Raw genomic sequence first — 122,085 nt, 5'->3', positions numbered from 1 at the left:
AGGTCCTTCCTCAGCGATCGCCTCTTGCTACGAATTCACGGGGTGGTCTTGCAGCATTCTGACAGCTCACCCCCATCCCAGGTGCAATAATAGTGACCTCCCTTATAGGGAAAAAAGAGGCTAGTTGCAGTTTCCAAGCGCCTGATAAAGTTGACAATGCCGAGAGAAGTACGCGCAGGGTTACGTGCTCTTCCGAGCATGTCTTGCAGGTAGCAACCCTATGCATGTCGAGACAGAAAAAATTCCTACAGTTCCCAGCATGCCCTTCTGGCTAGGGTATGGTTAGCGAGAAAAAAGCCCTACAGTTCCCAGCATGCCCAGACAACTATGCTGAAAAATTTACTTGAGAGTACATTCTGTATGCAGAGCACATTATGAGAAAGGCGGGCCTAGATGAATCACCAGATGGAATTAAGATTGCTGGGAGAAATATCACAACTTCAGATATGCAGATGATACCACTCTCATGGCAGAAAGTGAAGAGGAACTAAAGAGCCTCGTGATGTGGGTGAAAGAGGAGAGCGCAAAAGCTTGCTTCAAACTCAACATTAAGAAAACTAAGATCATGGCATCTGGTCCTCTCACTTCCTGGCAAATAGATGGGGAAGAAATGGAGGTAGTGACAGATTTAATTTTCCTGGGCTCCAAGATCACCGCAGACGGGGACTGCAGCCAAGAAATTAAAAGACGCTTGCTCCTGGGGAGGAAAGCGATGGCAAATCTAGGCAGCATACTAAAAAGCAGAGACATCACCCTGCCAACAAAAGTGCGTATAGTCAAGGCGATGGTTTTCCCAGTTGCAATGTATGGCTGTGAAAGCTGGACCATAAGGAAGGCTGAGCGCCGAAGGACTGAGGCCTTTGAATTGTGGTGCTGGAGGAGACTCCTGCGAGTCCCTTGGACTGCAAGGAGATCAAACCAGTCAGTCCTAGAGGAGATCAGCCCTGACTGATACTGAAGATGAAACTTCAGACCAGATACTGAAGATGAAACTCAAATACTTTGGCCATCGAATGAGAAGGAAGGACTCCCTGGAGAAGAGCCTAATGCTGGGAACAATAGATGGCAAAAGAAGAAGGGGACGGCAGAGGATGAGGTGGCTGGATGGGGTCACTGAAGCAGTCGGTGTGAGCTTGAGTGGACTTCGGGGGATGCTGGAGGACAGGAAGGCCTGGAGGAAAGTTGTCCATGGGGTCGCGATGGGTCGGACACGACTTCTCGACTAACAACAACAACACATTCTATTGATCCCAACAGGGCTTAGTTGAGGGTTAACATGCATAAGCCAAAAAGAAAGAAAAAGCCTAGATCCATGACAGAAGAAAACATTGCCAAGGGTCAGGTGAGAAGCAAAAGGAGTCAGAGATAGGGACAGAAACCTGAATGAAATGTTTCAGTGATGATCGAGTAGAGACAAAAAGAACTAATACAATGACCTGCACAAAGAAAGAGAAGAGAACAAGAAAAAAAGGAAAATGAGAGACCTCTTCCAGAAGATCCAAGAAGTCAAATGGAAATCCAAAACTGGATTAGGAATGCTGAAAGACAAATAGGGAGGCATAATATCCAACCAGGAGAAAATAAAGAGTAGGTGGAAGAACTATAAATAGATGAAAAAATGGACATGAAAAGATCTATCACTTTTGTATATAGACCTTCCATATGTTGCTTTTCCAGGACAAATTGAGCAAAACCTTTGCCATATTATGGCTGCTAAAAGCTTGACGCTGTAAGAACAGCATTAGGATGGGTTTCCTGATCAGATCAAGAATCCATGTTGCAGGTTTTGTTTCCCACGTACAGCTTAGGAATGCTAATATCCCTGCCCTGAAAGGCCTGTCCTTTGGGGCACACCTTAGACATGCTATTGTCTGCTTTCCCTGAAGGTGGGCTCTTCATTGTGTGCAACCCTGTTTTACTCTAATATGCCTTTAGCATATCCCACCTGATCCTTCCAAACTGGGTATGTAATTTTAGGCATTTTATTTATTATTTATTTAGACAGCTTATATGCTGCCCCCTTTGCATAAGCCTCGGGTGGCTTACATTTGTACCGACTCCATCTTTGTGGAGGGGGGCGGGTTTGCCTATTTGTGGCATGTATTCCCTGTATCTCTGAATAAACTGATGTTTTTATTGTACACCCCCAGCAGACTCTGGTTCTTTTTCACTCTTGTCAAGTTTTTTCCTTCTCTTTATTTTATTCTGATCAGATAGAAAAGCTCTGTAGTTCCCAGCTAGCTTTGCTGAAAAGTGAACTTACTTGTGAGTAAGTCATATTGATCTCAACATTGATCTTTTTATTTAAGCGTCATTTTAATTGTTAATATTACTCGCTTATTTTATCTGGCCAGGGCGACTTATTTTATATTGTTATCTTTTGTATTTTAATTTATGTTGTGAGCTGCCCCGAGGCTTCGGCGAATGGGGCAGCATAGAAATGTTTTAATAAAATAAAATAAATAAAACAGTGCTTGCACCTGGGAAACCAAGCTGGAATAGCTTGGTTTTCTTGAAGCTCAGAAACCAGGCAGCTTTAGGACACAATCCTATGCCTGCTTAGATGGAAGAAAAAGGTTTGCAACTGGCTGGGCCCTAATGCAAGTTGTAGGCTTTCGTTCTGCTTACACATTTATAGGATTCCTATCGCTGGAGCTACATGCCTCTTGTTTTGGCTGCTGCAGTCTAGCAACAGGCTGCTTCCCTGGAAAGTACAATCTTGCAGGACTAGTATACGGATTGCAGCAAGAGAATTTACATGAAGGGCTTTAAACTCTGAAAAGTGCTACATTAAGTATAATCCAAAGCATCCGCTGTGCACCAGGTTGCTTCACCTGTGTTTTACAAATGCTAGGCACTTACTGTTTTAATTGTATTAATATCACTATTGCACAGGTGACTAAAAGGCCAGGTTTCGTTGATTTGGTAGGGATGCTGCATTGTCTTGCGTTGGCCACAAGATGTCTCCCTTGCTTTGTGCCATAGTTTCCAGCGTCAAAGTTGTGTTTGCACGAACCGAGGAGGAGGAGGAGGAGGAAGTCATACCCTACGAAACCCTGCTTCGTTCCGTTTCAGGGAAAAAGTAGCAGCACCCCTTTGCTGTTGAACTAGTAGTCCAATAAACCAGCAGCAAGATCAGTAATCATAATTGAAAAAACAAATACTAAATTAAAAATACTAAACTATTGCTCCAGCTTGGATAACCATCCGAACGGTTGCGGCAAGCGTGCATGGATTGCACTTAACTGCATTCTAATGAAGGGTGTCCTAGAAACTGTAGTTGGTTTTAAGTCTGGGTCTGTCCCTCAGTCTGCAATCCTAGCCATAAATCCCTAAATGTAGCACATCCTGTTCCTTTATCTAAAGGCGTTGCGCCTCATATTTGTTCTGAGTGGCTAACAGAATGTATGTAAGTTATGAAACAGCAAGAGCCGTGGAGCATCATGAGATAAAATAAGCCACTGTCCCTTTAGGTTAAAGACCACAACCTAAACATAGGATCCCTGGGGCAAGGGAGAAAGTTACCACCTGGAAAAGCAAAAGGACATTACCAGGAGAGCCTCCTCAGGCCCCTCCAGGCCTCTCCTCTAAAAACAGGAAGGATCCAAAGATGGCTGGCCGAGCAAGTGTCCTCTTACATTTTAAAGTTAAGATCAGTCTTTTGCCAATGGTGGCTCTCCTATTTTTGATGGTTCCAGCGATGCCACAAGGAGGAAGACGATGATGATGCTGGCTTCTAACATACTGCACCAATCCTTGCTGGGGAGCCAGGGACATTCAAGTTCCTGGCTTTGTCCAAGTGCTCCTCCAGGAGAGATCCTGGCTTTTTGGAAAGATGTTGAATTCCATCAAGCACAAATGTAGGAGGCAGCACAAATATAATCACAGGAAGAGGAGAAGGAAGTCCAACTTTTTGGATAGCACCACATCCTCCTCCTTTTCTTCTGCTTCTTGGCCTTTTCTTCCTGGCCTGGTGTAGAGGGAGAATGGAAAGCCAAGGGCACCCTAGCACGCATTCTAAAAATACTTGGGATGTCCATGCAAAGAGCCAGTTCTTTCCCCCGTAAGTATGCTCTGTCTAACAGAGGGGCTGCAGGTCAGCCTGAGGTGGAGAAGGAATCCGTCCCAGTCTCTCCCTGTTAGACACCCCCAGGTACAATAGCGCCCAGGTGACAGCAGCATTGGCAGGGCGTTCTGCGGGGCCCTTCCTTGAGTGTGCAGAGCTTCCATCCAAGGATCTAGGGGGGAAGGAGAGTTGTTGCTGCGCATGGGACCATCCATCCCCTGAAGACCCGGCCACAACTGGGATGCCTTCTCAGGACCTTCATCCTGTGATTCTAAACAAGCCCCTCAAGGTTCTTAATAGCACTTACCTTCTGCTTCCACCTTCAGTGGAAGGCCCTGCCCAGGGTCTATGGAAGTTTTTCTTCCGATGCCCCGTCTGGTCCTCTGGTGCCTTTTCCTAAGAATTTCCTGGAGTTGTTCAGCTCAGAATGGAAGACGCCAGCCTGATAAAAGCCAGCTGTTGAATAGAAATGGGTTTATTTTATTTCTCTACCATGTTTCATAAGAGTTTCTTGAAGTACAATAAAAACTGATACAATTAAATATACAGGTACAATAAAACACAGTCTAAAATCCCAGAATATAAATGTTAAGTAGTCTAAATTCCAATATACAACACATAAAGCAGTTTAACTCAAGGCAAGTTCAGTTAAACGAGACTTAACTATAACACCTGATGTAACCTATCAAATGCCCTTAAATGTGTGGGAATAGAGGGCAGTCTTAACCTGTTTCTGAAAAGCCATCCTGAGGCTTTTTGCGAATTAGGATGGCATATAAATATTTTAAATGGATGAATGAATGAATGAATGAATGACAATGTTGGCACCAGGCAGGTCTCAGTGGGGAGATCATTCTATAATTGGGGGGGCCACCACTGAAAAGACCCTCCTCCTTGATTCCTTTCTGGACCTCCCTTGTAGTTAGCAGTCAGAGGAAGGCTCCAGATACAAATTCTAGTGCCTGAGTAGATTATGGAAAAGAGAGGAGTTGCATCAGGTATTGTGGTCACAAGCTATGTAAGGCTTTATAGGTCTCAGCCAGCATTGTCAATTGGGCTTCAAAATATATACACAACCAGTGCAAAATTGGTGTGGTAAATTTGGATTGTCTGCTCCTGGTTATTAATTTGCTTGTCACATTTTGCACAAGCTGCAGCTTCTGAACAGTCTTCAAGGGCAACCCCCATAGCGTGCATTGCAGCAGTCTAGCATAGAAATCACCAGTATAGATTACTGAAAGCAGGTTATCCCTGTCCAGAGAGGGGTTTAGCTGGGTCAGCTGATGAAGCTGGTGGAAGGCATCCCATGCCACCGAAAACACCTGAGCCTCAGGTGACAAAGATGGATGAAGGAGACCCTGCAAACTAGGTGCAACGCCATCCAGAGCAGTTGGAACACACTGCATCTGGTCAGAGGAATCGCCCAGTAACAGCATCAGTCTTGTTTGAACTTCGGTTTATCAGCCTTCATCCAGTCCATTGTCACAGCATGGCACCAATTTAGCACGTCCACAGCCTCACCCGCTGAGGTTGAAAAGGAAAAATAGACCCGTGTGTTGTCAGTGGACAGGTAGCAAACTCCTGATGAATCCATCCACTGGTTTCGTGTTCATGTTGTTGTTGAGGCCCCACCGGTGAGGGTGTTCAAAGACAGGCTGGACGTGCACATGGTGGGCATGTTGTGAGCGGAGCCGGCTGGTGCCGGAGGTCAGACTAGATGGCCCGGGAGACCCCTTCTGACTCGCTCTGTTTCTATGTTTCTATGTTAAATATCATCAGGGATAGGACGAACCCCTGAGGAACCCCATATAGCAAATCCATGGAGCTGAGCGATATTCAGCAGATGGCCCCTCTGAGCCAGCCACCCAGCTAGGAGTGAAGCCCCTGCAGAGTGGCACTCAGACAGCTGCCCAGAAAGATGCCAGGGCTGATGGTATCGAAAGCCCCTGAGAGATCAGGGGCTTATACTTCTCTACCTCTCTCCTAGCATAGGTCAGGCAACCAAAGCCGTTTCCAAAATGCCAGCATATTGCCTGAACTCTGACTGATAGGGATCCAGACAATCATTCACATCCAAGAGTGTCTGAAGGTGGTTTCTGCTCCAGAACCTTGCCAGAGAAAGGAACACTTACCACCAGCCTGAAGTTGGTAGGATACTCTGGGTCCAGGGAGGGCTTCTTGAGTAGTGGTCTCACCACCACTGCTTTCAGGTGGCTTGGGACCACTCTCTCAAGGATGCATTCATCACCTTCCTTACCTGGTCAGCTTGTCTCTCTTTGCTGGCTTTTGTTAACCAGCTGCACAAACCTGTCCAAGGACCTTCTCAGCATCCTTGAGCTGCACCAACTGAAACTCATCCAAGAAAACTAGATCTGACTGCTCTGGGAACTTTGCCGGTGGGCAGAAATGCATGTTCAGAGCTGGTCCCCGGTGGACACCATTGGCCCTCAAGGCCCCACCAACACTCCAGCCACTCCATGGACTCTTTTCAACCGGAAGTTATGGACTGCCGGAAAGTGCCTTCACTCAAATGCATGGTCACCCTCTCATAAAGGAAGTTAACAAAGTGCTCCCACACCTGGGTGAGATGCAGAACATGGTGATGTTCTGCCATGCTCATGAAGTTCTGGCTTTGACCATTAGAGCATCCACAGCTACTTCCAAGATTGCTCTGTTCTGGATTCTTCTGCCTAAAGACACCTTAGGGAAGGACTGAACAAGCCTACCGAACAATGCAGCCTCTTCCACAGACTGGATTCTGTATTCTGCCAGAGTTGTGGCAGCTGCGATGGTGGCTCACCGGGGACGTGTAGCCGAAATGTGGAGAAGTAGGTCAGCAGTCTAAGGCCACTCTTTCTGTCACAACATTTCTCTGGTGAGTCCAGTACTCCTGGACACTCAGAGAATATCTTCCCCTGAAGCTCTTAAGACTTGAGGAGAGAGATTCAGTGAGAGGTAATCCTTCAGATATTTCTGAATATAGTGAAGAAAAATTTGGTGTCCCTGAGGAAAAGGAGAAAGAGTTGGATGCTGTCATCAGGTCACTTGGAAGCCTCACTCAGGGTGTTCCTATACAAGGCATTCATCTTGCACGTGTGGTTCCCTGTTAATTGTTGCTTATGGTTCTTCTGCGGATAGAGAGACTCTCCAGTTTCGCTTCTGTCTAACCCGCACAGACTTTTAGAGCAGGGAATATGTAGCGCTTCCTTGTGAAAGCAAGAGTTCCTCTTCTGCATTTAGGGTGATGCATGATATCTCCGTGCTGCCTTGAAGCAGTGGAGTGGAAAGGCCAGATGGGAATGCTTCTGGTGTAGATCTTGATTCCGCAACCCGATGGAGCGTACCCTCGTCGATCCAGCAGGTGGACACCCCCTGACAGCTTTGTGTGAATGAGCCTCCAGTGTGTAGCTGAGCAGTGTGTCGCTTCATGTAGCTGAACAGAAGGGAGTGAAAATTAGAGGCAGAGCGCCATCATGCAATTGCCATAGCAATTGGCATAGAAATGTTATAATACTAATAATAATAATAGCGCAAAGCAATGTCTCTCCAGCACCGTTTTCGGAAAGTGGCCATTCAGGTAGAAATGGAGCTGTTGACGCTCATGGGCTCTCCTTTCCTCCTCAAACAGCTGCAACAGAAAGGTTCCTCAGCTGATCGCATCAAAGGCCACCAAGATGGTCAGCCATGTCCCCACAGTTGGCACCCTGCAAATGTTTTGGATGTCCACTCCAGCCAGCATGGACAATGATCAGGAATGCTGGGAACTGTAATCCAAAACTTCTTCAGGCACAAGGCTGGGGAAGGCTGTGCTGGAGGAACAAAGCACCCTTGGCAGCTTCGATAAGATAAGATGATGGTAAGAACTTTCTGTAAAATAGCTGTTCTTGGCCTGGGCGAAGAGCTGGCTTGCTGTGGTGAGCCCAACCCTTCCTTTCCTGCCCAGGGCTCCATAAACACCAGTCCTTCGTAGTGAAGATCTTTATCCGCATGTTGGAGCTAATAAGATGATGCAGACGCACTCTAGCAAGCTGAAGGATAAGCCTCTGCTCATGTAAAGAGCACTGGACCTAAGCTGGGAACTTGTCCCCAGTCTTTCCCTTTGGTCGGCACTGTGGGTGCATCCACAGATGGGAACCTCTAACTGGGAAGCTTGTCTCTCCTGGCACCTCATCACCAGCTCAGGGACTGAGTCCCCGCCGGTCTCTCCGAAAACATGCCTGCTCTCATGTTCAGCCCAGGGCAAGATGGGCAGCAACCTTGATGGAGCTTCAGAGCTCCTGCCCCTCCCGCAGTGTCCTCCCCTTCAGAGTCCGATAACAGAGGTCCTTGGAAAGCTGGGGGAGAGGAGTGCCTGGCCCACCCACTTGCTTGTGGCAAAGACTGGTGGGGGCGTAACTGTTGGGAAGCTTCCACTTCCAGACAAGGGAAAGAAGTCCAGTTCCCATCTGTCTTCCATTTACCCACTTCTGAGAAGCTAAAGATATTAATGTGCTCTGAGTAAAATAATGAAAAGTCCTAATGAGCCATAAAACAAGAGCTGCTGCCCACATGGCAAATTACTGAGAAATGTAATGAGGCTGCATATTCGTTGTTCGTTACATAATTAGAGGGGTGAAGGCAAGCCGCCTTTGTCATGCCTGCTTCCTACTAGTTTTCCCTGTTTATTTTAAAACATATTAATTGCCTTTCTAATTAGGGCATCCGGATTTAACCAGTAGATTAATCAACTCAAACTTTAGTGGATTAATAAGTGGATGCCTATTTTTAATCAGTGGAGCTGAGAGTGCAAAATATACTTCCATTATGAGACAATTTTGTTCCAGGGTGTTGCTGTTAATATATCATGCGAAGTAAGATAAAATATGCCTGTCTCCTAACAAGGGCCAGTAGCTTGCACTTATTAGATGATAAGCTATGCTTACACTTCCTTTGATATCCCGGAACGGTGCCCTTAATGGGAATGTGCACATTTATTCACTGGGTCAGGGAAAGTGACACGACGTGAAGAAACATGGAGGCAGCAATGGGGCTCACGGATCATGCTAAGCTACACCATGGGGTTTCCAGGGTGCCCACTGTTTGCATGAAAGAGCCTGAAAGAGGATCAGGCTCCGCATGGTAACTTTCCTCCCCGCTGCCATTTCCTTCCCTCTTAGTTCTCCAGGCGTCAGTGTCCAGGGTGTGGCCAGCTGGCTATCGGATCAGGGCACCAGGACCCAGACAACCGGTGCACTGTGAGGGCTTATTCCAAAATCACAGTCAAGCAGTCCAGGGGTCAAGGCTGGTAAGAGAAGTACAAGGTAAATCGGTCTGAATGCAGCAGAGTAGTCAAAGCCAGTCAGGAGTGGAAAGCCAGAGAGACAAGTCAGAGAGACAAGGAGAAGCGGATACCTGGGACTGGAGGGGAAGGTGGAGCAGGTGGAGCCGGGTATCATCCAGAAGTGGGGGCAGGAGCAAGGCGATGGGCAGGGTTTCCAGAAACAGGTTCCAGGAGGCACAGAGAGCGCCAGCAACACCAAAGACTCTCATTGCCGAGGCAGCATCTGGAGGGAAGAGCTGGTTCTCCTATAGCTTTTCCCTCAGGGCTCTCAGGTGGTGCTTGTACCAGCCTAGGGGGCCACAATTGACTGTGGGCCCAGTCCTACAACCACCAGGGCTGCTATCTTGGTCCCTGGCCAGAAGAGGGAGCCCCGGTGCTGCCTCAGAACCTCATACCAGGTGGTATCCCAGGAGCCATGATGGGGAGGCTCCTTGCTTCGACAGCCGCTATCATGAGCCACGTTTGGCTCACCGTGGCCGTGGGAGAGTCTCCCCTACTCAGACTGGGCTTATGCCCTGAAACGTAGCAGAGAGCACAAGGAGCTGACTGGGCACGCTCCCCTCCTGCTCTGGGAGACCCCTCCAGTGGGAGGGGTTGCCTTTTGCACACTCCACTGAAAGTGCCGGAGATCCACTGAGCAGTGCCGCAGAAAGGAACAGCGCAGCTCAGCAGATCCCCGCCTCTGATCTGTTGCATGTGCTCGAGTGACGTGCCTTGCACTGCTCCTCGTGAGTCAGTGCTGGGGTGAGAAGCAGTTGCACAAGGGGAGTGATATCTTGGCAGTTCCCTTTTGGGGACACGAGCTGAGCCACGGAGCTTGCTGGTTGGAGAGCTGGCGGTTCGCACCTGTGCAGAGGTCAGCATCCGGGGCATGGGAAGCTGGCCTACTGGACAGGAGCACCGGGAGCCAGGCAACCGGGCGCAGCACAAGGGCCTGTCGAAAGGCACCGTTAAACAGTCCAAAGGCCAGAGCCAGGAGCTGACGCACAAGGCAGAGTCCGCTCAAGAGGGAAGTGTGGACAGGCAAGCCAGGAGTCAGGGAACCGCCAAGCCAAGCCAAGGGAAACGGGGGCCTTGCGGGCAGGAGCTGGGCAGGAGCCAAGTGCAAGGGTCCACACACCAAGAGCCCTCTAGCAACTCGGGAAGCCTTTATTGCCAGGGGAGCTTTGCGGGAGAAGAGCCAGTCCTTATATTCCTCCTCTCCCAGGGCTCCCAGGTGGAGCTCAGGAGAGCCCTAGCAGCGGCTGGGGCGGTATCCTGCAACTACCAGGGCTGCAGGGCTGATCCTTGAAAAGCAGAGGGTGCCCCGAAGCTGCCTTGGGTCTTGACAGTGGCAGGGTGAGCTCCCCTCGCCTCGTCCCAGCTCCCACCCCACCCTGCAGCTCGGAAGTGTGTAAAAGTGCGAGTAGATAAATAGGTACCCAGCCGCTTTGGGTGCAAAGCTGGCTCTCTCGCTGTGGTGCACCACAGACGGCCCGTGAATGTGAACTGAGGACCTAGCGATCTTAGGCAGCCAAACTGCGGTGCATTTGCACTGTAGATTTCCTGGCGAATTGTACCAACACTATACAAAATAAATAAGTTCTATTTTCTATTCCATTCCTAGTTAGGCCTAGCATGGAGTTTGCTTTTTCCCCAGCGGCTGCACCCTGGGGCTGCCCACTGCCACCTCAGGATCCCTTTCCTGCTCATTCGCCGCTAGTTCTGAACCTGAATGGATAGCACAGGACAGCAACAGACACACAACAACAACCTCTATTTTACTCCAGTGCAAGGTCTGGTTCACAAGGGGCTACACCTCCTCTCAGAATGTCAAGTTTGGATATGCTGTTCGCCCATGCATATCCCCCACGTATAGGTCTCTCTGCAAGACATCTTTCTGATGACGTGGTCTTCAGAAGCAGGGAGATTTTTGGAAGGGTAAAATGATCGTAACTTTCATTCTGGGGAGGGTGCACTTCTCATCTGGATCTGAATCATGCAAGCCAGCCAATTTTATGTACCCATGGGGATTTTAAAATGGGGGTGCGGAGCACATATTCAAACCTCTCCCTCTCTGTAATGGCATCATCCCTGAAGGACTGTACCACAAGGTCTCTTTTGCAAACATTAGCAATGAGTGAAAAATGCGTTGGCAGCTGTTTGGATAAGCAATGTTTTTTTTTTAATCTCTCTTGTTGATGATTGGCTCAACAATAACAGGTTAATGATGATTTGAAATGGCTGGGAGGATACTTATGACAAAATCTATCATTTCATGTCTTTGAAGTACAAGAGAGTGCCTTTGAGGTTGTTTTCCCTGAAAGGATATTGGAACAGACAGAAGAGCTCTCCGAAGCATACACTGTGCCATCCTAAACCGATTCAATTCCCTTCTGTGTGATAAAGAAAGTGAGTTCCAAGCTGATAGCATTGTGCAATAACGGCTCCCAAAGCTGCCGTCTGGAACATAATGTAAGCATTCCATTATTCAGTACCTACTGCTGATTTGTTAAGAAAGGACAAGTTATGTCAATCACTTACAGAGCCACAGGCCGAGCACTGCCAAATGTAAGAAAACAATGAGCTTTTCGGTGATACAAAATCTGTTGGAAATGCAAACACCATCAGGGCTGCATTGAATGTTTGCCTACCAATATCTCTGGAGCAATAGATACGCTGTTGGGGAGTGATAAAATGCTTTCTAATTCCTTTTAGCATTTTTGCAGCCATTGACTACTGGGTTCAAGCAACACAATAATCTATTATTATTATTATTATTATATTTGTATGCCACCAACTATTCCAATAGGAATCTCTAAGTGGCTTACAACAGTAATCAAAACCACAACTATTAAAACAATGAAACAATAAAACCATCATATAAAACAACTCATGATGGGTTACGGAGTGTGGTTTGTTGCTGAACTGTGGGTTGTTGCAGAAATGTGGGTTAGAACTGTGGGTTGTTACTGGGTTATCATGTTGTCTAAAGCCAGTTGAGATAAGAAACCACAGTGAACAGCCCACAATTCTGAACCCATCAACAACCCATGGGCTCTCTTCATGAGTTGTTCATTGTTAGCAAACCATGGTTTGTTAGTGAGACTGGGTTCAGACAACATGATAAGCCACCATTCAACCTCATTTTGTGGTTCAACAAGAACCCATGTTGAACTCATAGTCATGCAGGTTAGCGAGTTGTCTGAAACCAGTCTCCATTTCTTCTCTCTGCTATACTCTTTTCTGCTTGTTTTGTTAGAATTTTTCTTTCTTAGGCTGATCCAAGCAGTCACATTTAGCTATGTGACACTGCAGGCAAATGAAACCTTTTGCTCTTCTCTGGAAAGTCTACCTCTGCTGTTGACATCCTGGTGTCAAGGCAACCAACCAGGCCAATGCTGCACCAGTTCTGCCTCTTGCAGTCTTGCAATAACCTTCACCTTACTTTGAAGGCCTACCCTCCGAAATTTACTGCAAGTATTTCTGAAAAATTGTGAAAGATTTCACATACTTCAGCTCGGTCATGAATTCAAAGGGAGACAGCAGCCAAGAAATTTGCAGAAGACTTGGAAGGGTAACAATGAAGGAACTAGAAAAGATCATCAAGTGTGAGGAGGTTTTACTGGAGATCAAGTTCAACCTCATCCAAACCTCAACCAACCTCAGTGAACGTGTTTGAAACATGGTGCTGGAGGAGAGCTTTGAAATACTCTGGACCGACAAAAAGACAAGCAAGTGTGTCCTAAATCCAATCAAGCCAGAGCTTTCTCTAGAAGCGGAAATGACAACATTGAGGCTGTCATGAGAAGGCGAGACTCCCTGGAGAAGAAAATCATGGTAGGGAAAGTTGAAGGCAGAAGACAAAGGGGACCACCAATGACGAGATGGATAAAGGAAGCCGCAGCCTTGAACTTGGAAGAGCTGAACGGCGCTGTCATGGACAGAACATCTGGGAGGGCTTTCATTCCTAGGGTCACCAGAAGTTGGAGATGACTTGACAACACATAACAGCAAAGTTTGTGAAAAAGCACTGTTCTCAAACAAAAAAAATCCCACAACTGAAAACAGGAACGCCAAAGAAGGAAAAAGAAATATAAAACACCATAGTCATAAATGTGTTCAGCCTTTTATTGATGCCAGTAAAACCAACAAGCAAACCCACTATAGCTTTTCACTAAAGAGCCCTAAAGAGAGTCTCTCTCAAGCATCAGTATTGTTCAGTGAATTGCTCCACAGACATGAGGTGGGGTTCATTGAAGGGATACGGGCATTCAGATCTCGTAATGAGCAAACTGTAAAGTTTCTGGAACAAAAGGCCATATTCTTTGATACTTGTGCAAGGTGTTCAATAGAGAGGGGCATTTTAAAAGCCGCCAACAAACAAAAGCTACACTTTATGCTTGTCATGGTATTATTCTTAGGTATGTATAAATGTACCTGCCTATGTATAAATATTCTCAAGCACTGAAGAGCCTTCAGGCACATTCCTACTCATGTTTAGGCAGATAAAACACCTGCAGTGCTTCACATGGCTACCCAGGGAATGCTGGGACATGTCTAGACACGGGTCTGTCTAAAATGACCCACAAGTCTGGTTTTCTGGATGGTTTAGATTGTGGGTTGGTTCCTCCAACACTCTAATCACATTAGATGCCAGCATGAGGTATGTGTGTTAACTCCACATTCTGTTTTCCTCATCTACCCTTTCCCACCACCAGCAGTGGCTTCCCTCATTATTGAAAACATTTACTTGTGTGTGTGCGAGTGTGTGTGCGCGCGCGTACGTGCGCAAACATGCAATGATTTGAAGTAATGAGAAGGCTGTTTTCTGAAGGACAAACACTGAGCTGGAAACATTGCAAGATGGTGCGTCTTTCGAATAGGTCCTAGAAGAAATGTCTCCTGTTGCATCAAATACATGCTGCTTCGTTAGCCGGAGTGATGTACAAAAGCTCTATCATGCAATTAGCTCAATGTGCAAATTAATTTGGGTTCAAAATCTTATCTGCTACAAAACATGGACATTGGGATAATAATTTCTTGTGTGTCACTGAAGTAGAACTCATTTTAGCCTCATTTAGAAAATGGTCTCCCCCACCGTTAGATCGGTCTGTGCTGCTTTATATGCATCTTCACTATTTAAATAAGCATCCAAGGAAGCTTATTTTTTTCCATATGGAAACTCATGGCACGATGTGCTTTCTCCTTATTTAGGGTGAAACCAGTATTTGTTGCTTTTGCTGTAACAGACTAACCTTCTCTTCTAGAATAAGAATCACAAATAAAACTTGATTAAAACAAGTTGGACTTGACCAGTATGTTGCGACTGTTTGCTGCGTCTGATTGTAATGGATGAGTCAATGTTCCAGGCCTGACAAGCTAGCAGAGAATGGCGCAGTCCTTTCTGAAATGTTCGCTAAGACAGAAGAGGAAGACAGCACTTTGCTACTCTTGCCCTTAGAGAAAGGAATAGCTTTCAGGCCCTCTTTGACGGTTCTTGCTGTAATGGCTTCCAGTAAAGCTACTCTTTCCTTGATGCTTAGAAACTGGTAGTAGAAATACGCTTCACTGGAAACAATCTAGTGCTTGGAAGGGATGGCAGTACAATGCTTATTCTAACGGCAGTCAAAACACAGTAATCGCCTACTTAACTCATCCGGTTCAGTGCAAGAAGTCAGATGGGATATCCGTTCCCCTATGGGAGTTTGTCCCACTAACTCTGCCATGTTCTGCCTTCTTCTAGCTGTGGCCTTATTTCGCTTAGTGTGATCCAGCTTCTGAACATGCTAAATCTTTAGAAATGGGGTTGCATCTACAACTGAGAACAAAGTGCTGTTTGCAAAGTAATTTAATTAAGCTTCTTACCCTCCCGTTTGCCAGTAATTTTTCATGCCAACACTCTCCAGTATTCATTGCTGATGGTTTTAGTTTGTCTGCTCATGATGTATTTTATTTCTGCAAAGATATTTGTTTTGCAATAGCCTGTCCTGCCGAGTTTTAGAAGCCATTAACAGCTAAGAGAGGTCTTTGTTCTTGAGGTTGAAGATACTTCTGAGAAGCATTATTGTTCTACAATCGATTAAAAGCAGCTTCACATGACTCTGCCCCATATGTGAAGCAGCAGAATGTATACCCAGTGCACTGTAACATCATGCGTTTACATGCGTGTGCATTGAAGGCAAGGCACAGCTATTTTTTATATTTATATGCTGCTTTTTTCCTGCAAGGAACCCATGGTGGCTACATCTTTCTAATTTGCCACCCGCTCAAAGATAAAGCCAGTAGAGAAAGGAGGATGGCTCGGTCAATTTACACTTTCACAAATATAACAAGGATCCCTTCCCAAAGGAAATGATTTCCCAGGCAAGAGACCAGAAACAGGGATGATAATCTGCATTAAACAGGACCAGGTAAGTGGGATATGCAACCTCAGGTGGTTTTCCATGTTATTCTCCCAAAAGTCAGTATTCTGCACTCAATGAACAGAATCTGTCCTATTGGAGTGTTTTGAGATTGTCCCTAAAGATTTTTTATACTTCTGTAAATGTTAAGCCTCTCCCCAACTTGCTGATAACTTCGCTCATATGTGTAAATGGTTCTTTTTTGGCTGCATAAGCTGCGTGACTGATTATCACAAACTGGGGGAGAGGCGGGCAGTGAAATCCTTCAAGGGGACAATGCTATGCACATTTAGGAAAAAAGTCTCCAACCCGCAAGCTGGGCTTTTTTTCTTTTTCTAAATAGATTTAGGATTGCCCCTTCAGTGGAATATATTTTCTGAGGAGAGAAACTCATAGTACTAATTCAATTTCTTTTTCTCACAGAAGAACATGAATTCTCTGGAACCATTTTTTCCAACGTGTTTCTTTATTATTTAAATATGAACAGTATTCCTTCACATAAACAATTACTCAGTCATCACATAACTGACACACAAACATGACAAAATAAATATACAACAAGAGCACAGATCAATTTTAATGTTTAATTTAAATATTAAATAAATAATAAATTACAGGTTTTAATTTTTAATTACCATTATCAGTGCCTGAAACAATAGGAACGCCGAGAAGACAAAAGAAAAAACAAACGAAGAAACAAAAAGGAATCTCTCTCTCTCTCTTTCTCGCTTTCTGCATTTTGTCCCCACCCAAAATAAAATCAAACAAAAACCTTTTTTTTTTAAAAAAGCACTTCAGTTATAAAATATCTTTAAAAAAATTCCCATTGGTAAAAGAATAAATAACAAAAATATATAAAAAATAACTTGGTTGCATCAAAATTACACGCAAAAGTTAGACTTTTTTCTTTCTTTCTTAGAGGGAATATTGTTTTATTGATCAAAAAGTTGTATTTCTTTTGGGGATTTTTTGTCTCCTTTCCTATCTCATGGTGTGGATGTCCAGCTTCAAAAGAAGTAAAAATTTAATAAATAAAACAGATTCAATAAATAGCCAAAAAAATTAAACATAAGGTGTTGCAAATATAAATTACATACATTTGCCCAAAATTAGAGTGCATACAGAAAGAGAACTCACTGTGTTTTTTCCCTCCTGCACAATGATTCCAGCTTCCTAATACTTTTGACAGACCTAATGATTAGCTAGGTGAGTTGGCCACCTTCAGTCTCCGATGCTGTAGGTAAGCTGCCCCACTTAAAAAACTTTTTAAAGCACCACTTGCGACTTTAGCAAATTCAACTCTTGAGCAGTGCTTTAAGCAGGTGGCGGGGGAACACACACCATTTTTGAACAGTGGAAAAACTGCTCTGTGAATTTGGATTTCTGATGTCACAGGTGCCAGTCAATCCGTGTGGGGCATACCTGATCTCTTCTGCAAACTGGTAGAAGAGGCTTTTCCGCATTGCTTGGTCCCGGGGAACAGATTTTATGTATGAACAAAACACAGTGAGTGTACTTTCATCGCAGTTCTACCATCCAAAGTATGTGCACTTCTAAATAATTTACAGTATAATTCAGCTAACTACTTTTCCCCCAACCCTTCTTTTTCTTTAGAGGAAGTGCAATTTCTCTACTCTTAAATACTAAATGAGCTGCAATCACCACCAAATTGGACTCTATTTACATATCAAAAGCATTATGTTTTTAATATTTCATATCAATCTTTTTTCTTTATTTTGCTTTGTGTTTGCACTTTCCGCAGGTATAGATAAGCCAAGTCAAAGAGCCCAATGTTGTAATCGCCACAAGTCAATTTACACAAGTCAATTTACTCAGATGAGTAGCTCCATGGTCTACAACAAGGCTATGCATTTGAGTAAAGTTGCCCATGTGTTGTGGTTTTTTTCTTCACCTGCTCCATGGAATGTTTCTTGTTGGAGCCTTCCCATTGACTTCAAAAAGTTTTAGATTATAGCCTAAGTGTACGCAGGGTTAGGCTTTTAAGGCATTTTCACACCGAGGCTTAAGGTGGTTCATGTTTTCATCAGGTTTGTAACATGAATATAAATCCATATTAGGCAGAGTAAGCATTTGCATTAGAAGTGTCTCTCTTCCACCTTTGCTTCTGCTGAAAAATGATCAGGTATTCACATAAATAGAGGGAGAGAGGCTCAAAAGCTCACGAAAAAGCCTCACGTATGAAAATGTTCCCAGAAACCGCATTTTCCTAACTTCAGGTAGACTCTAGGCTGCATACGCAGGATTTCATAAGCAGAGCAAGGTCTGTCAGCTTCCCTTGCCCATCATAACTTCATGTGTTCCTTCAAAAGCCACTCCTGAAGACTGGGGGCACCCTGGATGTTGATGTGATGTAGCATCCAGGAAGGAAAAATTGGCACACAGACACACGGGTATGCAAAAGTGTCTTAGATGCACGCAGGGGCTTTCCTGATACCAGCCCTTGCCTCCACCAGATCAACAAGCTGGGTCACCCACTGCAATGGATCCAGGATTCTATTTTGTGTTTTCTGCGAAAAATCTGTCCCAAGCCATCCTAGCTGGCTAGAAAATGCATTGATGGCACAATCCTATGCGTGTTATCTTGGAAGGAAGTCCCATTGAGTTCAATGGACCTTCCTCCCAGGCAACTCTCAGGAGTGTGACCTTAGAAGTGATCAGGGGGTCTAATTTTGAAAACCAAATTATTGCCAAGAGAAGGGAGGTTTCAGCACCATACATAATCTTATAGAACGGTTAATACTTTTATCCTGTTGAATTCATGTAATACAGCTTCTGGCTTTTGGATATGCTAAGACCACAGTTCACAAAGTGTGAGGAGGACCTGCATCAGCAGGCATGAGCAGTGGCTGTGGACGATGGGACCTCCTTCTGGAAAGATGTATTTTCATGCTGTTTAGATTGGGCCTGTAAGCAAGGTGTCAGTTGTCGTTTAGCCAAGCAGAGCGACACGGACAGCCGTGGGACTCGGCGCTACATTCTGCGACAGCCTGGCCTAAGTGCCCAGGACTTGGCCTTCAGTGGAGAGCTGTAAAGGAAGCTCAACAGCACAAAATGGATGACTGCACGCGTGTCTTCCCTGCCACTCTTCCTCCTTTTACAAAACCAGCAATACGCATGTGGGCAAAAGAGGCGCTGAACCAGTTTGTTTACCAGAGACATTCACTTCACTAGTTCCTTAAGTGCACAGTGGATTACATATACTGAAGGGAAAACCAACGAACACAACAAAACAAAGCGGTTCTTTGGAAGATCTATACCCAACTGTTCCTTTTGCAGAACGATGATCACTCTGTTTTGTTAAACTTATAAAATATGAAGAAAACAACGCTGAGACCCATTGCCATGAAAGTATCAGCCAAAGTCCATATTGAAGAGTAAATACGCTTCGTAGACTCCCTTTTGAACCTAATCGTGCCTTACACATCTCTGGCATGGATGTCTGCAGGGCTTCCCAGCCACTCCACGATGACCACGACGACGAACAGAACCAGAACTGTCAGCAAAAGGACTTTCCAAAACTCATGTACACTGGACCATGACACACTTAGAATTCTTCCATATGAAATGTTCCAATATTGGTCTGTTCATTAATAGCTATTATCATTTTTTTTAAAAGACGGACAAAGGAATACTGTAGTTGCAAACTCCAAAAAAGCTTCCCTGAGAACCTTTTGTATTTTTTCCATTGCGCTTTCCACTGGAGATCCAGAGCTGCTCTTTTGGAAAATAAAAAATAATGCTACTCTATAATACTTTAAAAAGTTCTCGTGTCCAGCAGGCATCGGACTCCTTGGTGGGGTAGGAATCCCGATTCAGATCCAGATTCAGATGGATGTGTGGCCTGCAGCTCCAGCTTCTCATCCACAATACATATCACATAATTCACGTGTGATCTGGGGACATGAACCTAGGCAGCACATGCTTGTGGAGCCTGTTAGTGGTATAAACAAAAGCCCTGTTCTTTAATGCTCTAAACCTTGGACTAACTCTATTATGGAGCCTTCTTTGTTATGCCTAGCAGCCTGTGAAGATCTTTGATCTCCATCTGCTTCCAAGCCCATCTTTGAATCTCCCCCATGGGGTGAACATTTAACAAAACAAAACTCCCACTGTTTGCCAAAGGGTGCCATTGAGTTAAAAAAAACATTGGGGTTAATTTTGCTTTTTGTGAATGGCCTCTTGGTTAAGTTTTGGTCCTTTTATGCATTCATTCATCCATCCATCCATTCAACAAGTTTCATAACTTGTAAACCTGAATATGCAGAGTGAAGGTCCTCTATATTCTTCTAGTTACTGTAATTCTTTTCAGTGTTTTTTTCTTTATTTTTTGTCCCACTGTAATTAGACCTGAATTCCTTTAATGGCCTGTTTGATGCTTTCCAGTAGGTCCTTGTTCTCAGGATTCTGATAGCACTCCTGGTTCGTGTACATGTCAGTAAGAGTGTTGACATATGCATCAAAGTTCTGCTCACTGATTGGCTCCTAGGTCCACAAAAACAAGACAAAAAGCAACAACAATCAACCATGAATCCTAAATGGAAGTGGAATGCAGAGGGAAAAGACTCTAATCCTGGAGTCAGGTGAGAGTAGAGCCATGTTTCACATTATAGGCTGGACCAGCTTCTCTCTCCTTTGCTGGAGACATGCATGTAATCTGTATCTAAGTAATAAAGGTTCCATCCAATTTTGTGCAGCTGGACTTCTGTTCATATAATGGAGCTTTCCTCCCCTCCCTCCTATAGCCTTCCAGACCTGCTCTGGAGGGTGTCCCAACCCTCTGGAGAAGATTGGGGGGAATGCAGCAGAAATGAAAAGAGAGTTGCCCCCCACTGTTCCTCTGATGGGAAACCTTCCATTGGCTGTGTAGCAGTAGCTGAATTTCACCGCAATAGCTTTGCTGATGTTGTTTTGCTCTCTTATATGTTCTCAGTAAACCAAGGCTAATTCCTGCCTTCAAATAAAATTCCAAAACAGAATTCTTGCAGTAGCCAGCTGCATGGTGCATCCTTTCCTACCCTGAAGGGTTTTTCCAGACAATGAAAAATAGCAGATGTTTCCCAAATACCATGCCAGTACAGACACAATGACCTGTTCCTCAAGGCTGGCTGAACCCTTTGCCTAAGGGTGAGTTCACACGGTGGAAACAGTGCGGGCATGGCTTGTCTGAACCCAGCATCCATGGCGAAGTGTGGCACCTTTGGCCTCCACGGAACCACACAGAGAAACAACGGCTTGCAAGGTTTCCGCGCTTCACCATGGCTTGTCTGAACCCAGCATCCATGGCGAAGTGTGGCACCTTTGGCCTCCACGGAACCACACAGAGAAACAACGGCTTGCAAGGTTTCCGCGCTTCACCATGGCTTGTCTGAACCCAGTTTCTGTGTTCCCACATGGTTTCCACATTTCTGCCACGGACATGAGGAGCTTGTGCACTGCTGCCCTCCGTGCCTCTGGTGGTGGAGGGGGAGCAGCCCTTGGCAGAATGCGCAAGTCCTGCGCGTGGGGGGAGCGTGGCCACATGGGCAGTGAGGAGGAGGAAGAGGCAGGTTTGTGGATGGCTGCGACTGTATGTTGGCACAGAGCAGAGCAGCAGCAGGAAGGACGCCCGCAGAGCAGGAGTGTTCCTCTAGATAAACCAAACCCAACCACAGAGGAAGAGCAGACTGAGGACATGCCAAGGAGAAGCAACCTGGGATTGATTCTGAGCCAAGAGGGCTGCCGTTTGCAGAGAAGATGGAGAAGCACGGAAACGCCACGTTTCGAGGCCACATGCCTGCCTGAACCCGGACACAAGGCGAGACGCCGTGTGGGATGGCTTAGCGCTACGTGTGGGATGGCTCAGCGCCATCCTTAGTCTTGAGGCTGCTCGCTGTGTGCCAAGCCTTCCTGCCTGCACACCAAGTGAAATAATACAAAGAAGGCGTGCCAAGAGAGCCTTCAGAAACACAGAAACTGTGCTGGTTGTTTGTCCCTGACATTTGGGTTAAACTGTGGAATTTCGGTTTTATCTGAACACTTTTTAGATCCCCCCTTTAGCTTAAACAGACAAAAGTAAACAGATGCAGACTGGAGAATCACTCTAGTCCCTATAATATGCTAAAATTAAGCTAGAATTCTTTATCTTAGTTATTGAAATGTCCCAATATGCATTTCAATAGTGTATTGGAACCAAGGTTCAATTTGGATGCCAGGAAGTATTTCCTAATGGTTAGGACCCCAGGAGTATGAATTGGGCCTCCATGGGAGGTGGTTGCAGCCCCAGTGGTGAGGCTGTTCAAGGATAGGCTGGACATGCACATGGTGGGCATGTCGTGAGTGGAGCCGGCTGGAGCCGGGGGTCAGACTAGATGGCCCGGGAGACCCCTTCTGACTCGCTCTGCTTCTATGTTTCTATGTTTCAATCCCTTGTCAAAGTGAAAGCATCCTTGGAGTCGGTGGTGGTGGGGGGGGTTACAAAAAACTTCATATTCAATTGAGTAAGAAGGGACTGTGAAGGCCGTCCTAAGCAGCATTAGAAACATAGAAACAGAATGAGACAGAAGGGGCCTCCTGGGCCATCTAGTCTGACCCCCGGCTCCAGCCGGCTCTGCCCACGACATGCCCACCATTCTCTAGAAAGGGTCATCATAAAAGGTGTTTTTGGTAGTGAACAGAAATGGGAAGGAGGCTCCATTTAAAGGATTGGAGAAAAGAAAAAAGTCTGCTCTTGATAATTGCTCTTCTGCAAGGTACCAGCAGAATTGAAATGAGAAACATGGGTGCCACCATTGCTGAGTCTGATCCTTGTCCTCCTCGCTGGGTGTTGCTGATTCTGACTGGCAGCAATGACTCTCCATGGTTTTGGGAAGGATTTTCTTCCAGCCCCAAATGGAGATGCCAGGAACTGAGGCTGGGGTCTTCTGCCGTTGAGCTATAGCCCCCACTGACTGTGGGGGAGATCTTTTGGCTGTATGTATCTCGCTATGTACTGCCTATAGGGTCAATTATAATATAACTGTGTGGATAATATTGACCCCTTTTCTGTCCCTATCACCCACTGGTTGCTTCTGCACGTTCTCTTGACGTTTCGATGGGTGGTTTCATTTCAAAATGTTTTGCATTCTCCCATAGCATCTCTCTCTCTCTGTGCATGCGAGTGTGTGTTTTTATAGTATTTGAAGCAGAGCAATTACAAAATAAATAAGGATATTTTTTCAAAAATGAGTGTCTGTACAGCAGGGCAAAATGATTGTAGATGAGCTTATTTCTAGTTAACCTGATTATAGATCCAGCTAAAGGTGCCATAGATTTGGCGATTGCAAAATTAAATCTAATCTACTCAACCATTCTGACCTAGTCAGTTTCACAACTGGGCGAGAAAGCTTGCCAGTTTGCTTTATGCCGCTTGCTTTTTTGGTCTGTTCTATCATAGCACAGTTATGATTTTTAAATACATAATTTAAAAAGTGCCTGCAGCACATGGCCACGGGATTGCAGTCTTACAGGATTAAAGCTGAAATATACCATTCCTATGCTCAGAAGTAAGCACTACTGTTTTTCAGAGTAATGTACTAACTGAACAGCTAATTGTAGTGTGTGGGTTGAGGAAATCTCATTTCAGGAAGCAATTAATTACGGCCAAAAGAGCAGGCTGGCAATATAGGACATGAGACGGCTCCGAAACTGGAAATGCACAGCAAGCAATAGAGAAATGAAGGTTATCTCCAACTTTCCATCGGCCTTCCCTGGGGACAGCGCCTGCAATCGTGCCCCAAATGCACATTTTCCTATCCACACCTGCAAAGGTATTGTGCTGCTACTCTGCTCTTTCCCTCCTCAACAGCTTTCCTATAGTAAGGAAAAGGACAAAAACGTGATAGGAAAACACAGTAAGATTGCAATTGGTTTAAGGCAGGGGTCCTCAACCTACAGCCCACGGGTCAGATGCAGCCCACCACAGAGCTTTCGGACTCGTTCAAAGAAAACTATCTCCAAACGAGTCCGAAAGCTCTGAGGCGGTGCAGGCGTACTCTGAAACTCTTTCAGTTTTGGAGACTAGCCGAGAGCTGGCACACGCGCCAAATTGTGACAGCTCCCTCCAGCTGCGCATGTGCCGGCTCTCTCTGCTAGCGTCTTGCCAGTGTGAATTGCGCATGCGCCGGCTCGTCTCCCTGTTGCGTGCATGTGTTGGCTCTGAATACAGAAGAGAAGAACTAATATGGAACCAGACATTGATCATCTCATTAGCCAAAAGCAGGCCCATACTTCCCATTGAAATACTAATAAGTTTATGTTGATTAGAATTGTTCTTCATTTTAAACATTGTATTGTTTTTTCCTGGTTTTTTGCACTACAAATAAGATATGTGCAGTGTGCATAGGAATTCATTCATATTTTTTTCAAACTATAGTCCGGCCCCTCAACAGTCTGAGGGACAGTGAAGTGGCCCCCTGTTTAAAAAGTTTGAGGACCCCTGGTTTAAGGCATCATCAGAGCTCCTGCAAATTTGGCAAGGAGGCATGGTGGTTGTTTTTTAAATGTCTCACCTGGAAGCACCCTTCCTCTAGCTTGGATAATACTTCTCATATACTAGCATGCATCTGGATACAAACAGCTATGAGATGTACTTAAGGAATTCACACATAATTTTTCAAAATATAAGGCTGGTCCAGATTTAGTCATGCTTAAAGGTAAAGGTTTCCCCTTGACATTAAGCCCAGTCATGCCTGACTCCAGGGGGCGGTGCTCATCTCCGTTTCCTGGCCAAGGGAGCCAGCGTTTGTCCACAGACAGTCTCCGTGGCCATGTGGCCGGCATGACTAAACACTGAGGTGCACGGAACGCTGTTACCTGCCCACCGAAGTGGTACCTTTTCATCTACTTGCATTTGCAAGCTTTCGAACTGCAAGGTTGGCAGGAGCTGGGACGGAGCAACGGGAACTCACCCCCTTGTGTAGATTCGAACCGGTGACCTTTCGATCAACCAGCCCAGCAGCTCAGCGGTTTAAACCACTGTGCCACCTGCAGTCCCTAGTTTTATAGGAAGGCCTATAAAATCAGTGAAACAAGCTAGACATCACATCCCACTGATCCAGTGGATCCACTTTAAGCATGATTATACCTTAATGTGTCTAAGAAACATTCAGCAGTGAATATCATCAGTAAGGACAGAGCACTTCCTTCCAGTAAAGCTAAGGCTCTGTTTCGCATAACCTTACCTTCAAGCATTTACACTGCTTAACATTCTAAGCAGTGTCACTTATAATGGTGCCTTTTCTCTACAGAATTCTGTGAAAGAGGGAAAGAACGGATGACTTGGAACCTCTTTCTCACTTCTTAGTTAAACGCAAAGCCACTCATGAAACCAGTGTTTTGTCACACAGGCAGAAGTTGTATTCGCAAGAGAGTTCCTCACCATGTGTGGAAGGCGGATATTGGCAAGACTTTGGATAAGAGTCTGGCTCAGCCCTGAGAGCTCAAGGAAGAGGGCCTCATTCTGCTCCTCTATCATCTTGTTCTCTTCCTCAATGTTCTTGAGGTTTTTCTCCATGCTTGAGATCTGCACAGTGAAAACAAAGAGGAGGAATGTAACAAGATCTATTTAATGTTGTTATTATTACATTGCATTTATATCCACCTTTTACCTCTTGTGAGGAATGCAAGATAGCTTCTATTGCTCCATATTGAATGCCAATGGCAGGCTTTCTATTTGGCCTTGGATAATGGTTGTACCCAGGTTCAGTTGGCTTTTTAATCACGTGACATAACAGGTCATGTGATCAACTCCCAAATCTGGAGTGATAGGCATGGCTTAGGACTGCTCTGAGCTTTACAAATTCTAGTGCATTTCTATGTTTGAAGCATCGTCCAGCAATTATGAATTACGATGTAATTTGAAGCCATAATATGCAGAAACATTGCAGGGTGTCATTCTTAAGGCCACCCAGCCTTAAAGTTTTCTCACCTGATATTTTTCCCCAAAGAAGAGAACAATGCTAGAATTCTTACCCAAGGCACTTACAGAGAAAGCAAGCCAGTGTTTACGGAAGGAGTAAAGAAAAGAAAAACATCTGAACAAGATCTAGCTACTAAAAGTTTGTTCAGACTGAAATGTCAAAACAGGGAGATGATAAAGTTATCAGAAGAATGAAGTTCAGGCCAACAATATATCTGAAAGTTCTGAGACAGCCACAGAGCAAAGTAGATGTACAATGCATTTCACAGGTAAATACCATCTGTCACCTTTCCCACTGAACTGAAGCACGTAAATCTTGCTCACAGTCAAAGAGTGGGCCCAGATAAATGGTCTTGCTTGTTTTGTGCTTGAGGTTCGAGACTTGTGTTTGACGTTCTGTCTAATTTACATGGCTATGAAGATTTTTGTTGCTTCTGAGTAACACCGGGGGCATCCCAAAAGATTTTGCAAGCTCTTTAGAGGGTTACCTAATGCTCCACATTTCTATCACCTTGATAGAGTAAGGAGGGCCTGGTTGCACAGACTCTGAGAAGCAGATGATCTTGTTGGGTTCAAAGCTGAGAGGATCTGGCTACACTCTGTCCAACTGATAAAGGAATTTGAGGCTCTTGATTTACGGGGCCATTGCAATGACTCCTATCGATGTAGCACTAGTGCATTTACTTGTTTATTTAAACATACGGTTACACAGGGATTTGAAAGCACCTACCTGTGATTGCAGCTTCACCATGGCTGCTTCCATCTCAGTGTTGGATTCATTCAGTTCACTAATTTCTTTGTTTAACTGCTTAATTTCTTCATCATTCTCTAGAACTACAATGGTGAGAGGGTGAAAAAAACAGCAGCCAGACAATGACCTGCTCTGGCTTATAAATATAGTTCCAAAACATGGTGCAATTTTGCTCAAGTGTAGCAAATCTGAGTTTAGTCAATGTCTGAATGGGAGATCACCTGGGAACCTTGATTTCCAACATGGAAGAAAGGCAGGGCATAAATGTAAAAAGAAAGAAGTGAAAGTAATATCCATTTGAAGTGTGGCTAAATCGCACGCACCACAAAATGTTCTTAATTACAGGCTTAGATTAAACTGGGCAAGCTATTTGTCCAGGATGATAGGTTTAATGGTTGGATCTATTGTTATTAGAACATGGGAGACTGGGAGAAGGTTGTGAATTGCAGAAAAATCAGGGCTGAACTTACTGACCCAGGGATAAAACAGAGTAGGTAGTGGTTCAATGCACTGAAGATCAGAGTCATGGAAAACACAGACTGGGCTTGGCTAGAGAAACAGGGCTATGCATAGATTTAAATATGTTTACGGATTATCATAAAAAGAAAAAGTACGGGGAAATCAATTTTGACGATTGATGATTTTTTAGGGTTTTTTTGTTAGTTTTGTTAGTCAGTAGAAAAATAACAATAAAACATTTTTTTTAAAAAAAAAGAAAACACAGACTGGGCTCAGTACCAGCTCAGGGACAATATACCTAATCTCTAACGATCTGCAATTATTTTCTAGGCTGATTTGTGGAAACTTCTCACGGCTACGAATGCAGCATTAGTCAGTGGTTGGCCCAACCATATATTATTTTCCTTTTTTTGTTCAATTTTTTAAATAGTTGCGCTTGTGCAAAAGTGAGGGTGTGCCATTGCATGAATGTGGAAATTTGAACCCTTGGGTTGGTCAGTGTCCAAAGTGCACTATATGCCAAGCTTTTTGCTGCAAAGAGGGTCCAAATCGGGCTTTTCTTTGTCTTCGTTTGGCAGCTGACGCCGGAAAGCAAAGGCATACATAATATTTGCCTGCAAAAAGGGGACGATAAGATTTACATCCCCTTCCCACCAAGAATTTTATCCTTTTCTTTTTTTCCCTTGACGGTCCTCATTTTTATACTTTCCCCTGAGACTGTAGCTACTCAAAAAACTGCATCCCGCCCCCTTTCCTGGAGAAAAAGGGCTTTAATAGCTACCTATCAAACTATGTGGTCTGCTTTTAAAGGGAGTTTTTGACATGTCAGTGGGAGATTTGGGACAGGGAAATATGGCTATGCTCTTACTATTGCCAGTCTTGAATTTAGTACTGAGAATTCAATAGTGGGGTGGGTTGAGGAAAGAATGAAGCTAGACTCCAGTGTATCATTGAAATAATACAGCACAGTTTGGGAGTGCTGGGCGTTCTACGTCCATTCACTGGTTTGCCTGGGTTTTCCTGAATGAGCTGGTTGCTGGTCACGATGGGTCAAGGGCAACCAAGGGCAGAGAAGGACAACACAGGTGATCGGGGCCGGAGCAACTCCCGGGTGAGGAGCAGCTACAACAGCTGGAACTGCTTAGCTTTGGACAAAGGGGGAGACATGATAGAGGTGTTTAAACTGGGCAGTGTGGAGAAAGTGGAAGAGGAGGAGACATTTTTCACCCTCTTGAACCCGGGGTCATCCCATGGAGCTAAGTGGGGGAGGTTTAGGACAGACAAAAGGAAGGACTTCTTCTCTCAGTGTATGGTTAGGTTATGGAATTTGCTGCTCTGGGAAGTGGTGGCAGCTGCCCATTGGGATGGCTTTCCAAAGGGATTGAGCAGATTCGCGAGGGAGGAGGGGTCTGTGGCTACTAGCCTGGCTGGCCATGGGCTTCCTGCTTGACCAGAGGCGGCCTGGCTGCACACACCAGCTGCTGAGGAGCTTGGGCAAGAGGGGGTCTGGCACCCATCCCTGTGGGCAGCTTCTTTACCACCCTGTGGCTGGACCTTTGGTCTGACCCATTATGGCTTTTCTCATGTTCAGCAGTTCCTGCTTGGTTTCTCCTTTTTTAGCATGATGTCTGAACCCAGAACTCTGGCTTGTTTCTCCTCTGATAAGCCAGAGCTGGAGCCCTGGTTGTTTAGCCGCTCCTGTGGGCAGGAGTGCCGAAGAAGAGCGATCAGACTGCGGTGGCCAGCATGCCGGGTCATTCGTAACAACCCAAGTCTGTCATCGCATGCAATGGCATGACCTCATTATCATCAGTGCTAGCCCTGTGGAATCTCATCCACAAAAGCTCGAGGTTGTTTAGACTCCACAGCTGGGAACCAGGGACTTTCTCTTGCATGGGCCGAAACTCTTTTGCCAACCTGAGGAAGGATTTAAATTGGTCTTCTGCTCGGGAATCACAGCATTCTAGCACCTTGAACATGATCTAGCCGGCAGAATATTTGGAATATTTTTAGAACTTATGTAAGGGGCAAGCCTATGCACATTTAGAGAGGAAAAGTCCTACTGTTCTCAGCATTCTCCAGGAACTTTAATGTGCAATTCTAGCTGTTGGGGAGCAATGCTAGTAACATGTGCAATAATTTATTTTGGAAAAATAGGGAATTTTTCAGATGCTAGAGAGGATGCAAACTGAAGCAAAGCCTGTTTTCAGTGCTGCAGGGGAACTTCAGAGTGCAATAAAGATCACTGGGGAGCAAAGTTTAGCAAATGGGATAGAAGTGTTAATTTAATTTGTATGGATCATCCTGGTTCAATGAGGCTGGTAATGGCGTGGATACACACTACTACATATGAAGTCACGTTAGGCTTTTTTTTAACATCACAGTTACAGAACTAGCCAAGTGATAAATCTTATTCTCTCACCATCGCTGGTCTTGAATTTAGTGTTGAGAATTTCATCCCCTGAGATTTTCCCCTTTTTCCCAGCAAAAGTAGCTCTTGGACACCCTGACAGGCTAAAAGACACAGAAAAGTAAATTTTATTAGAACCTCTAAGATGCACTGAAACCAGGTAATATATGAAGCGGAGGCATTAAATGCACACATTTGAAGTAAAGCCAGAGAAGCTCATCTCTGATGAAATATCTCAATTCACAAGATTTTCATTTGTAATATCTCTTGCAGCTTTGTGGCAATCAGCAACTAAATCAGAAGGAACTGGGGCCTGCAAAGATGTCTTGATACCTGACAGTGGCATTTGGAGTACCATTTTGACAAACTGGTAGACTATAAAGCAAATAAATTGATTCTGCCCTTCAGTGCAGACAAAACTGAGCAAGATGGACGAATGCTCTGACTCAGAATAAGAAAGGTTCCAATATTCTGAAGAAGCTGAGGAATTAGCAGAGGCTGTGAGAAACAATGGTACCAAAACAGGCTAGGGGAAATGTGAATTATCTGGGGAAATATTTCTTGAGAGAAAAGTTCAAATCTGTTGAAAGGACTACTCCTGATCCAAAATAGAAATTGGTATATTGGAAAAGTTTGAAAACCTTTTCAGGAAAGCAGTTTGTTATGAGACATGTTTACATTCATTTTTAAGGCAAAGTGAAAAATGTGTTTTTCTTCTCTGGGAGAAGAAAGATTTCTCTAATTCTGATTTTTATTATTTTCCCCCTTTTCAGTGGGGGAAAATTACAAAAAGAAAACAGCTATTTTATGTTCCTTGTAAAACCATTTCCCAGTGGCATTTTCTTCAGCTGACTTTATACCCAGTATTTTTTATACATCCATCAGGAATTTGCCATCATTTGGACAAGCTTGTGTTTGAATTGTTTAGAAAAAAATGAAAGAAAGAAAAATGACAGTTATGTATGAGAGAAATTCCCTTGCAGGTTGCCCCATAAAAGATTCAACTATAAAATGCAGATTTTAATCAAAGCACATATTTTATGGACCATAAACCCAAACAATTCTAACCCAGAAACTTGCTGCACTAGCAGATAAGTCCTGTATACTCTCTTCAGGACTATGTCTGAGCACTTTGTGAAGTATTCACCCACAACTGAAGGGGCAAAGAGAAGGACAGGTGGGATATGGAGACAAATACTCTGAACATAGGACGTGCATCCTAGGATAAATAAAATGCTCATCCAGGCTTGGGGCCAGCAATTGGACATCCCTGGCTAAATATGACTTCTTGAGAGATGTCCACAAGCTTGCCAACTTTCACGCCCTGTGAGTTTTCAAGAGGCATCTTGCTGACTGTCCGTTATTGGAAGTAAGATGATCCTTTGGTCTGATGCAGCTACAGTTTTTTAGAATCATAGAAACAGAGCGAGTCAGAAGGGTTCTCCTGGGCCATCTAGTCTGACCCCTGGCTTCAGCTGGCTCCGCTCATGACATGTCTACCCTTTTCTCTGTTCTTGCCTCGCTCAACTGCCAGTAAATTTCAGTAAACACTGACTGTTTGGAACAACTGCAATGTTCGAGGGACTTGGTGAGCTAGTTTCTATGCATAATCTGCAGAATTATTCCCATTATCGCCCATAACACTGGGCATGGATGAAGTTCCCATAGCAGAATCAAGTTTTGCTAGATCTGAAATGGAGTGAATTTTCAACATTCAAAATCAGTCAATGATATTTCTTCACCTACCCCATTCTTCCAATTCATAACAGTTGTGCTTAGACTACTGAAGTATGAACGTATTTCCAATATCCTTTAAACCATTAACACGTCCCTATTCTATACTAAGAAAGAGGGTTCACTTGAGTGTGATTTTGGGATTATTTTTATTTATTTATTTATTTAAACATTTATATGCTGCCTATTTTGCCTATGGCATCTCTAGGTGGCTTAAAATTAATTAATTAAATTGATTGAGAAAAATTAATTGATAAAATTGATAAAATTAATTGATTAAAAAGAGAGATTGAAAACTGAAGTTGCAGAAACCTTTATAAAAATGAGCCTTGTTACTGAAAAGTAAACATTGACCTGAAATACCTCTAGGCAATTAAATTAAAATATTAAACAGATTCTACATTTTGAAAATTGCACCATCACATTTAGGTTCTGAGATATTGATAGATAAATGCAAATTTGAAATCTTGAGTGCTTTTTCACCCAAGTTAAATGCTACTCTGAAATATATCCACTTAGACTGCAAAGCTATACCCTCGTGAGAGAAGTCTTAGTGAATTAAGGATTGCTGAGAAGACATTCAGATGGCTTTGCAACATGGATTTCAATTCCCACCTTCCTCACAAGATGCCTCTGCTCCAGGTGTGCTGTTTACCTTCTGTGTGTGAGGAAGCTTCCATTCGCATGACCTGAGCCATCACAACCTGGGGTTGGACAGGTTGGACCCTCATTCTTGAGTGACTTCCATGAAAACGACGAGCCGTTGAGTGACCCTTCTTTCTGCCTCCGGGCTGCGAGGGGGCACCCTGAGGCACTACGATGAGAGGCATATTTGCCACTGATGTGTCCCAGCCCAACACAGCCAGGAACGGGGCACCTAGAGAAAGCCAAAAAGACGTAAGGGTGCAAACTGGAAACAAGAACGATTCGCATTCCAAAACTCTGCAGCTGGTTACACAAGTACGGGAGGTTGTTCTCAATATCACCTGGATTCCATATTTTCCAAAATGGGGGACCAGTGATTGCTTGTCTCTTCCTTTTCCCAGCAGTCATGGGGAGGTCCAGTGAAACCAACACAGAACCTAGTGGAACCCAGTAAGAACATCGGGAAGACCTCCTCCATAATTTCATTTAAAACTGATGGTGGCAAAGGCCCGATTTCAACATCAAGATGCTGCTGTAACCTGGCCAGAGAGCTTCAGGTGCTTGGGGGTGAAGGAACGTAATACAAGAAATATCAGCCCCCCCCCATTCCTGTCCCCCCTCACCTGCTTTTCTAACAACTAGTGATAAAAGAATCTGGAGATTTGGAAGTGCACATTTTCGGTGATCTTTGAGTTGGCCTAACAAAGGCTATAAAAATATGGAGTTGGGTATTTTTATTATGATTGGTGCATTTAATGGTTGCTTTTTGTTAAAAAAAAAGCAACAGGTGACAGTTTTGTGAATATTCTCTCATATACCATTACATCTTTTCTTTCTGTTCCATGAAGTCTTTCACTTAAACCTTTAGTCTCCATCCATGGCTGAATCAATGCTTGAGTCATCTAACTGCGTTGGAGCACTCATTCTTTGCTACCTGTTCCACTTGTCTGATCTTGCCTCAAAGACATCAAGTCTTGGAATCAAAAGTAAGAAGGGAAGCTCTGAGATGGGCAACCTATCCTACCATTTTCCCTTTTTGTCCTTGATTTTGCCATATATTACCATGTGCAGTACATTTATTATATACCATGTGCTATATAATTAAAAGGTCCATGGCAATTTACACATGTATGTATGTGAGGAGGTCAACCCTGACTGCTCTCTAGAAGGCCAGATCCTGAAGATGAAACTCAAATACTTTGGCCACCTCATGAGAAGGAAGAACTCCCCGGAGAAGAGCCTAATGCTGGGAACAATTGACGGCAAAAGAAGAAGGGGACGGCAGAGGATGAAGTGGCTAGATGGAGTCACTGAGGCAGTTGGTGTGAGCTTAGGCGGACTCTGGGGGATGGTGGGGGACAGGAAGGCCTGGAGGAATGTTGTCCATGGGGCCGCGATGGGTCGGATGCGACTTTGCGACTACCAACAACAAACAACAACTATGTATGTATGTATGTTTGTATCTGATTCCTGAATCCCTGCCTGCTAACGTATCCTGTTAGTAGACCTTTGCTGCTTCCTCTTGCAACTATATGCATCTCCCAAAAATCCAATATGGAAGGTGGAGGACGATGAGAAGCGCTTACAAAAGTTCCTTCTCCTGTTTTACCAGAGGGATTCTCCACTGGATCACAAGCGGTGCTTTTTTTGTTAAAAAAAAAAAAAAAGGTGCCGGAACTCACATCTTGGGGTCACACTTCTACACTAAAAAAGATTTTCAGTGTAAAGCCAGCCACTCTACACACACATAAACATAATGGTAGCTGCTGGCAGTAAGCACTCGCTCACTATCAGCACCCCGCAGGCACTATGTTAATGATGTTTGCTGCCGATCTGCTACTCCTGACAGGCGATTCAAAATCACTTCGTAAAATCCATTGGAAAAAAGGTGCCGGAACGCGGTTCCGGTGCGTTCTATGACAAAAAAAGCCCTGATCACAAGTATTTCCATGAATGGAAGGAGTCCTTCAAGGATCCCAGTACAAAACTCAGGATCCATGTACATAAAATGAAACAAAGCAACAACATCCCATAACATCAGCTCTGGGACTGCTCAGATGAATCAAAGTTAAAGTTCAAATGCCTGATAGTTTTTTAAAAAAGCATCTTAAGCGCTCTTCCTCATCCTGGAACTGAGGAGAGTTGATGTTGGGAGTAAGAAGGATGATGGTCTTGGGCAATTGTTCTCACGGACTGCTGGCTGCATCCCAGAAAATCTGGAATCAGAACGTGAAACAAATTACAGTGAGATTGTGGATGGGCTGGTCAAGATGCTGAGACAAAAGAGGCAGAGGCGATTATCTCAAGGCCAGACGTTTCACCGAGTCGGGCAGTTTCTGGGAACAATCAAGACGTACAGCCAGTGGGAGGGGTCTCTGAGGATGAGGAGTTCTCAGACCCAGACCAGGCCCACCTGCTCTTGAGTCCTTGTGGAGGTGTCCACAGAGGTGGGAGGCCCAACTGAATCAGCAGCACACGGAGAGGAGGTGTGCTCCCCTTCAGAAAGCCCTCCCAGGGGGATGGAGCCCAGGCAAGTTGCTGGAGGTAAACCTTAAGAGTGGGCTCAAAAAACTGCTCTGTACATGCACAGAGATCCATTCTGGGTGATTTGTGCTTGGGAGCAATAAAGAAAAATTTCCAAGGAAAACCGTCTGTGGGTTGTGATTGCTTGAAGGAGGACTTTGGCTCTGGCACTCGAACCTGTTCCGATCTTCACCAGTGAATAGGCTGCATTCTATATGTTCAACATGGAGTGACTGCAGCCTGAGTCCCTGCCACTAACTTCCGCACAACTATATTCAGATGGTCTCTGTGCACACAGGTTCTTCCATTCAGACAGAAATTCTGCAAAAAACAGGGGCCCCAGATGCGTGCAGGGGGCCTATGCGGACAGAGCTGCATATGTGTAGGATTCTGTTCAGACCTTATATAGAACGCAGAATCCATCCTCAGGCCATGCAATTCCACCCCAGCTCCAGACACGATGTTGTCTAGGCCTCAGGGCAGTTGCCGTCCAACATGTTTTCCATCTCTGCCCTGTAGCCTCACCCACCAAATTCCTCCATCCTCTGTCCTTGGTCCAACAGACTTCTCACCCTGGCTTGCCAATGTCCACCCCATCACATACTAGATTTCTCCAGAACCTCTCCATCACCCTCCAGAATCTTCCCAGCTCTCACCCTCTCCAGCTCCATCCGACTCACCTGCACCCTATACCTGATCCTAATTCTGCCATTATAAGCTGCCAACCCGATTCTCACAATGCCCTCACAATTAAGGTTTCTGCCATTGTTTGCCTTTGTTTAAATATACATGTCAATTATAAACATACGTAAAAGTTTGCTACCAGTCAGAGCTTTTAAAAAAAGGAGTCAAGGAGAAACAGTGGAGCCCTCCTTTATGCAAGGCAGTAATTAGGAGCGTCAAAGACGGCTGTCAAAACAAGTGCCCGCCTGTGCTTGAAATTCACATTCTGTGTTTCATTGTTATCATCATTATTTTTATTCTATTCCATAAAAAAACCAGAGGAGCTGACAGTTTAGGGCCGCACCACCGTTATTTCATTCCCCCTCCAAGATAATTTGAAAAACGCTGATCCTGTTTTTAATCATCTGCAAATGCGGCGCAATTCACTTATTATATCGCTGCCAGCAGGATGCTCACTAAATTCATAACAGTGTCGCTGTTTATATGATCGCAAGCAAATTACTGAAACCTCAGGAGAAAAAGAAAGGGACTGGGGGAGGAAGGAAAGGGGAAGGCAGCGATTAGTATGCGCCGTTTACAGCCAAGCCGTTACATATTTTACACTGTTAATTTAACTTTCATTACATTTTATTGTAAAAAATAAACCAGAGCCTTATTGTGGCGAACAGCTGGCTTGGGATGTGTGGTGCGTGTGTGTGCGAACATTTTAAAAATTTACTATTGCTGTTTAATTGAAGTGGTGGCAGCGGCTGGCCAATTGAATGGATGCCCTCTTGAACTGGCCTCTTCCTCTTCGGAGGAAGGCAGAAGGCTGAGGTGATATGTGGAAGATCATTGAAATTTATCGCCTATGTGATGCTGCATGGTAGGAGCAGAAAGCGCGCCCTTCGATGTAAACAGCATGGTAAATGGCGTGAGGAAAGAGCAACAAGGCTCCGGGGACGACATTCGTTTCTTCTCAGTGGCAGCCGGCAGATCTCGGACTGCAGCCAAGTCGCTTTCTGGCACACAGATGGAGCAATGGAATTACTGTTGAGCCTCTTTAAACGTAAACCTGCAGGGACCTTCATGAGAGTGTACCTTGTTAGAGAAGACAAAATACTACTTTCCCAAGGACTACAGGAGTTCGATAATGGAGGGGAAAACTTGCTTGCAGTTGCTCCGTTCATTTCAAAGAGCCTAGTTTCTTCCACGTGTGCAGCCGATGAGGCAGGTGGTTCGGGGTCCTGGGGCATGTTTCCTGCCCTCATTACGTGGTGTAGCCCCAATAAAGGGGGTTTTCCACACAAGTTGGAGTGCAGGGCTGGGACTCGGGAGATCAGGATTGTAGTCCCCACTTAGCCATGAAGGCCACTGGGTGGCTTTGGGCCAGCCACTAACTCTCAGCCTAACCTGCTTCATGGATTGTTTTCTGGATAAAATGGAGCTCAGTAAGGCACCGAGTTCCTTGCAAGGGGAAGAAAGGTGGAACATAAATGTAACATGATAATAATAAGAGTTCATTTACAGATAGTAAGGACCTTGCAGTTCTACCCCTTGTCAGGTTCCAGCCAGCCAGCCTGACAAGCCCTCTTCCAGGATACTCCATTGTATTACACCAACCTTTGTTTTAGTCCTCACTCCTGCTCTCCCAAAAAGTTCTCTGGCTACTAAATACACACAGTCCCCATGGCTTCTTTTCCAGTTCTTCCTTCCAACCCACCCATTTTAGGGTTTAAAAAAAAATTGGTGTAGGCTTGGGTTTCCTCCAAGCCTGGAGATACATCTCCTTTGTTTATAAATTGTACTTTTTTAGCTAGATAAAGGCACACACTTGGACAATCAATTTGCTGTTTGGGCTAAAAATAGTTTGGGCTAATGAAAGGGGATTTTGAAAGTTGTGATGGGGGTGAAGGGCTGGAATGGCACACCTGGCACATGCTGTAATGCCGCCCACAGCCGTGAAATCATTACCAGGATGCTGTCTCTTCACCTGAGCCCTCCATCCTCAGGTGGGAGAGAATAGTATCCACCTACATCACTGGGTGAATAAAAAGGGCTGGTGATTAATCTTTACAAGGTATGGAAGCAGAAAGATCAAGAAGGTGGCAAGAATATTCTTTCTTGAGAAGGCCTTTCCTTTTCAGGCTTCTTTGCCCTATGATTATATATAGTATTAGATAAATATATAGTATTAGATAAAGGAAGATTCAATGTGGGTCTTTGTACTCCAGACCAGAAGGGACCACTGCACTCTGAATAGCAGTTGGTGCTTTAATATTTGCACATGTGCTTCTGTTTTGGACTCCCCACCTCCCCCCCCCACACTTCCCATCAGTCTCTCTTTACAAGGACTCTACATATGCTTCATATGAGGTTTTTATGGTAGAAAGGTGTCTTAGTAATGCAAAGTTTGCCAATCCCCCAACATTTTGCTAGACTGACCAGTTAACACATGTTCTGTCCGGTAACTAGTTTGGGGGATTGACCGAAAAGCCAGCAAGGTCCAGATTCTGCCAGGTCCCACCCAGCATAAGCTCAGTTCTTTTAATCCCCCCCCCGCCCCCATCCACCAGGTTTTGCCCAACCTCACCCCAACCTAAAAGTCTCTCTGCTCTATCCTTGGCCTGCCAGGCGGTCTGTGGCTTAGCCTGAACAATCTTGATCCATCCTGTTTGTGTTCTGGCCTATCTGAGCATGAGGAGCGTTCTTTAAATCAAATGCTGGCAACCCTAAGTAACATGTGGAAGCATTTACAAGCTGTATCGATCCTCCTGTGATCCTGCTGAAAGTATCGCTGAGGAAGTCAATGCAGAGGAAGGAGATGCACAGCTCTGTTACTGCACTAATGGGCTATAAGCAGCGCAAGACGGCATTTAACTTTGGCAGTGTGATCCCTTCCCATTCTTCTTTCTCTCTCTGTGCCATCGGACAGTAAAATGACATTATGGATTTTGCACGGTTCCATTTCCCCAAGCGATTTAGAGCATTAAAGTCTAAAGTGGAGGTTTGTTTGTTTTTTTTTCTGTTCCTGTAGGTTTAAAACTGGGGTTGCTCAATTTTTAATAAACTCTGCTTACTCCTGCTAATTGTGACATGGCTCATTTAATGCAAATGCTCTCCTTCCTGAGGATAGAAGGGAGAGCAGATGGGCGCCAACGTCATCTGGTTCTTACAAAGACCTTTGAATCACTTACAGCATCGGTGTTTATAGCGGGCACGTAAATGTGCAGAATTTTCACACCCTTACCGTGCTGTTTTCTCTGCTCATAATGAAACACTGGCAAATCCTGGAGTTGTGGAAAAGCAAGATGGGAGAAAAGGCCGGAGTGGGGAAAACAAGGAGCATAAGGAGAGGCAGAATGCACACATGGCATCGCCCATCACCTGACTTCTTTCTCTGCAAAAGTCTGAAATGCCTTTTCATCCCACAGCCTGGAAGGCCGACCAGCTGCATTATGATGCTTAAAGTGCACAGGTGAAGCAGGGCCCAGTCATGGGACAGAGCCAGGAACCACCTTCTTTCCTGCTTCTCCAGTAACGCACCACTGCTGATCCGCCTCTTACTAGTGGGGAGGCAAAACCAGAGCGATTAAGCGGGGATGCTGTGTGAGTGACGGGCTGAATCTCAGAAATGTGTGGGTGGGTGGGGGGGGGTTTGGAATATGGACTCCCCACAGTCTGCAAATCCACCTCCCATTGCAAGCAGCCCAGCTTCTGTCTGCAGTCTTCCCAACCAGTTTCCACCCTTCCGTAGCCAACTCACTGCTGGAAGAACAAGGAGGATTTCAAGAGGGGCTTTGTAGGTCCCTCCTTAACAGGCCTGGATGCTTCTGAGCATTGCCTGTGGGGTAAAAGGGACATGCCATCCCCTCTGTGTCTCCCTTGCTGCCCATCCCCAAACTTTACATGGATAAGTGGTCTCTGGAAGGGGAAGCGGCTGGGGTGGTGCTTGGAAAACTCATGGTTTAGTTTTTTGAGTCTTCTTGGGATAAGTTCAGAAAGTTTTTCCCTTGGGAACTTTCCCGGAAGGCTTGGGAGAACTCAGCACATCGCAAGGCAAGCTGGAGAGGGAGACTTGCCTGTCACTGGGCTACAAAAGTTGTGTAATGAGCACTCCCATCTCACACTGTGGACTCAGTTTGTGGCATAGTTACCAAACTGGTTGACTGGCTACTGTCCCAGAGAGCAGCCTGGTCACAACCTGGTTGTGCTAAACTGCCACAATGGTTTCTCCATTTTGTACTGGGGTCTTAGAAATCTTGCTTGTTTCTGGCAGATAGAGCCATGTCGACAAAGTGGAACCATGGCTAGCAGATGCATCAGTATCAGTCTCTGGCAGGAAACACTGTGATCTGGAGCTCAAGGTTAGCTCCTCTACCTCTGGGCCTTCACGGAAAGGAAGTACTTCAGCAATGTTGCAATTTAGGTAAATCAATGCCCTACCCAGTCTTTTAGCCAATTCATTCATCAATTAAATTTAAATACATTTGCATATTGCAAAACAGCAACAAAAGGCCACCTGAGGCTCCTGAAATAAGGAGACGGCTTCTTGTAAGATAGTTTTAAATGAAATTAACAAAGTCTCCATTCAGGGCTAGAGGGAAATGCCATCTTGTTATTTCACCTTTCATAAAAATGGGCAGAAACTGGAGCAAGTTAACTCACCTTTGCAGCCTGCATGGCAAAACCTGTTTAAGAATTTCACTCTAAGCTTCACTGACTGTGAGTTCCACTGCTTAATTTTGGTAGTGGAGGATTTTGATCCATGATTAAAATTTTTGCTGTTGTTGCCCACTGGGTATTGAGCATGAGCTGATATAAGCTGGTATCATGCCGTTTTCCCAATCACTGTCACCAGTCAGATTTGTGAGAGTTAAGCTGATCATGTCTAAATCACAGCACTCTCTAGCAAGTAATACACGAACTTTCCTGGTGTAAATATGCATTCAGGAATTACACACATTTTACTCAATGTGCCAATAAATTTCAGTGCAATAGGTAACCCCACTGCACAACTATATGGTGAGTTCATGCTCAGAGCAAGTGGAATAATATCACCATTCCACATATGGTGGCCCAACCGACTACATCGTTTGGGTGGGATCCCGTTGGATGGACATCCAATCCTGACTTGGCTTTTGTCTGATCTTGGCACTGCTGAATAGGGAGTACGGCTGGGCCCTTATATAGGAAAACAAAATGATGCGCTGTATTTATATAAACCATAACAGCGGTTTCTTCGTATCCACATTTCGTATAAGACATGCACCATCAGATAGCTTAGGAGGTCCGATCAGAAATGTTTGCTTACTTACTTCATCAGTTCTGGGTCCTCCTTGTCATCCTTTGTGGGGGTGATTTTGATTCCACTTTTCTTGGCACGAGGGCAGCCTGATAGACTACATTTTCAAAAAGAAGAAAGGACATCACACTTTCAGCCTTTCAACATATCTCAGGAGCCTTATTTTCTCATAGAATCTATGAAAAGCCATGCTGAATCAGGCCAAAGGATGAGCTGGCCCACCATTCTGTTCCTGGAGTGGTCAGCCAGAAAGCAGGGGAAGTTGACGAGTAGGAGTTGTGAACATGTCACATGTTCCTCAGCAATGGTATATGGAAGTTGATGATCCAGGAGTATCTCTAGCCATCAGGACTAGTGGCCATTGATGGCCTTCTCTACCATGAATTTGTCCAATCCTCTCTTTAAAGCCACCCGAGTTGGTGTGCACTGAACCTCTTATGGCAGCAGATTCCATAATTTAACGTATGGTGTGAAGAATTCTTTCCTTTTATCTGTCCTGAATCTCCTACTAATCTCATCATGGGATGGTCTGTTGGGTTCTAGTATCATGAAGGAGGAAAATGGCTCCCTATTCACTTTCTCTACCTTTATGTAAACTTTTGTGTAGAAACATAGAAACGGAGCGAGTCAGAAGGGGTCTCCTAGGCCATCTAGTCTGACCCCTGGCTCCAGCCGGCTCCGCTCATGACATGCCTACCATGTGGATGTCCAGCCTATCTTTGAACACCCTCACCAATGGGGCCTCTACCACCTCTCGTGGAAGCCCATTCCACACCCTCGGGGTCCTGTCAGGAAGTGCTTCCTGGCATCCAAATGGAACCTTGGCTCCCTGAGCTTTGCTCCGTTGGAGTGTGTCCTGCCTTCCTCTGCAGGGGAGAACAGGTCTCGACCCACCTCTGTGTGGCACCCTCTCACATACCTGTATGTCGCCAACATATTCCCTCTGAGTCTCCTTTTCTCCAGGCTGAAGAGAACCAGTTCCCTCAGTCTCGCCTCATACCCCATCCCCTGCAAACCAGCCACCAACCTTGTGGCCCTACGCTGCACTGACTCCAACCTGGCTATATCCTTTCTGTAATGAGGGGCCCAAAACTGAGCACAATACTCCAGTTGCGGGCGCACCAGAGTCATATAGAGTGGAAGTAATATCTCTCTTGATCTACAAGCCATACTTCTGGCTATGCACCCAAGGGTGGCATTCACCCTCTTGACCAGCACATCACACTGCTGACTCATGTTTAACCTGCAGTCAACCAACACCCCGAGGTCCCTTTCACAAGTGCTGCTCTCCAGCCACTTGTCCTCTAACCTGTACTTATGACACCTATTCCTATGCCCCAAGTGCAAGTCCTTGCACTTATCCACATTGAACACCATCCTGTTGTCTCCTGCCCACTTCCATAGTCTGTCCAGATCCTTTTGGATCTGGAGTACCTGCTCCTCAGTTGTGGCCACTGCCCCAGTTTTAGTATCATCTGTGAATTTGATCAGCAGACAGGTCACCCCTTCTTCCATGTCACTGATGAAAAGATTGAACAGGATCGGCCCCAGGACAGAGCCCTGGGGGACCCCGCTTGTCACTGGCCGCCATCCCAACGATTCCCCACTAATGGCTACCCTCTGCTTTCGGTCAGTCAACCATGCCCTAATCCATCGGACAGTGCTTTGGTGTATCCCAAAACTCCTCAGTTTCTCCACCAGGATATCATGGGGCACTTTGCCAAAGGCCTTGCTGAAATCCAGGTAAACCACATCCACTGCATCCCCTCCATCTAGCCATCTCGAAACCTTGTCATAGAATTCCACAATTGTCTGGCAGGACCTGTTTTTGCAGAAGCCGTGTTGTGTGGCTGTCAGCCTCCCTTCCCTATCTAGCATCACTAGATCTCTCTCTATTATGAGCCCTTCCATTGTTTTTCCTGCAATGGACATAAGGCTAACCGGTCTGTGATTCCCCATGTCCTTTCTACTACCCTTTTTGAAAATTGGGACCACTGATGCCACCCTCCAGTCCTCTGGAACTTCACCCGTTCTCCATGAGTCCTCAAAAATGGAGGCCTGCAGGCCTCCATAAGTACTCTCACGTGTAACCCGTCAGGGCCTGGCGCCTTTGTAATGTCCAATGCCCTGAGGAGCCCCTCAACTTCAAGGGCAAGTGACTCTAATCTGTGCCCCTAAGTCCCCGGCCTCATCTAATCTCCTATGTGGATATCCCCCGTCCTGCTTTGGGGAGAACACAGAGGCAAAATAGTCATTTAGCATCTGTGCCTGTTCCCTCATATCAGTCACTGGATCTCCTTCCTCCTTATTTAGTGGTCCCACCACTTGTCTCCCCTGCCTCTTCCTATTTACATGCTGAAAGAAGCCCTTTTTGTTGCACTTGATATTCTTGGAAAGTCTCAGCTCATAATCAGCCTTAGCCTTGTGAGGAATCCTTTTGCAACGGGCCTCCTCCTCCTGGTATACCCTTTGGTCTATTTGCCCCAGTACCCATTTCCTACGGAGGTTCCTCTTTCGTCTAATCCCTCTAACCACCTCCTTTCACATTCATGGCAGCACTCTCCTCCACCTCCCCACCTTACTGACTAGGGGTATCGTCAAGGCTTGCACCTCCAAAACCTCCCTTTTGAGTGCCATCCACCCCTCCTCAACTCGCTTACCTTCCCGTAACCTATCCCAGGAGACTTTCCCCAGTCTGGCCTTCAGTTGGCCAAAGTTGGCCCTCTTGAAGTCCCAGCTTCTAATGCTCGACCTGCTGCACGTCCCCAGTCCCCTGATCTCAAAGCAAAGGATGGAGTGATCACTCGCATCCAGAGCTCCCCTAATCTGTACTTCATCTATCAGCTCCTCCCTGTTGGTCAAGACCAAGTCAAGGATGTTTTCCCCCCTCGTCGCCTCTCGGACCCTCTGAGTAAAAAACCCTCCCTCTATAGCTTCTAGGAAGCGATGTGACCTGGCTGTCACCGCCGAGTGAGTCTCCCAACCAATATCCGGGAGATTGAAATCTCCCATAATTGCTGTGTCTCTCCCCCGAGATATCCTTAGAATCTGGTCTGTCAGGACATCATCCAGGGTCTCGAGTTGACCTCTTACCCTACTTGTCTTTGAGCTTGCCCTGTCTGAAGCACTCAGGGTAGGAAAAGATGATTGAGGTTAGATAAAGTGCGAGGGATGAGATAAAGTTGGAGAGTGTAATAGGGTACCAAAAGAAAATAACACCCTTCAGGCAAACTGTCTCCACAGTTGATTCAGCTCACATTTTCTTGGCCTCATCCAAGGAATTTTCTGCTCTTTTTCAACAGAGCCAAGTGTGGATGTCAAATATCAGAATTGAAAGCCCCCAACTGTCTGAGGCTGGCAGATCTAAAAAGCTCATAATCTTCCCATCTAAGCCCTCCTCCTTCCTGCTTATCTCCATTTTGCATCGGAGATGTTCATTCTTTGGCATAATCTCCGAATCTTTCCCTCTCCTTGCTGTATTCAAAAGATTATTGGGCCCTGCCACTTCTTCCTTTTTGGTATGGCCAGCACCTGCACTTGCACTGCAACCTCTGTCTTTTCATTTAGAATAATGGGAATTTGCTCAACTTCCAGTCCACATAAATATATTTATTCCGATATATTTTGCATTCTTCAGGTGCACAGAATCAAGAGCACTCCATTCTTGCACAGCACCAACCCTGGGGGAGGCTTGTGTTAAACATTTGTCCAGAAATCTGTCCAGGTTCGCACAACACGGCAATCCACTGTGGTTTGTCACCCCCCATGGTCTGTTGTGTGGTACAAACCCTGACAGCTAATTCAGCACTCCGCTGAATCAATGTTGTGACCATGTCATTCCCGCTTCATGTAAAACCTGACGTTACTTGTTGCGTCGTACACGTCTCGTTCCAAGTGGCAATTCTCACTTTCAAAGTTTGCCCCCTCCCTGCTCGTTACATCTTAAGATGCCTTTAGTTTTCACTTCACACATTTGCCTCCCTCTTTCTTCTCCAGGGAGAATTGTGGGTTATTCTCTTCTAGCACAGGTGCCAGGAGCATCACCCCAGATGTAAGGGAGGTTGAGACAGGCCCAGGAGAGATTCCCCAAGGTTCCTCTGGTACAGGTGCCCATGGGTCTTCCTCAACCAAAGGACGGAAGCTTGGTGGAAGCACCAGGAGGACTTTGCCACAGACAAAGCAGGTCTCCAAGGAGCCAGGTTGACAACTTAGTCCAGGGCTGTGCAAGCCAGACCATGTTTTCCTCTTTCGTTTGCCCTTTGCACTATTTTGCTGCTTTAGTTAGTTACGGCTTTGTGCCCAGAATCTGACAAACCCTTTCCCCACCTCTGCAAGTCCCTTCCAAACCCTTAGCAAATCTTTCAGCCTGTTTTAAGCAAAATGCAGATAATGGCTTAGAAGGAAAGTGAGCAGCCTCGCGAGAGGATCATGCAATGTAGTTTCAACACTCAAGCTGCAGGCAGATGCTGCATGTGACCTGCAACCTACCTGTGCTCCCCTAAGGACACAGGTGAGTTCCAAAGCAGCCCAGCACAAAGGACCTCCGTGGGATCCTTAGTCAGGTGTCCCCAAGGGCTTGATAATGCTTGGGGGTGGTGCGTGTGCAGAGAGGAGACTGGATATATTTTACTCTCGGTGGTAGCAACTACCAGTGGGCACTGCTGTACCCGGCATTATTTTTATTATTATTTTATTTATTTCACATTGATAAGCCACTAAGCAGCTCAAATGAGCGCTTGCACTCTTGAATGGGGGCGCCTGCAGGTGCTGAGTCACCACAACCATGTAAGGTGCTGAGTCACCACAACCAACCTTGGTGCCTTTCTTTGAGTATTCGGAGTGTTTTAGGCAAGGTTATCTCAGTAATAATTGCCAGGACCCTGTAAGATGGTTCCAGAATCCAGTATCTCGTTTCAGTGTTGCAGGTGGCACGGCTGAGACCGTGAGAGTTTCGGGCTACCTAGTAAGTCCATGACCGAGTTGTAAATGGAACCTTTGCACCTTCTCCACGGCGCAACAGCAGCTTTCTATAAAAGCTCCTTCCGCCTTACTGAACTTCCCTGCCATTTCTCCCTTTGCTTTGCTTGCCTGTGCTTTGATCTTGATTATTCTGCTTTCACACCTCACAAGGGAAAGAAGTGTTGGTGAAAATTAGGAAAAAATGAAAAAGAAGCAGCAGCCATTTGCTTTGAGGGGGAGATGGTTTGCAATTAATAGTGTCTAGATAAGAAGATATTTGCCAGCAGACGGCAGCTCTTAATGGAACTGTTCAGATGGGAGCCTGTGAGGTCCCCATTAATGTTTGAAAAAGATAATAGAACTCATAAATAGGTGGTGTTATTAACAGGAATTTTGCGTCAGCTAAAACCTGACCCTTTTGTCTTTTATTCTGTTGAAGAGAAAGCTTCTAATCTGATTCTGGGAATTTAAAAAAAAATCAGATTAAAGAGATGAAAGTAGAGCTCACTTGTTGCCGAGTTCTATGAATACATTGCAATTTGTCTATTGTGGCACAAGCGAGTAGAAATAGCTATAGAATTGGAAGGAAATTGCTTCAAAAATGTGCATGTATATACACAACATACACATGTATATACATATTTCAATACATAGACTATCCTCCCCCAGGGCCCAGATACCATAAGAAAAAATGAAAAAAATGAGAACAACTTAGCTGGGGATAGTAATCTTTTCTGAAATATTTCTGGCATTACATTGTGATGGTTCTCTTTGTTGTATTCCTCCACCCAGTAATCCCTATTCTCTCCTCATCATGTTCCCCTTTCTCTACTTTTAAAAACTGATCTCAGAGGCCTCCCCCCTGTACAAGCCTCAGAGCATCCATTCCCACAAGCCCCCCAACAATAGTGGGAAATAGAAAATTGTGGGGAAAAGTGTGTTAGGATGGGACTAATCAGAAATTCTCAAGTTGGCTTTTGGAGACAAATTTTATGATAACATCCCACACATGTTTAAATGGGAAAAAATCCTATAATTCCAAGCATTGCCCAGTTAGCCATGCTGGATGGGGGACACTGATTTGTAGGACTTTTTTCTTTCTAAACTTGCATAGGATTGCACCCGTATTTGTTTGTTCATTTATCAGAACTTTTATATACTGTTTGCACCAGCCAAACGGCTCTCAGAACAGTTTACAATTTGTTAAACGGTTTACATATTTGTTAAAAGAACAATATGAGTTTGTTTCCTTTCCCTTCTCCAGGTAGCCACCCTCCTAATCTCCTTCAAGGAGGGCTCCCAAAGAAGGACTTCCACCCCAGATCTTAAGGGGCAGGCAGGTGCATAAGGAAGGAGGCGCTCCTTCAGGTATCCAGGACCCAAGCCGTTTAGGGCTTTATAGGTCAAAACCAGCACCTTAAATTGGGCCTGGACTTCAACTGGAAGCCAGTGTAGATGGCAGAAGACCGACATTATATGTGAATTCCCGCTGGTCCCTGTTAACATCCTGACAGCTCTATTCTGAACCAGCTGAAGTATCCACACTAGTCTTTGGGCCACTGACTCAGCCTAGCCTACTTCACAGGGTTGGTGTGAGGATAACAGGGAGAGGAGAAGACAGCATTACTTAAGCTGCCTTGGTTCCTTGTGGGAAAAAATGGCAGGATATAAATATAACCAATCAGTCAATCAATCCTTTTGCCTCTCTCATGTTCTCCTATTCTCCCAGAGCGCTTCCAACCTCCTTATCCCTCACTTTCCTCTTGCTGCCCCAAGCACACATCCAACTCACCTCCTATGCGATGCATAATTTCCAGTTATGTGGCCAGAGCCATCACAGCCTGGAGTTGGGCACCTGAGAAGAGAAAAAGGCGTAGCTGAGGATGGAAACTGGAAACAGATTTTAACACTGAAGCAAATCTCTTTGATCCAGCTGACTTCAGCATGGCTACCCCCATGGTTGCCTTCAGATTCTACAGAAAAGGAAGCATGAATTAATCTGTGTTTCTGCAATCAGCTGTTGCATCACAGATGCTTGGAGACTATTTTGTTGAAGACGTGGCAGAACTCATGTGGATTTCCAGGCAAAATCCCATCTTTCCAGGGATCAACCAGCACCACAGAAAAGAAAACAGGAACAAAACACAGGACCAGAAGTGGATATCTATTCCTTTTCACTTCAACTTCATGGTGCTATAGAATGGAAATGGCAAACATGGTGAAAATGAGGGTGAGAAATTATGCTGGAATGAAGAATTCAGCTATTGTCCCATGTCCCTTTTGCTTCCCTGCTATAATTTATATAAAAATGTGAATGTCACGAATACTTCCTAGGATTTGCAGCTACCTCTGCGCTTCCCAGATCTTAATACAGGACCTCAGAGGAAAATTTGGAGTTTTCGCTGTCCATCTCCCTCGTCCAATGAAGCAGATAGTAGAATCTGCTCTCCCAGCGATTACTCTATAACCTTTTCCCTTGACAATCATGCTGGAGGTGGGAATACCGGTGCTTTGTCACTCGTGATTTATAGCTAGATGTGAAGGATCAAGCCACCATAAATACAACAGCTCTGTTTTGCATGATCAACTAGCCTTGAACAGCAGTACCTCTGAACTCGCTCCACTCTTTGATTTGATTACACTCAAACCTTTCTGCCTGATCATGACGCATCAACACCAAGCCTGCGCCTCAGCCACAGTTCCATAAATCGCCGGCTTCTACAGCCTGTTTGAAGTGTCTGACCTAGCTGGTGCATTATGAACAACCTGGGACCACATATTTGACAGGCTGCATTTAAGAAAGTAAAGACTGCCTTCTAGTAGGTCAAATGATTCATCTCTCTAGCCAAGTATCTATGACTGGTAAAAGTTCTCTGGAAAAAGGGCTTCTCTATCACATACGACAGGATTCTTTTTGTATTTGCAGGTGCCAGAGACAGAACCTGTGACCTTCTGCATGAGGACCATATGTTCTAGCACTGAGCTGTGGTTCCTTCTGAAGAAATTAAAACAATGATAGATATTGAACTGCTCTAGAATCAAATTGATCTCTAGATCAAAGCAGATGAGTGGAGATTTGATTTTCTGATCTTTCTTTTTTCACACAGACCCCTGAATTTGGCTGGGGTGGCACAATGACTAGGGTTTGCTGGAGGTTAACCTCCTCACCAGTTCTCCACTTTGATACAACACCCCCTCCTCAAAAAAAAAAAAGTTACATGCCTTGCTGGGAAGAAATACACCTGCATGTTCCATTGAGGCCAACAAATATTAGACTGGGGATGTGATAATTCAGCTGCGGGAAGGAAGGCTGCAGCCGCTGGCACCTAAAGATAGAAACACTGGGAGCTCTGTTTGCAGATCTGCTGTATTTCCTTTGTTTTGGGCTGCAGTCTTGGCTTCCTCTGTCCTGGGGGGCTGATGGATGTTCTGAGTCAGATGCCCTGCTCTGCGTTTTGCAAAAATCAAGGTCTGACTGATGGTGCCCAATTTTAGCTTTCTCTCTGTTGCAGAAATAGCATTGACATCAGTGAGTCAACAGGTGAGACCAAAGTCTATTCTTCTATATATAGAGATAACATCCGAGGTTCCCAGGCTGAAGATGATGAGGAAGATGATTCCTTTTAACCAAGAATGTCATCAGGTTTAGCTTCTAGTAGTGTGGCCAGATCCTTTAGATTTTAGGAACCCTTCCTTTGCTTCTGATGCAAGTAAAAGAGGCAAGGTGACAGCCCCGGAATCAGGTCATACCTCTAAGGACAGGAAAATGCATTGCAACGAACTCTGTATTGAACTCAAGAAAAAAATACTAAATCTTTCCCATCCTCCAAGGAAGGGTGGGAAATTGAGTTTAGTGCAGTTCAGTTTCAGGTCTGCTCTTATTTTATCCAAACACCTCCCCCTCACCCCTCACTTTCAGCTTTGTAATGAGAACAGTCGTGTCAGGACACTAGCCTCACTTTCCTTAATACACGAATATTTTAGCAGGAAAAACGGTGCACTGAAAATATTTCTCACAAGGCTGCAAGTGGAAGAGGAGCAGATGACACCTGGCTAATTATTCTGGGACTTGATCTCTAGAAACATCATAAAATATTTACCCCTCTAAAGCTGATATGTTATCGCATCCAGAATCTTCAGGACAGGGTGAGGCTTGAGGGTAATAGTAATTTGGGCCCTCAAATTGGAACTGCTCCATTTACCCGTGATCCTTACACTAACTCCTTAAAGTTGCAGTTCTTTAACAGCCGTTAAGGCTTCTCTAGAAACTGTTCACAAATCTTCTAGAGTAATTAACGCCTCATTAAGACACTTGGCAGCTCCTGGGGCTTGATTTGTGTTAGGACCAATTTACCCCATGCAAGTACATCACTTGATTTCTCACAACTTCCGATTAACCTTCCATGACTCTTAGCTGAACGAGGGAACCGGCATCACTGGAAAATATTGTGTTTGTGCTGAAGATGAAAGTTCCGTTTATGGTATCTGATGGCACGTTCACACATACAAGTCACCACATCATGTTGCAATTATGAGCATTAGGGATGGGGAGAGTTATGGAACAATCGGAGCCTTTATGAATGAACTCTGATGTGCACAGAATTGTGATATACTTCATTTCCCCCTCAGTGCTATTGAATACTGTGTGGAACACCACTGGGTCAAAAAGAGGAGAAATCCACCCGTCTGGAAAGAACTTACCTTTCTGGGGAAATGAAATGTACACAGTGTGTGAAATGCTGCTCTTGTGAACAGGAAAACAACACTGGGACGTGCTCAAAAGTGAGCAGTAATTTGGCACGCTCTGGCCTGCGGCAAAGCTCCTCTTGCGCGTTACACATTGATCACGATCATGAAATGGGTATTCATGTATACTTTTGGGGATCGTTCAGGAGTGGGGCCCTCATTTCTGCAATATCCCAACATACTTTAGGAGTAAATTGAAAGTATACATCATCTTTCCTCAAAGAGAAGTCTATTTTGAAGGTTGCATTCCCAGAAGAGTTGCCTGGAAGCCAATCCCACCAAATGGTACTTACTTTCAAGTAAGCCTGGTTAGGATTAGGGTGGATGAATATTTACCATAGCTCTCCTCTGCTTTGTTTCCAGAGGAAGCATTCATCCTCTGTAGTAGACTGAGCATAGATGCTCCTCTTTGTTCTGCGCTTCTGGTCATTTTCACCTGAACTCTTGTCTGGGAACTGATTCACATGTGCACTTTTTAGATCCATTCTCCATCCATGCTGACTCTGTTCTCCATGCTTGCCTAGATTGAATATTAAGGGGGTATAAGTCCTTCAACCACTCCAACACCAGCCCAAATTGTAATTTATTATGCCAGGGCTAATATATTATAAGGATAATTTCTGATGGAATAATCGATCATGAGCGAAACTCGTGGCAGAAGGGCTGGATAGCTGCTTCACCCAGATGGATATTCATATCAGGCTGAAGAACAACAACTGTCAAAATGGATGGAAAATAAGCCCCCAAGTAGCCGTGTTAAGTGACTCCCGCTTAGACATACGTAAAGCAACTGTTCATGTGAAGGTGAAAATCGCTACTGATAGAAGTACTACCAAATGTCTGATTTTATGGGCTTCCTGGAGCCTGCTAGAGCCATCCTTTAACAAGGAATGATTTCTTATTCTCTCTCTTGCTTTCAAATACTCATTAAAATTCTTCTGCAATGGAACTCTGCCTAAAAGTTAATACACATTACAAGTGCAATTAACCTGATTCAGCAGGATAGTGACTTTGTATAACGTGTAGGGAAGGTTCGAGCGGTAATTACTTTTTTGTTAACATGACAAAAAAAACAGTGCCATGTCATTTGGGAGAACTGACGCAAGCTTTCAGGGCTCACAGAGCTGTTCCTCAGGCAAGAGAGGGTGAGGCGAGGTCCCCTGTTAGAGGGCTCGAAGGCAAATCCCCCTCTACTGTTTTCTCAGCCAGTGGCAGATAGGTCATCCACCCAGCTAACAAAAAAGGTGCTGCTTTTTTTATCTGAAGAAACTATTGTCAGTGTCACAATCTCTAGAAGATCACAGAGAGAAGAGGGAGGAAAACGGGAATAGCATATCTTCATGATTGCCAATAAGAATCTGCCTGGAATGCCAAGGGATCGGTCTGGAAATTTCAAGACAATTTTTCCTACCAGCCAAATATTCTTCAGCGTTTCTCTCCCAACCCAATAGAGCCCATTTGGTGCACAAGTTCAGTCAAAATTTGATTGACAGGCAGGTTTTGATTGGCTTTTTCTAAAAGGAAAAGTGCAGAGGAAAAGAAGAAGAAGGAAGAAGCCAGATTGGTAGCAAAAAGGAGAGAGAGAGATTTAAATCAGTGCAAACATACTTGAGGTCAGCAGAGTGAGCAGCCATGAGATTTCTGAGGCTCTTGTCAGCAAGAGGACAACCAGAAAGGCTGAAAAAGAAGAGATGGAATATTTGGGTAAGCTAAAAAAAAAATAAAGTAGGGGAGGTAAAAGAAAGGGGAAGAGGGAATAGGACCAAGTATCCACACTATTTTTAAAGAGATCTTTAAGAGACTGTCAGAACCTGAAAGAGTAGGGTAGGTAAGGTGAACTAACCTGCGGTGAGAAGCATAATTCCCCGTGATGTGTCCGCTGCCATCACAGCCTGGGGTAGGACAACTGAACAAAAATAATTATGGGGAAAAAAACGTGAGTGGCAAAAAAAATAAAGAAACCAGTAAGATTCATGCATATGTAAAAAATATAAAAAGGGAGAAGAAAATCCTTCTTCCACAGAAGTTGGGAGAAAAAATTACTGGAGGGATTTCCAGAAGCCCCTTCATAGAAATTGCCCTATTCCTAAGATAGGGATTTGGCATCTAATCAGCAATATTATATGTCTGTCTGTCTCTATATTTGTTAAATACAGTACACTGAAGCCCCCGTATTAAGTGGGCAATTATTGGCTGAGCACCATTCTAAGAGGCAACCCAATAAACGTTCCAGTGTGCATGATTTGTATAGCTTAGGACTTGAAGTAATGCCTTCCCCCGTATGTTTCTACCTGTGCTTTAAGATCATCAGTAAAGGTCTTCCATAAAGGCGAGGTACTGGCTACCAGGTGGGGTCCTTTTGTCTGGCCCCCTAATTTTGCAGTGCTTTCCCCCAAAAAGTCCACCTGTTCACCCAGAAAAGTACTACACTGTTGCCTTTCCGTGCCAGGCAAAGACCTTTTCAATTTTCCAAGCTTTCTAGTCTTTTTATTCCGTTGGCCATTTTACTATTGCTTCGAGAACTGCTCTACCTTGTTATAGTTTATATTTATATTTGTTATTTTTAACAGCGTTGCTGAATTTCTTCCCCATCACGGAAACCTCTCTGGGAATGTGTCTAGAGCAGTATACGAATATCCGTAATTAGGTAATTAATATTGAGATTCTGAAAAATGAAAATAAACACTCAAGATGGCCGGAGGATCTGAATTCACAGCACCAGATTAAGCGCATGATGGGAATTACAGAGTCTGCTTCCTGTGAGTAAAGTTGGGAAGCATTCCTCCACTTGGTTGACAGAAATGCTAGGAGGTGGGCTTGTTCATGAATCGCCGTGGAAGTACAAGCAGATCTAAAACCTGCGTCAAGCTGGACTCCGAGTCCTCAGGGGACCCCTGAAGGGGGCTCAGGAACCTGCGCAGCTCTCCCGAGCCCAAGGCTCCACCTAGTGGTGGCCTCTGGGTATTGCACCACACATGACTAGCATGGCCACGGCTTAATACGTGCAAGGGCTTGGTGCCGGCTACTTTAAACGTTCCAAGGCCAAGCTCCATACGTGTGTCTTGGAACGGAGGATCGCAAGCTCCATGGCTCCATAACCAATGGAGCATAGCAGGTCTATTTATGTATTTATGTATTAAATTTGTATAAATGCTGCCCATTAGCAAGTGTCATCCAAAGCCAATCCATTTGATTGCGCTGCCTTGAAACATCAATGTTTCAGGCATTTATTCTGCTAGTAAGGCTTATAGACACTGCCATAAGTCCTCTTTTCTTTTTTCTTTTCTTTTCTTTTCTTTTCTTTCCTGCATTCTCCAAGTGCCGCCAAACCTGTAATTCCAAATTTGCAAAAAGGCAGGCATAATCCCCCCACCCCAAATTTACAAATAACGAAAAAGAAAGCAACACCCTTTAAGACAATCACTGAATCTGTAAATTAGTAATAGCTTTATTGTGCACAAAGTACAAAAATATTTATTTATAAAATGATTTGTATCCTGGCTTTCAGTTCCCAAAAGTAGTCTTTAGAAGGCTTGCAGGATCAAAAAATACAATGTAAAAACTAAAAACAGAGAATATTAATACTATAATTTTAAAGAGTTCACTGCAGTAAAACTGGCAATTTCTATTGGTTCCGGTACATAAGACCTTCATGTTGTTTGCGGCTGATAAGATTTTTGTTTCCATGTACCTTTTATTGCATGGATATTTCAGAGCAAAGTGCATGAGCTGGGTGGGTGGACCAGCATTTCTCTGGCAGCAGAAATAAGTGGTATATTCACTTGATTTCAGACCAGTTTCGAAATGCAGGTAAGTGCAGTCTTTTTGAAGCAGAATGAATATGTGTCTTTCACATACACACCAAGTACAATTCAGTTGTTTACCACAACTCACAAAGAGTGTGACTCTAGAGTAACAATGGCAGGAACCAGTCTCATCCTGCCAGTTTCTTACAAGATGGAAGAACGGGTTGATTGGGCGTGACTGAGAAAAGGGTGTGTTGCAGATCAGTGGGGAAATATCTGCTTTGCTTGTAGAAGGTATTGAGCTCACTTCCCACATCCCCACTCAGAGGACTGGGAAAATTTATGTCAGAGGTCCAGGTTAGATGAGCAAAAAGTTTGACACAGTATCTGGCCATGCATTCATGTCCAGAAGCTTAACCATCCTGTGCATTCACATTCCTACCCAAGACTGACATTACTACTTTCATTCTCCTTTGTTTTTCCTTTTTTGGGGTGTGTGTGTGTCCCTTTCCTTGGAGTTAGCTCTCAGCCTGAAATCTCACCAAGGGTGTGTGTGTGTGGGGGGGGGGGAGCATATTAAATTGAGTGATTAGGGAATAGGTTCAACTTCCCATTTCCCATCTGCCCATAGGTAAAGGTTTCCCCTTGACGTGAAGTCCAGCCGTGCCTGACTCTAGGGGGCGGTGCTCATCTCCGTTTCCTGGCCGAGGGAGCCAGCGCTTGTCCACAGACAGTCTCCGTGGTCATGTGGCCGGCATGACTAAAAACGACGTGCACGGAACGCTGTTACCTGCCCACCAAAGTGGTACCTTTTTATCTCCTTGCATTTCGAACTGCAAGGTTGGCAGGAGCTGGGACGGAGCAGCGGGAACTCACCCCGTTGTGCAGATTCGAACCGGCGACCTTTCGATCAACCAGCCCAGCAGCACAGCGGTTTAAACCACTGCGCCACCTGCAGTCCCCATCTGCCCATAATACTCTTCAAATCACCAAAAATGTTCAGGTTTATAGGAAATAAATAGTGGAACAAATTTTCTGTAACCATCAAGTCTACTTTGGCCTTAATCAGGGATGGGGAACTTCTGGCCTGCGGAGCCATCCTGAGCTCAAAAATACGGGTGGAACTCCCCTTGCCCATACCCTGATCTTTCATCCAAATTATCTTGGATGAAAGATTCAATGTAAAACTGGGGATTCCTGCTAGCTTCCTCTGCCTTGTGTTGCCACAGGTGGGAGAAAGATCGAGGCCGGCAAGGACACTGTGCCCAAGATTCTTTAGGTGGATGGAAGGTGTTATTTTGTCTGGGGGGATGTCAGAGGTCATCTGCCCCCTCCCCAAACTAGTTCCTCATCCCTGAATAATATTTACACACTATTACAGTCTGAAACAATGGGGGAGGGTAGTGAAGAATCAAAGGTTGTCCCCCAAACCTGCCTAAATGCACAGGCACATGGTGGGCATATCGTGAGCGGAGCCGGCTGGAGCCGGGGGTCAGACTAGATGTCCCGGGAGACCCCTTCTGACTTGCTCTGTTTCGATGTTTCTCAATTGTATCCCTGCCACACACCTGTCAAAACCAAGCAAATTGGATGGAGGGAGCTGCCTCCAAAGAGTTCCTGGGAAACAAACTTTCATCCTCCTCCTCAGAAAAATCTGACTTGGATTGTAGAAAAGACCTCCCAGAGAATATCTCTCTCTGCAAGCCTCACAAACACAGGGGGTTCTCCTAGGAGGTTTGCAATACTGCCAGCATAGGGCAATTCCGTCAATAGATTGCCCTTTGGAAAGAAAAGGGGCAGCTACCTGAGGCCAGACTATATGAGATATTGGAGATCCATGGCTGGGTCTCCCAGCTTCTTGAATTTTTGTAAAAAGCAGCTGTGGGACTTCATGAATCAGATAAGGACTGTGGTACGCAGAGAGATGTGGTTTAACCCCCGTCTTCTCATTGTTTGCCTGATGAGAACCATCAGCTTTTAACGTTGCTTTGGATTCAGAGAACATGTGGCCATCCAGGCTCGAGTGTGGCTGTTGTTGAGCCCCAGGTTCTTGTGTGTTCTTTGAATGCAGCTGCACTGACAAGCCATAACTTGTTAACTACGAACACCCATGAAAGGAACCCCATATATTGCTGTTGGGCTGTAAGTTGTGGGTTGCTCACCATAGTTAGCTATCTTGGCTGAGTTTAGAGGTCATGACAATGCACGTTTCAACAACAACCCATGGTTCGATGACAATTCACACTCAGCCCTTGAGTGTGTGTTGTCACGTTTGAACTATCTGAGAGAGCTGACGTGTACCCTTCCAAACAGGGCAAAAGGCAGCATCCCAGTCCTTTGCCACAAGTTTATGGGACTCACAAGAATAAGCTTTGCTCAGAGCCGCTTTTTACAAGAAATGGGAGAGATGAGAGTTCTGCGAATGGATCGCTAGTATCTCATCTTGCCTGACTTCACATTTCTGGCCTTTTCTTTCCAAAGAGCATTTTATCGACAGAACTGCTCTATTTTATTTATTTATTTAGGAAGCTTCTTTGCCACCCCATTCGCAGAAGCCTCGGGGCGGCTCACGTCAATAACCACATCCATGCTCTATGCCTGAAAGCTTGGCTCTCGGCCTTTTGGAGGACCCGGTTTGGCAGTTGCGCAGCCTTCCTGCCACACCTGGGCATCCTCAAAGTGCTCCTTGTACCTCACCTGAGGCTTTCACAACAGCATGTAAGACAGGCCCATATTATTGCTAGGATCTGCGTGTGTCTGTGGGTATCTTGAGACTGAGACACTGCGGCTTCCCACAGCACGCAGGATGAGACCGTGGCTATGATGAGATTGCAAACATAGCCGATATCCTTAGCACTCGGACGGTGCGAAAGAGACGAGCCTCTCTAGTGGTCCCACCACTTCCATGAAAAAAGCGGTGAGCAAAGCGAGAGGTGGGCTGTAATTATGCAGACATCCATTGTCAAGTCCCCTGAGGTATTAGACCAGTTAGACCAGCTTCTCAGCCATGCAAGGATTCAAGAGCAGGAGTTAAGCAATGGAGGAGGAAAGATGGTCCAGAGCAGGCGGGGGAGATGCAAGAGAGTATGAAAAAGTGGGTGTGATGGCCAAATTGCCTCGTGGGGCTCTAAGGGCCCTCACAGGCCCTAGCACTGGCTTTGGGCTACCTACCTGCCATAGATTATCTGGTGGCAGCATTTGGGTTAGCAGCTATTCATTACTTAAAATTCCCCAAAATACCACAGCGTATTGGAGCGGACTCTGTGCAGCTGTAGTAAGGTACTCCTACCAAAGAGTTGAGAAGTGCACAGGCAGAGCACATGGCACCTCTGGCCAGAACTATTTATGGGGGGACAGGAAGAGCCACGGACTCCTGGCAGATGAGCTCTTCACTTAGCTTTATCCTTTGCTCCTGTCCGGCGCATCACTCTGTGCATCCCTAAGGATCACCATGTGTGTGGACATCCCTACTCGTCTGATTTCTTGGGGTGCAATGAGGACCACCTTTGCACTGGGAGGCCCCTTTGAGAAGCCAAACTAGCAACTGGGGGTTTCTCTAGGAACCTGGTGAGTTTCCCAAGGGAGGTAGGAGACGCATCCTTTCCTGTTACATGGTGTGGTACGGTAAGAAGGTCCATGCCGATTCAAGAAAGCCATCCTTCTCAAGGGTCAGATGTACACAAAAGTGGTGTCTTCAGGTAATGGCTCAGGGATTGCTGGTTGGCACATTCCTCTTCCTAACTCACAATCGTAAGAACGCAAGAGGAGCTATCCTGGAGTGGATCAAAGGCCTACCTGGTCCAACATTCTGCCTGCACAGTGGCCAACCAGAAGCCCGCAAGGAAGATGCAAGTACAGTTAACAGCGCTTCTGCTCCTGTTCTCCACCAGGTGTGCTCAGAGATATACTGCTTCTGACACAGAAGGTAACATATTCAGTAGCCATCACGAGTTGAGGCACTGACTTTCCTAGACCCAACACAAGACTCCATCGACCAAGTCCTCTCCAGCCCTAGGACCTTCCTCCAGCTCCGCAGGCTGCGAGGAGAGCCTCGAATGTGAAGGACTCACATCATCACACTTAAGACAACCCCAAATTCAATCCCCACCCTGGCTCATACGGTTACTAAAATGGGATTAAAAGAAGACGACTCCCCATTTCACGATATAGCAATACTGGTGAAAATAGAAACATCTATTTTCTCACCGAGTTTTAAAATGTGTGTTTTATTGTTACACGTTGGTGTCCTTGTTACACATTGGCTAACGAACAGGTTACTTCTTTGACATAAGGAGAAATCGAGATGTCTTAGTGGTGAGATATGTTTCTATACACCTACATCTTGTCCTCCATTCATGGGCCCACAAATCAGCATTTTGCTGTTATTATATTAAATTGTGTAATTCACTTAGGGTTGCACTCTTGGTGCTCCCAGGTCCCTGGACTTTGAGGCTTATGAGCATCTTGTGCAGGGCAGGAAGAACAGTGCAAGCCAGCTTGATCCTTGTGTGCTGCATTTTGGCCAGAAAAATGGTTTTTCACCATTTCAGAATGGAGGAGAGGGAGTCTCATGGTCACGTGTATCTTGAGCTCTTCAGTCTCCTCTCCCTTCCCACTGAAATGCCCGCTCCCGGCTGCCTCTGACATTGTGTTTCTGATCTCAGAGAGACAGCTGGCATCAGAAAGCTCTGATTCCCTTCCCTGAAGCTTTGGAGTGATGTCTCTAACCTCAGAGATGAGAATCCAGAATATCCTCAGTCAGTTCAGGGCCAGAGGATTGCTCCTTCTGGGAACTTTCAGGGGGTTATGGGTGACCTTCCATCCAGGCACTGCTCAGGACCACACGTTCTAGCCTCATGAGTACTATAAGATTCAGTTATATCAGAGGATTCAAAGGGCCCTTTCCCCAGCCATGATAGTCCTCTTCGTGTAAGGAGGCTATCTTTAATAAGGAGCATGTGGATTCAGAGATGTGAATTGCCTCCTTGAGAGGGAACTAGTGCAGTGCAGAAGAGCGGCGTTCTCCCAGCTCTTGGTGCATGGTAAATGTTATTACCAACTATAGCTGCTCCTTTTAAAAATGAATAGCGGGCAGGGGTGTGTGGACCCAAAATCTGCACAATGGGAATCCCCACCCCACCCCTGCTATTGGAACAAAGGGAGTTTTCCTCTAGGGCAAATCGCTTGGGGGATTTTAGTTCAGCCCAAACAGATCTGAAAAGAGAGGGCTACACTCTCCTTCCTGCCCAGTGTGGGCCCAGTGAAAATTGACCTCCTCTGCAGCTGCTGATTTAAAGACAACCACGTTGATTTGAGACATGGTTTGCAGCGCGTTTAACCAAATGACTAGTTTGGTCATTTGTTCAATACACTTTAAAAGGAGGACGGAACATTCTGGCAGTGCCGCTTCCGCTTGGCCGCTTGTACCCTGGCCAGCAGGCAGAATGTTCTCATGTGTGCATCTGTTTCAGCCATTTCTGGGATTTGTTTCGTCCCGGGAAGACTATTAACGCAGCGCTGGGGGTCAGGGGCAAGGACATTTCAGGCAAGTCCTAAAAATCCTGACAGGAGTGCCGACAGGATCCCGAATTTGTTTGTGTTCCCAGGCAGTCAAGGATTTGGTTGGACGATTGGCCTGCAAAGCACTGCCACGACCCATTCTTTCACAAAAGGTACCAAGAAAACTACTTGGGCTACCAACACAATAAATAGCCTCTCATATCATTTCTGTAAAGAAGATAAAATTCTGTGAAGCATTAGGACTCACGATACTGCTATTGAACTTGGTAATGTTTACTCTACTTTGCTGTCTATTTGGGGCCCCCACATTCACCCGTCACCAAATTTGGAAATGCATTTCCCTGTGAAATCGCACATCGTAGGCTCAGGCGCAGGTCAGATGGGTCTGAGGAGCAGACTTTGGAGACAGAGTCAATGTCAGATACCAGATTTTCAAGTTCAAACTGAGTTTTAGGTTGTAAACTAATGCACACATCTGGGAATACTTGTAAATGATGGCATTGTGTAAGTTTGCAAGTATTGGTGCAACTGTCTTATTTTCTCATTTGCTATCTATTTAAAACTCGAGGGAACAAAATCTCTTACAACTATTTTTCTCTCCTTCAAATACTTTCATGAAGGTCAGTGAAACGTAGAGGTAGGACTCCCTTTCCCCCTGCGATTTACTTGGCATGTGCCAGTATCCAAGATTACAGCTAGATTCAATTGTGGGGAAATACACGTATTCTCCAGTTTCACTTGGAAAACCTACATGTCACCATCTGAATTTCAAAATTTGAACTACTTAGTGAATCACACAACCATGCAGGTACACAGAAGCCTTTGCTGTCCCCAGTTTATCCGCTTTCTTTACCCCGTAGCACTTGGAGGGCCAGAGCAATGGTGCCGGGTGAAGGATGCTTCCCAAACAGGGGCACTTCAGCAACGAAGTTCCAAGGAAACAACAGAGTGCTTGTAAAGAACCAAGCAACGTGATCTGTTTAGAAAAAAAGAATTTTCCCCACCACTGGATTAGAAAGTCTGGCTTTTATAGCCACTTTAAGATTCTGGTGCTTTGGTTGCGCTCTCTCTCTCTCTCTCTCTTTCTCTCCCCCCCCCCCCACCTCCATTAATCATGACACAGCTTCAGGAGACTATAGGGAATGAGAATTCATCTCCAAAATCAGGAATAGCTGAAGTATTAAGCATCTCTACAACTCCCGTTTTGAAGTGTTTGGATTAAATAAGTCCCCCACAGTTTGAAACATCAACACACTTGAATATTTTTCCTTGATGAATTCCCCCTTGCCCCTTTAGCAAAACCATTTCTTTCTTCTTACCCCTCCCAGATAATAGCCCAAGTGGCAAAACTCACGTAAGAAGCTCTTTCTTGATCTCCTTGGAAAGGAACTTAAGTTTGAAGTTGGTTAAGGTGATTTCCCCAGGATACTTCCTTTCTTCAAAAGTTTCTTCAGGTATTTCCTGATCATCTGCTTCAGAAGAGGCGAACGAACGGACTGCAGGCTCTGACTGCAAGAGATGAGCAAAGGATCTGTAGGAGTGGTGGACAAGCAGAGCCGTCCACAGAACCATTTTGGTAGCAGGCTGTAAAAACCGCAGGCGATTCTTTAATACCTGTTAGTGATCTTCCACCCGTCACCAGGTGGTCTCTAAGACCACAGACACAGAGACACATGGAAACAGAGCACGTCAGAAGGGGCCTCCCGAGCCAGCTAGTCTGACCCCTACCTACCATGTGCATGACCAGCCTATCCTTGAATGCCTTCACCAATGCGGCTTCAGCCTCCTCCCATGGAAGCCCATTCCATACTCTGGGGTCCTGACTGTCAGGAAGTGCTTCCTGGCATCCAAAATGAACATTGGTTCCTTGAGCTGGGCTCCATTGAACTGCGTTCTGCCCTCCTCTGCAGGGGAGAACAGGTCTCTACCCACCTCCGTGTGACACCACTTTACGTACCTATATGTCACCAACAGATCGCCTCGGAGTCTCCTCTCCGCCAGGCTGATAAGACCCAGCTCCCTCGGTCTCGCCTCATACGGCTTTCCCTGCAATCCAGCCACCAGCCTTGTGGCCCTTCGCTGCACTGATTCCAACCAGGCTATATCCTTCCTGTAATGTGGATCCCAGAACTGAGCACAATACTCCAGTTGCGGGCGCACCAGGGTCGTATAGAGTGGCAGTAACACCTCTCTCGATCTAGAAGACACGCTTCTGGCTATGCAGCCAAGGGTGGCGTTTGCCCTCTTATGACATAGGATACCATTGGATTCATAGCAAGAGCTTTGCAGAGCAATTACTAGCTCCCTACAAAATGTATCACAAGGGCAGAAGAGGGGCTACCAGCCTACTTCCCTCAAGAGGTTCATAACCTTCCCGGATTGGCTACGGGAATGCTGGTCCTCTGCCACCAGCAAGCATAAAAGCTATCAGGCTGCTGGCTTTCAAAGAAGGAGGGATATCTCCATCATGCCCCAGATCTCGGGGTTATCTGGCTACAGCTAAAAGGGAGAGGTCATTGGTTCAGCCTCACATGCACGAGGCATGCTTTTCCGCATTTCTTCCACTGCGCCCCCAGTTCGGGGGCCCTCGCGCCTGTCGCCGTTTACCTCCTCGGGTTCCTCCTCCCGCTGTCGATTTGGTTTGGTGTAGTCAATGGGGCCGTCCCATTCATCCTGGCGGGACGTGTGGCTCGACTGGGGTGAGGTCATGGTGCTGCTCGTGGCACTGTTGCTGTTTTGGCGCTGGGACACATCCGGGGATTTGATGCTGGGACTACTGCTGCAGCTGCTACTGCTGGGGAAGGCGCTCTCACGCTTGCGGTGCTTGTTCATGCTTAAGTCCAGCGTCCCGTTCTCATCCACCTCGATGTCCATGGACTGCAAGGTTGGACACAGCAGATGTGACTGCCTGCCTGCCTGCAGCCGCTTCCACCCCCGCTTCTGCAAACTTGGCCTCTTTTCTCAGCATCGCGTGGCGTGCACCCCCCCCCCCCCAGACTGGATTGCTGGCTGACCCGGAAGCGACAGGTCTACCTGAGGTCTGGTTTCAGTGGGATTTTGCTCCCCCTTGGATCTCCTTCAGATACCGAGTGGACCCCCTGCAGTTGCTTGCAGGCGCTCCTGGCAAGCAGGAATCTTAAAACTTGATAGGGACATGTGTTGGATGAACTGGTGCTTCTGTGTGGGACTGTCACATGAGAGGCCCTTGACTTGCACAACCACAACTTGTACAGCGCTGTGCAAATGCAAATCACACTAACCAACTGCACGAGGCTCACACGAAGCTGCCAGTTCAGCCAGAACTTCCATGTGGTGTTCACTGTATCAGTTGTCCATGGATGACCTTGTGCAGCTGGATACCAAGTATCTACAGGAGGTCTTTGGCCTGTGACATGGCGGTCAGGGACCATCCCACGCACACCTTGGGGTAGGAGGAAAGTTGAAACAAACCCTGTTCCAAAGAATACTTTATCTTTTGGTGAACATCTGATTACACTAACCTCCTGCGTTTACTACAAACATGTTTTGTTTCAAATCACTATGATACTGACAGAAAAGGATTAAAGTATTGATTTTTTTAAGCTCAAAGGCTATAACCAAATTTGGCATCTAAAGTCAAGCAAATATAATCCAGCTTTGTGTCTCCTCAAGTCAACATCATTTATAGAGGCTACAGCTAGAGGTGTGAGAGAAATCTGTAACAGATTCAATGTGTTGGGATTTCTATGGCCCCAACCTGTGGATTATGCAGTGGATCCACTTTTCCTGAACTAACGGATCCCATGGATTTAAAGACTGTTCTGCTTTCTGTAATTTTATGTAAATTTATTTATAAACACACAAAAACAAAACTATTGACCAAAAATGTACACCCTCCACAACATATCAAAGTGTTAAAATGTATATTTTGGGGGAATTTGTGCATTTCTGGAAGTGTGAATTTGTTCAAATATATACCAACCTATTTGCAGAAAATCCAATTCTGTCAGTAAATGAATAACATCTGTGAAACCCAGATGCAACATGTTTATCGAAGTCCGTCTATCCCTAGCTGCAGCTGACATACCAAAGTTGACTAAAAGCTGTCCAAGAAGGGCTAAGAACATCAGCAAGCAACATACTTGATCTTCATGGGGGAATTCCATTAACACAACTTCGGAAAGTTATAATACAACACTTCCACAGTTACCCATGTTTTAGTAAAGTTCAAGTTCCAATACTGTTGTGCATTCTTTATGGTACTGGCTATGAAAATGTACAGAAACTTCAGTTGGTTTAGAATAAGGTGTGAGGCTATCTTGGGAACCACAATGCTGAGCACATGTCACTGGTGCTTCAAAATGTTTACTTCCAGGTTTATTTTTAAATAAAATTTGTATGCCGTCCATTACTTCCGTCTCTGGATGGCTTACATTAATCAGAATAAAATAAATTAACTATTCCACGCTGGCTGAAAATCCAATAAAATACCAACAATAAAATCCAATTAATACATATTAAAATATTGATTGAATAAACAGGTCTTGACCTAGTGCCGAAAAACATATAATGATGGCGCCAGGCGGACCTCTCTAGGGAGCGCATTCCATAGGTGAGGCGCCACCACAGGGAAGTTGGTTTGCAGGTGCTTTAAATATGCAGCTTTTGATCTCGAACATCTGATCGGTATAAAGCTTGCTAAGTTCACCAGTTCAGGCCAAGCTTCAGGAGCCGACTTCCTTGGAATGTGTCACTCTCACGGCTCCCCAGCTATGGAAAACTCTAAAGTGGGCATCTAAAATCCCGTGCCTTTCCTTTCGGTGTCAGGCGAAACCCTTTTTAGTCTCCCAATATTTTAATTGTTAACCTGTTTTATTTAGTGGTTTTATATTTTAACACGGGATACTGTTTCTCATATTTCGGTTTTTTATTCTATTTTATTAATCTGGTGTAAACTGTCCCGAGAGGTCTGTGATGGGAAGGTACAGAAAAGTTTTAAACAAACAAACAAGACAAATAAATAAGGACACCCCAGTGCTTCACCCCAGTCTCCCAAACATGGCGGCTCGGCTCGCACTCACCTTGCTGGGAAGGTCTTGCTGCTTGGTGCTGAGATTCTCAGGCATTTCCCAGCAGCGTGTGGAGAGGTTCAGGATGGCGGTGGCGGCCATATGCGCGGCTTCGGCGTCGTGGCAGTAGTCGAAGCCTGTGGATGAAGACGAAGCGCTCTTCACGTAACTGCTGGAGGGACTGTGGCCCGGGGAGGAGGCCTTTGGAAAAGGTTTGGCTGCAAAAGGGGAGCAAGACAGGTGGGGTGAGGCACGGCGGTTGCTCAAGGACCACGTGCAAGCAAATCATTCCGGGGCAGCTGCTTCAGAGGCAGGAGTGTCCTTGTGGATCCCAGTTAGGAGTGGGGGTGCGGGTGGGAAAGGGACCCGGCCAGATTCGAAGGCAGAGTATTGGCCATCCTTGAGGATGAACTGCGGATAAAAGCAGGATGTTGCAGGGGCAAAAACGAAAGCCAGGTGATCAACAAAGGGCAATCTTGCAGGAACCCCTTCATTTTTTAAAAACAGGGATTCGTCTGATCATTATGAATATCTGAGCACATGGCCTGAGTGGATTATAAACATGCAACAGCGGTTGCTCTCCGAACTGGCCAGAGATGTAAAGATGCTGCAGTAATTCAGGTTTTCGTAATCCAAGTTAGATTCGAGTGATGTATTGTATGCAGTAGCTGCCCTTGACTATTTATAAAGTTCAGTGGCCTAGAATAGGGCAGCCAAAATGTTAGTTAGACACACTGATCTGAGAATTTCTTCACCGTGCTAAAAGAGCTGCCTGCCCAGACATTTCTTGGCTCAAATTTGTGTCCAGCTTAGTTTAGGAATCACTATGTCAGGAACATTTGTCTGTCACCGCCCCCCCCCCCACTTTTAGATAGCAGTTCAAACCATGTTTATACTCCCAGCCACTGGCTGTTTGAAACTACATTGTTTTGTCCATTTTAGTATTGCTTCTTCTCATCTATTATTAATGCAATGTTTATTTTTATACGAATTATTTTTATATCAGTACGCGCCTTTGTGCACTTGCTTAAAGAGGAAAAGCAAGATCTTTTGAAAAGATACAACAAAATATTTTAAAAGGTCCCGGATAACTCCAGGTGGGACTAGAAAAAATTCCTGGAGAGTGATTGTCAGTCCGTGTTGATAATTCTGGAATGGATGAATTAAAGGTCTGACTTTCTATAGTACAGCTTCTGATGCTCCAATGCATACAAAATAAGATGTGGCCTGAGACATATCACGAGGATGAGAGACATCCCTAATATAGTGCTTTTGTGGAACAAATTCTATACTTTGATTACGCTTCCAAAGTAGACTTAGTAAGTAAGTTTAGTGAAGTCTACTCAGAACCCTTTAATGCGGGACTTCAGTAAAATTTACTTTGGCATTCCAAATTCCCTCTTCAAAGACTCCTGAGTAAACTTAGCAACTGTGGCATAAGCCGACAGGCATAGTTATGGATTAGTAACTGCTAAAACCACAGGAACCAGTGAGCAGAGTAGGAATAAATGGACAGTTTTCACGATGGGGGGATTGAACAGTGAACTGCTGGATGAGACCAAATTGTTTAGAATGATGATGACTCAAATGGACTGTGAAAACTCTAATCTAGATGAACCGGTAGCAAAATGGGAAATGGGTTCCATGCAAGTAGATGCAAGGTGACCCACACTGGGGCAAAAACACCCCAGCGTGTTTGAGAGGGTTCGAATGGGCTCTGGCCAAGCAGGAATGGATGTTCTTGGGGAGATAGTGGTGGCTTCAATGAAAAGAAAACCGGTGTGTGGCAGCTATGAAAAAGACAAATTCCTTGCAGTGGATTATTGGGAAAAGGACTGGAAATAAGACTAGCAGCATAACATCCATATACAAATTTGTGGGGTGGACACTTTGTGATGAACCCATTATGTATATCTCTCCATTTCGAATTATATTATAGGTATGGAAAAAGGGTTTAGAGAAAGGCAACCAAAAAGATCAGGAAGCTGGATTACTTCTTCCATGAGGAAAATGTTTTGTTCAAGGGGAAAAAGCAGTAAATGTGAACATGACTGGAATTTAAAAATTATGCGTGTTTTTCTCCCACTTTAAACTCAATAGTTGTTGGATGACATTAATTCACAGTAGCCTCAGGGCAGACAAAAGAATTTTCCTACAAAGTTCAAGGAACTGGTTGCCGGAAGCAGTGACACCGCTGGTTTGGGTTGAAAGGGGAGTAGACAGATTTCTGGAGGAGAGTCCCATAATATTGGCCTCGGCGACTCTAGGCCCTGGGCATGGCCGGATTCAATGGGCATCCTTGCTGTTGGGAAGCAAAGGAGAATTGGTTTTGCCTCCGTGCCCAGACTGTGGGCTTCCCAGAGGTATCTAATTGTCCACTGAGAGAACTGGTTGCTTCCCAGCAAAACTCTTATGTTCTCAACCAATGAAATCCACCCATGAATGATGGCCGGGGAGGGAAGGAACTCGGCTGTCAGAGAGGATGAGAAATTTATGAGCAGGTCCAGTGAGGTGAAAGGTTTACCCACTAAGTGAGAGCACTGTCAAGTTCCCAGAACAGTACAATCTTCTCCATTAAAACTATCGCCTCTGGGGAATTCAGAATCGTGGTGGTGGAGAGAAAGAGATGAGCCCTTCACCTCCTTGTTCTTTTCCCTTTCCTCATTTGCTGAGATGTGATTAGCAGGGATGGAAATCATATTTCCAATCATCTTTGCCTTGCAGGAATAAAATTCACCCCTCCCCGCAAGATGGGTTGGATTCCTCCTCCCCAGGAGAACAATTACACAAAGATGCCCATAAATATCTCTCTGTAAAACTACTCTCAATATCTCTTCATGTTCTAGCAGAACTCAGGATGAGGCTCTTCAGACAGTGAAATACTTGATCCCAAAAGCCGGGGTCTGTGGGACTAATTGAAGCAGGAAGAAAGTTTGTCCTGTGATGAGGTGGTGATGGTGGAATAGCCCAGAGGGAATTTAGAGGAGTGAAATGGCTAAGCACTTCCTTCTGTACGGGTCTCCGAGCTGAATTTAAACTCTTCCCCAGGCTATTTCTTAAGGACATAAAGGGCTGTCAGAATAAATTACACTCGCTTTCATCTAACAGCCAATCCATCCCCCATAATTCTTGGATTTAGTGTTGCCCAATGGTAGGATGGAGGAAGGAAGGAGAGGCAAAAGGAAGTAATTTTGTACCCCACACAATATTAGCTGGTGGAATTCGCTGCCACAATATGGAGTCATGATCAACAGCTTTGCTCTGGTTTTGTTGTTGTTTTGGTGTTTTCAGAGGATGAATTTTGGAATTCCTGGGGGATGATTCTGTTGAAGACTACTAGCTATGAAAGTGAAATGGGATCACCACATGCCTCTGATGACACATGCTTCTTATGTGCAATGTGGAAGGACCGTTACTCCGTCCATGTACTTTGAACATCTGGTGGGCCCAGCGTTGGTTCCAGATTTGGAAGGTGCTTGGGCCAGGCATCCTCCACCAGCGCCCTCGCCCAGGGAGTCTCCTTTCTCCCTGGCATGGTCATCAGTTGTCATTGCTCTCCGTCTTTTAATGGCTACCACTGCTTGTCAGGCAGAGAGCGAGTAAGCAAGTACATTCCTGCTCACTTTTCTTAGCTGGCCAGAGAAAGAAGCAGGTGAGCAACCAGATGGCCAGTGTGACGAAGAGAGCGCCTGCAGTCGTATGGACCTCTGGCAGGTGCTTAACCATGCCTAGCCTTGAAGCTGGCTGGTGAGGACCACTGCTGGAAGCAGGAAGCTGGATCCAATGGACCCGTGGTCTGATCTGGTAGGGCAATACTTATGCAACAATAGCAACAACAACACGAAGCAACACACCCTTCAGGGCATTCCAAACTACTTCACACGACGAGTCCCAACTTACATTTAAAGGCTTTAGGTGAGGTTTCGCTAGACTGCATCTTTGGGGCAAGCATGCGTTTGCCAAAAACCTGAGCATCAAAACTTGCATAATCGAAGGTGACCTTGGAGTATTTCTCCAGCTCCTTGGCCAAGTTGGCCCTTGGCGTGGTGGGAACCATATTGGGCCTGTAGCTCCCATACTGAGGCACCTCCAGTTGCTTCACAAAGCACATTGGCCTGAGAAGAAGGACGAGAAAACAGAAGATCGGCATTTTTGCAGAACATTTGCATTGCGGGGGGAATTTTGTGGGATGTGTTTTGGCAGCGTATTTCTTTGTGGAGGCTTGCGACTCTTTTGAAAGACAAAATAATATGTTATTAATTTTGAATTATTTCATTAAACCAAACAAAGCTTTTGATTGCAGCAGAAATGGGATACGACATTACTTTGAAGTCAATGTTCAAATCCACAGTTTTTGAATAGAATTCCCTACTTTGAACATAGAAAGTCTGGACTATTATAGTTTGTAGGGAAAGCACAAGGTAATATTTTAGAGATGGAAAATAAATATCTTTTGGGGGAAATACGATATTTGTTATACATTACATATTCACATATTCTTCTAGATATAGAATACTAGCTAAGGGACTAACTGCAATCCTTCACATGTATTTTGAGAAGTCACTGCTATCAAATTCAGTGGGACTTCCCCTGAGGTCCATGTGTATGTTCCTAACTGTCGTCTGAGTTAGGAATCAGGAAGCCATTGGTTTAAATCTAGGTCCACCTCACCTGAACTGATCAGGGGGACCTAGGCAAGACAACCCTCTGGCTCTGCAGTAATGCAAATACCATATTTTTCGCTCTATAAGACGCACTTTTCCCCCCCTCAAAAGTAAGTGGAAATGTCTGTGCGTCTTATAGACCGAATGTGTGTGTGCCTGACACCCGGGACGCTGCCGGCCGCCTGCACCACGTGGCCCCACCTGGCCGGCACGCGCTTGGTGCGCCCTGCTCCGCCCCCCCCCCCGGCACAGGTGAGAGCTTTGCCGCTCAGGGGGAGGCATGCGGAGGAGGAGGAGTCATGCGTTTTAACCCACCGGCCACACGGAGAGACAGACCGCTCACCCCCACCGCCCAGGAAGACCGGCCGTGGAGGAGGAGGAGCTGCGGGCTTTAACCCGCCGGCCGCACGGAGAGATGGACTGCTCACCCCCACCGCCTGGGAAGACCACCGCTGGCATGCTGCTGGCCCCACGTGGCACCACCTGGCCGGCACGAGCTCGGCACGCCCTGCCCTGCCCCCCCTCCTCCGGCGCAGGTGAGAGCTGTTAATCACAGGTGGGTGTGTGTTTTCAAATGGCATCCCGTCTTTTAATGAAGCCCATGGGGAAGCGATGGGGAATGTGCCTGTGATTATCAGGAAGCTTTCCATGGATCCCTCCTCTAGGTGCGTCTTATGGTCAGGTGCATCTTATAGAGCGAAAAATATGGTAACGTATGATTTCCCTTACGACCTTGTGCAAAGCTCTTCAAGCACTTCAAAGTGCTATAGAAATTCTAGCTATTCTTATTACGGGGTTAGCAATAGGGTGTCGTGTGTCTTGCACGCATTATTCTTCTATAAGCTATGTAAACATTTTAAACAGGGTTCACAATTTGGAAAACACCATTTTGAATTTCCTAGTCCTATTTGGAAACAGTCATATGTTTTCTTTAACCAATATTTCCAACCACCCAGAAACAGGAAGAGAAGTCAAGTATTAATGTAAATGAATATCATTTCTCCTTATTATTCGAGCTGTAAGAAGTTCCTGTCTCAGTTTCTATTCATGCACTGCTAAGCTGACTGTTATCCAGGTGGCATATTTCACATGGTCAGACAGTAAACAGACTCTTTAGAATGCGCAATACAGTTATCCATATTAACACATTTTCTGAACATTTCCTTCCAGGCCGTTTTGAAATATGTTTCTTAAAGAATAATTCTGGGTGTCAAAATACCAGTGATTCTCCCTGTTCCAGTGCCAGAGTTCTGATCCAATTTATTCCCCATCCTGTGTCTGATTTTTAGAAAAGTGAAAAGAAATAGCAGACCTAAGTATGATTCTTTAATATGTCAGGTTGCTTGGGATTCAGAAGCTATTGGAGGACAGGCAGTTACAAAGTCAGTGGCCCAGCTGCTTAACCTAATTGTGAGGGCAATGCAAATTTTGTGCTTGTTGTCTCTGGTTTTGATCAATAGATAAGATCAATTCCAACAAACTGTGGGCAATTGTTGGGTTAGCCCTGGCTTGTTTAACCCCTAAACAACAGGGTTGTTTGATTTGGTCATGATGAAACAACCCATGACTGTGGCATTAACTGGGTTAATTTCCAACAGGCTTGCTCACTCCCCCACACCCTGGCCAAATCCTGGGTTAAACAAGCCAGGAATTGAGCATTACGTGTCAACCAGGTCAATGACTATAAAATACAGCAGACTGAGAAGAATGGCTAACACAGTGTATTGGAGGGTTACCATTTAAGAGAATCCCTAATTTCAGCCACAGGATTTTGGAGAGTATGTAATTGCCTCACTTCCTGCCACTAATTGCAGAATGGATCTCATCGGCTTGGGTTTCAGATCGAGAACCAGGTGCCTTTACTCCTAATACCTTCTCCTTACCCACCCGGTCCTTACTAGTGTGTGGATACTAACTGCCACCAATAAGTCTGCCTACAGAACCACGGAATGAGCGTTGTTCCAGATTAATCACAGGGGAAAGCAGTGGGCATGCAGCTTCCACTCTGGAATGGAAGGCAGCTCTATGGTCTGGAAAACTCAAAGGCTGAGGAGGGGGTGACGAAGAGCAAGCCTGTTCAAGTGGCTGGTCATTAATTTGGGCCACGTTCCACTCCTGAAAGTCACACAGTCTGGGAAACAAAAGGGCATTGTTGGATGCGTTCACTGAACAGAAGGTGGACAACCGGCTTGTGACTTTCCGCCACCTCCTTGTTATGTCATTATAATGGCTGTGATTCTCTGGCAGTTTGCATCGCAATGTGATCGGTATGGATGCTTCTTGCTCGCATAGTTTAAAACACTTTGGCCTGTTGTCTTACCATTAATTCATTGTCCCGCGTGGCCTTACTAGAAACATCAATTAAAGTGTTACTGGGCTGATGGTCGGCTTTTTTCTTTTTTCTTTTTGCATTTGATGGTAAGAAAAGCATCCGCAAAACCAGGATGTGCCAGTATTTGCCCAAGTGGCAAGAAGCTCTTCTTTCAGAAATGCCACATGATTATAGTATATGGGAAGGGAACCCCAATACTTTGAAATAATAATAATAATAATAATAATAATAATAATAATAATAATAATAATAATTTTGGTCAGGCTCGATTACCTGAGTATCCGATCAGAATTTGAGTTACTCTTTGAAGGGTCACCAGTCGGGGGCTGCTGCTTCTCGTGAGATTTGGCTAGTTTTTCAGCAGCTGCAATAGGGCAGCCAGATAAGCTGTTGCAAGGAGGAGAGAAGGAACAGCAAAATGGAAAGACAGCGAGAGAGAGAGAGAGAGAGAGAGAGAGAGAGAGAGAGAGAGAGAGAGAGAGAGAGGGAGAGAGAGATTAATCCAACAGTGCGGAGCATTTAAAGTATTTCCTAGACATTAGCTTGCTGCAATTTTTACAAGTCTATATAATGAGTCACCTGCCTAGAGAGGTGGTGGGCTCTCCCACACTAGAGTCATTCAGAAAGAAACTGGGCAGCCCTCCGAGTGGGATGGTGTGACTTGGTGTCCTGCACGAGCAGGGGCTGGACCCGATGGCCTTCATGGCCCCTTCCAACTCTACGATTCTATGATTACTATTGCATTTCAGAGGCAAGACATGGCTTCCTTTTGGTCTGGTCCTTGCATTGGGCAGAGTGGGGCACTCCTCTGGTGGCAGAAGCTGTGGGGTCTGGAGCAGTGGGAAGGTTCTGGAGAACAGGTCTCTGTGCTAGGTCTCCTCGTGCTCCGTCAACTAGCTGGCCGCCCTCAGGAACAGCTCTCCAGCAGTCCAGCACACAGAATGCTGCAGGGAGCAGGGGGCAGTCATCCCGCCCTTTGCTTTCTGCAGCAAGATGCCTTGCAGTGGCCTCAGCTCGCCAAAGCTACCTAATAAGTTTGTGGCAGCAGCGAAAGCAAAATCTGGGACTCGGAGTTTTAGCCACCACACTCATTTTGAGCAACTGAAGCAGAGGTAGGAGCTACATCAAACCCATAGACCAAGACTCAATTTCAGCTAGTCTGGCCACAAAATCTTAGTTTCCAGGATCTAGTAATCCATGTTTCCAGGATGTTGTAAAAAATGACCAGCTCATGAGGGGTGGCCAGGTTACACACTCTATATCGTCATCCATTTCTTGTTGTGCCCTGCTGCTTGCTTCTTTCCTTCCCCGTGTCTGATGCGAGGCAAGATGGAGTCTCAGTTAGCATCAGTAGGAGACCTGGGCTGCAGGAGCGGCACAGTAACAGGAAACCGAGTGCGAAAACTAATAGCAAGTGGATCTGCCAGATTCCAACTCGGATGGATGGAATTGCTCAGGACCCTTTGCTCCGTTACAGAGAAATGGGTGGCTCGTGCCCTAACCGGCTATTCCGCAGGAACTACAAGGCAACTTCTGGGACCAGTGCATGCAGTCCAGGCTCTTGACAGCATGGTTTCAAAAGGGAGGCAGAGCACTCATTCTGGGATGCATCCGGTTGGGAAGGATCCCTGCAGGAGGCTGTATTGCGGAGGTTAATACATGGCTGGAGTGGCCGCAAGTTGACGGCACATAACAGCAGCACGAAATGCATGGCTCATGCCACAAGTCCCCAGAGGCTAAGGCTGGAGACGGATGACACAGTCTTTAAGAGCCAAAAATGATCTGAGGGAGTTTTCATTCCCGGAAGGTACCCAGATTTCTTTTGGTCCACTGTTACTTCCAGGCTTTGCATAATTTTGACCTGTGCAAACCTGGTGGCTAGAGAAGGAGAGCAGTGTCCTGAACATGCTTGCTTTCCTCTTGTCTGTGTCTGCTAGCAAGCCAGTCCCTTCTTGTTGCAACACTGCATTTTTAAAGGAAGATCCCTTCACCATCTGGGCGTCTTTTCAGTGTTTTAAATGGGTTAAAAGTTCGTGGAAGTGGCTTGCACTGTGTCCTTTTTGTTTTGTACAGTTTGGCTTTTCTGCCTCGGGGAGCGGTAGACCACAGGTGCTGAAAATGGGGCCGAAATGCTTCCTGAGAGTGACAACAGGACAGGCTGACATGCCATTAATCACTCTTAGGAACACAGCATCTAAAAGCATATGCTCTCTTTGGGCAGTGTCCCTATCACGGCTTCCATGTTTTCCCCTCCTGCAGAGCTTTTCTGCATGATACGCTTGGTGCATGCTCGCAGGGCTGTTTACAGGCTCTTTGGAGGATGTGTTGACCCTCTTGTTTTGCTTCTGTTTGTAAACGGCACATTCTGCACGTTTTTAGAGCAGGAAAATTGGGTAATATTCCTGAGGTTGGAAGACAGGGTAATGTCCTCTCGTGTGGCTGTGCTACTCTGCTACGGTGCAGTGCCACCTAGAGGTTATGTAGTGGCAAAGCAGGAAGGCAACTCCTCTGGTAGTACTCAAAGCTTGTTTTTTTTAGAATAATGAAACAGGCAGTAGTTGTAGGGGAGGAAGAGTCTCATGCGGAAGAATCCACAAACTGCCTGGGAATGATTACGACCTGCATTCACTGTAGCTCTGTTTTCAATGTGCGCAGCAAGAGCAGCGTGCGATAGCATTTGTAACAAAAAAGAGATGGGAAAATAAAAATAAAGTGAGTCATCAGCGCTTGGACCACTTGCGGTCAAGTGCAGTAGGAACAGGCAGGCAAAGGTCTGACACGCGCACCAGGCTGGTTTCTCTGTGTGGATGTGTGTGTGTGTGTGTGTGTGAGAGAGAGAGGTCAGGTGAGTCCATACCTACTGATTACCAAAGGTGGAATGTAATCCATTTACACAGGACAAGTAGTGATCCCCACCTTTCAAACCCACTTATATTAATTGCTTTCATTAACCATAGTTTCATGCTACAGGAATTCGTAGGAGGCACCAGAAGAAAGCTTGTGTGTGTGTGTGTGTGTGTGAAATCAAACATCTTGCCCAAGACAGCTAATTCACCTCATCCCCTTGCTAAATCCACAAGCACTTTTCAGATGCTCACCTATCTCCTAAAATTCCCTTTGATACCCTTCCCAAGACTATTTTCTTGTGCCGCCAGTGTGAACAACCCTTCTGCCTTCTCCCCTCCCATCCCTTTCCCGTCCCAGAGGAGGAGACTGGAAGCATCCCTTCCAACCTCACATTAACCCAAGCTCCTCCTGATGTCTGAACTCAGAGCACTGTGGTTTGCTTAAATGAGGGCATCCGAACAAGTCAGGTGCTGCAGCCATGCTTGGATCTTCCTGTTCTCCCTACCGATAATCCAGACCATCCACAGTTCCCCAAGTTCGGGTTTCAGCAGGAACAGCTCCAGTGTGAGCGCTCTTGTCCCCACAGCAAAAGGACACACTCCGCCACCATCGGCAGCCTTGCCAGGGTGGTGAAACTGTTCCCTCCCCGCTGGAGTTGCCACACAAACCCCCTTTCCCTGCTTGAGACTGCAGCGGTGCCACGGAGCTCTGCACTCGTGGCCCAGGGGTCGCATGATCTTGCCCCGTGGTGAGAGAGCAGGAACTGTTGGCCACCTGCTGACATCTCACGAGAGCTTTGGAGCCCCGCTGGCCCCTTCCCACCACCCCTGGCTGAGCTGGCTACAGAACTGACTAAAGTGGGTGGGGGCATCTCTGGGCTGGGCTGGGCGAGGGGAGTGGCAGAATCCACCCCTCTGCGGCTACCTCTTTATAGGTGGGCAACTCTGACTGGACCTGTGGCTTGTTCGGAAATGGAAACAAACTTCCCCATCCCTTTTCATGGTCATTAGAGAGGAAAAATGCTGCATGCAAGCAGCACCTGCATGCACCTGAGGTCTTTCCCGGAGCTGCAAACCAGAGTTTCATGTTATATATCTGGTCTGTGCCATGGCCTCTTTTGAGCCTCAAATATATTTTTCCCCCTTTCCCCCTTTCTCTGTCCCAGGTCTAACATCCCCCAGATCAGCCAGGCATCTGTGATAAACGTACCACCCATCCGGCCCAGTTTCTTAGTGCAATATGGTTACTAGGACTGCAGTTCTACTGCTGGCAACTGTGATATCCTGAGCAGCTTTAAAATTAGCCGAGGAAAACCCACACCTTTGCCATGACATGACGAGAACGCAGGGGAGCACATACCTGCGGTGTGTGTTGCGATTGCTGTTCACGTGTCCCTGTCCGGTACACCCAGGTGTCGGGCATTTTAATACATTCTCGTGCATGGCCAAGACTTTACAGTGAAGACAGAAAGGAGAGAAATGGTGAAGAGGCAACAACATGATTAAGGAGAACAAAAAGAGAGCAAACCAGGTCTCAGTGCAATGGGTTTCCTGGCAACCTGCTGGGATATGGAAGTCTCAAATTAGCACGAAAGATCTCGGAGCCCTGCAATCTCCTCCAGCTTCGTCTGGCATAAACGTCCAGACCACTTGGCAGAAACATCCCAAGCAGGTGCAGCATAGCGGTTAAGCACGTGAGCTGTGAGCCGGGAAGCTCTGTCTGGTTTTAGGGTTGGTCTCAGCATTCCCTGATATCTCTAACAGAGCTGGGGAAATGGTTTGGAAGGACTTGAAGCTCAGCAGTTGCCTCTGGCAGCATTATCTAGACAGGGGGCCTCCGAAAAACCTTGTGTAAGTTGATCTAATCCCTTTGTAGGACGAATGAATACAAATGTTTAGTTTTTAAAAAGATACTTTAAAAACGTATTTTTCGTAGTAGTGCTTCATTACAGTTCCCCTGCCTGTCTCTTTCAGGTACTTTTAAGTGATTGGAATGGTATTTGCTTTCATCCATAGTCTCTGATTTTTTAAAAAAAACGATTCTAATCTTACTGCCTCCTGCAGGGATGACCTTAAAAGCAAAGAAAATAATTTGTTTTACAGTTCCTTGGAAAGCATACGGCTTGCATTATTATTATGTTTTTAAAAACACATATCACAGATGACAGAGAATAGCTGATGTCTTGTTCTCTCATCCCCCACCTCCAGCTCTGCCACCTTTGAAATGAACCGCTAAGATGGGGGGCTTCTTTCTTTATTATCATAAGCACAAGCAGAGTTTCTTGTGATGCAGTTTCAAAAGAAATTAGTTTAAAGGCAAAGGACTAAATATTTATCCTTTGGGGAGAAATTAGTATATGAAATGTCTTAGTGCCACTTTCTACTTTCTTATTAATGCTTGGGAAAACATTATGAAAGTGACCACTTAAATTCCGTTGAATTTTCCACATTTGCTCTGTCTCCCCCCCCCCCCGCCCCCGCACGCTCCTCCAATTGCTTGCAAAGTACATTGGGATAAGTTAAAACATCTATTGTTCAAAAACATTTCATGGAAATCAGTATAGGCTGATTCCTTCCAGGCAAGACTAAATGAATATTTCTAAATAATTTGGAAGTCCAAACAAGGATTGGATGGACTCCATAAAGGAAGACATGGCCTTGAATTTATAACAGCTAAGCAGGGCTGTCCTGGATGGGACTTTTTGGAGGGCTTCCACTCACAGGAGTGCCATAAATCAGAGATGACTTGATGGCACATAACAACGAGTGCTTTAAAAATGGCAAAGGACCATGCTGGTATTGTCATAAGAATGAGAATTATTGGCTGCATTTCTGCTTGTATATTAATTGTTCATATAGCACCCTCTATGTACATGGTGCTTTGCAGGCGTGACAGATGCTGACCCCAAGGGGCTAACAGCCTCAAGTAGATGCAGGGAAGCAGGAGAGGAAGCGCAAAACGAGTGATGGGAAGGCAGAGGCCCACCTCTGATTAGTTCAATGCCAAGTGCTTCTCCAGCACATTATAAGAGCATGACCAATTTTTGTAAGCTGCTCCAGGAGACTTTTCGGCTACAGAGTGGGGGATGCACGCATACATAAATCATATCCCACCTCTCTTCCATCATGGAAGTCAAGGCAACTTACATGTTGCACTCAGGTGGTCTCCCCACCAGGGACTGACCAGCCCCAGCTGCTTAGAAACAGCAGTGTCCTTAGACCAGGGCTATGTCAGGAGAATTGCCTATGAAATCAAGGGCCATACGTCATTCTGAAGTTCCACTAATTCCAAAGGAAGAGAGTTAAGCACACACTTAACTCCCCCATTTCCAGCACTCTAACATAAGCCCTAAAAATGATCCCCACATTACAAAGGAATATCTCTCTCTCTCTCTCCCTCTCTCTCCCTCCCTCTCTCTCTCTCTCTCTCTCTCTCTCTCTCTCTCTCTCTCCATGCATATGTGTGAGAGAGAGACAAAGAAACAGAGCCAGCCAGTGAGTTCTGAGCCGAAATAAAAAGCAAGAGGCATCTTAGCTAACAGCCCAGTCTCTTATCCAATATGTTACAGTTGCTTGTGCACCAGAGTCTAGCGTAAAGTGCTGGGCACGGCGCTGCAGAAATTATGGACATGCGTCTTTGATTCAGTCATCCTGTACTGCAATGGAGCAGACATACAAGGATGGGGAGCACACTAGCTGTACCCCCTCCTCAAGGCAAATCTGTATGTGCTGAGGTTTGCTATGCAATCCAGAATGCTTGTAGAGATCCAAACTGAAGAATTTAGATTATGGTTTAGCATCAGGAATTGTCCCTTTCTATAGATCATTGGTTTGAAGTTCCTCTATTCCTGACCTGGATGGTATGACAGTTAAATTTGTAACAGATTTGAGTTACAGCTAGAGTTCCAGGCACCCTACCAGTATCACCCAAAAGCTTCGGTTATGCAGCTCATATGTTTTTCTTGCAAAGTTGCATTTATATAGAGAAGAGAGATTTTTGCTCAGTTTTCTTGGCAGACATGCAAGGGTATTAAGCCAGATTCAGTGGGGTTTTTCTGCCGGTAAGCATGCACAGGATTAGCCCATTGTCTTCAGCACATTAAAGAAGCAAAGGACTGTTGTTACAAAACAACATTTCCTCCATGAGATGGAAACTAAACACCCAAGCTGTTTTGTTGGTAGAGATAGGAATATTCACAATTTGAGAATTAGACACGAGACCATAAGCACTGTCTTGCAGGACCAGGTCTGTCTAGGCCAGCATTCCGTTCCCACAGTGGTAAACCGGGCGCCTCTGGAAGTCCACCAGCCGGGCATGAATGCAGAGCACATTGCAGGGATTAGGGAGTGGGAAATGCTTGGTTGGTGAGCCAAGTGAGATAAAGGAAGTCACCCCACGATTTCCATCCTGTCCGCCATCCTTAAGGCAACCCTGCCGGAAAAGTCATCATCACAATCCCTGTGCGAGGGGCAGGGGTGTGTCCGTGTGGGACTGAGAGTCACGGCCGCAGGGAGAGCGATGCTGGACTCTCCGCTTGCCCTTGCACTGCACAGGCTGCCTCGACATCCGCACATGTCCTGGAGCCTTACAGGGCGACGGCAAATGGCCCATGAGAAGAATCTGCACACAGCTTTCAGCAGAGGCGAAGCTGGGCTCGCCTCGAGGAGATATCCAGCAAGCAGCTGCAGCCAACCGCACCTTCCTTCCTGTTCACGCTGCGCAGTTTCAGGCTTACACCTGAGACATTTTTGGCGCGTCACTTAAAAGAAAAGGGAGATGTGTGTAGTTTGGGGTCTCCATACTTCCCACGTTGCCTCCTGGATGTCTCCTCACCTGTTTCTCATGTCGGATTAATCTGCTCTTTCTGGGAGCAGAGGAGAGGGCTGCCCACTTTCCCTGGACTGGCACTGGCTTCCCAACATGGCGATCTCTGTTTTAGCTTGGCTGCCAGAGATCCTTTGGGTTGGACATGCCACAGATGGAATCAGGCTCTCTCACATCATCTGCTACTAAGCGATGCGCTCCCTCTGATCTGTTCAGCTGCTACTTGACTGTTGCGTTGCCTTCTCTGCTGTCACCTTTGTCACGCTGCACCTGGAACACCTCACCTCACCTCCAGGGGCACTAGAGTTGCCTTATCTACTAATGCATCCAGTTTAAATTACGTTTCCGTAAGGTCTAACGGTCAAAAACCTCTGGACTGGTCACAAAATAAGAACAGATTTCCACACTGGGCCAGGCCATGGGTCTTGCTCACTCAGTGTTCTGTTCACAGAGAGGTCAACCAGCTGCCCATGGGAAATCCACAAACAGGCCAAGACTGAGGGGAGACAGGAGAGCCTTCTGCAAGTACTTCAAAGGTTGTCACAAAGAGAAGGCCAGGATCTCTTCTCCATCATCCCAGAGTGCAGGACGTGGAGTAACATGCTTGAGCTACAGGAAGCCGGATCCTGGCTAGATATCAGGAAAAGAATCCTGACTGTTAGACCTGTAAGATGGTGGAACCCCATGACCTGGGAGGTGGGGGCTCTCCCACCCTGGAGGCCTTCAAGCTGCATGGACAGCCATCTGCCAGCAATGGTTGAACTTGGAGTCTTGCACTGAGCAGGGGGCTGGATGGCCCTCTGGCCCCTTCCAGCTCTACTCTTCTATGATGGTGCTCTGTGCCCCACAGAATCATATATATTGGCATATATGGGTGCCACCATATTGCTTCTTTACTGCTGGCTGCAAATAGCCAGTAGGACTAGTAACCATTAACAGCCTTGACAGACCCAAATAATAGAATCTAAACATAAAGTATATAATAAATACCCTATAAAGCAAAGCAACAGAATATAACCAACCTAAAATCAACAGGAAGAGAATCACCATTGCTAAAAAGTGGCAGGACTAAAAATAAAAGGACCAACAGCTGCTGTTCAAAAGACCACAAAGAAGGCATCAAATGAGCCTCACTGGGGGGTGGGGGACTGGACAGCTGGCGGACACCACTAGCGAGGCCTTCCCTTTGATGAAAAAGTCCTTCCTCCTTGGTTGAAATGCAGGAGCAGCTGCTGATCATGAAGCAAACTCTGTTGTGTGAATGGCTCAGAGGCAAACTTACTTTCGGGAGGGATTCTGTCCTTGTGTGGGCAGCCAGACAAACTGCGATGGTGAGGATACAGCCCTGTGACGTGACCCGTTCCATCACAACCAGGCGTTGGGCATTTGATCTCACGCTTCTCAGGTCTTGAAGGATCTAAGGAATGGGTGGAGAAGATGACTCAGGGAGGAGATTACAAGCTGTGCTAAACACTCCTGAGAAATTAGTCTTATTAGAATTCCTCTTGCTCCCCTGGAAATTCTTCAGAGAAGAACCTTCAAGTTTGGCTTACATTTCACTTTCAGTGGCAGGTCTATGAAGGGCCTGTGGAAATAGCTAGTGAAGAAGATGTGTACATTTTCACTAGAGGAAAATGGAACGAGCAGACCAATAGTCCGTTGGGAATGGTGCTTAGTTCTTTAAACATTGCTGCCTGAACTATTCCTAAAACTAAGATTAGGCTGTGGCGCTAACAGACATAGTATTTACTACACCTTGATGGTGTGAATCAGCTCCAGGTAGGCAAGGAGGAAGTTGTGCTATAGAACTGCAGTCCTGTGAGCATAAAAGCAACACACAGACAACCTCTAAAATTGCCTTGATGTATAACTCCAAAATAACCATCTTAACGCACAGTTTGTCTTCCACAGTGACAGCCCAGCTACTTCTGGTTAGCAAAACACAATGGAGGCAAAGACTGGGAGAAGCCAGCTCTTTTAAGAAGAGGAGAGGCCGTGAAGCTTGAGTTCATCCAAGTTTTCCAAGCTCCACCCCAGAGCTTGGGCAGCCTCATTCCTGTTTCCAGTTGTGAGCTTTGTTATTGTCGTTCTAATGGGGACGTTGTGCATTTGGATACATGTGTTTTTTAAAGTGTGTATCCAAATGTGTATTTTTCCCACACTGGCAAAAGTGGGAAAATGCATATATTAAAAAAATGCTCACTTTTCTAAGGAACACATTTTGCAAACACTATTGCAAGCTTGGGGATATGTGAATTCTACCCGCAAAATTTGCTCCTCTTTAGGGGTATGAACAGAACACGTTCTGTGTTACACAAATGGGAACTGAGTTCTCATGTGTCCTCATTCTTTGTGTGAAGCTCTTATCTCTTGCTGCTGCTCAGACATTTCGAGCGATTCGAGTCCTTTCACAAAATCATCTGTGCTAGTGATTATTGCCCCAGTTTGTGGCCATGAATATGGCAGATTAATTAGCACAGAATGAAACAGCTTTTCCTTTTCATTTGTCCTGAACTTGCCAAGCCATTTCACTGCATGAATGGGCCCACGGAACGTCTGAGAAACAGAAAGAGGGTGTCCTCCTTTCCTCTCGGAATTGCCTATCACTGAGGGAGCGAGAAAGAGCCGTTTTCTGCTCCCCGGTTGCCCAGTGCAGCACATGGGGCCAGGAGAGGCATAGTATCATACTCCTTGGGGCCAGGAGGGAAAGGAATCATCGCAGAGATGCCCAACAACCTTGTCTCAGCCTCTGCTGCGACTAGCAGACCGGGGACAGGTAGAGGACTCAAGCGATGGGAATGCCCAGGCCCAAGCAAGCTTGGGTCCTCCGCCCCCGGACGGGAGAGGCCCCCACCTTTGCTGTAGTAGCTCTTCCGGATGGAGTCCAGGCCTTTGCTTTGCTTCTCCTCGACCTGGAAGTGCTTCGCGTGCTCCTCCGCCAGCTGCTGGCCGGGCTCCCTCACCACCTTCACCTGTTCGGCTTTCAGCGCGATGGCCTGCTCCAAGAGCCCCAGGTTCCCCCGAGTCATCATGTCGTACATCTCGGACTCGTCGGTCACAGTGGATTTTTGGGAGTGGGAGTCGTCGTCCTTGTCGTCGTCTGATCTCACCTCCACGATAACGGAATACTCAGGCTTGGGGCTGACCAGTGGCCCATCACAGTGGGTTTTGGGGGAGTCCTGAGATGTGTGAGGAGTTTCTTCGCAGATCACTTTGGTTGCCGTCTCCTCCTCCTCCTCCTCGTCCTCCTCGTCCTCCTCTTCATCATCATCATCTTCCTCCTCCTCCTCTTCCTCCTCGTCCTCCTCTTCCTCCTCCTCCTCCTCCTCCTCGCCTTTTTGCAGCTTGCAAGACTCCTCATAGCTCACCTCGTCATCTCGATGTTCCAGGCACAGGTCACTGCTGCGTTCACTGGTGACCTCAATGACTTCCTCGGCATCTTCTGTCTGGATGATGATCTCCTTTTCACATTCCTCCTCAGCTGCCTCCTCCTCCTCTTCCTCCTCTTCCTCCTCCTCCTCTTCCTCCTCTGCTTCTCCATGTGGCAAATGCCCAACACTCGCCCCAGCACTGGAGACTTGTCCTTCGCTTTCAGATGGCTGCCCCGTGACTGCCAGAACTCCTTCTGCTATTTGGCCTAGATTTAAAAGAGAGTTGGCAATTATTTCTCGGCAGCTGTTGGAGCTGGCCTTGAGGCAGCCCGGGGTAAAAGTGCCCAGACTTTGCCCAGTATGGGGGTTTCTGGGGATCTGCCCTGTAAATGGGAAAGAAAAAGGGGAGGGGAACCAGAGAAACTTGTGAATAGCCCAAGCTAAAGGTTTCATCAAAATCTATGTCTTGCTGTTGCATTTCCAGTTGCGGCCACATTTATAGCATTCAGTAATGGAAGGTAAACAGGCAGTTTTCTCTCCTAAAATTGCTCTCTCCGATGAGATGAATGTCAACATTTGACATTTATTTTCCCCAGGATGGCATCTGAAGTCATCAACTAGACAGACACGTGTGTGCTTGGTCTTGTGCCTCTCTGGAGCAGTATTTATGCAGAGAAAACGTCACACCAAAGGTTGATGCCAATGAAGGTATGGACAGATACATCATTCTCTACATTTACACGAAGAGAGTAATACGACTGGGATCCTCAGGCCAAGTACTTGTCTTTGGTGTGGCCAAGATCACTCTCTTCTTGGAGCCCATGGCTTTGGGGTGAATTGGTACTCATTGTCATTGAAGAATTGCCACTGATGGCAAGAGAAGCGGTGCCAATGGATTGGTTCTACCCTGAAGCCACAATGTATTGGTAATTTAGCTATGGGCAAGCAAAAGGCCTGCCTGTCCCAGGGACAGTGTGAAATGGGAACAAACGTGTTACAAGCATCTTATATATTTTGTTGTTTACTATGTTTTCTAAAACAGAGGTGGCCAGCTTGTAGTTTACAATCCCCATCAGCTCTAGCCAGAATAGCCAAAAATGAGAATAATAGAAATTGTGAGCCAAAATATTTGGGAGGGCAAATAAGTTGCCCACCCTGATATAAAACCATGCAGTGCCATGGGTGGCACACATAAAACAAAATATAATCTCTATATACAATGCCATAAAATCAACTTGCAGCATAAAATACTTTTTCTAGACAGAAAGCAGGATAAAAACAGTGAATGCAGAAATGTCATTAAAAACATTTCCGCATTAATGCAGAACGGTCATTAAAAACATTTCTGCATTAATGCAGAATGGTCATTAAAAGCATTGAAATCACATCCTTGTTGAGTCACAGGTTTTTAAAAAAAGATTCACTTGGTTCCAAAATGATATTAAAGAAGGTGTCTGGACAGAGCAGTCTGCAATGAAGTGACCATCACAAGCAACCCCTTCCCCATAGCTGCCCACCGGCTCCACTTGGGTGGACACACCATGATAAGGTGCCTGGAGAGGCTCTCAGGAACTGAGCAGAAGACAATCTTTCTGTTTTCCTGGTCCCAAGCCACTGAGAGCTTTAATGGTTAAAATTGGCACTTATAATTCATCTGGCTGGTGTAGCTGATGGAGCACAGATGTGATATGACTGAGTTCACCACTCTGAGTTAGCAGTCTTATTTTGAACCAAGCATTGATAGTAATCAAAATTAAATTCAAACAGAGTGGAACTAAAGGGATATTGGAAGATGAGAACATGTAGGAAATGCGGCTGAAGTTTCGTATCATCATCCACTCGTAACCCTTGCGTGTTTTCCTACTGCATATTTCATCTGTTTTCCTTTCCACAAAACAATTGGTTAAGGAGGGAAAGATGGGATAGAGCTACAATGTCTTTTGATGGGCAGCATTTGGGAGTCCTTCATCTGGAAGCACACCAAGTAGTTTTTGAAGAATCCAGAATTCATTTGCATTGTGATGGCTTTTGCCTGAATGTTCTGGCTTCACTATATAGATAAATTGTTGAATTGTGGATTGTTGTTACGTGTAAACTCTGCACTATGGTTTAACTATGGGTTGTTAATCATGAACAAGAGAACCCATGGTTTGTCATTGGCTTGTGGATTCTGGGATGTTCACAGTTAAACCAAAGTGCAGGGTTCACACATAACAACAGCCCATTATTCAACAATAACCCATAATTCGATGACAACCCATACTGAACCTGTTCTTTGGCTTGGCATTTCATTTATTTATTTATTTAATTTCATTTTTGTACCTCTCAATCGCTGAGGCTCTCTGGGCAGTTGATCAGGTCTCTCTTTCTAACTGATTATTTTGTTCTTTAATCCTAAACCGTTCTTCAGATCCTTTACCTAATGATGTGATTGGAGAATTTCTCCATATATTTTTGGAGGAGTTATAGCCCTAGATTATTAACACCCCTTGCCTCGGTTCTAAGCCATAACATACATCTCTGCGGATCATAATGAAATAAAGCACCTTCTTCTGGCGGGGGGCTGCGGCAGACTTCATCTTGGTCTATTGTCTCTGCCTCTTCCTCCTCCAGCGTGCCTTCAGAGTCATCCGTCACGGACTCTTCCGCCTCTTTCACCTCTCCCTCATCACTACCGTCGCTGTCGACGTTGTAGCCTTCATCAAGGGCTAGCTTAAGGGGGTGGGATTTCCTCTTGGATGCCAGATGTTCTGCCTCCACATGCTGAAGTTTCCTCTTCTTTGCTAGTGGACAACTTTGTAAACTGGAAGATAACGGCAGAGCAGAAGAGAGAACAAAAGAGTTTCAGTGGAGGACACGGAGAAGGCCAAATTCCCTGGAGAAGACAATGGATATAAATTGAAAAATAAATAAATGATGCTACGGAAAGTTGAAGACAGCAGAAGACCAATTATGAGATTCCATCTCCGTTCCATCAAGGAACCCACAGCCTTGAGTTTACAAGAGCTGAGCAGGACTATGAAGGACGGGACATTTTGCGGGGCTCTCATTCAGGGATGCCGTAAGTCAGAGATGTCTTGACATCACGTGAAAACAAAACAACAGCAATGCTGGGTTCAGACGTCAAAAGAAGTGATATAGAGGTAGCGTTGGGTTGAACCCTTTTGGAATCTGTCCCTCCAAGCATTCCCAGGCTTCCTCTTGTGCTTGGTCCAGTCTTCCACGCTGAGCTGAGCTGAGCTGAGAGGAGGTCCACAAAAGCTTGTGGACACCTGGTTGCACAACTGGCAACCGTCTTCAGAGTTGGGTGCAGCCCCCCAAGAACACTGGGCACACTGTGCTTACCATAACGGACAGTGTGCAGAACGCAGAGAGGAGGACAATTTTCTCCTTCTCCCATAACACTTGAACCCGGGGTCATCCCATGAAGCTGACTGGGGGGGGAGGTTCAGGACAGATCAAAGGAAGGGCTTCTTCACATGGCGTGTAGTTAAACTATGGAATTTACTGCCACAGGAAGTGGTGATGGCTACTAATCTAGAGGAGGGAGGAAGCTATCTGTGGCTACTAGCCTTGCTGGCCATGTGCTCCCTCCTTCACCAGAGATGGGATGCCTGCCGAACGCCGGTTGCTGAAGAGCTGGAGCAGGAGGGGGTCTTGCACCTGTCTTGCTGGAGGGATCCTGTGGGCAGCCGTTTTGCCTCCGTGCGGTCTAAATGGACCTTGGCTCTGATCCAGCAGGCCTTTTCGTACGTTCTTAAGTTCTTATGTACCACATGCTGGACACAGGCACATGGGAAAGCCTCTCCCCAAGCACATCTGTTGCAAATTCGGATGCTGCTTGGATGTGCTCACCTCCCTTGCTGGGTGGAAGCGACTGAGCTGATGAGCAGGAGAGTGGAGACAGCGGTGATCAAACTCACCTCCTGTGCCTGGCGTACTTTCCCCGGATGTGTCCCGATCCATTACATCCTGGAGTGGGGCAGCTAGATTAGGAGGGTGACACAACCAAAAGACAAGAACAGGTATGACTCCAAGAAGAAGAGAAAGACTTGAGAAAAAATCAACGTGCACCAGCACTGGAGAGCATTAGAACAAACCCTGTGCACACGGGAAGCCCAGTGGAGCCACCTCGCTACTCCACGCAAGGGAAGCTAATTCCTTTGCGCAGCTCATCTCTTCCCTTTGAATTCCAGCAGAGGAGGGCAGCACAGTGGCTCTGCAGTTTGCTAAAAATTAATGAAATGACTCACCCCATTTAATTAAATGAACGGTTCATTATAGTTTTATGAGTATGTTTAATTAAAGATTTGCATGTGTAAGAGCAAGCCTTTTAAAACCAGACGACTCCTGCACTCACCTCCGACTGATGGGGCTTTTGTTTATGTATTACCGATGCAGATACAGATAAATGTGGACTTTCTGCTCAATTCTATGTTTTTCAGGCAATGTTGGTTCCTAATGGCTAACACCACTTCCAATTAATTTGGGTAGATTCAAATGACCATGGAGCAAATGGTCCATCCATATGTTTGTTTTGCCCATGTAGATGCTGCAATTTATTTGCCAACTGAAGTTATCAAAGCAGCAAACATCAAAACAACGACAACACTAATATATGGCAATAAAGTGATCATACTGCTTCAAGGAAAGCCAAGAGATGCCTAAAATTCAGAACTGCAGGCACTGCTTGCTTAGCACCTGGGAGTACATTCCAGGGGATGGTGCCCCAACACTAAGATACGCATTATAACATTTGTATACTACCCAGAGCTGAAGCTTTCTGGGCCATTCACAACATTTAAGTCACCCATCCAGATTTTAACCTGGCCTGACACTGCTTAGCTTTCAAGAAGCAGCAGGATCCAGTACTTCAGGCTATATGGAAGCTACAGCAGAACCAGACCACACCATCAGAAGAACCTCCTTTGGAGACTGCAAAGAGCAGACAGGGACATAACCGATGGCATGATCTCTAAGCTATCACACCATATTTAATCTGCTAGCATCACACTATCCTTTCTCAAGCCTATTTTCAAAACCACAGAGGCTCAATTCTACCTTGAGCTTATGGGCATCCCCTGCCACAACCTACAGTTTGCTCCCAGACATTAAGTGGCAGCATGAACAGGGCAGTGTTAGGTGCCCACGGTCTGGATATCACCACAAAACAACGTCTCTCACAGCCTCTGTGGAGACAGGTGCTTCCCATGAAAAAACTGTCCATGGCAGAGGCGAATTGTGAAGTCACATCTGGCAGCTGCTGTCCCGCCTTCCACATGAAGAGAAGAGCAGCTCTGCTGGACCAGACCATAGGGTCATCTAGCCCATCATCCTGTCATCTAGCCCATCATCCACAACAGTCAACCAGATGCAGGACCTGAGGAGAGCAGCCCTTCCTACCAGTGTTCAGAGGCACGTTGTTTCTAGATCTAACTGATTCTAAATCTAACTTCCCAGCTAGGGACCATTTATGCACCCTTGAAATTAGGCTACGGGCCACATGGATTATTTATTTCATTTTATCCCACCTTCCATCAAAGATCTCTGGGTGGCTTTTTGTGGTTCTTGGGTGGTTTCCCCTCCAAGCTCTGACTGGGCAGTTTTAGCACCTTAGCATCCTCATGTGCCTTCAGGCCATGTTCTGGAGACCACATGTCTCCCATGGTTATTCTGCATGCATCTTCCTCCAAGCACACTACCTGCAGATCCTTCTAGTGCTGGCTGGAATTGCAAAGGATTTGCCTCATCTGAGCCCAAATGGTACCACCAGTTTATCTGAGAACATTCATGGAACCCTCCTGGTATATAGATGATGGAGCTTCCATTCTTGAGCCAATGGGATGACAGAAAACGTTGTTGCCAGACAGAATGCTGTTCCCTAATTCCAGCTTTTGAAATATGAACAATGGATCTACTCCCCATAATAGATGTCTCATTGGAAGGGTTTATTTCGCCCGCTTCTCCTCATGCAAAGCATCTTAGAGTCTATTTGATTTTAATTACCTTCCAGCAAAATTGGAAACAGCAGCATCACAAGCCAAACCAGACATGCTCCAAGTGGTGGCACCCAGAGATGTGGAACCCGTATACAATGCCAGCCACAGCTTGCTTAAATTAAAAGCTTATTTTCTTGGAAGAAACATGAACTGTGCTGAAGAACCAAAGGATAAATTTGTGCACACCTTTAGAAGCTGGCTTGCAGACACACTGCATGGGAGAAGCTGTGACCACAGAATCGGTCACGATTTTCACCACCTCTGCCTGTCCAACGTCTGCAATTGCACAGACCCAGTTTGTTCTGCCATAAAATGTTCACCAGCCCCGCAGTCCTCTGTAAAGAATGCCGGGATACCATGTGAAAGGGGCTTTTGTTGATCTGAGCTGGAAGGAAGAAGCAGGCCCCCAAAGCCCGGCTTTGTTTCAAAAACTCACAACAAGAGACTCCTCTTTTGGAAAACTGTTCTGTGCAGGCCCAAGAGGAAGTCATTCATTTATTTGTTTATTTACTAACTAAAAGCTTTTCTAAGGCGTCCACTACAAAGTCTCGAGATGGCTTACAATAAATGAGTAGAATACAAAAACACCACAGCATCTGACAGTTCATATACTAAAACCTCCAGTTAAGATGAATTAAACATTACAATAGCAGGAAAATAAAAAATGTTTTTGCTTGACGCCAAAAAGAATGCAATGTCGGCACCAGGCTAACCTCTCTGGGGAGCGTGTTCCACGATCGGGGCGCCACCGCAGAGAAGGCCCTCCTCCGGGTACTCTCCCTCCTGATCTCCTTCAAGGAGGGCTCCCAGAGCAGGACCTCCGCCTCAGATCTCAAGGGGCAGGAGGGCACATAGGGAAGAAGGCGCTCCTTCAGGTATCCCAGACCCAAGCCGTTTAGGGCTTTATAGGTCATCACCAGCACCTTAAGTTGGGCCTGGACTTCAATTGGTAGCCAGTGTAACCGATAGAGGACTGGCGTTGTTATATGTAAAACTGTCTGGTCCCCATTAACATCCTGGTGGAGAAAGCAAGACTCTTTCTCTTAAGCTGACCCCCTGGTTTGCAGTTTGAGCAGGGCCTTGGCGAAGAACAACCCTGGTTGGCCTCCCCAGGGTTAAATTCCCACAGTGCCTTGGACCTAATCTGCAATGTAGGCCTAGCTGGGGATTTCAGTGGCAGTTCCTGACCACAACCACCCAGCACTCAGGGAAAGGGGCTCTCAGGGCAGCTGTCTCCAGGGTGGGGCAGCCAAGGAAGGCACACACGGATGCCAAGTCTGGCACAATCTAATTTTGGGGTCTTACTGAGATGGAAGAAGTTAACGAGCTCTTCAGGCTTCATGCATCAATTTGGCTAACAAGGCAATCATGGTGCGCCCACAGTCAGCCCGAGTGGGGACTGAGAAAGGATGACGGCAGTCTTCACTGTTAGCGGGGCTGCCCAGTTTCAGCACATCCTCAGCCACTACGGACCCTTTGTTCCTTTTCCCACGAAGACAACTCCAGTGAAACTGGCACCTCCCCGTGCCAATGAGCACGAGGGAAGAAAGCTCCCCCCGAAACCATCGTTACCTAAGACTGTAGCAAGAGGAGAGTTTTTCATGGCTGGGGAAGGAAGGGTTAAACCTCCCATCTGGAAGCCCTTGGTGGTTCTGATGAAAACACACTGCATGATCCTCATATACCATTTGAGAACATTAAGGTTGAAAAGCAGGCAATAAAAGCAACATCAAAATTGGCTCTAAGCAGGAAAAATCATTTTTGTTCAGAAGCTTTCTTAATAAACACCTTCCTTAAAATGTCTCCTCAGGCAGCAATCATTTGCTTATCTACCTGAGAGGAGCCCCACTGAATCCAATGGGGCTTAGTTCTGAGTAGGCATGTAAAGGATCACACTTGGAATAATCTCTCTTAATCTGCCTTACTCAAAGTCATCATGGAAAATTTTTCCAGGATCACCTAAACTTAATAAGGGAGATGGCAATATCGAAAAACTGCACCCTGATCCAAGGGGAATTATTTACTTTCAAAAACCGGAAATGGGTCTGCTCTAAAACGAAGCTCCCATTCCTCTAGTGGAAGCTGTCAAGCCACAAATTTAGAAGTCCTTTAAGGCACAATCCGAGGCTTGAGTAGAGAGAAAACAGGCCTACAACTTCCAGCATCCTCCAGCCAGCAAGGAATGATGAGTGGTGTAGTCCCCCCTAAACATGCAAGGAATGCATCTGTGAGGGCCAGAGCACTGATTTTCCATCTGTAGGGTCTCCACAGACGCCAGAACCTCCCCGCTTCAGCAAGTCCCCCTCCATGAGTGATGAAGGCCATGAAGGCGATGGCTGTGGGGAGGGCTCCTTCCCCTGCATTTGCCTGATTCAGGCTCAGAGTGCCTGAATTGGAGGGGGGAGGGGTTCCATTCTGTCCATAACTGGGGAGCATCCAAAAATGGCACACCCTGCCTCCTCCTCCTCCTCCTCCTCCTCCTCCTCACAACATTCATAGCTGCCACCCCACTGGCTCGCCTGCTTCGTGTCACAGCACTAATTTCTGTTGCTGCAGCTTCCTTTCCCTTTGCCAAGCAGGCACCACCTCGGCTTCAATTAGTCGATTAATCGTCCAGTTAATCAGGCAATTAGCACACAGCTGCAGCAGTGGCTGAGTGCAGCCCTCTGACCTGCCCCTTAAATATGTCGCCGGCTTCAATTACCCCCTCCGCTCATGTGTTCAGCCATAAAATTTAGGCAAGTGATGTGTTTGATGCTCCCTAGGCTGGTACCTGGGAGAAACAGCAGGTCCTCGGAGCAGAACACCTGAGGGAGCCGGGAGGCCCAAGGAACCCTGGCTGTGCGGTGCTGCTGGGGAGGGGAGCGGCAACGGCTCCCAGCCGCCCCAAATGGCACCATTTTACTCCCTTTAACTTCAGCCCCTGGGCATCTCTCTAAGAGGGCTCCGTGGTTTTGTGAGCCTGTGGTTTACAATGCTCTTGAGTTCTGAATGATTCAAGCGCTTCCTCAGCGTCTCCTCATGAGGGCAGCTTAAAGCGTGCCAAATGCCCACAAAATCTTGAATAAAAAACTGAGATGCTGAGAGAGAGAGATGACAGCCAAGCGGGGGCAAGGTGGTGGTGGGGGGGGGGGGGTGTGACAGCATTCGCCTGGGGGGCGTCAGGACTTTGGAGCTTTCGTCTGCCCCAGCCTGCTTTGGGTGGCGCTGGAGCTTTCTCGCATTCTAAATGAAATCTTTATGCATGGAGGGTTTCAGAGGGAGGCAGAACCTGAGGAAAATTAGGGATTTCTCTTTCATCTTCACTGATCTTTACCAACCGGTCACATTCACAACCAGGCTGATAAAAAGTGCTTTTTTGTTATTATGCATTCATTTAAATCATGTTGCTGCTGGTTTTTATGCCTGCACTCACTCACCACAATGCATTTATAGCCTGGCTTTTTCCCCTTGCAAGGACCTCCAAGGTGGCCACTCTGACTGACAGTTTATCTCCAGGGCCTTCTCCATCATTGCCACCTGATCCTTTTCACTGAAAGTGCCCAGGTCTGAATCAAACAGGTGGCCTAGCAGGCCATCAGGTCCAGGCCCCTGCGCAGCGCAGGACTCAAGTCCCCCATCCAGTTTTCAACCCAGCCCAACCCTGCTTAGCTTCCAAGGTGAGGCAGGATCAGGCATATCAGGCTACATGGAAGCTCAAGCCAACTGTTGTTCTTTCCTCCTGCCCAGTTTGCAATCTCCGGGGCTGGTTCTGCCTCCCTAGCTGGGCCTCTTAACGACATTGTGCATGGACTTACACTGCATGGCCCTTCTTCACGGAGGCCAGTAGTGCCGACACTGACCGGCAGTGACGGCTCCCCAAGGCTTCAGGCAGTTCTGCCTGGAAATGCTACCAGGGGTTCAACCAGGGCCTCCTGCATGCAAAGCGGGTGCTGCCACCGTGCCTGGAGCTGCCGCCCTTCAACAAGGGCTTTGGCGCCTCGCCACGGACACGCCCCTTGCTCCCCCGTGCAGCAGAGATGGCCGGCGGAACAGGCGACGGTCCCCCAGCTCCACACCTCTCAGTATGCCAGTTCCGCATGATGCACGCTCAGTAGAAATCCTCCTTTTGACTCCACACATTTCCACTGGTTTTGGTTCAAGAGCCCAGACATGGCCCTTCCAGGGTGCCATCTCTGGCTTCCTGCCTGCAATGCACAAGAGCCTCAGACCTCTGGGGCTTACGTGCATCCAGAGGCGAGGAGCATGATCTTTCTCACCTCCAACATCTTTCTCTGCCTCCCAACCTGCATTTCATCGAGAGAGTCATTTCCGGCCTCCTCAATGAAGTGGCAGGCGACAGGAGGAAAAGAGATGGGGGGGGGTCTGTATCCCCTTGGTCCCAACCTCCCCCTGCCCTCCCACTCAACACACCACCATTCCTTCTCTTTGAAACCACGTTTCAGGCTTGGAGAGGCGACGGGTGTGTCCTTTCCTCAGGGGGTGCAAGCAGCTCTCCGATGGCGTAGGACCTCAGAGCTGGGACTCTGAATGGTCCGATCGTCTCCGGGCACCGTTGGTGGCCCTGAGGGTGTTCCCTTGCTTTTCTTATTGCTTCTGATAATGGCACAATTCCGCACATTCTCCACTGACTTCATGAAACCGCTCAGCTGACATCACCAGAACTTCAGCCTGCTCAGGTTTGGAAGGTGCACTTGAATGGTCAATGGGTACACAGGAACACAGACAGCAAAAATTTGTTTAAAGTCACATTGTATATTTTTGGTGCCCTCTCTTTTTTTGCATGGGGGTTCAAGGTCAGCTTGGCCCCAATCATGACCCCCCTCTTATCCTGATAGTTTGAGCTTTTTTTTTTTTTAAGTTGGAGTTCATATCACTTCAAAGCCCAATCCTATGTGAGTTGAGGAAGCTGGCTGAAAAAGGGTGGGAGCTATTAGGCTTTTTTCTGCTTAAACATGCATAGGATTCCACCTTCAGAGGCACTAATTCTCAATCGGAGCGGTTCATAATCTTAGCTGAATCGTCAGGTGGCAAGATAGCAAGCAAGGAACAGATATACAGGTGAAGCCCCAGGGAGCTGAGGATTTTTTCCTTACCTCACCTCCTGGCCGATGAGTTCTGTCGGTACTGAGGCATAATGTGATGGAGGAGAAAAGGGAAAAAACAAAACAGAAACAAGACAAGACCGTGAGTAAAATGAGAGGCCTCCTTTCTGGTGGTTCGTAAGCATTGCCATGGGGCTGCTGCTTAAAACTGCACCCCATAGGGAACTACCCTTTGCTGGGTTCAGACCCTTCATCCACCTTTGATGTAAGTTGGGATCTATTTAGTGCCTGCCAGAGGCTCAGATAATGAAATTCGGCACAGTCCTCCCGCCAGTGCAGCTGAGAGCGGCCTCGACGGCAGACCTGGAGATGTTAGGGCCGTGCTCTCTCGTTCTCTCCCCTTCACCCGCTGGTTTCACATCTCCCCCAGAGAACAGGTCTGGAGAACTCCCAACCTTGCTGAAGATGTTTTGGCCTTCTGGTAGGTCTGGATGAAGGGAGATAGCCCTCTTATGGACCAGCAGGGTTCACAACCACTTTTCTACCACTTTCTGAAGCTGCAGGCAGGGATATTTCTGCTCAGCAGGGCAGCGATCTATTTTACTGGAGGTTCCAGGAATGGGACCTCGATTTACTTGGGCCGCATATGCCAGTGGTGGGGAACCTGTGGTCAGAGGGGCAAATCTGGCCCTCATGGGGTTCTGATCCGGCCCTCCAGGTTTCCCAGAAAGATTACTCCCCCTTCCCTTTGCCCATCCCTTTCTCCCAGTGGGGTTTTTCCAGCCATCATGCAGTTTCCTCCATCCTAAAAGGTAAACGTTCCTCTCCCAAAGGATAATGTCTGACGCTACGAACTTCTACAAAACGCTGGTACCGTGTTTTGCATTTTTGTCTCTACCCTTCTAGCCTTTGGCTCCATGCCCACTGCTGGAATGCAGGCCTTGAAGACCACTCTGAAATTATATCTGGAATTCTGGTTGCACAAAGTTCCCCACCCCTGGTATATGCAAAGACTCTTTCTGAGCCCTCTTTTAACCCCAGTGACACTGCAAGCCACTGATTGCATGTCACGCATGCCCCGTAACCCTGGCTGCTGTTGGTGGCAGGCAGGAAAAGTGGCCCTGCACACTACAGGGGAGGGGAAAGCTTGGCACGGACTTTGGTGCCCGCTTGGTATTGTGCAAAATTGGGCAGCCACATCCCGGGAGCTACGTAACTGCACCTCCAAGGCCCGCTGCTGGTCTTAGCTACTTTACAGTGGCAGAAAATTTTGCTGGCGGAGCGTTTCAAGACCAAAAGACAAGTAATGGGCTAGAAAACAGAGATTACATATGACAGGCAAATATATTATGTATTATGAGATTTCAAAGTACACTTAGCAACTTGCTTTTCTAGGTTGTGCCGACTGAATTGGTTTTGTTCATGCAGCTTGCTTTTTTGCACTCCCTGAATGTCGATCGCATTTTCTCACGTTGAGCCAACTAAAATCTCAAGGTGCTTTAAGCGCATGCTTATTTTACCATTGCAATTCCTGGGCAGTAATGCCCAGGTGTTACTCCTGGTGGTATGTTGCCCTGGTGTAAATTACCTGTATCACTGCTTTAGTACTTCTTGCTAGAATGATGGGTTTTCTGGGAAAACCTGTCACAGCGGTAAGCATAATTGCAGATTTTCTAGGCATTGCGTACCCTTGCACATCAGAACGGACCAAAGAACTGCATTGGAAACTGCCCCAGTTGCTTAACTTGGATGGAATCAAGGCACCTAATTCCTATTTTTGTTTGCTCTGCTTCCAAGGGAAGGCTGTGCTTTTGTTTCCCGACCCCAGTGTCCTGTTGGGAGAAAAGAGCACCGAAAGAGAATTCTACGATATATTTGTTTGTTTGTTTGTTTATATTGTGATTTATATCCTGCCTTTTTCCTGCAAAGGGCTCAAGGCAGCTGACATCATCTCTCCTCCTCCATTTTATCCCCACAACAACAACCCTGTGAGGTAGGTTGGGCTGAGAGTCTGTGACTGGCTCAAAGTCCACCCAGTTGGCTCCATGGCTGAGCGGGGACTAGAACCCAGATCCTCTGAGTCCCAGTCCCAATGCTCTTAACCACTACACCACACTGTCCACACTGATATGGACAGTCATCTGAGGGGGAGGGTGTACATCGGTGTCCTGCAACAGCAGGGGCTTGGACCTGATGGTCTTCTTGGCCCCTTCCAACTCTACTATTCTATGATTCTATGAAACATAAGGTGATGTCTGTCTTGTGGGGTCTACATCTTTTTCTAGCAGAATCCTATGTGTCTGCTGATAAAGGGAAAGGCACATTTTGGCTTTCTTAGCAACAAATTTCTAACAAGTGACCCTACATTTTAGCTTTGCATACGACCAGAGGTTCTCCAATGGATCGCAAAATACCTTCCGTCCATCTTTGGATGTAAAAGGTAGATTTATATGCCATCCTTCTCCCATCATGAAACTCAAGGTGGCACATAAATTTCCCAGAAGGTCTCTCATCCAGGCACTGCCCAGCCCTGAGCTGCTTAGCTTCAGCAAGATGGCTGCCACATTATGGGATGTCCTGGCATAATATAGATGCCCCTTCAGAGACAGGCTGCACTGCTCTTTATTTCTAAAGCTGCAGTCCTATGTACACGAACCTGGGAACACTCTGGAAGAAAAGCTGCATGGTTTTGCTCCGCGACTGTGCCAATTTTGCATTATTGCTCAGTGGAGGGTGTGCTGCACCTCACTGGCATGCCATACATCCAGGAGCTGCACAAAGGGAGGGTATGTATTCTCCAAACGTTCTCCCTGCCGCAACTCCAGGGGCAGGGCAATCCATCCCCTCCCACCATGTGTGTGTGCGATTCATGAGCCCCCTCCAACCGGCTCGCAGCTGCGTGCGCATTGGCATTCCCGTGGTGAGGTTCTCTGGCCCTGCGGGCTCCCAAGGCTGCAAGGGCAGGCAGCTGGTGTATCGCAGGGCATGGACAAGATCCGTGCATCCAGCCAAGGCCTGGGGCTTCACGGACATTCCTGGGGATCCCCCTTCTGTGCACGCTACGGGGGCGCTTCTGAAGTATGCCTGGTGGGTGGGATGGATCCTGCAGATTATTTCTCAGTCCTCTTCCAAACCTTTCCCCAAACTTAGCTAAAAAGCCAGTCTTTCATCAGCAGAAAGGCCAAGCTTTTCCTCCAAACCTGGAGAGCACACATTAGCATAAGACTTAATGAAGGCCTAAGTGAGGACTCATTGTAAAGCAGCAGTGAAATTTCAAAGAAATCTAGTTTTAAAAAGTGTTACATGTTCATGTCAGATTTTAAGAACCTTTGCATGTAGAACCGGACAGGTAAAAAGCATGGTTGTAGCTGGCTGGGGCATAAATCTTCTAGCCAGCCCCCGAGCATATCGTCCTGCAATCAGATGCACCCACCCAGTCCACTCAGAACTGCGAAATTAAACTTCATAATCCTCATTTGTACTTTAGATGTTGAGAGTTGTGCTGTTTTTGTTCAAGGCGATGATCTGGCGCCCAATTTTAGATGTCAGACTTCCTTCCTTCTGCCAGGTGAAATGCATGGCGGCATTTTGCTTTCAAAGCCAGAAAATAAACAGCAATCAGGCTTTGAATTAACAAGTCATTTGTCTTCAAGCCCCCACCGCAAGACAAGCTTGTTTGCTTCTGCCACATGCACAGCGTCTGTCTAGCGCTCTCAGATGTATGACTTCAAAGCCTCGGGCCGAGCACATGCGATAAAAGTGATCTGAAGCTATCAAGATTTCTATGAAGCTGCCGCTTTTTAAAGAAGGGAAAGGGGAGGAGGGAAGACTCAGAATGAGGACTGGGAAATGTTTTGTTGCTGGCTTGAGTGGCCAAGTGAGTCACTCTGTAAAGAGAACTCCCGGGAAAACATGTGAATGGTGCGTGTTTGCAGCATTTAACCACACGCGTGTGCGCGCACACTCCAGATTCTGGGCCTCGGGGACACGTCCACTTAGATGAACCACGGAGAGCCACATTGCTCAGTTTAACTGCCTGTGCGCATAATTCCACATGGGGAAATTTCTCACCTCTGATTGCCTTTGATCGCGTCCGTGCTCGCTTGTCGTCATTCTCTAAACTCATCTGGAATCAAACAACAACAGAATTAACATTTTATTTAATGAAAACAATCGGCAATCAAAGCTAATGTGCCCCTGGAAACCACAAGCCTGATTGTACAAAGGAATCAGCAAAGATCCAAGCCATGCGCCCTTTGAGAAATAACCTCAATGAGCCCCAGAAGGAATTCTACCGCCTTGGCACAATCGTGTCGCCGGAGGCGGAGGCTCCGTTGCCACCTGACACTTTCAAAGCCAGCGTGACAAATGCAACAGAAGCAGCTTGCATTCCGGGGGACGGTGATTTTTACATTTTCTGCAGCCACCAAGGAATCCCCAACCCTTGGACCTTGCTGAAGGCTCTGAAGAGTCTTCTAGGATGCGCACTCCATTGCCAGGTCAGGCTTGTCGGGGAAACTGGTCGTGCTTGCCAACCTGTCTTCCAGGGAAGCCCGTCTACCTTTCAGGACCTCGTGGAAGAATTGCTGGCAGGAATTCAGAAGCGAGCTTCTGCTGGGTTCGACCCTCGGCCCAGTTGTCTGCTTTGCATGGTGACGGCACTCCAGGGGGAGAGCTGTTTCCCATGACTGGCAGGGCAGCTTTGAAGTGACTTCCTTGGGAGATGCTGCCAGGATATGGGTGGCTTCTGCTGCCTCCCCAGGTGATGAAGGAGAACATGTTTTCAGTTGCTCAAATGTGGGCAGAGTAGAAATATGCCCACAAACTACGCAATTGTCCATGCAACCCAGAAATCTGAAAAGGGGCAGAACTGGGTGAATATACAAGGCCCCAAGACTATTTGGAACTGGGGACTGCACTGCTGTCTTCATGGCTGAAGTGCTCCCAGCAACCTTGAGACAGGGAGCTAAATCAGGGAAGCATTCCAACGAGTTATTGTTGTAATACATAAAAAGAGCCGTCCTTTGCTCAGCACTGGAAAAGTGAGGAACTACCCACCGACGAACTGATTCTAAAAAAGATCCTGGACTGTGCAGAAATGGATAGATTGACTTTATCATTGAAGGAGAAGGAAGATACTGACTTCTATCAAACTTGGGACTCTTTTTATTGTTGGCTAGAGAAACGGGACTTCACATAGATTTAAATATGTTTTTAAGTTATCATAAATGGAAAAAGAAGGGTGTGGGGGCTGACCCAGCGGGCCCGACAGTTTTGATGATTGGTGTTGTTTTTAGTTTTTCTTTGTTTTTTAGGATTATAATGTCAAATAAAACTTATTATTATTTTTTGAAAGAGCAGTCCTGGTCCACCCAGTCCAGCATTCCTGTCCCACAGAATTATGTTTCTTGATCATGTCAATGACCAGAGGGGCGTTGCTGCTGCAGATAATCCCAAGTAATGCCCAAGTATCTTTCTGATTATTTATCATAGTTAAACAAAACAAAGTTCATAGCATAAAATTCCTCCAAGTGGGGGAATGCTAATTAAAATGGCACATGCAGTTCAGAGGAAACAAGTCTGAAGTGATGCACATTGGGAAGAAAATCTTAATTTTGCATAAATGCTGGTGGGGGAGGTGCGCAGATTTGATCAGTATTCTATCCCTGATTAGGAAAAAGGATCCTGGAGTTGCAGATAGCTCAATTAAAAGATCAACTCTGTGTTAGGCTACTGTGAGAAAGGTAAACTGCAAGCTGGGCATCGTTAGAGAGCTTCAGCTGTGGGGTGACATAGAAATGTAATTAATGGTGATGATGATAATGGAAGGGATTAAAAATAGAACTGATATTATATTGCTGTTGTACAAAACTATGTTGCAGCCACACTCAAACACTAAATATAGTCCTGATACTGCCTCAAAATAATATCACAGGGCTAAGAATGGTGCAGAAAAGGGTAACTGAAGTAATTCAGGTGCTACAGCAAGTCCCCTGTGGGGAAACATTGCAACCTTTGTGACACATTTCTTCGCCTGGAAATAGGGGTAAGGGTAGACAAGACACATGGGGCAGAGAAAGTGGAAGTGCGGATTGGTTTTCTCCCTCTCACATGATAACAGAAGCTGGGGTCATCTGGGAAAGCTGAACAGTTGGAAATTTAGGAAGTAGTTCTTCTCAGGGTGCATGTTTGCACAGGAGTGACCACCACTGACTTGGTTGTCTTAAAGGTTTCCCCATGACATTAAAGCCCAGTCATGCCTGACTCCAGGGGGCAGTGCTCATCTCCGTTTCCTAGCCGAGGGAGCCAGCTTTTGTCCGCAGACAGTCTCCGTGGTCATGGGGCCGGCATGACTAAACACCGAGGTGCACGGAACGCTGTTACCTGCCCACCGAAGTGGCACCTTTTCATCTACGTGCATTTGCCTGCTTTCGAACGGCAAGGTTGGCAGGAGCTGGGACGGAGCAACGGGAGCTCACCCCATTGTGCAGATTCGAACCGGCGACCTTTCGATCAACCAGCCCAGCAGCTCAGCGGTTTAAACCACTGCGCCACCTGCAGTCCTGGTCTTAAAGGGAACTAATCATATTGGTGGAAAATAAGACTGTCAATGGCTGCTGGCCGCGAAAGCCGTCTATGGCCCCCCACCCCATCAGAGGCACCCTGCATCTGTATAACAGCTGCCTGGCCAGAGGGTGTTATTCCATTCATGCGCTGCTTCTGGACTTCCTGTTTGGGAGGGTGTCTGTCTGTCTGTCTGCCTGCCTGCCTGCCTGCCTAATCTATCCTTTTGGCTACTGCGTGAACAGCATAGCTGTTTGTGTGTTTTAAGTGGAGATTCCTGATTCCCAGGACTATACCTGAGAATTTCTGTGTATGAAGCATGGCTTTACCAGTGAGCCGGAGATATCCAATAAGCTTCCAAAATGCCACAGAATTCCCTAGGATCCAACTACAAGCCACTTCTCCAGGCTTTCACCACAGGGGTTTCCTTCTGGCTCCTTTATCAATTTTGCACCTCTTTTCTTGGAATCGGTTGACAAAGAAGCAGAGCAGAGATTGGAAAAGAAACCAAACAGCATTTATGCTTTGGCCATGGAACTGGGATGCAGCCAATACACCAGATGGAAGTGGGCAAGCTGGATTCAGGATTTGGCAACGGAGCCAGTGGATCTCTCTTGGTTGTCCTTCCACCCATTCAAGTTGCCCTTTGGCCTGTAAGTGTGGCTGTTGGTTTGGAGGTTTTTTTAATGCTGTACTTTTGCATTTTAATGTGCGTGCATACACCTCTCCGTGTGTCAGTTTTGATAGAAAGGTGAGATATGCAATGAAACGGATGGGTGAATAAATAAATTAAATAAATGGGCAACCCTCAAAATTGGTTGTGAGAATGAGTCATTGCACTCCCCTTGACACTCCGCTGGTTTCTTTAAAGCAAACCTTGTATTTTTTGTTCAGCTGTGGAAATATGGGCCAGAAAAGCAATATTATGTTTCATCTCCAGCATAGAGATTCCACACAGTGGAATTCTGCACACAGACAAACGCATTCAAATCGCCTCTCCAATTTTTGGACTTCGAACGCACTGTTCGGTAAGGAACAGCATCATGAATAAATAATATTTGTAACTTCCAAGTGCACTTATTAATTGGGCAAAATCACCTTGCAGTGTGCCATGCAAGGCTGCCTGGTGGAACTTTGCCTGGGGTAAAATCCTGTGAGAATTTTGCACAGGACACAGTTTCAGTGAGACATTCTTGATGGGTTCGTTCATTCATTCATTTTCAAATTTATAGGCTGCTGAATAGGCCTCGAAGGGCTCTCTGAGCAGCTAACAACATTAAAAACAGGCCAACAGTGCAATTATAAGCACAGGATTGCCTTGCTGGGGGCTGCCCCACTTCTCCTGTTCATTCCCGAGAGGTTTTCTACCAGCAATGGGAGCTTCAGGGAAGATTCACCTCTTCCCACAGAATTCTCCCACATCTCAAAGAAAGCCTGACTTTGATTTATGCTGTTTTGTAACTTGTAAAGCTCTAATAACAAACTGCGCCACTCAGGTTTTGTCTAAATCTTCCGGAGAGGGAACAGCCAGGGAGAGGAAAGCCCCTACTCCAGATTGGTTGCACTGTCAAGTGTGGAAGAAAATATATCTGCTCTAAGCCTAAAGCTCATTTCTTTCAGCTGATAGTGAAAGCCATGCTAAGACCCACAATATAACAGTAGGAGAGTGAGGCAAATTGATGAAGAGTTACTGGAAAGAAGTTATAAAATTATTTCTCAAAAATTGGGAAATAAGATAGTTTCCACACTAGGAATCTAGACAAGCAGCTGTGAGCATGTTCAGAACTCTAAAATGAGATGCCCGTCCTTTCTGCTAGTTATGCCATTTTCGTTTCTGCTTTCCCCCATGTTATATCCTATTAATGTTTGGGGTTTGTTTGTGTAGGAGAGATGACCCAGGGTACTGCCATGCATGAGGTCTGAAGTCCTCTCCCTGCGGCCTGCCGGACAGCCATGCATGCATCCTGTAAAGTTCTGACAGCCTCTCTTAAATTGGAGCACAATTTTTTCTCCAGCATGAGAAAGACTGATTCTTTTCACTGTTCCACACAAAGGGTTGGCCAGTGATTGTGTGTTGCCAGAACCCCCTGTATGAGCACAGAAGATGATGCTGTGGAATGAAATGAACCAAGAGAAGGGGTGTGTGTGTTTATGGGGGTAGAATCGTATGGCTGGAGGCAGCAGCTGAAATATGAGCTGTGTGGAAAGGCACATGCTGTTCCCCTCTCTGTCCCTTCACTGGGAGAGCGTCTAATGAAAACAAAGTGTATCCCCTGCCCACTGGCATAGAGTCATCGGTAAGTGCTAGTTGCCAGCCACGTGATCTGCCGCTCTTCAGTGAAGGAGGAAAGAAGAGAGGCTGTTCTTAAAAGGGGGATTGTCAGCAGAGCTACAGGACAGAATTGAATCCCCACTGTTTAGCGGGTCCCTGCAAATTACAGGTCTCCAAGAAGCTCGGGAGCCACAAACACAGTTTCTCAGCAGAGCAAAATTCCCAGGATTCCTTTGGAGAAGCCTTGACTTCTAACCTTGTGTGGAACTACCAACACGTGGAGCCAGCACCTACAAAAAGCCCCCCTTTTGCCGGCACCCCTCTTTCTCTTGTATCTGGCCAATCCATTTTCCTTCCAAGCTGCACGAGGGCAGGTTGGTGGGTGCTGGGAGTTCTCTAAGTTGTTTTGTTGAAAATGTTGAAGGATGACAAAGTACCCTGAAGTGTCATCTGTGAAGCAAACGTCTCAGATGGAATTTCCATGCATATGATTCTCCCTTGTGGTCATGTAGCACTAACGCACCATGATTTATACTGTGTGATTTGCTAGTGGAGAAGGGGGAGGGGAAAGAAATAAAAAAACAGGAGTAATTTATGCATCCTGTCAACCACAGTCTTGCAGAGCCACCGCCTTATGAGCCCCGTGTTTATTGCAACCTTCCCAATAACCCAAGAAGACAATTACTATAATTTCTATTTTTAAAGCCTCGACTCCCTCTGGACCAATGGCTCACATTTAAAGTGGGAGAGGAGCAGGTGTCAAAAGGACTTCATTACATTTATGAGCCTTTCAAAGATGCCATTCCTGGCGTTCGCCAGAGTTAATGCCTTCCAATGCACGCCTCACAATAGAATTAATATTTTTGATTGCCGGATCTCTCTCTCTCTCTCTCTCTCTCTCTCTCTCTCTCTCTCTCTCTCTTTGCTAAAATGAAATCTAGCCTGGTTTTCTTTTCCTCCCCTCTGCCCCTTTATTTTGTCAGTTTTCCCAGGGATAGTGACAAACATTCTGCTGGTTTTCAAGCATGCCTTGGCAATTTGGAATCTAGCAGATAAATTCATTTTTTTAATGGAATGGAAAAAAGAGCCAGCCAGCAGAAAAGGTTGCAGAAAACATAATGGGGATATGTGGAGACGGCCAACTCCTCTTGATGGACATCAACAGCTGTGGCTTGCATCTTCCTTTTCAACATCACCTTTTTCCACTGGCAATTTAGAAACACAGAAAGAAATAGCCAATAAGGGCCCCTCTTCCCTTATCCCCCCACCCTTGCAAACGGGGGAAGAAAAGAGAAGAAAGGCAGGCAGTTGTGCTGAGGGGGTGGGTGAATGTCAGCCTCCGATTTACAATCGCAAGGTTTTTGCGATGGCACTGAAGGCAGCTGCATCGTCTCTGTCATGAGGCTTTGAAAGGACTGGCTCTCCCCACAGAGGATGCTTTTGAGCAGACTTCAACCTTTCATGGAACCCTCTGATGCCAAACCTTCAGCACAGGGCCTGCGTTTTAATGCTTTCAAGAAACTTTCTCCTTTCTCTCTTTCTTGCACATCGACTTATCGCAGCTGCACTTCTTGTGTGGCTAGCCAAGAATTGTGCCCCCAGGTGCCCAGGAACTGCCATTTTTAAATTAATGTGCACACAGACAGACACAGGGACTGACTGTGCCTTGCATTTCACGACCAGGCTGCTACCCACAAGGGGTTCTTGACTGGACAGAGAAAGAGCAGGGGTGACTCTGAGTGCATCTTACAAAGCCATAGCATCCTAGAGCAGTAGAGTCGGAAGGGGCCGAGAAGGCCGTCAGGTTCCAACCCCTTGCTCAGTGCCGGACTTCCAGATACAGCATCTTCTCCGATGGTGGTCCAGCTGCATCTTGAATGCCTCCAGAGTGGGGAGCTCACAACCTCCCTAAGCCATGGGTTCTCTTGCTGTACTGTTCCAACAGTCAGGAATTTCTTCCCGATGTTCAGTCAGAACTTGGCCTCCTTTAACTCGAGCCCCTTATCCTGTTGTTCTCCACTCTGGGATGATGGAGAACAGATCCTCCCTTTGTTTTGTTTTTTCGATTTCTATCCTGCCTTTTTCCTACCAAGGACTCAAGGCAGCTTGCATCTCCTCCTCCATCTTATCCCCACAACAACAACCCAGTGGGGTAGGTTGGGCTGAGAGTCTGTGACTGGCCCAAAGCCACCCAGTTGGCTCCATGGCTGAGCGGGGACTAGAACCCAGATCGTCTGAGTCCCAGTCCCAGGCTCTGAACCACTACACCACACTGGCTCCCTTCCTCTGTGTAGCAACCTTGCAAGTACTTGAAGAGGGCTATTGTGTCTCCCTCTCTCCCACAGCCTTCTCGCCGCAAGACCGAACATCTAGAGTTAAACTGCATGGTTTCTGGATTAGGAAGCATGGCCTTTGATTTAAGCTCTCTCTTTTATTACTGGGTTCCCTTCGAGGCTCACATTTCCCTGCTGAGGTCCCATTCATATGGGTTCACACCTGTCCCCAGGGTGTGGTCTCTGCATACAGCATGGGGCTTGGACCCATTGCACGGTGACATCTGGCGTGTTGCAGAATGCCTGCCTGCAGAACTTTGCATACACGTGCCTCGTACGTGCAAATGCTCACCTAACAAAAAGGGCAAGGTGATTGCATGAGTGGGGTGAGTACAGGCCATTCAGGTGGCCCAAGTTCCTGCCAGGCTCCCCAGAGCTCACTGGGGGCCTTGCGTACACTGGTCCAGTCTCCCAATTCCAGCTCTTGGCTCTTTCTTTTCCTTCTCTATGTGTCACTCTTCTTTTGTGTCCCTTCTTGAGAGCCATTTCTTACCATGACTTGCTCTTGAACCAGGTTCTAGGTTCTTTACCTCTACTTCTGCTGGCACCTGCTTCCTCCCTATTCCACAGGAACAGGGGAAGCTGCTTTATATGGGGACCGATCATCCATCCATCCATCCATCCATCCATCCATCCATCCCAAAATGGTTCACCCGGGCTGGCCAGCAGCTCTCAGAAGAGCGAGGCCTGCCATTTGCTCCTTTGAACTGAAGGAGTCCAGAGCTCAGAAGACACGGCAGACATCTTAGATCATGGATGGTGGAGCTAGCAGGCTGAAAATATTTGACATGTCAGAACATAGATAGTGAAAAAAATATAAACACCCATGTACTTGCTCACAAAAGTGATCAAGGACAGCATGTTTGAATATGTATCATTCAAAGGAGGTTTTGTTTCAAAAGGCTATTTGAAGACAGGAAAACCGTAGATGAGAAAGAGAATCAAAATGTTTGAGTTGCTCCTCTTCTCTTACAACCTACATTTGCTCAGAGGCAGCAAAAAGCTAAGGGAGAAAAACGGGGGCAGGGGAGAAGGAATGATCGCATTTTGTCACCGAAAGGGGTTCAATGCAACACCTCTTCCATCTAGTTTCCCTTTATTGGTGTATCTAACCAAAGTTGAGCTTGGGTGGACTCCGGGGGATGGTGGAGGACAGGAAGGCCTGGAGGAATGTTGTCCATGGGGTCGTGACGGGTCGGACGTGACTTCGCGACTAACAACAAACCAAAGCTGAAGGCTGAAGAAGAAATGGAAGACCAGCCAGGAAATGGATGGATCAGTTCCTTCAAGGAAGCCACCATCCTGGGTTTACAAGAGCTGAGCAGGCTGTGGAGGGCAGGCCATTTTGGAGGTCCACCATAAATTGCAGTCAACTTAATGGCACCTAACCATATCAAGGCCTATACACCAAAAACACCATTTTTCTGTATTTCAAGAAAAAAATTCTGGGAAACCATCTAGCCACCACATTGAGTGACTTATCTGAAAAGTTTCTTAATTACCTTCCCCAGTAGTCAAGAGAACATTCAACATTATTTAAAATCTTTACGTACGTGTTCAATGACATACAGCGAAACCACAATGATAAATGGTGAGTACCGAAGCTGGACAATGGAAACAGGAGTGGGTTGTAGCACAACCCTGGCAAGTCCCCCTTACTCCGGCTGTGGTCCTGCAAAGCTCCTAAACTGGGAGGTTTCTAAGCTTTCAGGACCCTGCAGGGCTGAAGCTAACGGGGCAGGAATAGCAGCAGAAGCACTCTTGCTTCCGGGGCTTCTCTGAAGTTTTCCTAGATGGGCTTTTCAGCCCCATCTAACGAGCAGTCAGTGTGCTGGGGTGGATCTCTTGCTTTCCCTTCTGACATCCAAGTGCCTTCCCTGATCTTGGAGGAGGTTTGCAAGCTGCCCTGTGGTTCCAGGATTCCGCACGCAGGAAACAAGGGATTGCCCTCTCCGTTGATAAAGGCATTCGCCCTCAACGGACCATGGAGAAGCTCCTACAGTGTTTCCCACCTTCTCTGGGGGAAGTCTAGCGTTTCCAGGGGCCTAGCAAAAATCACCAGGACAGCTTCCCTGTACAGAGAACTGGTGTGCAGAAAGTAGGGCCGGGTGAATTTTAATAGAAATTGCTTGGGCTGCATTTTAATAGAAACGTAGCTACTTCTGCCCTTTTGAATCACTATGTAGGGATGTGTGAGAAATCCGTTTTGGGGGTGGGAATCCATCAGATTGCCTGGGCTTGGGTCCCTGGACTCCGGCCGTGAGTTCGGCTTCCCGGGGGCATGCCACGTGCTCACCAGGAAGGGTGCGTGGGTCCCTTTCCTGAGCACACGGCCTGCAGCCTTTATCTGTGCCTGCTGCTGAAAGAGGTTGCTGGTGGCACAACCGGGGTTCATTGGGTGCTTGCAGACTTCCTCTCAGCTCAGCTCACTTTTTAAGACAGCTCCAAGCACCAGAGGAAGTCTGCAAGCCGAGGAGCGACAGATCCCACAGAGCTGGATTGCAACGCTTTCACTATGCATATGGCTTGCAGGTTGGAGAAACCCGGAGGAAGCAAACGACCATATACCTATGCTGGGTGGATAACATGATTTTTAAAAATAAAAATCAGCCTGCACCCCACATACCTTCTTCATCCATTCTGTTGCTCTCAGCTGCAGTTTCATAGATAGTTTCACCCATTGTTTTCCTAGAGGGTCTTCCCAGCTGCTTGATTTAAGTTCTCCTGACATCCCACCCCATGTGAGTCATGTTCACAGCTGAATTAACTGGCAGTTTCCTTTATACATCCTCAGCCCCCCCCCCCCCCCCCCTAACCCCCCCGTTTTGCGGTTAAAACCCCCCCCCCCCCCGATGCGGCTTGTATGAGGTATTCGCCAGCGTTGCATCTCGGGAGCACGTTTGCCATTCACTCCTCCCTAGGCCCCGAATTAAAAATTACTGCTGTGTAATAAACAGCCTAACGAAGCTGGGTTGTCAGTTCTCGTTTGCAGAAATGAGGGGCGCCAATGAAACATTTAACGACGTGTGATCGGAAGAGCGGCTGCTGTGAGAGGGGGCGGATTGGGAAGCCCATACAGGGCAGGGCGCCGGGCGCGACTGCGCTTCTGTTGCTGCCATGTGCGGGGCTGGCACAAGAAGGCGCATCTTCTGACCTTCACAGAGCAACACGGAGCCTATCAGGAGACGGAAAGCAGGCACGAGCTGGTGCAGAGGCTTAGCAAGAGAGGCGGCTCTGTTGGTTCTCACCGTCCCTGTGCCTGAACGCAGCACCCCTGCTGTTTGGATCACATCAGAGATGTGTGGACAGCATGAGGCAGGAGGGTGTATTTTTTTGTGGGGATGGCCTGACAGGAGCAGTGAAAACTTGGAATTTCAGCTGATCGAGTCTTAAAAGCCAATCGCCGCTCTTAATTTGTCCTGCCACTTGCTGGGTGTAGAACTAGGAGCCTGGCTCTGGCATAGAGATTACTGTCGTAAACCATCCAGGGAGCTTTGGCTATTGGGTGGCACAGAAGGAAAACATACCAATATCATTATCAGCGCTACTCATATTATTAATAATATTTTGTTTTATGCCACCGCTTCCTTTGAGGACCCCTGTGCAGGGCACATCCTTCTGTGCTCACCCCTAAACATTATCCTTGCAAGATCGTAGGTGGGGAAGGCTTAAAGCTGAGAGGTTGTGAGTGGGGCTGAGGTCATCACTGAGCTTCACAGCTGGCCAGAGCCTATGACAGCCAACCTTGTGTGGTTTCCATGGATCTTTTTTTTTGCTTGGCTGTGTCTGTCAGACGCTTGTGTGGTTTCCACGCTCCTTGCTCAGTCCTCCTGCTGTTGGCACTTATCCCATCAGCCACTGTGCCTGCAGTTTCATTCCATTCTGCAAAGCTTGCTGCTCTTTCCAGGGGACTCTGTGGTAGCTGCACAGCAGAGGCATGGAAACCCTCACACCAGGTTTGGAGGACCAGAGAAACTACAGTGAAGTCTGGAAACCGTAGACCAGGCCACTGTTTCTTACTGGGGTTTCTACAAAGCAAAGATGCCGTGCTGACGGACCCCAGCAGGGTTTGGATGACACGACAGACCACTGTGATGAAACAACCATTGTGGTTTGCCATGTTGTGAGAACCTGCCCATTGTGAAGCAGGAGCTGTTCTTCACTTGTGGTGTTTGGTTCTTATCTCCCCTGGCTAGCAGCCCATGTGCCATGGCCTGTTCTTTCTAACTCCTACGGAAAATTATCTACTCAGAGAGGATAAACCACAGGTGGAGAAAGGCAGCCAGTGGTGCCCCCTTGCGCATGTGCGCATGTGCGCGCTTCCCTCACTCTCTAGTTCTCCCTACTTTTTGGTGGAATGGCCTTCAGATTTCTCAATTGGAACAGATCTTACTGGATGAATTGCTTTCAAGGGGTGACTGAAATACGTAACCCAGCACTTGCTGAGTTATTTCACTGAATTTGGGACTCAGAGTACCTATTGCCCACACAATTTCAAGTCTGGCTGCATAGCCATGAGGGCTAGAAACTTACCCATAAAAGCAGAGCAGAGCAAAAACTCGTATAGTTGACAGTATTAAAAGCTGAATTCTGTGCCTATGTGGTTTAAAGCTTTTGCATAGGATGCAGTGACTTTGACCTAGTAACAGGCTTAAAAAAATCTCAGGTACACGGACACCGCCCTCTTTCACCTATACTGGTGTGCACAGAGATTCAGGGCTATGCCAAGTCCCTTGGGAATGTCTCCTTCCACTTTTAGCAAAATGTCAAGCTGCAATGGAACATGGTATCTTTGGCTAAAGTTGTCTCCTGTTGGAACCCCCACCTCCTCCTTGGCACATGCCCAGACCCCAAGATCTGGTGCCTTGCAAAGCTACCCAAGATGCACTGAAACTTTGCCTCTTTGAGCCATACCCAATTCTCATTTTACTTACAGCAGAGACACTGCAATGACTAGAAATCAAATCAGACTAATATTGGATACAACTCTGGGAGCTGAACTCGCTTGATGATTCATGAAACAGCTGGAGTATTTTGAAAGAGGAGCGCTGGAAATGGCCTCAGTTATTTTGCAAATTAATGAGATGAACGGAGGTCAAGTGCAGAATGCCAGGGAGGTCAGGTCCTACGTCCTCCTGGCAGAAAGTGGGCAGCTCAGGGTTTGCAGGAGTGGCAGCTGCAAAACTCCTGATCTGCCCCAAAATGCATCACTAGAAAGCATGGTGAAGAATGCAGATCTGAAAACCTCTACCAAGGAATTCTGTTCCTTTAGCACCCGACAAGGTAATGACTATAGCTGGCTATATCGCAAGAAGAGGTCTCTTGCTGGTGTGAATGCAGCCCCTTCGTCAACTGGTGGGAGATTGCATGCTAAATGATGCGCTAATTTCCTTTTTCAAACCGAAAGCACCTGAGCCAAAATTTGGGTGGTGGGGAGAATGCAAGATGGAAGTCCTTCTTCACAAACAACACTGAAAAACGGGCTGCAGAGCAGCTTCTTTGTACCGGACACGCACTGAGATCCAGTGTGGCCCTAATGATGATATTGCTGGACTGGGACGCAGGACACAGGAATTCAGTCCTCACTTGACCATGAATTCATCAGGTGGCTTTGGGTGGGCCACTGACTGTCAGCCTTACCTACCTTGCAGGGTTGTTGTGAGGACACAAGGAGAGGAGGGGAAGATTTATTTAAGCTGCCTGGAGTTCCTTTCAGGAAAAAGGAAGAATATAAATTTGCAAAAGAAAGAATTTGCAAAAATGTGCCCATTAAAATGGTAATTTATTATGTACTATTATGTACTATTGTATTTCAATGTATTTTATCATGTTGTAAGCCGCCCCGAGGTTTCGGCAAGGGGCGGCATAGAAATGTTATAATAATAATAATAATAATAATAATAATAATAATAATAAAATGGACACAAAGATGCATACCTGTGGGAATGTATACATTTTGATAAATTTGTTCTGTCTGTGTTTTGTGGCCTGCTGGTCATCCATATCTGCTTATTGGCAGAATTGGATTTTTTCCCCTGTAAATGGACATATAAGAATTTCATTCCTGTTTGCAAATATGCATTAGCACTAATGCAAACTTGCACAAATCTTCCCAAAATTATGTGTTAAAATATCTGGTTGGCAAATCCACAGAATCCTCATTATTTGGGGAAAAAATTCAGTCTGCTAAAAAATCTGGAAGCTGGATTCATAGACATCTGCCCTCAATCCAATCTTTACCGTTTGCTGGGACATCTGTACTAGCAAAACTCAACACCCAAAGCTGGATGTTTCTGCAATGCTTTAAAAAGAAAGGAGTTCCATAAGCATGACCTCAAGAAGGGCAAGCGAGGCCAAGATGGACAGATTCACCCATCCCTATTCCGGGAATTTTCAAAAAGGTGAGGAAGAAACCCAAATTCTCTCCCTGTTTTGGATTTTCAGTGCTGCGGATACCTGGAGGTCCGTAACCTGTGAAGACCCTGCAGTTTTGGGGGATGCGCCAGGTGCAGCTTTTCCAGTCAATGGGCCACTGTGAGCCCCCGCTCACTGGCAGCGAGTCTATGGATCCAGGCTGGTTCAGCTGCTCCGCACGGAGTCCGTTTCCACCCTCACAAGATGATGTCTTGTTGCCAGGGGGACACAGGCCCCCGTGTTTCAGTGGGACCCAGATAGGACAGGAAGCGTCCCTTCATAAAAGCCCCCTAATCTTCTGGCAAGAGAACTTAGCCTGAACTTTCAACAGTTCCGCCTTTCTCCTTTCCTCCTTTTCAAAAAGTTGCAGCTGTATCTCTTTCGTGAAATACCCTCCTGTGTCAAAACAACAGCGCCGACTTTCTTTTTCCAACTTGCTTTCCTCTTAGGAAGACTTCTAATGAGGGCTACTTCATTAATTAAAGAAGGGGCTCATTTAGCTCTTCCAGTGTCTCTGCCTTTCACCTGGCTTGCCAGGAGTGTCTTTTGACACACTGTCTTAAAGGGAACGGGGAGCCTTTTAAACTGGTCCTCAATTCAAAGCTTGTCTTGCTGATATTTATTATGCCTCTTTTGACTGGGAAAGAAACCGAGTTTGGGAGCAAAGGACCTTCAGATGCGGCCTCAGCGAGTTTCCAAGCAGCATCTCCTGAGTTGCAGTGCCTGGGCTTAGCACGAAGTGCCTTTTTAGGGTCACACTAGAGTTTATTTGGGGAGAAGCAAGTCACTCTCTGGAGTTAAAATACGGAAATAAAAGCAGCAAGTGCCAAGGTTTGGGGGCTCCCGGCCAGACACCCTCTGTGGTCCCATCGTCCAGTGAGTCCTGCTTTTCCAAGAGGCAAGCAAGCAGTTTTCAGCTCCTGGTGGGTCATGGTTCCTCAGCAGATGCTCAACCTACCCTTGACATAGACTCTGAAAACACTGGTTTTCATCCTTGTGCTGGAGGATTCTATGTTCCCTTTCCTTCCTCGGTGAGAAAAACCTGTGGGGGCCAGTTTTGAGGGAGCTATCAGCAAAGGGTGATAGCAAAACATTCCTCTGCTCCTGGTTATTTATGGATTTATTGGAGACATGTATATGTCCTGCCCTTCAGTCCGGGAGAGGCCCCCGTGCCAGCTTGCTGGTCCATAAAAACAATAACATTCCTACGGTCACATTTACAATCTGAAAAGAAACATCACAACGGGAAAAAATGGATGGGGAAGGAAAGGAAAAAACCCAGATCCAATTCTTGATTTACAGCTCCTGCAATGACCAGCTGTGATGGAAATGGGCTGCCCACACTTCAGGCCTCCAAGAGATAGCCTGGTGATCTAGCATTTGGGTTCTGACTTTATTTCTTTACTTAGAATATTTTTACCCATCCTATACAATCCAATTGTCCCAGGAGTTTGATAATCTTGAAATGTTGGCTTGCAGAATTTGGGTCTAAGGGCCAAATCCAGGGTTGCCCAGTGGGCCACCTTCTTCCCTCCAGTCCCGTCCTTTTGTGGCCTCTTGGCAGCGGTGCATTTTTTCCCATTCTAAAAGGCTGAACTACTTCTTATTTTGGTCAGGATTAGTTAAGGGCAGGATGAAATTTAAGTTTAATCATAATGTTTTCAGGGAAATTATAAAGTTAACAGAAGGCAATAATTTCAGTGTTGTAGTGGCTCTGTTTGTCCAAATCTAGAGAGTTGGAATCGTTCTTTGAGAATTGTTTAAAGTCAGTACTTATTGCATTGCTGCAAAAGAAAAATGTTGGAATTTGTAGTGATTACAGGATCATACATTGGATGAAACTTAAAAAAGGGTTTTCTTGAAAACAATGCATGGTAGAATTTGGAAGTAACATGAAGAGGGAGCAGGAAACACAATTTGGCTTCCGAAGAGCCAAATTCAGAACCAGGCAAGCATTATTCCGCATATGTGTGCTTGGGGAAAGATGCAGAAAGCATGAACATTGCTTGCTTTACTGGCTGTGAGAAAGCTTTTGACAAAGTAGAACATGCAAAGTAAGTGAAGCTGCTGGTAAGCAAAGACTTCCATTCAAGAGGTATCATAAACTTGTCTTGGTAACAAAAAGCTGCAGTGAAAGTTGAAGTTCAGATGACAGCAAATAAAGAGCTACAAAGAGGGTATGGCAAGGACGCATACCTTCTTCCTTGCTTTTATTTGTACTCCAAGAACATCTTTAAAGATGAACTCCCTGATTTCAATGACGATATCACTGTTAATGAGAGATTATCAATAGCATTTGATATGCAGATAATGGAGTACTGCTAGCTAAAAATTAGATAACAAAGAGTATTTGATAAAGTCAGTGAAATGAGGATCGCACATGATCTAAAAAAATAAAAGTTAGAATAAGCGGATCCAGGGATGGCCGCTAACTATAGACCAGTGGCCAACATCCCGTTTCTGGGCAAGGTGTTAGAGCGAGTGGTGGCGGGACAACTCCAAGCACTCTTGGATGAAACTGATTATCTGGACCCATTTCAGTCCGGCTTCAGACCCGGGTACGGTACTGAATCTGCCTTGGTCGCCCTGTACGATGACCTGTGCAGGGAGAAGGACAGGGGGAGTGCGTCCCTGTTGGTTCTCCTGGACCTCTCAGCGGCTTTCGATACCATCGACCATGGTATCCTTCTGGATAGGCTGGCGGGATTGGGGGTCGGAGGCACCGCTTTGCGGTGGTTCCGCTCCTATCTCAACGACCGATTCCAGAAGGTGGTGTTGGGGGACTATGGCTCTGCGCCATGGCAGCTTTGCCATGGGGTACCGCAGGGTTCCATTTTGTCCCCTTTACTGTTCAATATCTACATGAAACCGCTGGGAGAGGTCATCAGGAGGTGTGGGCTGCGGACCCATCAGTATGCTGATGATACCCAGCTCTACCTCTCGTTTTCCACCAATCCAGGTGAGGCAGTGGCTGTACTGAACCGGTGCCTGGCCGAGGTAATGGGCTGGATGAGGGCCAATAAACTGAAGCTCAATCCAGACAAGACGGAGGTCCTGTTGGTTGGCGGTTCGGGCTTCGGAGAAGGTGACCTGAACCTTGTCCTGAATGGGGTTGCACTCCCTCCTAGGGACAAGGTCCGCAGCTTGGGAGTGCTCCTCGACCCGGAGCTTTCACTTGAAGCTCAGGTGACAACAGCGGCGAGGAGCGCTTTCCTCCAGCTTCGGCTGATTCATCAGCTGCGCCCCTACCTGGAGTACAACTGCCTTGCAACAGTGACTCATGCGCTGGTGACTTCCCGTCTTGACTTCTGTAACGCGCTCTACGTGGGGCTACCCTTGAAGACGGTCCGGATACTTCAATTGGTTCAGAATAGAGCTGCCAGGCTGCTGACAGGGACTGGACGTTATGTTCACATGACGCCAGTTCTCCGTCAGCTTCACTGGCTCCCCATTGAAGTCCGGGCCCAATTCAAGGTGTTGGTAATGACCTATAAAGCCCTAAACGGCTTGGGTCCTGGTTACCTGAAGGAGCGCTTACATCCATATTTGCCCAGTCGCCCCCTGAGATCGGCGGGAGAGGCCCTTCTCCGGGAGCCCTCCGTGAGAGAAATTAGGAGGGTGGCTACTCGGAGAAGGGCTTTCTCAGCGGTGGCGCCTAAGTTATGGAATGCGCTCCCCAGAGAGGTCCGCCTGGCGCCGTCGTTATTTGTTTTTCGGCGCCAGGCTAAGACCTTTTTATTTAAGCAACATTTTAAATGCTAAATACAATTGAATTTTATCTGGCCAGGGCGGCTTATTTTATAATGTGTGTTTTAATTAAGATTATTTTATATGGATTTTAACTTGTTTTATCTATGTTGTAAGCCGCCCCGAGGCTTCGGCGAATGGGGCGGCATAAAAATGTTTTAATAAATAAATAAATAAATAAGGAAGGCTCAGAGTAGCTTTTTAAGATGGGAAATGTAACATGTAACAAAAAAAACTTAAAAATAGTCCTGATAATATGTACTGTGTATTTTAGGCATTTTCAGTGCTACTGTATGGCATGGAATTGTGCTTAACACAGACTGCCATGAAAAAGATAGACATGTGGCTTTATAGCAGGATGTCACAAATTTCATGGCCCAAGAGAGTGAAGAGAATGCATAGAAACAGAAACTGAGTCAGAAGGGGACTCCAGGGCCATCTAGTCTGACCCCAGGCTCCAGCCAGCTCTGCTCATGACATGCCCTCCAAGTGCATGTCCAGCCTATCCTTGAACACCCTCACTGATGGGGCCTCAACCACCTCTCGTGGAAGCCCATTTTATACCCTCGGGGTCCTGATTGTCAGGAAGTGCTTCCTGGCATCTAAATGGAACCTTGGTTCCCTGAGCTTTGCTCCGTTGGAATAAATAGGTCCCTACCCACCTCCATGTGACACCCCCTCACATACCTGTATGTCGCCAACAGATCCCCTCTGAGTCTCCTCTTCTCCAGGCTGAAGAGACCCAGTTCCCTCAGTCTCGCCTCTTACCCCATCCCCTGCAAACTTGTGGCCCTACACTGCACTGACTCTAACGTGGCTATATCCTTCCTGTAATGAGGAATTATAAAACATAGAAATTGCAGAAAATGGGAGTATTTTGGTGATATGGTGAGAAATGAAACATATAGACTGCTGCCGCTGTTTATACAAGGTAAAATAAACCAGGAACTCAGACCGGGCTGCTGCAAAGTGGGCCAGAATCTGGGAAGCCAAAACCAGGGAATCTGGTGGACTTTCCACACAAAAGAGATTCTGCGCCCATCCCTTGGTCTACAGCAATGCAAAAATCACATTGCTTTTCTTTAAATATGCATTTAAGTATGTGATTTTTATGAATGCCAAAAAAAAACAAAACAAAACCAGGCATGATTCATGATCCAAGAATATGCAGGGCAGAAGCGGAGTAACTAATTTCTGTCGTGGGTCACACATTTCTTCAGAGGCCATCCGATGAGGACTGCACACTGGCAGTGGGCGGGGCCAAAGTCCATGGTGGGTGGGGCCAGAACCAAAAGTAGGCGGGGCCTCCCCTCCCCTGCTGCCCCTTCCTCTGCTCGCCTTTCCGTTTCCTGTCACCTGCTCTCCCTCTCCCTTCCCACCCCATACAGCTGGGCAAAGGCAACATGCTTTTTCCAGAAATCTGGGCTGGTTGCCTGCAGAGAGTTAGCTGCCAATGCCCTCGGGGCTGTAGGTTCCCCACCCCGATGGAAGGGAGGACTGGGCACCAGTGCTCAAGCACTGCCAGTTTAATGGGGGTTAAGGAAGAACTTCCAGTGCGTGTGTCTTGAGAGTGGCCCTACTGAGCTCTGCAGGACTTACTCCTAGATAAATGTGCATGACAATGTTGCACAGCCTGGTGCCCCCTGGATGTGTCAGACTACAAGGCCCATGGTACCCAGGCTGCTTGGCCTATGGCTATGCTGGCTGGAAATCATGGGAACTGAGGTCGAAACACCTGAAGGGCCAAGGTTAGATCGCGGCGCCTGTCTGCTTCTATGGAATTTTGGGACATTTGGGTGGGGGTGGATGGAGAAGGAGTATGGATGCGGGGCTGTGTGTGAAACTTATTTTATATTGTTATTTTTTGTATTTTAACTTAATGTTTGTATTTTACAAACATTTTAGCTTAATGTTATGTTAAGTGAATGTTTTAACTCAATGTTTGTATTTTAGCTTAATGTTGTGGGCTGCCCCGAGGCTTTGGCGAATGGGGCGGCATAGAAATGTTTTAATAAATAAGATAAATAAATAAAATGACCCTCACCCATGTGCTCAGGCCGTGCATTGATTTCAAAAGCATCCAGCCAGATATGCTCACGGGCACCAAGGTAGCAACCTTCCCCAGTAGCTGGAATTTAGACACATACGGCCCTGGACAAAGCCCTTGTGGGCACCATCCAATATGGCTGCCCATTCTCTGAACTGGAGGATGATGGGCATGCACTGGAGGATGATGGGAGGAGCACGGAGGCAAGGATGGTCTACAACTCACTCATCAGTTGATTGTGGTTGTTTAAGTGCTGTAGGCTTGCTCATGAGGAGGAGGAACCCTATATCCTGGCGGAGCTTCACTTCTCCTCCCCATCCCCTGAAAACCCACCACCCAATGCTGGCTCCGAAATTACCCTTGCAATTCAGAAAGAACAGCAGCAGCTGTGAACACATCCCTGAATTCAGAGCTGCAGTTCAGACCCCGGGGACTTTTCCAAGGGTGGAGCTTCCAAATTTCCTACAATGATCCAGACAAGAGTCTGGCACCCAGAGACCTGCAGACTGTTATTCCCCTGGTTTTGATAACCTGCTAAGCTAATGGCCAGAATCCCAGCCTCTGGTCATGCAGAGCTGTGTGGGACACGTGTGGCTATGTTTTGACCAGTACGATGGGCAGACGTCCTAGTTTGCAGAGGAAAAGCCTCCCTTCAGAGGGGTCCCGTCAACTCCTGGTTTGGAGTCAAAGAAGCAGACGCTAGGAGAGCCATCCCGTCGGTGCTTAGCCCCAGAGCAACAGGTGCAAAGCTCACCTTCCACACTGTGGTGAGATAGATTGCACTTCTATTTCAATTATAGCTACCATTTCTAAATGTGTACCCGTGTGTATACATTTACATATGTAAATGCCGCACTTACTGCTTTTATCCTTTGTTGTAAACTGCCCAGAGAGCTTTTACTAAGTGTGGCATAGAAATGAAATTAATTAATACATTAATGATAATGCACTTCGGCCTCCTGGTTCTGGTGATGCACCAGCTCGGCTGGGTCTAGTACAGCTCTTTTCTGAGGACGATTTGCGTTCTCACCTTGATGTGCCCGCTGTGGAGGCTTTTTGCTGTCTCGCAACTGCTGATCTTTTCTCCACGGGTCCACCTTTGACTCAGCAGTTTGCCTCGGTACTCATTTTCTGAGGACGGAAGAGAAAGAGAGAGCATCAGCAACGAGGGCCGCAGCTGACAGAGGCCGATGGCAGAACCTCGCAAGTACCCTCAAGCAATCGCTCTAGGAGTCCCGGTCTTCAGCCTGGGTGGATTGTCACGGGGTCTCTCCTCTCCTCTCCTCTCCTCTCCTCTCCTCTCCTCTCCTCTCCTCTCCTCTCCAACTTTGCACTGGCAGGCCAGCAGTCCAATTCAGTCCAGGTGAAAGATCCTTGAGGTGGCCCTCCCAGTGCTGTTGGACAGCAACTCCCATCATCCTTCACCACTGACCATACTTCCTTGGCCTGCTGGAAGCTCCACTCCAACAACCATCAGGCGCCCCTTCTGATCTGCACCCCACCTTTTAGCAAGAGCAGAATTTCTGGAGGTCGGCGTGGTCTTTAAGGCCACCAGACAACTGCAAGGGATTCGCTGTCCAAGGTGGAGCATGTAGGGGCCAAGATCCTGGGATTCTGTGAGCGCTCTCTAATTACCTCTAAGGCGCATTAGACCCCAGAGCAGCAACCTCGAGCAGTGCGCTCCCTCTGGCATTTGCTCATCAGGACTGGACCTCATTTTACTCTCCCTGTGGAACTTCTAAGGTGACTCCACCACCAGTCACTGGCCACAACGGGGCTTGCTTATCCTGCTGTGTTGCTCAGCTTTGCAGCATGTCCTGGTACGGCCAGTTGTCCCTGGAACTGAGCTGCACCGCCGGCTGCCCACCCTGCCACTTCTTCCTGTACCATCACAATCGTGGACTGGCCAGGATTGAAGCAAAGGGATGCTCTGAGCAGCTGCATCACCTCTGAGCACAACAGCAGGACGGAAACATTTTGATTATTTTCTAAAGAAAAGAGACACCCATGAGCCACGTTCTCCAGCTGCCTGGTGGCAAAATAGCACACAGATGAAGGCAGTCCTGCAAGACCACAAGCCAAAGACCACGTTCCTCCATGCAGCCTCCTGGTTCCATGCCAGGATTGAAATCTCTGGAGCATCCGCTATCGCTGGCTTCACACAATGTAACAAGCAACCTGCATGGTTGTCAAAGTTCACAGGGTTCTTCCACTATCTAAACAACAGACAGTCTGGTGGTATCTATGTTAGCATGGATTGCATCCTCCTCCCCAGCCAACCTCTGGCTGGGAACATGCATCCCATCAGCCACTGCGACTGCAACTCAATCCCAAGATGCACCACTCCCCGCCAACACCACCGGCTTCTTCCTCATTGGCCTGCACAGTTCCTTAGACAGTGGAGGAATTGAAACCGGGGCTCAGGGTGGGGATGAGGATCGCTTGGGAAAATGATACAGTTCTGAGCCTATGTTAGAATATGTTTTCAAAAGGAAAGGGAAACAATGCAAAGGGAATTGTGGGGCCAATGGGGATCTCTTTTGAATTTGGTTCATTGTTTAGTCGCAAAGTCGCATCCGACCCATTGCGGCCCCATGGACAACATTCCTCCAGGCCTTCCTGTCCTCCACCAGCCCCCGGAGTCCACTTAAGTTCACACCAACTGCCTCAGTGACTCCTTCCAGCCACCTCATCCTCTGCCGTCCCCTCCTTCTTTTGCCATCTATTGCTCCCAGCATCAGGGTCTTCTCCAGGGAGTCCTTCCTTCTCATTAGGTGGCCAAAGTATTTGAGCTTCATCTTCAGGATCTGGCCTTCTAAAGAGCAGTCAGGGTTGATCTCCTCTAGGACTGACCGGTTTGATCGCCTTGCAGTCCAAGGGACTCGCAGAAGTCTCCTCCGGCATTGAATCTGGTACCATATTTTAAATCTTTGTGCTTTTACCCAGTTCTACTGGGTTACTATTTTTAAAATTTTATATTGTACTTCTAAACTTCTAAAATGTATTCCATCATGTTGAGTTTTATAGCTTTGATTGGTGTGAACTACCCAGAGAGCTTTGGCTATTTGGCAGGATAGAAATGTAACCAAAATCTAGATACATAGCCATCCTACTGGCTTTCAGCAATGTCTGGGGCATGTTTGTTTTGTTAGCAGCCTCTTCCTAAGAAATTATGCCTGCTTTTCCTTATTTATAGACTGTGGCTGGCATCACTTTTATTCCAGTCAGATATTACATCATATTTACTGACGGAGGGAGCATCATTTATCTCTATTACACAGCAGTTAAACCTCAATTAATAGGTTTTAATGATTAGCTATTAGTGGTGCAATATACAGTTTAACATTCTGTATTAGGGTTTAAATTAAATGCACGCTTCAAGAGCTAAATTTTCCAGGCATCACTCAATGCTTTGCTTAAGTAAATAATATTCACGTGGGACAGAAACAATGGATGTAGGTCTTTTTTCCCCTGAAGGAGAGCGGGAAAGAGATTAAACAAACAAAGGGCAATTAAGCATGGCAGCGTTTGGTACAGAAAACACGCAAAAGGGGCGATCCAGCAATAACACACCGGGTGAGTTCACATGATGCAACGTGCCCCAGCAGGAAGCGAGAAGCCACAACGTGGCCGACAGCTGATCGGTCTCACTGTGGTCTGCATCCCCTGCCTCTTATTCTCACGGTGCGTTTTTCAGGGAACGTCACGGAACACCCACCTGCCCCCCGCTGAATCGCAGCACATTTCTGGCTCGACACACCTTTTGTCCCTTCGTGCCTCTTTCCCCTGGATGGAGATCACCATCTCCAGTTTGACAGCTGGCTTTTGAGGACCCCCATTTTGCCCGCCATCAAAAGTGTCTTCAACGTGCTCACGCTGCACCTTGGAGAGGCTATTCGTGGATGCAAATCATTTTTTAAAAAGCTGGTATCATCACTGTTGTCATTGTCCTGTCCCCCAAAAGCAGGTGGGACCAGGGGAAGGGGTCTGTTTCCTGGCTGGATGTTTGGCTCCCCGGCCTTATAGCTTCAAAGGTATGCTTGCACTGATGTGGACAGTAAGTGTGATCTGTCCCTCCAGGCTTCATGGACTTCCTCTTGCGCTCAGCCTGGTCTTGGGAAGCAAGCCGAGCCAAGAAGACGTCCACGGATGCTTGTGGGGCAGCGCCTGCACAACCGGCAACCTTCTGAAGCACAAGCGGAGGCTGCTGTGAGTGGTGCATCAGGGGCACACGGCTCGTGCAGCATGTGGGGCGCAGTTCCAGGTGAGTGCCCCACAGATGCAGGACATGTGCACTCCGAGACAAAGTGGACCAGAGTCTGAGGAGCTGAGCCCAGGGAATCCAATGGATTCCCACCTGCAAAATGTATTCCTGGCACATCCCTGGTGGGCAGGGCCACAGAACAATGGCCGGATGGAATTTCCCATCGCTGGACACCGGACACGAGGCCCTTCTCCCGGAGCAGCCGAGCCAGAACTATGCATAGCATGCAGCTTGCACAGGACCCTAGAGAAAGGCCCGGCGTTCCCGGGAAGGGTTTGCCTGCCCCTTCCTGCTGGCTCCTTCTTCGGTGGCCTGCATGGAAGCTCGAGGGTGGCTCAGGCTCGATACACAAGCCCTGTTTTTGCTTCCCTCTCCTAATCAAGAGAAGAAAGAGGGGTGGAGAGGAAGCTGCTGCTTCAGGTGGGCCAGAACTTCACCGAGGAGTGAAACACGCCTTCAAGGTGTTTTCCACTGACAGCTGGGCATAACGGGGGTCAACTCTGCAGGCACCAGGACAAAGGAAAGGAGGGCAGTGGGATGAGTACATGGCCTGCTAGTAGAGGACACTAGGGGAGGAGAGCAGTCCCATCCTGTCGCTGAACAAAGAGGGAGTGCTTTCAAGAAGTAGCTGTGGGTGATGGGTTGGGAGCAGGAGACATGGCCAAGGCAAGAAGAGAAAGGAGGAGGAGCCCGGCCTTCCCCAGATAGTCGGCACCCTGATCTGAGATCTGAAAGAGCCATTACTTTGAATCTGTATTGAGGAGCTACATCTTTTAAAAAATTAGTTGCATGGGCAGGTTAGAGTCAGTGCAGCGAAGGTCCACAAGGTTGGTGGCCGGTTTGCAGGGGATGCCGTATGAGGCAAGGCTGAGGGAGCTGGGTCTCTTCAGCCTGGAGAAGAGGAGACTCGGAGGGGATCTGTTGGCGACATACAGGTATGTGAGGGGGTGTCACATGGAGGTGGGTAGAGACCTGTTCTCCCCTGCAGAGGAGGGCAGGATGTGCTCCAACGGAGCAAAGCTCAGGGAACCAAGGTCCCATCTGGATGCCAGGAAGCACTTCCTGACAGTTAGGACCCCCAGGGTGTGGAATGGGCTTCCATGAGAGGTGGTAGAGGCCCCATCAGTGT

At 46.5% G+C, this 122,085-nt stretch overlaps 1 protein-coding gene across 1 annotated transcript; it reads right to left on the bottom strand.

The window, feature by feature from the left end:
• Positions 1-20,131: 20,131 nt before the first annotated feature.
• On the bottom strand, positions 20,132-118,340 carry MYT1 (myelin transcription factor 1). Its single transcript, XM_044455149.1, has 23 exons — positions 118,328-118,340; positions 117,723-117,823; positions 97,387-97,441; positions 93,367-93,397; positions 86,195-86,257; positions 84,818-85,074; positions 81,755-82,537; positions 80,183-80,317; positions 75,436-75,526; positions 71,503-71,616; positions 68,134-68,348; positions 64,246-64,451; positions 61,793-62,062; positions 60,540-60,694; positions 51,763-51,825; positions 51,528-51,596; positions 46,966-47,028; positions 40,228-40,311; positions 31,734-31,955; positions 29,357-29,448; positions 26,455-26,558; positions 25,185-25,328; positions 20,132-20,272 (listed from the first exon to the last, which is right to left on the bottom strand). Exons 1-23 carry the CDS (start codon positions 118,338-118,340, stop codon positions 20,132-20,134), a joined length of 3,471 nt encoding a protein of 1,156 aa, XP_044311084.1.
• Positions 118,341-122,085: the final 3,745 nt, after the last annotated feature.

This window comes from Varanus komodoensis, unplaced genomic scaffold (genome assembly GCF_004798865.1).
Source record: "Varanus komodoensis strain SLA01 unplaced genomic scaffold, ASM479886v1 scaffold8, whole genome shotgun sequence".
NCBI classification, from domain to species: Eukaryota; Metazoa; Chordata; class Lepidosauria; order Squamata; family Varanidae; genus Varanus; species Varanus komodoensis.
The sequence above is the reverse complement of the archived record's forward strand: the minus strand, read 5'-3'. Positions and strand labels throughout refer to the sequence as shown.

What these genes read in the sequence shown, in the direction of transcription:
- MYT1 (XM_044455149.1), bottom strand. An exon ending in GCGATCAAAGGCAATCAGAG is followed by an intron (nt 93,398 to 97,386) that starts GTGAGAAATTTC and finishes ATTATGCCTCAG; the next exon opens with TACCGACAGAACTCATCGGC. An exon ending in AGCAAGACCTTCCCAGCAAG is followed by an intron (nt 62,063 to 64,245) that starts GTGAGTGCGAGC and finishes CCAACCTTGCAG; the next exon opens with TCCATGGACATCGAGGTGGA.